The 144,179-nt window shown below is 32.2% G+C and overlaps 3 protein-coding genes across 4 annotated transcripts; 1 reads left to right on the top strand and 2 right to left on the bottom strand.

The window, feature by feature from the left end:
• Positions 1 to 4,966: 4,966 nt before the first annotated feature.
• On the bottom strand, positions 4,967 to 35,121 carry LOC127712761 (kinesin-like protein KIF22). Its single transcript, XM_052219377.1, has 16 exons — positions 35,085 to 35,121; positions 33,685 to 33,834; positions 29,409 to 29,536; positions 27,831 to 27,988; positions 25,228 to 25,373; positions 23,764 to 23,937; positions 23,207 to 23,282; positions 22,507 to 22,551; positions 21,155 to 21,299; positions 19,988 to 20,123; positions 17,600 to 17,850; positions 16,474 to 16,647; positions 14,655 to 14,738; positions 13,164 to 13,288; positions 9,242 to 9,301; positions 4,967 to 7,790 (listed from the first exon to the last, which is right to left on the bottom strand). The coding sequence occupies exons 2-16, from the start codon at positions 33,825 to 33,827 to the stop codon at positions 7,767 to 7,769; spliced, it is 1,869 nt and encodes a 622-aa protein (XP_052075337.1). The 5' UTR covers positions 33,828 to 33,834; positions 35,085 to 35,121; the 3' UTR covers positions 4,967 to 7,766.
• Positions 29,416 to 50,467, top strand: LOC127712767 (PAXIP1-associated glutamate-rich protein 1-like). Of its 2 annotated transcripts, none has more exons than XM_052219387.1 (4): positions 29,416 to 29,547; positions 42,941 to 43,242; positions 45,159 to 45,241; positions 49,777 to 50,467. In XM_052219387.1, exons 2-4 carry the CDS (start codon positions 42,950 to 42,952, stop codon positions 50,157 to 50,159), a joined length of 759 nt encoding a protein of 252 aa, XP_052075347.1. In that variant the 5' UTR covers positions 29,416 to 29,547; positions 42,941 to 42,949; the 3' UTR covers positions 50,160 to 50,467. The 2 variants fall into 2 exon arrangements, with proteins under 2 accessions (XP_052075347.1, XP_052075348.1); XM_052219388.1 differs by lacking the exon at positions 29,416 to 29,547 and adding an exon at positions 35,192 to 35,287.
• An 8,068-nt stretch (positions 50,468 to 58,535) lies between these two features.
• LOC127712766 (mitogen-activated protein kinase 1-like) lies at positions 58,536 to 143,551 on the bottom strand. The gene is made up of 10 exons (XM_052219386.1): positions 143,438 to 143,551; positions 125,468 to 125,594; positions 111,176 to 111,231; positions 95,003 to 95,192; positions 90,870 to 91,002; positions 88,457 to 88,528; positions 87,935 to 88,014; positions 87,333 to 87,411; positions 69,907 to 70,139; positions 58,536 to 65,577 (listed from the first exon to the last, which is right to left on the bottom strand). The coding sequence occupies exons 1-9, from the start codon at positions 143,542 to 143,544 to the stop codon at positions 69,907 to 69,909; spliced, it is 1,077 nt and encodes a 358-aa protein (XP_052075346.1). The 5' UTR covers positions 143,545 to 143,551; the 3' UTR covers positions 58,536 to 65,577.
• Between the last annotated feature and the right edge of the window lie 628 nt (positions 143,552 to 144,179).

The following is a 144,179-nucleotide window of genomic DNA, read 5'->3' as shown; positions in this document are numbered from 1 at the left end:
GCTACTAGTAAATAGAAATGACGGTTTAAAAGGATATCATCAATTGCCATGGATAGAGGGAAAAATGTTTTATTTATTTGCAATAGATATGTCGTTTTAGCGTTTTTGTTGCAGTTGTGAACAATGTACGTTAATTTTTATGTATAATTTTCTGGCCTTGTTCGTGTATAAAATATGTTAATTTAGGTTAAATATCTCAAGTTTAAAGATAAGTTAATCGCAATTTCATGGTTAACTACCTTAATCCGAAACTTTAACCTGATACGGAAAGAACAGAGGGATTGATAGCAGGAAGCACAGACCGTAAGACATATAGGCCCCGTTTTCCATGCGTTCCTTTGGTTGATATATTCGAGCGTGTGGTTTTGTCAGTTTTTATGGACTTTCCTTATTTCAATTTACCTTGGAGGTGTTCGGTATTGTTGTTATTACATTTTCTTAGACGGGACATTTCGTTTGACAAGTTAGATGGAATATTACAACATACTAGTAAAACATATACTTCATACAAAATAGACACTTTTTTTTGACATTATGTCACTGTACATTTCCTCTAAATGACTGAACTTAAAATGATAATAGTGATACCCTTCAACAATATAATAATAAAGAAGGTTTGAATTCATATGAAGAAATTCGACTTACAAAATTATTTGCCTAATTACATTTTTTTTTTCTAAAGGGGCTATAATAAAAATAACATAACATTTCTTAGTTTGTTTTTTTTGTTTTTGTTTTTTTTGCATTCTTCTTTAAGCCAAATTTCAAATTCTTTAAAAAAAAAATATGTTTACACCTTAAAAGTAATAAAGTTAACAGTTCTCACAAAATATATATACTTCTGTCTCTTCATTCACATGGTAAAGAATGATTCTTTTTTATCTGGAAATCCTAAACCACAAAAGAAAACAATTATATGTTGCATGTGTTGCATATCAAGTACTACAGATTCATTCAATCGATCATTGCGAGAGGCTCCCTCCCTTTATAGATCTTAATGCATGATAAATGCATAGGCAGTTTTACAAGTATCACTCCAAACGTTTGCTTGCCAGGAGGAGCCTCATTTTTCAAAATCCAGGATCCGCACCTTGTTGCAATCTGTTAAATAATATGTATGAATTAGAGGAGGTGCGAGGTGTACGCCAATGACACAATACAATGACAAAAAAGCAAAATTACATCAAGAACATCTTTACAATATTAAATATGGATCCTACTCAACTAGAGTCTCGTAAAGTTATTAAGTATAGTATGGAAGAAGCTGATTTTAAATATTCTACGACTGAATATTTGAATTTACATATAGACTAGGTCTAACTCTTTGGTCGGGTTGTTGTCTCTTCGACACATTCCCCATTTCCATTCTCAATTTTAGGAATGTCCAACTGGGGGATGACAATATATATGATGCTTCATCAGGAATGTACAGGGATATAATTTTGCGCTAATGCATACCACTATACAGTAAATGGCAGAGAAATTGAAACCGTTTTCATCAAAGAATAAAAGTTTTAGCAAAGGAGACAAAGGAGCAATGTTGATTTGGACTAACAAGCCATACGATTTAAATGTGAACACTAGTATCTCTGAACTAACAAATGTCTGTCAAACTGTAAGTGGAGAGTATTATGATTTTGCATACGGTCATTCAATGAACAGCTTTAAAAAGGGTTTGAAGTTGCAAAATAACTACTAATGTAAAAATTCAACAAAACACTTAAGTACTTCAATCACTTATACTTGATTTTTATCTCTTTCGTAGAAAAATTGAAATGTTTTATTTTCATATCCACTCGTAGTGTAATTAAGTACAAAAATAGTAGAAATTCTAAATAAAAAAGGTTAAAAAAAAGTTAGCAATGATGTGTGTATTGCTTCCAAGTATGATCGATAGTAACCTTCAAACTGATTTGGATATCGACCAAAACTTTTATCAGTAATAATTTTTGAAGAATATATAATCCTAAATTTAGGTGTTTCCAGTCTTAGATCGCAGCCCAAACTATCTAGTTTTTTTTTAATAGTATATACTTTAAATTACTAAAAATAAGTACTGTACGTTTTTCTATGCAATGTAGAGTTTTGCGCCCGGGCACACTTCTACATAATTTTATTATGTAATCTGACATTCTCAATGTGTTCAGTTTGTAACCTATAGATCAGATCAATTCTATAGTATTTCACTAATATTTTAGTAGCAACAAATTTAAAAATGAAAACCAGACGGAAACATATTGATCATTGATCACAAACAGTCCAAAAGACATTCCTCTGGTTTATAACAAAAAGGTGACAGTATTTTTTTTTCATCTGGGATGCAAGTAAACAGACTTTCGGAAAATTATCCCCTTATATTTAAAATTTAAATTTCGTGGCAATATCAGTAAGGACATATGTCTCCCAGTCATCAATTCTGTTACAATTCGAGCCATTTTGCCATGTAGTTTCAGAGATATTTGATAACTTTCAAATTAGAATATATTATTGCCTCTCGGTGCCAAATTTTTGTCAGATGGGAATCTAATCAGAAACGCTTGCAGATGACCTCTAAATTATCACTCATTTCAAATTGTTTAAATTTTGCGAGCAAAGTGCGTTCAGGGAAGTTGAAAATGTGAAAAATAACATACATTGGACCACAAGTAATGACAATCTCTCAAGTGGCCTTTCAGGCCAGTTGAGCTCAACAGTTACTATTGAGATATGATACAAAAGGTAATTGTTAAATCAACATTTATTCTGCTAACTACAGATCTAAGCTGCCAAAACATTCCACCTGAGTTAAAACACAGACCCATTGTATTAGCAACCTCATCGTGATTGTGACTGGAAAACTTGTGTATTGTTGATTTCAGTTGTTCATCCTCTTGAACCTACTAGATGAGTCTACATAATGTGAACATGACCAAATAAATTAGACATTTCAAATTACAAAAATCTTCAGTTCGAGTAAGAACAGGTGTGTCAAAATGGTAAGTTGCTCCTGTTAAGCATGCATCACAAATCATACATCTTCGACATCCTGTAGCATGACAACACCAGTAATAAAGTCAGATGATAGATTGATTGTTGGTTGCTAAACGTCCAGTGGCAAATATTTCATGCATGTTCAGGACGATCATATGATAGAAAATCCAACTACACACGACAAAACATGAACAAGACAATTCGAAAACAAAAACATACGTAAAGTTAATGAACAAAGGGAAGTAAAACTATGGCAATACAAACTCCTATCAAAATCAAGTGAAATCAGATCCTCAGGAAAAGTAAGACTATCCTATTTGCATACAACATCCTCATATTGGTAACTGAAAAGGCTAGTGATGGGGTCGATTTTTTAAGTGTCAAAATCATCAAAAAGAATATGAGACTCTAAGGGAAGTTTGTCTGATCAATTTTGACAAACTGGTCTGATAAAAATCAACTAATTCATAATTATGGCCCAAAAATAGCATTAAACAGTACTAATATATTACACCAGATGCATATTTCAGTGCAGACTGTCAAATCTAATTACAAACATTGAAGAGCTCGTGTCACAGAGCACCAAAAGACCCTGAATTTTTCTTAAGATGGCATTATTTAGGGTGAATATTACTTTGACAAAACTTTCTAAGACCAAACTACAAAAAATATAATACAAAATATACACTTTTTATTTACAACATACACATATTGACATGAGTGTCAACTGTACAATTACTGTTGATATCTTAAATGCCATATTTACAACAATAAGTTCTTCAAAGATAGAATAAATAGAATTCAAAGTCATGAGAGGAGGAAGTCATGAGAAAAAATCATTTTCTAAATATTCCATTTCTTTCCTAAATAAGACATACTGAGGACAAATCAAATTGATAAATTCGAACAAAAGTGTTTGATGATATGTGATTTCTTTTAAGGTGGTACATAACACTACAGGGAGATAACTCTTTAAAAATCAGCTGAAGGTTTTAATCACGTTCTATTAAGGAAATATTGAGCTTCTCAATGATCAAAATTAGTGTTTGTCAAACTGCTATATATCCAATGAAATTCTTCCAATAAAGTGTGTGGTTCAAGTTTATTGAAATTTTTATATTTTTGTCAAAGGGTCAAAGTTAATATTTTGTCAAAATTTTATGAAAATTAAACGAGTCAAATTAATTTTAGTCAAGGTGTTTGGTAACACCTTAAGGTGCCCTGAAATAAATAAATACAGGTCTTATAATTTATTTTTATTAAAATATACAATAAAATAAAATATACTTTAAAAATCTATTCCTATGCCATTACAAGTTATATTGAGAACAATGGTAACCAAATTATCCATACTCCTCTCACAAAGTAAAGAAAAATTATGGGGGGGAACTCTTAAAACATTTGTATTCAGTTGCTGATGGCATGTGTCTTCATTTTATTAAAAAAAAAAGAAGGAGAAGTAGGGTAATTATAAGTGAGACAGCATCCCAATGACAAAGAGAGCAAAAAGAAAAATGTTCTTTTCCCTTATATGAGGGTCTGGATTGGGGGGGGGGGGGGGGGGGGGGGTCTTTCATTTCTGTATTCTTTAATTTTTTAGGCCATTTTTCTGTATTCTTTTTAGCACTTGATTATAATCTCTATTCTTTATTTTTTAGGTCAATTTTTTTTTTTTTTTTATTTTTTGCCCATTATTCTCTATTCTGTAACCCCATCCACTCCCTCTTATATAAAAGTATTCAACTATAGACATTTTTCTATACAATAATTCAAATTCTAAATTGTTTTGATTATTATGCATAAGTTTTTATTTTATTATACCCTATATCCTCAGAAACAACAATAACTATAAAACTTTCATTAGAGAGTATTTTGATTTTGCAAACAATTAGTTGTAAAACAGCATTAACTAGAGGTAAAAATAAAAGTGTGCAAGTAATGAAATAAGCTTAAATATACATATTTTTATTAGTTTGTAATAAAGAAAAATAAACTATCCTTTTAAAAATTCAATAAAATAATTAAGTACATACATAACTTTAATCATATATTTTTATCTCCCCCCAGAAACATCAAAATAAACATACATAAATTACTTTCATTTCAATGATAATTGTAGCTAAACTCATCATAGATACCAGGATTAAAATTGTGTACACCAGACGCGCATTTTGTCTATAGATGACTCATCAAGGACGCTTGAATCAAAAAAGTTAAAAAGGCCAAATAAAGTTTGAAGTTGAGGAGCATTGAGGACCCAAAAACCCAAAAGGTTTTGTCATATAGAACAAACTTCTTGGAAGCTAAATAATAATTATAAAAGAGATTTATTTATTTGTATGAATACACTGTGAAGAAATTCTAATTAACATTAACTGTGGTGACTGATAAAATAATCTTCAACATTAGAGGTGAAAGAAAATAATAAACTTTCACATTCAAGATGAAAGATTAACAATCTTTCACATTTGCAATAAACAAATATAAAACTTGTACTATGCATTTGCATTGGTTTTCAAAGATTTTACAACAAATGACAATTTATACTATATTTCTAAAGGAGAAGATCCGGTGAGGGCTAGTTTTGGCCTTATATTCGAAGTACATTTAATGAAAGATTTTTGACATTTTTTAAACACGTAAGTGTCAACTTCAGTCGATTCAATTAGTTTATGTAAAAGATCTGAATTGATTTGGTCATTAGAGATGCTCAATTTCAAGCTTAGTTATGAAAAATCTATCAAAAATGCCATAAAACGTCATTTTTCAGATGTTTTTTGTCTAAAATGGAATGGCTGTATTCGTGTTCAGTCTCAACCTTTATATATGATACGTATTATCACCAAATACAACATATATTTAAATATTAAGACTGAACACAAATGAGGCCACTTCCATTTTAGACAAAAACCGTCTTAAAATTAGTACAAATGCTAAAATTGTGAAGAATTCAGTAATATTGCACGAATTAATGATGCTATTACCTGATGCATGTGCATTGTGTTGTCTAAAACATTTTTATGGAACAGAAGTATTCTACTTACAAATAAATAGCTAAAAGTTTACATTTAAACAAGTTTGTAAAAATGCTATATTTTGGGGCCAAAAAGGGGTCTTACCGGGCCTAGTCCTTTCCCACCCTTCAGCAACAGAAACCACTTACTAAGGATTCATTATTATTATTAGTGGGATAACAATTTTCGTGGGTAAATGTGAATCATGAATTTTAATGTTCAACAAAGTATCAATTTTTTATAGGCTTGTAAGCAGACTTAGGCAAAACGAAATCAAATATCCACGAAAATACAATTTTTATCACTCCACAAAATTGGTACTCACAAAAATAAATTAATCCACAGTATATATGTTATAACATTGAAGTGTTTAATTTCTTCATGATAACACTATATAGTAACCTGTACCATGGGTATAAAGAACACATAGATATTTTGATTGGTACCTAGGATTGATTGATTGTTGGTTGCTTAACGTCCAGTGGCAATTGATACCTATGAACACAAGAACCTGATTAAAATGCTGATGTTATATGGGAGGGATAGAGTTGGTGTATAACATGTATAAATAAGAATTGCTAAAAATATCAAAAATATATACTTTATTTTTTCTATACATCATATAGTTTTAAACACATTTGCATCCATAAATACATGTGTAGATCTAAACTACATGAGATGCAAATTTCTTACTATATACAATATTAGTAATTAAATTTTCTCCAAATCAAAATGTTAATTCATTTGGATTCCAGGTGACTTAACATACAAGTGTTCTATTGACTATGAAAAAATTTAATAGAAATGCTAAATTAAAGACTGCTTTGCACTCTAAAAATTCAGTAAGAGTTAGTAATCTATAAATTATTCTTTTGGTCTTACTTCAAATGTGGATAACTCAATAGTTAGAAGCATTTGAAATTTTGTCTTGTATTTACCTTTTTAATATGGCTTCTAAATAATATCTGTTATAGTAAAAATAAATCTTTAATAACAGACATTTATTACTAGGAATAGGAACATTCTGTAGTAGGGCTGAGAATCTAAAACATTGAGTACCCCATCCTATCATATCTTTTGAATATCTTCATTTCTCAACCTTATCATATATCATGAAGCTGGAAATAGTAACCTATTTCATTGGCTTATCCCTACCAGTTATTACATAGTTAGAGCCTCCTCCCTCCCACTCCCCCATCCCCAAAAAAAATAACCTGCTGTGCTTTCCACATACAAAGTACATGGCAACAGTCTAGGTAAATATCTTTATAATATTCTAATATCAATTCTCCTTCTAAGTACAATACAAATCTTAACTCATGCTATATCTTAGGCCATATACAAATTTAGCTTCACAGGCAAAAATTTTAAGCACCAATGAAGATGCCAATTTTTTGTTCAAAGTTTTTTCCAATATACAACTTTCAAATTTGAAATGGAATAATAAGTGCTGAACACTGTTGAAAAATTTTCATTGACCAGATCACCATCACAAATATCATAATATGGGTACAGAACCAAAATCTGTCAATGCAGTAGGCATTTTGGAATAAACCTACTCTGATGGAAAGGCCAGTAGTATTTGCTAAGGACATAATAATAAATAAACTGAGGTATACATGTATTGTGTAATTGCACTATTCACAAGTCTCTTACACACAGTTCTACACATACAGTAGCAATTGAAATGTTTGAGATCATTTTGTAGATTTTGGTTCATGATATTGATCAGTTTTCATTACTTCATTGCTGCCTTTGGTATTCTTTTGTTTTTACATCCATTCAGGTTACTGTTACAAAATTACTCTGAAAAGATAAATGAAAAATATGTAACTGGAATAAAGTTGAACCAGGAATAATTAATGTGTTGAGGCAAGATAAGTCACTTGCAGAACTGATCAAAATTAAAAAAAGGAGATATATATCAGCTTCACCTGCGGAGATTCTGAAATCTGTTAGGAGTCCTATGCCTACCAAGAAAAAGATCAGTGCCTTCTATATTTATTGTGAATATATAGATTCTACCACCATATCGAATGTGATACTATACACTTGAGATAGTTAAATTTTCAAATTTAAATCGCAACACTCGCTGAGCGTTTTAAATATTTAAAATTTAACTGTCGAGAGTGGATACATATTGTATTGCACAAGATTTGGTGGTGGAATCTGTTTCTCTAATAATTTTTAAACAATATGCAGACAAACTCAATCCTTCTTTTCAAATGATCTGCAAAAAGATGTGTTCTTTCTATGTGACGTCACCAGGCATGGTCACCTTTTTTCATGACGTCACAATAGGAAATTCAGAGGAAAGAAAAAAAATTTGACATCATAATTGAATTTTGACCAATGAAGAACAGAGATCAAAAGAACCATATGTTGATTAAACAGGTCAGTAAAAGAATAAATCGTGTAAGAATTAGAGAAACAAATATACAAAGAATGGTTACTGTAAATTCAGAAATTATTGCGAGGTTTTTATTTATGCGAATAATGCGACTGCATGAGTATCGTAATAATAAGAACTCACATTCTTATATCTGATACATATAACTGTATACAAATTTTCCAGAAATCGCAATAATCAATCTCACATTTTAGTCCATTCTACAAAATTTGCAATAATATCTGAATTTACAGTATTTCGAAAATAGAAAATCCTATTTACATTTTATGACCAGAAAATGGCATAAAATTTGACAAGTTTCAACTAGAATGTATCATATTACACAACTGATAATTATACCATGCTCAAGTGTCCTTTCCAGATCTAGATTCTTTGATTAAAAGAGACTAAGAGTTAATTTGTTTTTTTTTCTACTGGTTTTTAATCGATGTTCTTTTATGTACCTTTTGTTGGTAATGTAATCAAGATTAAAAAGGGGGAGAGTTGAGATTAAAAAATATATCGTTTAACCCCTGTCATCTGTCAAAGAAACTGTCCTAAATCCTGCTTTCTGACCCCCATATAATTTATTCTAAAATAGCATCTTGATTTAAATAGAGCAAACATGATGATGAGGAATCTTGTGTCTAATACATTAAATAACAGGGTCTTTTAAGTGGAAAAGCCTTGATAAACTTAGTCCATCCTGTTGGCATAGAACACTCAAAGCAGAAAAATGAAAGCCCTTCACGAATATATGCCTTTTATACAGGTTCCTTTTACAGCCTTGAGATATTTTAAAAGCACCTTTTGTAAGCAGTCATTTTCAATATCACACCATAAAGATGTATTTTTTTTTAAATCATACCTTTAATAAATTACCAATGTATTTATCTGTAAAACCTGGGATTGCCTTTAAATCTTCATACTGAAAGTAAAAGTTGCTAATAAGTTACAAAAATTGATAATTTCTTCATACTACTAAAAAAAAAAGAGCTATAAACTAGATATTGATGATGCCCCCACCCCCAACCCCCTTCTGCTCTTCCATATGCATGAGTATAGTTGCACACACTTGGCCCAAGACCACAATTAATGACTCCACTTTTTGGTTGTCCACGAATATAGTTCCCTTTAATAATAGTGTATAAACATGTTTAACCCCGCCGCATTTTTGCGCCTGTCCCAAGTCAGGAGCCTCTAGCCTTTGTTAGTCTTGTATTATTTTTAATTTTAGTTTCTTGTGTACAATTTGGAGTTTAGTATGGCGTTCATTATCACTGAACTAGTATATATATTTGTTTAGGGGCCAGCTGAAGGACACCTCCGGGTGCGGGAATTTCTCGCTGCATTGAAGACCTGTTGGTGGCCTTCTGCTGTTGTCTCTTCTGTGGTCGGGTTGTTGTCTCTTTGACACATTCCCTATTTCCATTCTCAATTTTATATTTTCTTTATTTTTTTCTTTCCCTTTTTCATTCATTTCTTAGTTTTTATGGGCAGTCAGGGATATAACTCTATAGGGTTATTACAGAAAAATAACATACATTTGTTATTGTGGACTAAAAAATCAAAGAACTGTGATAACATATGTATGTTACATGTTTCAAAGGGACAATATACATCATTAGTTTAGTTAAAATGTATACAAGTTCTATTGATATTACTATTGTCTTTATGTATACTTAACTATAGAAAGATATACCAGTTCATAGTTTGCCAATTTTGCATAGTACACCTATGTTATTACAGAAAAAGTATGCCTGTAATAACTAAAGGGTGTTATCACAGCTTCTCTGTATCACTCCAAAGCATTTGCTCAGACATACATCATGCTTAATTACAATGTATTTTAATTCATTGTAAGAAATAATGACCAGAGCATGTAATGAGGTTCTGCGCAAGCTTCCCAGTAATTCCCAAGTGTCTCATATAATAAGTTACATTCCTTTAATAACTAAGCCTTGTTATTACAGCTAAGTTTATCCCTTAAAAGCCTTGTCTCATTGATTCACCATGGTTAATCAGAAATGTATTAATTTAATTAAAAAATTAGTTATCAAGGCTATGCATTTAGTTTCTGCGCAAAGTCTCAAGAGTTCCCTAGAGCCCACTATAAATTAAAATATTTTTGATCTATTTTACAAATAACAAACATATGTTATTACAGATTTAGAAAATTTAAGGAATAAAGAGAAGACAACTCATGAAAGTATCTGTAATAACACATTTTTGGATATTGTATTTTAACTGATTTTGATATGGAAAGAGTGATTAGGCCAGTTGCAAAAAGGTAATATTTACAGTTTTCGGAACATCTCTTGACTTGTTCATAGGGGTATGGATGTGTATTGGCTAAATTTGTAAGATGTAAAAGTGCAATCTTTCTGAATGTTGGATATATTTTTGGACTAGTACTGTACATTATGATTACACACACAAAAGATTTGACAAAAAGACTTGGTGCATTTTTTTTAATGAGACAAAACATTTTAAAGAACTAATAGAGGAGTTAATTGTGGTCTGTGGCCACTTTAGATATGACAAACAGTGATATTGAGGTACAACTTGAAATTGTGAAAAATGATACCCCTGCCTGACCATAAGAAATTATAAATTTAACACTACTTATGTTGATCTATCTTTTATTTTTATTCTGAATGTCTACACTTTCAGGACTGAATGTCCAGCCAAAAGGTTTCAACTTTCCAGTTTTAGTAGTCACCAAGTTCAACTTCCCAGCATTGATTAAATATTTGACAATACTAAAACATCTTTTTTATTGCATTAGGGACAGTTAGCTGTAGCTTTAAAACTGTAGGAGACATCTATATCTGGACGGACGAACGGACGGACAAACGGAAGGACAGACAGAGGTAAATTAATTTTGTCGCGGGGGCATAAAAAGTTGCATGTATTGATTTTGCATCATAAACACACTTGCCTCCCACAAAATCATGATATGATAAAGTGAAAAACTAAGTGAGGTGTTTATTTTCGCTTATTTTGCAAATTCATCCTCATGCATATAGTTGATCTTTAAGGCAGATCAGAATCAGAGACAAGAAATACGCAGAAATAAAACCTTGAAAAAAGGTTTTGTACTTGAAATCATGAAATTTTTAAACTCCACAAAAACAAATCACTTTAAAGTAAACCAAGTAAACTTAAAAGTATGTGCCTGTCCCAAGTCAGGAGCCTGTATTTCAGTGGTTGTCAATTGTTTATATGTTATATATTTTTTTTTCGTTCATTTTATGTACATAAATTAGGCCGTTAGTTTTCTCGTTTGAATTGTTTTACATTGTCAATTCGGGGCCTTTTATAGCTGACTGTGCAGTATGGGCTTTGCTCATTGTTGAAGGCCGTACGGTGACCTATAGTTGTTAATTTCTGTGTCATTTGGTCTCTTGTGGAGAGTTGTCTCATTGGCAATCATACCACATCTTCTTTTTTATACAATTCAAGGTATACTCAGTATAAGGACTTGGGTAAAATAAGTCTACATTATCATATAAAAGATTGAATGAACATAGCACCAACTACATGGAAATACTATATTTTTCTTGCACTGGGCATTTTCCTTAAATAGTATGTAATTTTTCTATTTTTTCAGACAAAGAAGGAGCATAATACTTAAGGATGTTCGCTACTCTGTTTCAAAATAACAAGCTTTTCAAAAGACTGTTATAAATTGATAGTATATAAATAAAGGAACTAAAAAAGCAGAAAAAAGTGAAGGGTCCGTGTGCTTGTTTTCGAGATATAGGCCATTGAAAATTTGGCGGGAAATGATTCCCTCTAGAGTTTTCATACACTTAACGTTGGCACCTTTTTTCTTTCAAAAACTATGAAAAAATAACAAGGACTTTATAATATTTTCATATATGGCTTTTTAAACTATATGTTATAAAGTAATGAAAAGAAAAGTTGGGGTTAGCGGGCAAAATTTTTTATGGCATTAAATGGATAAAACCAGAGGATTCCGAATATCTGGCAAAAATTCAAAAGTAAGAGGAGCGAACATCCTTAAACAGTAAATGTCAAACAAATATACAAGGTTTTTGAAAGCAGGTAGAAAACAGTGCTCAAACTCCAGTCTACTTCTTATTTTCTATGCAATAAATAGGAACTTAGCCGTCTAGTTTTGAAGCTTGATATTGCTGATTCACAATTTATTGACAACCCAGCATTTAATCAACTTTACCTGAGCAACTGCTGTATAATCACTGTGTTACTATTTTCCATATGTATAAATCTGCCTCTTCATTTATATCAAATGTATATTTATCCATAGAAAATTTATAAGATTCAAATATTACTGTAAATTCAGAAATTTTTGCATGCTTTTATTAAAGCGATTGTGGAACGATATGCAATAATGGAAATAAACCATTGCAATTTTAGGAAAGCTTGCATAAAAATATCGCTATCAAAATTTATAATGCGAGGTTTTATTTTTGTGACACATATCCAATCACAATTTTTGAAATAAAAAGAAATTGCAGAAAATTCCTAAATTTACAGTAAATATTAGTGTGAGGAAAAAAATTACTCCTTTAAGACTTGATGTTATGTCATTAACATGTATGTAATTTGCTAGTGAAGAAATCTATTCAATGATTCTGACTAATTCAGCATTAGAGAAATGAATCTGCTATTCTTGTATAATGATAACATGCAACATAAATAAATATTCACATAACATGAATTAAACATGATTAAAATTAAATTTTAATGCTTTGATGGGTTCATTCTATTTCTTTCTTCATAAAAGGTTTTTTACAACTTACACTTGAAAATAAACCATAATTTTCTCTCCATTCAAAAATAAGTTTGGCACGTTTGGCTCCAACTGTTTGTAACGTCTGTAAATCTTTCACTGTTGATATGTTAAGCTTTTCTATAAACTCTGTATCTGAAAAATAAGTTAACTCAGCTGTTAGTTACTGACTGATCTAACTATTTTTGAAGGAATATTAATATTTTTCCCAATAAAATACTGCAATTTTCCAGTGAAAAAAATAAACAATATTTCAAATATGTAATAAATCTTGTATTTTCACTGCTCTGACATTAAAAGTAAAAGGTAAAAATTATGACATTGTTCGCAAAGTTGCATCAAAAACAAAATAAGAACGCATTTTAAAAACAGTTCCTTGCATTTTTTTTTATTTGCATAAAAGCTCAATGTAATAAAAAATAATAACTTATACGAGAGTTCAAATACAATAAAAAATTGAATCTTTACCCAAAAAAAGACTGATAATTTATTCATGCACTACAAGTATTCCTAAATTAAGAGTTGTTCAATCCCCGATTCAAAATTCTTTGATATTTGATTTGTTTTTCTATAATTACCCCTTTCCACCAACTAAACAAATGGTTGTATTTTTTTTTATTTCCCCCCATATACTGTACTGTAATCTAAGACAGAAATGAAACAAAAAAATTTCTGATTTTTACAATAAAATAGTTTGTTTTGATCCTTGCAAACTTCTGGTAAAATTGACTGAAATCAGTCATGCCTTAATGTTGGCTATGCTACCGTTATCATAACTCTGTTCTCTATCAGAGACTATCTTAAAATAAAACAGTAAAAAATCATTGATATGTATAATATCATAGATTTCATATTATCTTTCCAGTTGTTTAATATTTTGGTTATCCTGGGTCTTTCAGTGTTATAATTATATGCTGTACCGGTTTTGCTCATTGTTGAAGATTGTCAAGTGACCTGTAGTTGATAACATTTTTGTTCTTTAGCCTTTGCTGAAGTTATCTTCTTAAAGTCGCTCAAGTGTAAAATGTAGGTCAGAGTGATTACTTTTATACAGAATTGTATGGTACTGTTCAAAGGAAATACAATGAAAAAATATCACTGATAAATAAAGTTTTGAAACTTTCAGCAGAATTGATAATTTTCTTCATTTCAATCAAGGATCCAGAAATGTTTTCACACAATTTCTTTCATTTTGAGATGACTTAAAAGCTGGAGCCCTTTTTTCAAAGTATCGAAATTATTCACACTAAATTCAAAGCATCAACGAACTTGTATTGGCTGTTTCATCGCAATTACTTCATGAATTTTCTTATCGTTTTTCTAAAAATGTTCAAGAACAACTTATGGAATGCAACAATTTAAAATTGAAATGATTTTAATGACTCAAAATGGTAAATTTCTTAGGAATCCCAATCTGCCGTTTCCGACAAATAGCTTTCATTTTAGGTCATGACTGGCAAATATGAAATTGTTTCCGGACCCTTGATTTTAATGAACATACTCATTTTCTGTTGTAGCTCTGGATTGAAGTTCTTGGTGTTGGTTGATTCTTCTTTTTTCTTTTCTGTCTTTTCTTCAATGGACTCTAAGAAAGGGCAAAAACACAAATAGTTACTACTGATGCCACATCAATTAAAATCTCACAATTCACTGGACATTTGTAGGGTGAAAGTTGGTACAAATTAATATGTTTTTAAAATTTATATCTAAAGATATAAAAAGCTGTTTTCAAATTAGGAAAAGGGATTCAAAACATCTTTCTGATAAAATTAGAAATAAGGGCTAATTAAGCATTACTCATTTTGGTCTGGGTAATCAGGAAGATGTTTAAATCCCTCTAGATCTTCTACGCACATAATTTTTGTCGAGCCTTCGACTTTTGTCGAAAAAGCGAGACATAGCGATCCTACATTCCGTCGGCGTCGGCCACAAATATTCACTCTGTGGTTAAAGTTTTTGAAATTTTAATAACTTTCTTAAACTATCCTGGATTTCTACCAAACTTGGACGGAAGCTTGTTTATGATCATAAGATAGTATCCAGAAGTACATTTTGTAAAAAAAAATTTCCATTTTTTCCGTATTTTACTTATAAATGGACTTAGTTTTTCTGCCAGGAAACATTACATTCACTCTGTGGTTAAAGTTTTTGAAATTTTAATAACTTTCTTAAACTATCCTGGATTTCTACCAAACTTGGAAAGAATCTTGTTTATGATCATAAGATAGTATCCAGAAGTAAATTTTGTAAAAAAAAAAATCCATTTTTTCCGTATTTTACTTATAAATGGACTTAGTTTTTCTGCCAGTTAACATTACATTCACTCATTTAAAATTTTAACAACTTTCTTAAACTATCCTGGATTTGTACCAAACTTGGACAGAAGCTTGTTTATGATCATAAGATAGTATCCAGAAGTAAAATTTGTAAAAAAAAATCCAGTTTATCCGTATTTAACTTATAAATGGACTTAGTTTTTCTGCCAGTTTACATTACATTCACTGTGTGGTTAAAGTTTTTTTAAATTTTAACAACTTTCTTAAACTATCCTGGATTTGTACCAAACTTGGACAGAAGCTTGTTTATGATTAAAAGCTAGTACATGTATCTAGAAGGAAAATTTGTTAAAATTTTGTTCCATTTTTTCCGTTTTTTACTTATAAATGGACTTTGTTTTTCTTCCAGTTAACATTACATACAGTCTGCAGTTTAAGTTTTTGAAACATTTATTAGATTCATAAACTATCCTGGATTTTACCAAACTTGGACAGAAGCTACTTACAATCAAAAGATAGTATAGAGAGGATATTTTTATTAATTTTTTTCCTCATTTTTGTTGAGCCTGCGATTAACAGCAAAAGTAGGCGAGACACTGGGTTCCGCGGAACCCTTACGAATTTTTTATTTGAATATCCTTATGAATCTCCCCAAAATTGATCTACTTAGAGGCTCTTGATCTGTTTACATTTTATTTAAGAACAGTCCGTATTATAGAACCAGTAAAAAGCATTATATCATTTTTCATAGAAACTAGAAGAAAAAATTATAATAAATTCCAAAATTCTGACTACATATTATTTTTAATCCAAATTCAACAAGCTCTAAAAAACATTTTCTTGTGTAGTTTACAAGTATTAAAAAAAAAAGTATCTTGAAGAAAAAAAAAAAAAAACTGTTATGTTGCCTCTGTTTTTCCACTTCAGGTATCCCATTAAATGTTAATTTAAACCTCTTCCAAAACATATAAAAAACAAGTGTAAAGGTTAAACCTAATTCACTGATTTTCTTGCTTTTCAAGCAATCAATGATGAACAACTAACCTGTTATTTCTATAAATTCTGAGACAGCAGTAGATTTGAACCCCTTTTTGAAGAGTCTGGGCTGAGGTGCGTATAAAGGGGTTTCACTAATACAACTAGCACTTTTTATTTTCTTCAAGTTTTTCCTTGGTCTGTCTTTTATTACAGCAGAATCATCTTTTGTGTTAGTCACATCTAAAAAATAAATGAATAAGAACTATAGTTCACAATCTCAATAATATAAACATTAAATATATATATAAAATATTCAAAATGAATCGTTGACCAAATTAGGAACAAATTTTAATATGAGTTCACTTAATTTTGGAGACCAGTGTAGAGTGAATATTTTATACTATGCCCAATACAAAAAGTAGGCCTCAACCCTAATTATATCAAATAATTAACAGTTTTTTATTAATGCCAAGAATATAGAATATAAACATATGATATGACCTGCATATTTTACTTTTTTTAACTTTTTAGTTCATATTCAAGTTCAAACTTCTCAACAAGCCTAATATGTCTTTGTATAATCTTAAATAATCTTTATATTTTATGATAAAATTGGTTACAATTAAACACAGTGACCTCTCAGTAAAAAATAAATCCGATGATTTCACTCCTCTGACGTCATACAACAATGGGTATTGTCAAGAAATTGTCGATGACGTTGCATCAAACTGAATTGGAAATGCAAAGTAAAGAATATAGTTCCTTATATTTTATACTTTATTTCCATTAAAAAGCCCATGGTCAATTCAATAAAAAGAATAACTAATTGAAGAATTCAAAAATTGAAAAATATTCAACTCATGACCAAACAACACTGAGAATTATAAACTTGATGTGCTATGCACAATCTAGAATGACTATATTGCTAGGTCACTCGTTGAATATTTTTGTATATTTGAATTCTTCGATTGTTTATTTTTTTAAATTTAATTTATACACTTCTAGCAAAGTATTTTCAAATTCCTATTCTATTTTCTGCATTTATTTAAATCACAAATTCAGAGACATTGTTTTCCTAACAAAAATGTTTTTTTAAACATTATATCCCTATAGTGATTAAAATTCTTTCAAAGTAGTTTCCAATAAGAGCTCAACATTTATATTATACATTTACTAAATTTCAGATCTCTACCTTTTAAACGATCATTATCTAGGTCATTGAGTTTACGTTTTGGAGTAACAGGTGGTGTGTTGACAGCTAGTTGTTGTAACTGTTGTTTACTGACTTCCAGATACCCTTTTAGCTGAGTCATCATTTCTTCATTTGGAGGATTTTGTTGACCCTCGGTCATCTTTTTCATCTGTTCTAAGAGGTTCTTCTCTAAATCTTCCAGTCTTCTGTTCACAGTATCTTCTAGTCGTGTTTGTCTTCTTAGTAAAGGACTAGTTAAATAGTTAGAATTAGTAAACCAGTATTCATTCTAAATATTGAAGATAATGGGGACCATTTTGTTTTACGTAAAAGCAAAATTTTCTGATTCCGATTCTATGCTACTTTAATTTATTTATCATGATCTCAGTAATGTTTTGGGACTAGTCTGTACTTAACAACAATGACTTAAAGAATGTAGTTAGGTGAAATTAAAAAAATCTAGAATTCAAAATTGATACTCTTAGTCAGAAGAGAATTAGTAAAGGAACAGAGTACGCTAAAAATATTGATAGGTTATGGAACTCCTTTTTGCGATATTTGATTTTTAAAAAATGGTGAGAAAAGGCTTACTCGGACTTTTACCTTATATTTAGCATTGGCATTATTTGGGTTTCAAATCGTAAGAAAACAAGAATGCGTCCATAGTACACGGATGCCCCGATGCACTATCATTTTCTATGTTCAGTGGACCGTGAAATTGGGGTCAAAACTCTAATTTGGCATTAAAATTAGAAAGAGCATATCATAGGGAACATGTGTACTAATTAGTTTCAAGTTGATTGGACTTCAACTTCATTAAAAACTACCTTGACCAAAAACTTTTACCTGAAAAACTTTTAACCTGAAGCAGGACAGACAGACGAACGAACGGATGAACGAACGGACGCACAGACCGAAAAACATAATGCCCCTAGGTGGGGCATAAAAAATCTAGAATCTGCTTAAATTTTGGTAATGACCTTTTTATGAGCTATTGAAGTCTTCTATAAAAAGAAAAGTGGGTGATATGGGGCAAAATATTTTACCCTGTATCATAGGAAAAACCCCAAGGAGTCCGACGATCTGACAAAAATTCATAAACCTGACCTGAGTACATCCTTAAAGAAACAAAAACACTTGTTTACTAGTCTTCATCAAGTTGTACATGTATATCAACAATACATTTTCTGAAATGTTTTGTATTCATTTTCATTATGTGTAATAGAAAAGAATTGATATGCTCATAACACAAAATCCTATATGTACATGAAAAATTCGAAAACATAGGAACATTGATCACTTCTATTGCAAGTCAAAATGAGGTCTTCAACAGAGAGTAAACATTTAAACCTCATTGCAAGTTCAAGCCTACATCTAGCACAGTTGATCAGTATTTGCTCTTTTTGCAATAATAGGTTTCTTTTTGTGAAAACATATTAACACTAACAATATAAACATAGATATATCCATTAAATACGGCAAGTCACATAATTTTAAAGATGTGTGTGTTTTGAAATTCATTTGAAATTGCAAAAGGAGTTGGTTCACGCACTCACAATTTTGGCTCTTAAAAACTGAAAATTTTGAACTGCGATAATGTTATGAAAATTTAATGAAAACATATGTTAAAATGTCAAATGTTTTCAGTTGAAAAAAGATTTTTATCAATTGCGTCATTAGTGATGTATTTGTGACGTGATAAATGTAAGCATCTTTCTTTCTTTACCACCTGATTTTTGCCATAATTTGGTCAAATCTATAACGGTTTACTGAAAAATTAACAGTGGCACCACCCCTTGCTCACAAATATTTTTGCTGAAATATTTTCTATATTCTTTACAGGGCCATTTATTGGGGTTACTGGCTCGACTCTTCAAGAGTAGCTTAATAGAAAATATTCATTTTTCACCAAAAAAACACTTTCCAAAAGTAAGATTACTTTAGTTCTTGTATAAAAGTGTTATATAATTTTATCAACATTGAAAATAAAATGGATTTAATACTAGTGATTTATTTCTATCATAGTCATCCAAACCCTTGAATTTGACTCTGACATATATACGAAAAATCCCCTCTTCAAGCATGTGGCACTGGTTTACTTTAACAATGTGCAATGGTAAGAAGCAAATTTTCCCTCTTAATTCATGTGATAATACGTCTATATCATAATTTCTTAACAGTGAAGGTCAAAAAAATATTTTGTATGTTGGTATAGGAGTAATGAATTTTTTAACTTCTGTCCAGTTGTTCTTCATTGCATCAAAGGATACAGCCTACTGGAACACAACAGCACAATTGCCAGTAAGTATTTTTGCAGTTTTACCATTTCATGGCATGTATTTATATGAAGGTGAAGTCAAAATAAGAATGTGATTCATGTATATATACCTAAGGAACGGAGCAGGATCCATCATTTGAGGCGGTTTATCTGGTTCTTTGGCGGTAAGTCTTGGCTTTTTAGCTGGTACTGGGTCCTGTTCTGGTATCATTGGAGTTTTGTGTGCCAGTATTTCATTTCTTGGTGCTACAAAAGGTAGGATATAAAAAAAAAATCTCATAAAAAGTGTAGTTTTACATTACTATAAAATAATTGTCCAAAATCAAAAAGTCTGAAATTATAAATACTTTTTGGTTTTTGTTTCAAATGTTCTTCTAAGAGTCAACTATTTCTAGACTTTTTTTCTACAGGAAGTTTTCAACTTTAAGTTAATGATTTAGATTTTTTCTTAAACTTTAAAACAAGAATTCACACCATTGGCATGCATTTATTTGCTTATAAACATCAGTTTTATTCTACTTTATTGTAATAATATTTTTAATCAAAACTAAAAAAAAAGTTTATAGCTATAAATATAAAATATAAAAAGTTTGATTTATGAAAGGAAAGTTCACTCCAATATTTAATGTCACGATACTGTATATCTAATTGTGATGCACAAGTTAAAAGCCATTCAGTGGTTGTCGTTGGTTCATGTCTGTCATATTTATTTTTCTTTATAATAATTCTTACAAAACGAACCTTTGCATATCCTTTACCCTAAAAAAAGCTACATAACATAATGGTTTAATCAACACTCTTCAAACAGCATGATATAAACCATATTTTGGCACAAAATTACAAAAATTAAATTATAGGCACCTTTCTATAATTTCTTTTATATTTTCTGACATTTCAAATTTTTTTTTTTCGTGGTATTTAATAAAGACGACAAAATGTTTAATTTGACAATTCCCACTTGTGTGTTTTTTTTTCTTTCAAATAAACTAATATTATTTAAAGATCACAAAAAGAACACAAAGATTGAATAGTGGTGTAAACAGTAATTTGAATATTACTTAATAGTAATTCTGGATAACAGAAGATAATATTTAGTATATATACAAATTCACTTTTTCCAAGGTAACTTACCAACTGTTTCCCTGTCAATTTTATTGCTTGTTTTTCCTACTAACTTTATATCTACGGTTTCTTGGTAACTTACTAACTGTTTCCCTGTCAATTTTATTGCTTGTTTTTCCTACTAACTTTTTACCTACTGTTTCTTGATAACTTACCAACTGTTTCCCTGGTTACTGTACTGTTAACAATCTTTTTACTTTTACTGGCAAAGTTAAGTGTACAATATGTATCATAATAATATCTCTCCTCAGGTGCTATGTTAGTTATCATAACTGAATGACAGCTACCTCCTATAGAATCCTGTAAATCAAACCAAAATAAATTCTACTGTTGCAGGCCTTTAGCAGGGGGGGTTCCAAGGGTTCCCCTTGAAAACAAATAAACACTATTAAAGTCGACGTTTTGTTTGAACTGTGACTATTAAAGTTCAGATTTCATTTTACCTGCGAGTCACTGTAACCCCACCCCCCTTGAAATTCCTGGCTATGGGCCTGTGTTGTTTATCACTACTTATCATTTTTCTTTTTACTGTACACACTATTGGCCAAAAAGAAAAATAGAAAAAAAGGTGCTTGCAGTAATAAGGCTGTTCCATAAAAACATAGATGGGACCTTGGGAAGGCAATTTTTTCAGCCCAATTCAAATGTTATATGATTCAAATTTAACAACACAAATTGTGTCTGTGCCAGACCACCCGTAGATAGTTCCTTTTTCGCTTGTGATGGCAAAAATGGAACTCACTAATGTTTAGAATTGATTTATCTGTATTATTGAAAGATTATAACAAAAAACAGGAGTATGTGTCCATATGACACAATGCCCATCTCACACTTTAATACACATGTCCAATAAACTGGACACATCTTGGATCATCTTGGTCAAATCTCTAATTTGGCATAAATTTCAAACAGCTCATTCGCCCTGAATATGCATGAAATATTTGCCACTGGACATTAAGCAACCAACAATCAATCAATTGAAAAACTCATAGTCAAAGTTAAAGTCATCCCTTTAAAAAAATTTACCAATGCCATCACGAGTTGGTTGACCATTATGAAATATCTATTTCACAGATGACAACAGATATGTTCCAAAGGTTGTAACCAAAGTTCCATACTCTTTTCCTCAAAGATGACCTTCCGAATTAGACAGTTCACAGGGTTTGTACTTTTATGAGCCACAGGACGGTTGCAAAACATGGAGCAGGATTTGCCTACCCTTCAGGAGCACCTTAGATCACCCCCTGGTATTTGGTTGGGTTCGTGTTGCTCAGTCTTTAGTTTTCTAAGTTTTGTTTTGTATACTGTTGTTTGTCTTTTGGTCATTTTTTATTTATTTTTTGTCATGGCATTGTCAATTCGTTTTCAATTTATGAGTTTGACTGTCCCTTTGGTATCTTCTGACTCTCCTTCATAATGAAGATTTGATGTATTACACATTATATATTGAAAAAGACTTCACATATGATATTACGTTTCAATAATAAAAGTGGCTTATCCAACCAACCTGTAACAATCTAGTCAGCTTACTATTTCTGTATGGTATTCTAGGCTGAAATAGAATATAATATAAATGTATAATTAAAAGTTGTCTTTTGTTACTAGAATAGGGAATGTGTCAAAGAGACAACAACCCAACCAAACAGCAGAAAACAGCCCAAGGCCACCAAGGGCCAGGGGGTCTTTAATGCAGCAAGAAAATCCCACTCCCAAAGTCCAGCTTCCAGCTGGCACCCTAAATAACTCTATACAACACAACAGACTTCTGATACTGCATTCATTAAAATGATTCCACTGAATCCATTGAATCCACTGCATCCATTGAATCCACTGCATCCCTTGAATCCACTGAATTCATTGAATCCACTGAATCCATTGAATTCATTGTATTCATAGTATTATATGTAGTTAGAACAATACTACAATTAAATGTCTAAAAAGTTCCATAACAAAAAAGGTCATTTGTATGATGTTCTTGATTTGTAAAGATTTAAAAAAATAATAATTTCTATGACTTCAGGTACAAATGAACATAACAATACTTAAAATGAAAGACTTTGCTTTCTGTAATCAGTTTCACAAAAAATCTTACAACTCAATTTGATCATAAGTCATGAAATTGATCATTGAATACACAGGTATACATTCAATTACTTCTTTTTTTCATTTTATATTCATATTTGTATCAAGAAATAAAAGAAACATACCAAGCAACAGTTAATAGCATCAACAACCTCTCCTAATACAAACAGGGATTTGTTGATGGCACCACTTTCCTTCAGCCTGGAAAAAAAAAGTATTTAACATTAGAGGATTGTATCTTTACATAGAGCTATTATGAGTATTTAGAAAGAGAATAGAATGTGGAAAATATAAGGATCAATATGTAACATGTGAAAAGGCGTAAAGGACTTTCACAACTCATGGTCTATAAAATTGTTATTTTGTAATTACAAAAGTTGATCACTATATTTTCAGACATTTTTCTAAGTTCATTAGGTTTAATAAATCCTGTCAGAAACTTAATTTTTCAAATGCTTATATTTCGGACACAAACATACTACTATCAATATATTTTTTCATGGTTTGATGTATTGCACATTATCATTTATAATGAATAATTTTTTATTTTTATTTTAATTTTTGATTTTGTGTACGCCATAGTATAAACAAGGAAATCAATCAAATTATGGGGGATATTAAGCTCTTAAAACTGAAAAACTGAAATAAAACTTCATCATATTTTCTTTTCATTCTTCTTTACCTAATTCCTTTATTTCCTGTCCGCCTGTTGTCTTCTGACCCAGCCAAGTCAATAAGATAGATTTTACCATGAAGAGTTTTATATGGTGCTGCTTTCTGTGTTCGTTTTATTTTCAGCAGCAGTATGCTATGACTACGGCTGGAACGTTCATTTAACTTGGTTGCAGCTACAGTTCTGAAAAAGTATAAAAATAAGAATTATGCAATTTTCAATACATGTAACATTAATGTATATATATATATCGAGAGAGAGAGTAAATTGGGACATTTGCTTGAAGTAATATTCAGGTTTACATGATGCCTAAGATGAAAATGTCCAAAAATTAAACACACCAAAATTAATAAAATTGAGAATGGAAATGGGGAATGTGTCAAAGAGACAACAACCCAACGAAAGAGCTGAAAACAGCCCAAGGTCACCAATGGGTCTTCAATGTGGAGGCGGGCTTCAGCTGGCCCCTAAACAAAAGTGTGTACTAGTTCAGTGAAAATGGACGTCACACTAAACTCCGAAACATATAAATGAACTAAAACATGTATCAAAATGACCAGTGGAAGATTTTAGATAATCATGATTAGATTATAATATCAATGATAAAGATTAATTTATACAATTACCCAATATACAACTTAATTCAATGAGAAAAAAAACCACTAACACTAATTAATAATTAGAAGTGTCAACATACAAATGTTGAAACAGTGAAATTATAACGTTTATTCGATTACCAGAATAACAACACTTGAATTTACAATATGTAACTCCAATAGATATACCCTCAGTTTTTGTTGTATAAATCTCAAATTATTGTGATCAACTATATATTAATGCTCAGATTTTAAAATTCCTTTCAATAGTGTTTGTCTCTAATGACTTTGTTTTTTGTTCTATTATATTTATTAAAACAATATTAATTCATATTTTGAATTGATCTTTGTAGGCAAGGGTTGTTAATTTGTTGGTTAACAGACTTTCAATGCATTCTTATCTACGCTGAACAAAATACAAATAGAATAACCATACATTGTCTCGAAATATAAATTCTATTTGTACAAGGCTTAGAAACAGGTAAAAGCGAGGTTTTGCCGGGCATTTCTATCCTGTTTTGAGTCTAGTACAAATGAAATTTATTTTTCGAAACAATTTATGGTTATTCTTTATATACTGCAACTCCTACAACTGTTCCAAATAAAATATTTAGGGTAAAAACCATCATTTTTAAATTTGGAGCGGACGACGTAAAATTTCCATATACCTGTATTGTTTATTGACGTTATAAAAAAAAATCTACGGAAACGCATTGTCAATGTCATAAGCAAGGTGAAATAGGGTCAGTGACTGTATATCACAAATGAATATACAGTCAATGCAATTTGACTACGCAAATAGCACAGCTACAGTATATATTATCCTATTATCACTGTTTTTTTATCTTTGTAATTTTCAGCAAAGTGATAAATTAACCTGTTATTTGATGCTGGTCCAAAGAAAGTTTTAAATTCATCAAAACTATGTATCTCTTTCTCTGCCAGACCTGGTATTAAGATATTTTTCTCAGTATCCTCCCTGATAGGTAAATCTGTATCTTTTGGATCCAGTAAGTCCATAACCTGAAAAAATATTCAACATACACAAATTTACAGTAACACCAGACTGAAACAGATGAGATATCAGCTGACATATTACTAGTCTTCATATTAAACTAGACTGACTTGTTTGACACTGTGGCTTAGGTCAAAATAAATATATGAATAACTGCATATATATATATACATGAATAAACAAAAAAATGTAAATGATATTAAAAGTAAATACTGTACATGTATTAATAAAACAAATTCTATTCATTGTATATATATATGGAATTCTAAAATACTGATTGCACATCCTGCCCAACCAAACAAATCACTCTATTTAGCATGGGTTTTACTATAGAATTGGAGAAGTCCAAGAGATCATATTTCTATACTGTAGTTAGTCTTATGATTGAAAAGCACTGCAATAATCTAAAAGAAAATAACAAAATGAAATGAACTATTTCTCAGTTATTTGTTAAATTACAAATTGTGATTAAAGTGAGAAAGGAAAAGAAGGTAATTGAAAAAAAATTCGTAAGGGTTCCGCGGAACCCAGTGTCTCGCCTACTTTTTCTGTTAATCGCAGGCTCAACAAAAATGAGGAAGTAAATCAATAAAAATATTCCTCTTGATACTATCTTTTGATTGTAAGAAGCTTCTGTCCAAGTTTGGTAAAAATCCAGGATAGTTTATGAATCTAATAAATGTTTAAAAACTTTAACTGCAGACTGAATGTAATGTTAACTGGAAGAAAAAAAAAAAATCCTTCTAGATACTAGCATTTGACCATAAACAAGCTTCTGTCCAAGTTTGGTACAAATCCAAAATAGTATAAGAAAGTTATTAAAATTTTAAAAAATTTAACCACAGAGTGAATGTGTTGAATCCTGGCAGAAAATCTAAGTCCATTTAAAAGTAAAATACTGAAAAAATGGATTTATTTTTTTACAAAATTTCCTTCTAGATACTAGCTTTTGATCATAAACAAGCTTCTGTCCAAGTTTGGTACAAATCCAAAATAGTATAAGAAAGTTATTAAAATTTTAAAAACTTTAACCACAGAGTGAATGTGTTGTTTCCTGGCAGAAAATCTAAGTCCATTTAAAAGTAAAATAAGGAAAAAATGGATTTTTTTTTTTACAAAATTTACTTCTGGATACTATCTTATGATCATAAACAAGCTTCTGTCCAAGTCTGGTAGAAACCCAGGATAGTTTAAGAAAGTTATTAAAATTTTAAAAACTTTAACCACAGAGTGAATGTAATATTTCCTGGCAGAAAAACTAAGTCCATTTATAAGTAAAATACGGAAAAAATGGAATTTTATTTTTACAAATTTTACTTCTGGATACTATCTTATGATCATAAACAAGCTTCTGTCCAAGTTTGGTAGAAATCCAGGATAGTTTAAGAAAGTTATTAAAATTTCAAAAACTTTAACCACAGAGTGAATATTTGTGGACGCCGACGACGACGACGGAATGTAGGATCGCTATGTCTCGCTTTTTCGACTAAAGTCGAAGGCTCGACAAAAATTCCATGCTGGGTAGCCAAAGTTTGAAAGTGGTGATAATAAATTTGCTAAAACTTAGGGTAAACACTGCTATAAATGATAAAAACATCCAAGATATTTTGCAGAATACAAGGTCAATTTTGGTTATTATTATTTAAGAATTCTATAAACAGTCAGGGGACTTACTTAAATGAGTGATTTTCTAAATCACTGATTCAAGTAACATTATGTCCATAAAAGGTTGGAAGTAAGAGTTGTCTTTCTTTAATAATCACCTATTTAAGTAGTACAAATTAATCACTAGACTAAGTGATTTAATTTTATTGTAGCTTTAAATATAGAATACTAATGATCCAGGGACTAATTATGTTGCTAAAATTATCAGAACCAACATCTGTGTTGATAGGATGACCGGGTCATGTCAGGTGATGACCTTGTACTAAATCTAGGATAATGACAAAAATCACTTGTTTAAGTATCATACCTCAATTTCCTTCCAAAAAATCATTCTTCTTTAAGTATCATTATTTTGATAACCCCCGCTTATTTCAACACCCCCGAACAGTGAAATTTTGATCACGAACTAGAATTTTATTACATAATCTATAAGATGAAACCTTGAATTTTACAGGAAAAATACTCCCACTGCTGTGAAAAATCTGTTAAGAAAGTATCAGTTCATTATGTAAAGCCTTTGTTATAGCATTTTTTCAACTAAAATAGAATTTGCAGCTAAATGATTGCATCAAAGGCATAAACCTTGCTGCTTAAAAGAGGCAAAAAGTTCATTTTTTTTCAATTTTACGGATGAAAAGATATTATCTAAACCTACAGTGTATGTGTTTAAAATTCTGGTAAAACTACAGAATCACAATTTGTAACAAAACTTCGAATTTGCTACTTAAATAAGTGATTTAAAAATCACTTATTTCAATAAGTCCCCTGACTGATAAAATCAAGAGTTATGTTTTACAAACCTTTTCGTTGTAGATTTCTAAATAAGAGAACTTAACACTTTCAGACCATTCCATTGTATCTGTCTTCTTCTGTTCCTTAATTAAATGGAAGATTCCATTTATTACACGAGGGATGACTCCTGGATCAGTTGCTGAACCAAGCATGGTGTGGGTTTTACCTGTAGAAACATTATAAATTGTAAAGTATTTTGTTTCTTGATCTGAACTATAACAAATATGTTCAATAGGTTTCATCTTACTTAACATTAAAATTGCAAAATTTCATACAAGCAACATGCTCACATGAATTATTTTGTACATTTACACAATATCATATTCCTAATACATGTGTATGACATTCATGACAGTATTATCTGTAAATATGAAGCACAATAGTTAACCTGTGCCTTTTGGTGCGATTGGTAGAGGGTAAAAATGGGGTATCCCACATGATGAATTATGGTAATATATTTGTTAAAATAACGTTAACGATAATAAATTTACTCCATTTGACACTAAGGGTAGCTACAAAATGAGATTTGACAAATGAAGATATAAAATTAAGGCTCATTTGATGCTAACGGTAGCGAAAAACGGACGTTTGATGATAAAGGGTAGTCCTTCCCGCTAGGTATTGCTCAATTTTAGTTTTTTGTGTAGTGTTTTGTCTCTTTCTTATCATTATCAGTGATTTTGCTAGCGCTCATCATTTTCATCATTTACGAAGTATGCCTTAGTCCTTCAAAGTCTGACAAAGATGTATAGATAGTAATATACATCCTAGGTCCCTTGCTGCTAACCAAAATAAGGTTGATTTTCATCCCGCACAAAAGTGACTAAAGCCCTCAAAATCCTAGCTTAAACCCTGTCATTATGATTACCTCCCCCTACTTTTTACTTTTTATTATTTGTACATTGTTTTTTTCTTTATAATATCTACCCTACTGCACAGAAAACATTTAGAATATCTTCTAGCCCTGTACATGTTTTAAAATAATAGTGGCAACAGATTTTTAAACAACCAACAATTAATCTGACAGGATTGACATAAAAAATAGTTTACTTCATTCAAATTTAAAACCAGAGATATACAGTGCATAATCAGCAGAAAAGGTAATTTATACTGTAACTGCTATTTGCCGTCAAATTGCACAGACCGTATCTAACCCTTGTTTGTGACGTTAACGTTGATAATGTGTTTCTGTCAAGTTTTATTTATTACATCAATAAAAGATTACAGATTCAAATAATTTTTACACCCTCCGCTTCAAATTCAAAATATATGGTTTTTACTCAATAGATTTCATTTGAAACAGTTGCTAGGAGTTGCAGTAAAAAGAGAACAACCATACATTGTCTTGAACATGTTAAATAAAAATGTTCTTGTACTAGACTCAAAAGAGGATAGAAATTCTCTGCAAAGCCTTACATTCTGATCTTATTAATGCGAATAATGCAACTGAGTGACGATCGGAATAATAAGAACTCACATTCTGATATCTTAATGCAGATTTTCCTGAAATCGCAATAAGAAATGCATGCAATATTATCTGAATTTACTGTTTATGATACTTGAAGTTCAAATATTTTGTATGTTACCTGCACCAGTTGGTCCATAGGCAAAGATGGAAACATTCTGTCCGTTGAGTGAATGAAGCAGTTGTGGCTTGACACATTCTTGATAGATTGTCTGCTGGTGTGTATTTATGTCATATACAGCTGAAAAACTGAACAAAAGGTACTTAAATTATAAACAATTTCTTACCTTATATAATTACTCATAATACATTGTTTACTACTAATACATGACTTGACGCATTCTTAGTATATATATATATATAGCATGTGTTCATTGTTCATAACTATAAAATGAACACAATGTACTTTACTTTTATAATAATCACAATCTTGTTCAAAATATAAGTTGATCCATATGTTTAGTGTGGCATCCATTTCGCTGAACTAGTATACATTATTGTTTAGGGGCCAGCTGAAGCCCGCCTCCAGGTGCAAGATTTTCTCGCTGTGTTGAAGACCCATTGGTGGCTATCGGCTGTTTTCTGCTGTTTGGTAGGGTTGTTGACTTTTTGACACATTCCCCGTTTCCATTCTCAATTCTATTGGTATTTTTATCAAACAAAAAAATATCAGTAAAGAATTCATGTATACCCGGGTAGTTAAAAACTGTGTCTTGGAATTTCTGCAGCAGCAACTCATACAATCATTGTCTGATCAACTAATTATCATTTCTTAATTTTCAAGATGTTTAAGGCCATAAAAAAGAATATGCTTGTTTGCCCTAACCCTACCTGCCCAGAAAATAGCTGCCTACTCATAATCTTTTATTGTCCTGAAGTGAAATTTGTTTTTTTTTAATCAGATAGGCATGAAGACTAAAAAACATCTGACACTTCAATTTCTCTCTGCTGAAAAAAAAAAGAAAATGCCTACCTACCTACCCACTATCTCTACCTTTGGGTAGGGTTTGGGCAAACCAAAATATTTTTTAAGTGTGGCCTGAGATAACAAGAATGCTTGCTTTGTAGATGGCAGTGCAAAGGATACCCCCACTCGTAATTCAATTATCGAAAAATAAGAAGAAGTGTCTGACAGATCTTTTAAACGTTACAGCTCATTACTACCATGCTGCTGACTAAATATGGAGTCATTCACTTCACTAGTTCTTGAGAAGAGTGTGATGAAAATTGTTATAAGTTCTTTCAACATATTGAAAAAATCTAACTTTGAAGAATCTGCAAATAAGAATTTGATGTTTGATATATCTATATAAAGAAGCCTTCTTTTATTTCTGACTTAAAGAAGTCAAAATATGTAATCTCCTCATTTTCATATCATGATAAAATATAAAGTGAGAAAATTACAGACTTATAAAAATAAGAAGATGTGGTATGATTGCCAATGAGATAAATCGCCACAAGAGACCAAATAACACAGAAATTAACAACTATAGGTCACCATAAGGCCTTCAACAATGAGCAAAGCCCATACCACATAGTCAGCTATAAAAGGCCCAAAAAAGATCAATCTGTGTTACATAAAACAGAATGAAGACACTTTATTTGAATTTGTGGCCAAATTACCTCACCTATCAGTCAAGGGTCTAACTTAAATAAGTTATTAGAGAAAAATAACATACATTTGTTATTGAGGGCTAAAAAATAAAAAATCTGTGATAACATATGTATGTTACATGTTTCAAAGGGGCATTATATATCCTTTATTTTGTTAAATTGTGTACTAGTTCTATTGATATTATAATTGTCTTTATGTATATTAAACTTTAGAAAGATACATCAGCCCATAGTTTGCCAATCATGCATAACACACCCATGTTATTACAGAAAAAATATGCCTGTAATAACTAAAGAGTGTTATTACAGCTTCTCCACATCTCTTCAAAGCCTTTTCTCCTACATATATCACAACGTATTTTAATTAATTGTAATAAATAATGATAAGAGCATGTAATGAGGTTCTGCGCAAGCTTCCTAGTCATTCACAAGTGTCTCATGTAATAAGTTAAATGCCTGTAATAACTAAGCCTTGTTATTACAGCTAAGTTATCACTTAAAAGCCTTGTCTCATTGATTTACCATGGTTGATCAAAAATGTATTAATTGAATTGGAAAATTAGTTTTCAAGGTTATGTATTAAGTTACTGCGCAAGTTTCAAGAATTCCCAAGTGCCAACTCAAAATAAAAAATTTTATGGTACATTTAACTGAACAGTGTTTTCCCTAGGCTGTTCAAGCATTGCGGTACCGCTACGCATAAATTTCGACCGCCATGCTTTCATCATTGCCGCAATGCATCCCGCTATGTGTGAAAATTATAACTGTGTAAAATATTTATTATCGATTTTGAAAGTGAAGTGACAAGTGACAACACTCCACATGTGTTTTAAACTCATCCGACTGATAATTGGATGCATCACGTCGCGCGTGCCGGGATTTTACAACCTTCTTGATTAGTTGGTTACATATCGAGACTTCGGTTACATAATAGAAGTGGCCAGTTAGCTGATAAATAAATAGTCAGATTAATCTCCAATGCATATCTTTCTGTGCTAAATAAAAAGTTTAACCTTTTCCAGTATAAATTTCACCTTAAAACGGGTGTTTGACATCGTTATTTTACTGTGATCTTTAAAAAGTAGAAATTTAAAATTTGGTATAGTACTCTGGTATTATAAAATAAAACTAACGTAATTTCACCGAGAATGGACAAAACTTTTGTTTTAATAAAGTTTCGCAGTTTTTTCATCAGCTATATTTACATCAATGAATTATTTTTTGATTGGTCACAACAATCAGTTATTTTTAGATTAGTCGCGGTTGATTGATTATATCAAAGAATACACATCACCGCCAACGGGCCGAGAAAAAGACGTGTCTTATGAAATATTTAAAAGATTTGATAGAAAAACTTTCAAAACATACGTAGTTATTTATGGAAATATTGTTTTTAAAAAACTTGTGTTGTTCTACTTTTATTTGAATGGGTCACATGAAGCTTAAGTGTAGCGGATTCATTTGCCGTTTTTTACACAAGTGGGGCTAAATTTCTTTCACTTCGGCAAGATAGGTTTTTTACAATTACGAAGCGTTATAAATAAATCGGTCAGGGATGTATTTAAAAAAAATAGTTACAAATTGTCATGAAATAAAATGTCAGCTTAGCTTCCAAACAATGTCATCCATATGTCCGTATGTCAGGTATTCTTTATTGACGACTTCTGTAATTAACACAATAAACTTTGTTTTATTGTTTCCTGTAAAATCACTGTGAAGCAATGATGACATTCAAAGTTTTATTTAACAACTTGCTGTTGATGCTGAAACCATTCTATCAGCAAACTGAGGACACTGTTAGTGAAAGAATGTAAAGACATGACATTTAGGCAGAAAATGAACAAAGTTGCCAGGCTTGGAACTTTGTATCCTTGTCTGTCTAAGTATGCAGTATTGAGTCTTCCATTGCCAGTTTCAACAGCTTAATGCTTAATGCATATATCAATTGAAGGACCAAAGGAGGAAGATTTTGATTTTGAAAAATGTGTGGTGACCTTTGGAAAGTTGAAACAGAGGAAGATATCAACAAAATAATGTGTAGGCCTACATGGCATTATTTTGTAAATAACTATTGCAGACTGGATTATTTTTATTATTGTTTATAAAGTCTTCCTCTCATCTGTAATAAATACTTTAAAGTTCCATGACAGACTTATATGAATTGCTGTACCTATAAGAAAACAATTAGATTGGTATATGGCTTTAAACAAATAAATTATAAATTATGTAGTGTTACTAATTCTGGAAAAAGAAGTGTCGCGCACCGCGTTGCAAATTCACCATGGACCCACCATGCATGAAAAATTTTCTAGGGAAGACACTGTAACAAACATATGTTACTACAGATTAAAAGAAAGTATCCGTAATAACACATGTATGTTATTTTTCTCTAATAACTTATTCAAGTTACAAATGTACACCCTTGACTGCCTATGACAACAAAAAATCTAAGAATCTACAAGGAACTCAGCTATCTATGGTCATCTATAAGTAATGATATGACTAAATTTTTTTTACCTCACATCTAAGTTTGTTTCATTTTTTAGTGGTTACCAATCATTCAATCATTTCAATAGTTCCATTAGCAATGATTAGAAAGCGAATAAATATTGTCTCTGGTTTTTTTTAGACCCTCTCTCATATTTTTCTTTAGAAGTACTAGTGCTGCCTAACAATGTTGTCACAATTTCATGACTGTTCATAATATTGTTGGGTTACTGTCTAAAAGGTTTAACCTACTTCTAAGATGTTCCTACAAGAAGTATGCATGCATTTTTACTCACTCATATTTGATGTTTTCATTGACATTTCTGTGGTTAAATATCTCTACAGATTTCCCATCCACAAACACACAACTTTTGTCATCTGTTTTTAAGGCTGGTCTTAACCTTACAACTACATTTACTTTTGTCTGTTTTTTATTCATGGTTCAACTGAAAAAAAAATTTATCATGTATACATGTAATTTACCACAAACATGCATCTGGGTTACCAGTACTGTAACTAAGCCAGGTACATAATTCCTAGACTCATCATTTTCTGAACTAGTAAGTCCAAAGTCATGCATCAGATTTGTACAATATTGTATCGGCTGAGCCTGGAATCTCCTTTCTAGGTATAAAAACATGAATTTAGAATTTGTTGTTGATATAAAGAAGTTCAGTAAATCTACAAATAACAATTCAAGCTTATTTGTATACGAAGCAGGCTTTATTAGCTCAATTTAATACAAATTATCTCCCTTTTGACACTTTACAAATGAAATTTCAATTACTGCCTTTATACTTGTACACGTAAGAGGTGGAGTCTAAAACATCTGTATCCATCATGTCTATATGACTACATGGATACCAATACTGGCTTTAATACAATGGAAGAGAGTGTGCCGTCGGTTTATTGGCAGTGCATGAGAGCAGTTTTGAAGCTCTCAAAGCTCAGTGTGCAGACTAGTGTCTTCAAGGTGGTTCCATTCGATGACTGTTTTCACAAAGAATGAGTTTGAATGTTGTGGTGTTTTGCTAGATTGAATTAAAACACTTTGTGTTGTTCTTTACTTGTTTTTCCACATGTATAATACACCTTATCGCTATTTGTCTGCCATTACTGGACATCACAAAGGTTCCCGTAAAATTTTGACGTCATATAAATAGAAAATGTCTAGATTTGACGCCACAAAGGAAAAGTGTCTGTTGTATGACTTTAATAGTTCAAGTGGCCCAGGTTCTCAGGTCAAGTGAAGCAGATTCCCAAATAGTGATAAGGTCTATAGTATACTTATTCTTATGAAAATGGCACAGGCACTTGTTTCTATCCATGGGAAATTCAAAGGTCAACTATCCATATGTATTTGGATAGTCGACCTTTACATGGATAGAAACAAGAGCCTGTGCTTCTATTACATATTGATAGTCGACCTTTACCATGGATCAAATCAAGTGCCTGTGGGCTAAGGGGGTATACAATTTGAGTGAAAACTGAGACTACTATAATACTGTTATAGTAGTCTCAGCCTCAGGTGAAAATGAAAATGTTTGGGTTTTTTTTGTGATGACCAGGTTGATTATAATGCAAATTAAAAATGCATATTTCATATTGCATGATGGCAACATTTGTTGTCCTGCATCAGGATGCATGGCTAATTTTTATAAGTGTTTTAAAGGTATTTAAAGAATATGTTCCTCACAATGTTTTGGATCTTGTATCTGTATTTTGAACTTCCCTCGCTTCCGGTTGGCCTAACCAATCAAATTCGGCTAAAAGATTCTTGGCCGTTTTCATATCCTCGTAGTGTCATCCGAGAAATTCCGAAAGATTTGTTTATTTGCGGGAAGTTGAGACTTGACTTCAACATAATTTCAAGCCTCTAATTTCTTATAATATCTATAGGTAAATTATATTATGTTTCGTTAGATATGTAGTAAGAATTACAAATTAAACTTGAAAATAATGATTCAAATAAAGATTCATGAATGAAAAGAGATTATGCAAACACAAACGTTAATGCAGAGACATATATATACATGTCTCTGGTTATAAACGTAATAACAAAAAGTTAGCTGATGAAGCACAGGCACTTGTTTCCATAATATCAGTGTTCTCCCCAGGGCCATAAAGGACCGCGGGCCCGCGATGTATATTTTTTTACCGTGGTGGTATCGTTCTTACCGCGATGTATTATATTTCTCCGTGGTGCTAAAATTTTTAGTTAAAAAATCGAAAATCGGTAAAGTTTTAAACGACTTGTTAAATCTTTTCCGTGCGGTATAAAATTCCAGGTGAAATTTGACCAGTTCAAACCAGTTCAGATTGTTTACACCACGTGATTGATTTAACTTTATGAGGTTAACCTTTATTGATTGGATTTAATCAATGTAATTAACACTTGTAAAATGATTCTTTTGTGTTTTAATTAAGAGGTCATAACTTTATGATCGTAGATAACTATTTTATGGCTTCACTCACCCAATGACAAGTCGGCAAATACTTTGTACACAAACCGTGTTGACCCGATAGTTGTACACACGACGGTACACATTTTGTACATTATAAAGTTGGCTCATTACATATAATTGACCATTATACACTTCTCAATACTTATATAATAGTATTATATGTATCTGATTAAACCATGGCCAAATTATCTTCAATTTTGACATAGTTTATATTGCATGATATTCCGGTTTCAAACTATCATAGTATCTGTCAACAAGTAATTCAAAGGGGACGGATCACATGACCCAGTTAGTTAACATAGAATACCCAAGATTATTTACAATTAACTGCAATCTATTCTATTTTATAAATAAAATGCATGACTGTACCTTCAAACTGGATATCTATATCCATATGATAAGTAATGAATAACAGAAGTGATTTGCAAATTTTATCCATAAGCACATGTTAAATCTATTTATATCTACTTCCTGTCATTTAGGCGGGAAAATAGGGAGACTTAGTTGTTGACATTGAATTATACTTATAGATCTATAGAACTAGGATAAATTTATAGATTTAGGAATTCTTTTTAAATGGATCATGACAAAAAAAGATTTAGATTTCAGTGCAGTATTAAGTCTGTATCTATGTTTGATTATCACTAAAGACAAGAAAAGTTAATATTTACATGAAATCTAAGGCAAAATGTTTTGAAATTTATTAAAAATTTCTGTTTATTAAAATTTAAGATAGAAACTGGTTCAAATAATAATATAATATTTATTCTTGTTAATTTTATATCTCCTTATGACAGGAATCCTTTCACAATACAACATCTTTCATTCTAGAAATAAGAAAGTTTTTTAAATTGAACATTTTTGTTCTCTTTTGAATGATAATTTTTTCTTATTGATTATTGATTTTATAAAAGATTTAATAACTTTAAATTTAGATGAATATTTTGTAATGTATCATGTTTTATTTATTTTTAAAAAATATTAAAGTATACATGTCAAACTGTTTATTGATTTACTTCTTTTTTACCAATAATTTTCAATGTCTACATAATACAGTACCACAGTATTAAAACAAAACAGGAGACATAAAAACTACAATTACTAGAAATATAGCTAAGCGACGCGACGCGGCGCGACACAACTGATTGTATGAATCATTTCACCAAGCAGTCCACACGCCTTACCCTGGTGCTATCCAAAAATCCTGGGGAGAACACTGCCATTCATGGGAAGATCCACTATCCTAAATATACGTAGATAGTGGATCTTCCCATGGATAGAAACAAGTGCCTGTGTGCTGAAGAATGGTTTATACTTACAGTACAAAAGGTTGTTTGTTCGAAAATCTTCCCACGTTTCATTCTTGGAGCTGAAGTTTTGTTTTGAATTGCTTTTGACATCAAATTTACTCAAAATTCAATACCGTAACAAAAGGAGTGATCAAAATTAATCAAAATTCAATACCGTAACAAAAGTAGCGAGATTGCCACATACATGTAGATCTAAAGAATGGTGCAGGTTTCTGATACACCTTATCGCTAATCCCGCTTGACCTGAGAATCTGTCCCGCTTGAACTTTTGACATCATGCAACAATCACTTTTCCATTGTGGCGTCAGACATTTTCTATTATGAAGTAAAAATTTTACTGGAACTTGTGTGATGTCCAGTAATGGCTGACAAATAGCGATAAGGTGTATTAAGACATGTTCACATGCTCTGTAAACACCATTTCATGAACCTTTGTGTGCAATGTTCGAATCCTGATAACACTATTTGAGTCCTCTTTAAAATTATCCACTTAAGCAATCATTTTGAATTAGTAATAGTAAAATGTGTTTTTTGTTATATTGAGAGACAGTTGACATAATAAGGTTTTTAAACACAATCAGTGTTCCCGCTAGGTCGTTTTCACAGGGCGTTCCGCCCGCCCTTTCCCAAGTACCGCCATGTGCCCTTTTTCTGACGACCTGTGCCCTTTTTTAGACGCCCTGCCCTTTTTCGTAAGTACATGCCTTTATTGCCGTAATATTTTGATGAAAATACAATTATTCTATAGCTACCTGTCTTCATATTTATGACAAGTTTATGACCCTCAGCTAATTAACATTTACAGCAGGTGTAATAAGTTGTGATTACAGATAATCCACATATCGACATCGGATGAGTCATTAATCCGTTAATTAAACTTCATAATTGACCATTGTAATAATTTTTCTCATTAAATTCGGTCTGTCAGCATTTTAAGTTCAATATTTCTCAAAAGATGACAATTTGCGTTTGATGTATCCGTAGATCGTCTGTTGTTTATATGTCAAAGATTTTTTTTAAATTGATCTTTTAAACTAGTTTTAATCCAGAAGAAAGCAAAAACAATGCTTGACTGTACCTTTCATTGAATACCTTCATCCAAATTAAATTAATTAAAGCTGTAATCCATGATCACAAATTGACTGCTTTGTTTACATTTGTTGAAAGCCATGTGCTTTTTTGGCGGGGAAATTTAGAAAACCCCTTTAACAAGAAACAGTTACATTTCATTGTTATTTATAGACAGTAAGATTTTTATTTTGATTAACTGCTAAGATTATTTCTTTAAAAATGAATATTTTCTTGGGGTTAAACTGATAATACTTTAATACTCTACATCTAGGGGTGTGTAAAATGGAAAAAGGGGGGTGGGGGTTTATATATAATATTACAAATATAAGTTTAACAGTCTGAAAAGACATGGTTAAATGGATTTTAATTCTGAAAAACACAATGTGGTTTATTATAATTCATTTATTATTTCTATCATAATCAGAAACACTGGGCTACATGTATAAGCCATTTCAAACACATATTATTGCCTTTATAAGAACATTCAAGACTATAAATATGTATGTACCTGTAGTAAAAATACCCTGGTAGGGCCTTAAAATTTCTACTGGGCCCTTGGAAAAAAGTTTTGGGATCCAGGTTGGCCCTTAGAGAAAATGTAAGGTATTGTTCCTGACTGTATTGCAGATCTAGTGTAGTATTTTAACTGACATGCACAATTCATTTCACTAATGAAATAAAAATAATTGTACAAAACACCGCTGCGCTCTGCATTGCAACCTTAGACCTATCATGCATCAAAAATGTTCTAGGGAAGACTGAGCTAGTAATATACATGTACGTCCTTGCATGGTCCCTTTAATACTGTTACCCAAAATATGGTTGATTTTCTTCTAGCGTAAAAGTGACTAAACCCCCTCAAACTCCTAGCTGAAACCCCTGCAGTTAACATAAGACAATGGTTGACATGCCCTTTTTGAAATGTCAATCATCGTTCTAAAGTGCCCTTTTCATGATTGGCTCCCTGCCCTTTTGAAATCCTAGCTGGAACACTGACAATATGTAGTTCCAATGGAACTTTCCTTAGTTGGAGCCTTATTAATTATGTGTATCCGCAGAATAATATACAGTATATAACAAATAAAAGGTATCTGTATGGGTACGTTGTAGTTACCAATACTGGCTTTTATACAACGGGTAGGTCTTGGTAATGCCAAAACACATAATAAATAGCACCTTGTGCATGTGGTGATTAGCTAAACCGGTTTTTGGTCCTTCACAGGCTGAATGATGAATTTATTCAATTATTTGTTATCTGTTATCCATTATACATGTTATACTGGATAATTATCTGTACAGGATTCAATTATCGCTTAAAATATCCAGTGTTTTAGTCTAAAATAACATTGATGGTCTCATCTCTAGCAATCAGCATGCATCCTTTTAATCTTTTTTTTTTTTTTTGGCATTGTTGTCTCTTTCTCTTACATCTCTGACTACATGTAATTAATGTAAATTTATAGTATGTAAATTTTATATAATAAAATATCATCTGTCCATATATTAAAAAGTGTCCTTGACATTTAGTGAATAGATTTTAATGCTTTAAAAGATGCTATTTAATCATTTAAAGTGTTTAGTCTCATTTGAAATATAAAAAAGTGCCCTATTCAGTATTGAACAGTTTCAACCCACAAAGACCTATTTTCATTTTGATGGGCAAACAATGAAATTATTCAAAATCAGTGAAGAGTGATCATGTTCTAATATTTGTCAATTGGTCTTTGAAAAGTTGTTACATTGGCAATCATACCACATCTTTTTTTATATGGCTTTCAAAACTGGCAACAAATTTTGATTGGGGAATCTAAAGGGATTTTCTATCAATTTTTATACGACCGCAAAAATTAAAAATTTTTTGGTCGTATATTGGTATGACGTTGGCATCGTCGTCGTCGTCGTCCGAAGACACATTGGTTTTCGCACTCTAACTTTAGTTTAAGTGAATGGATCTCCATGAAATTTCACCATAAGGTTCAATACCACGAAAGGAAGGTTGGGATTGATTTTGGGGGTTATGGTACCAACAGTTAAGGAATTAGGGGCCAAAAAGGGGCCAAAAATAAGCATTTTTGTAACTTTCAGACAATAACTTGTGTGTAAGTGTATGGATCTCTCTGACATTGTACCACAAGGTTCCATATCACAAAGGGAAGGCTGTAATTGATTTTGGGGGTAATTGCCTCAAAATTTTAGGAATTAGGGGCCAAAAAAGGGGCAAAAAACAAGCATTTTTCTAGTTTCATGACAATAACTTGTGTGTAAGTGTTTGGATATTTCTGAAATTGTACTACAAGGTTCCATATCACAAAGGGAAAGCTGGAATTGAGTTTGGGGGTAATTGCCCGAAACATTTAGGAATTGGGGGCCAAAAAGGGGCTAAAAATAAGCATTTTTCTAGTTTCCAGACAATAACTTGTGTTCAAGTGTATGGATCTCTCTGAAATTGTACTGCAAGGTACCATACCACAAAGGGAAGGCTGGGATTGAGTTTGGGGGTGATGAATCATAAGGGGGTTCAAAAAATTGGGGGGGGGGATTTTTTTTTTTTTTTTTTTCTTTTATTCCTTTTTTTTTTCTTTTAAAATTTTCCATTTTAAGTTGGTTATTTCTGATTTATATTTAAAAGCAAATAATAATGATATGGTAGGAGATACACACCAAACAGGATGTGTAAATTATTATATAATAAGTATTGTGCAATAGCAAGAAATTTTCAATTGCACAGTATTGCACAATAGCAAGAAATCTTCAATTGCACAGTATTGCGCAATAGCAAGAAATCTTCAATTTAACAGTATTGCGCAATAGCAAGAAATATCCAATAGCACAATATTGCGCAATAGCAAGAAATTGTCAATTGTACAGTATTGCGCAATAGCAAGAAATATTCAATTGCACAGTATTGTGCAAAAGAAGATACTTCGTATAAATTGCTTATTTCTTGATCAATTTCAATGGGGTTTTATTCTTGAATTCTTGGGGTTCTTTAATATGCTGAATCTAACCGTGTATTAAGTTTTTGGATTTTGGGCCCCGTTTTTAAATTGGTCCACATTGAGGTCCAAAGGGTCCAAAATTTAACTTTGTTTGATTTCATCAAAAATTGAATTATTGGGGTTCTTTGATATGCCGAATCTAACCGTGTATTTAGATTTTTAATTTTGGGTCCCGTTTTTTAAATTGGTCTACATTAAGGTCCAAAGGGTCCAAAATTAAACTTAGTTTGATTTTAACAAAAATTGAATTCTTAGGGTTCTTTGATATGCTGAATCTAAACATGTGTTTAGATTTTTGATTATGGGCCCAGTTTTCAAGTTGGTCCAAGTTGGGGTCCAAAATTAAACTTTGTTTGATTTCAACAAAAATTGAATATATGGGGTTCTTTGATATGCTGAATCTAAACATGTATTTAGATTTTAGATTTTTGGCCCAGTTTTCAAGTTGGTCCAAATTGGGGTCCAAAATTAAACTTTGTTTGATTTCAACAAAAAATGAATATATGGGGTTCTTTGATATGCTGAATCTTACCATGTATTTAGATTTTTTATTTGTGGGCCCGCTATCAAATTGGTTCATATTGAGGTCAAAAGGGTCCACAATTAAACTTTGATTTCATCAAAAATTGAATTATTGGGGTTCTTTGATATGCCAAATCTAACCGTGTATTTAGATTTTTAATTTTGGGTCCTGTTTTTTAAATTGGTCTACATTAAGGTCCAAAGGGTCCAAAATTAAACTTAGTTTGATTTTAACAAAAATTGAATTTTTGGGGTTCTTTGATATGCTGAATCTAAACATGTGTTTAGATTTTTGATTATGGGACCAGTTTTCAAGTTGGTCCAAGTTGGGGTCCAAAATTAAACTTTGTTTGATTTCAACAAAAATTGAATATATGGGGTTCTTTGATATGCTGAATCTAAACATGTATTTAGATTTTAGATTTTTGGCCCAGTTTTCAAGTTGGTCCAAATTGGGGTCCAAAATTAAACTTTGTTTGATTTCAACAAAAATTGAATATATGGGGTTCTTTGATATGCTGAATCTTACCATGTATTTAGATTTTTTATTTGTGGGCCCGCTATCAAATTGGTTCATATTGAGGTCAAAAGGGTCCAACATTAAACTTTGTTTGATTTCATCATGTTCATCAAAAATTGAATTATTGGGGTTCTTTGATATGCCAAATCTAACCGTGTTTTTAGATTTTTAATTTTGGGTCCTGTTTTTTAAATTTGTCTACATTAAGGTCCAAAGGGTCCAAAATTAAACTTAGTTTGATTTTAACAAAAATTGAATTCTTCGGGTACTTTGATATGCTGAATCTAAACATGTGTTTAGATTTTTGATTATGGGACCAGTTTTCAAGTTTGTCCAAGTTGGGGTCCAAAATTAAACTTTGTTTGATTTCAACAAAAATTGAATATATGGGGTTCTTTGATATGCTGAATCTAACCATGTATTTTGATTTTGGACATTGGACCATAATAGGTAAATTAAAAAAATTGAAGTTCTTAGACCACATTCTTTCTGTGTCAGAAACCTATGCTGTGTCAAATATTTAATCACAATCCAAATTCAGAGCTGTATCAAGCTTGAATGTTGTGTCCATACTTGCCCCAACTGTTCAGGGTTCGACCTCTGCGGTCGTATCAAGCTGCGCCCAGCGAAGCATTTTATTTGATATATTATAGATGATTTTGTAGAGCATCATAATGATGAGTATACCAATTTATAATGACAAGTCAAAGAAAGAGGAAGAGGAGTATTGGTGTGTTGAAGGAAGTGATGATGAAAAATATGATCCATCAAAGTCGGGGAAAGGCTTATGGGAACCAAGTGCAGAAGACATTCTTAAACTGTTTGAAAAACTTAAAAAAGACAAAATTTTAGACCTTAAATGGAAATGTCCTGGAAGAAAACCACCTGATTCAGAAATTGAGAATGATCGAAAGGTAGCGGAAACAGAAGAAAAGGAAGAAGAAATCAGTATGGAAGAAGAAAAAAAGTATGGAAGAAGAAAAAAAACAAAATACAAAAAAATACAAAATACAATTGAATTTCTTTAAACAGCATAAAATAAACTTTTTGACTGAGTAATCCTGGTATTTTTCAAACATATGCTGGTTTACCTGATCAACAATTCCAAACATATACCTGGAGCCAGTCATAACTTCTGCATTCCTGTGAAACAAAATAATTGCTCCACATGTTCACCATGACAATACCTTTTGTGGAAAAAATGATAAAATCCATGCAAAATTTCAATTTACTGTATACATAAACGTATGATTCTAAAGGTTTTCATGTACGTTCAGAAAAAGATAGTCTATTGAGACATTCTAACAGGCATCAAATTCTATTAAATTCTAGAAGAAGAAAATTGGTTACTTGAAATATTTGTTGTCATGTACATGTAAGATGTAATTATTTTCAATCATTTTAATTTCACTGTCTTCTAGTACACACAAATAATATTTGTGTATGGATTTACTCATTGTGCCGCCTGACAGCATCCAGCAATAGGTAGTAGCCAATAGGGACCACTTCTGTCGCCTTGCTCTGTTCTTGTCCACTATACACTTTGTTAATCTGCAACCCTATGAAATCTATTTGACAGAATTTAATCAAACTTGAACACATTATTTAAATCTGCACATCATTATTCCCCTACCAATTGGTAAAAACTCAGCACCTCATAAGATTAATAAGTGAATAAAAGGAAGGGTGGGGTACAAGGGTCCGGAAATGGTCATATTTGCCAGTTATGTCCTAAACTGAAAGTATTTGTCCTAAATGAGTAATTGGGATTTAGGACAAATTTCATTTTTTAACAGAAATAATTTCGGTCATTTCATTGACTCAATGTTTGAAATCGGATTTCTTAATTGCCATTTTGCACTTGTGATCACTTGTTTTTGTTTATAATCCCTTTCCTGTAATAAAACTGCCACTCCAGTATAGTTTGATAATCCTGAGGGCCCTCCTAATACATTTGTAACTATATCAATGCCTCCGGGAAACATTGGCTAATGATCACTAATTACTTTTTACCTGAGTTTTTAATTCACACCTGACATTGACCACAAGCTCAGAATAATATCTTAAAGAAATTAAAATTCCCTGACAAGTGTATTCATTATTTAATTACTTTTCAGCAAAAACAATCATCAGTTCTGATTTAAAATTAAACCTTAATTTTATCTAAGTAGAAAAAAGTATACACATGTGCATTATTTACTATGTAATACGCATGCGTGAAGTTGTCTTCAGCAAATTAAATATTTAATCGTAAAATGCATATTGATTTCATACTTAAGTAAACAAATGCAACTATTAACTGTTATATTCAAACACTTTTACAAGTAATAAAATTAAAAAGCCAGTGATTTCCTGTCAATTTGATAAACAAAACGAATCCCAGAAATGAATCTGGAATTTTCCATACTTTAATATTATCGTAAACTTCTGGTTTTAATTTTGTCAAATCGAAAGAAACGATAGCAATGTCTGAGAAATTAACCATTTTGAGTCATTAAAATCATTTCTATTTTAAACTGTTGCATTCCCTAAACTGTTCTTGAAGGTTTTTAGAAAATGGTAAGAAATTTACTTGTAATAAATGCGATGAAACAGCAATTCAAGTTCTTTGATGCTATGAATCTAGTTTGACATCGACATTGATGACGACAAAATAATTTGAAAAGGGGCACCAACTTTTCAATCATCTAAAAATGACCGAAATTGTGTGAAAAAATTTCCGGATCCTTGGTGGGGTATATATATCATGTATATCAATGTATATAGGAGATAGTAACACAACAAAAAAACAAAAACGTTACATTTATATTACCATAGTATTTTTTTTTAAATGCAGCAGATTTTATTGACATTTTATAAATTGTATTTGATCTTATTTTACAGACCAGAGCAGCCAACAGAATTTGATTTTGATGATGATGAATTCAGTGACATGTCAAACCCAATCACTCCAAGACGTACACCAGGTTTGTAATTTGATGGTAAACAAAATAGTTCTCACACAATACAAAAGAAAGCTTATCTGTTAATATTTTATAACTATGAATGCAGTTGTATTCCTGCATTACTCTGCGAGATTTATTTATAAGGAAAAATAGAAAAATATGGTTGTTTATAATTTTCCAACTTACCCTTATTTTGAATTCAGACCCAACACTTTTATGAGGATTCCCCATGAATTTTTTACCAATATATTAATTGTAATATAAACATGATAAACTGCTGACTTATTCAATCAAAATATTCAACAGAATACTGTTAATTCAGAAATTATTGCGAGGTTTTTAATAATGTGACTGAAAGAGTTTCACAATAATAAAAACTCGCATTCTGATATCTGATACATACAACTTGCAGATTTTCTTGAAATCACTATAATTATTCTCGCATTTCAGACCATTCTTCAAAATTCTCAATAATAAATGCACACAATAATTTCTGAATTTACAGTAGATGAATATCAAATTATCATCACTTAGTTCATTACCCAAGTTTTTGTAAAACCATATGATGATACTGGAACCAGGCTTGCTAAAGACACAACATTTTTCATTTTGTGACAAAAAAATCCTCATTCTGTATTTCTGTATTTCTTTGGCATGAATCCTGGAACAAACATTTTTTGGCAATCTTTAAAAGAGGAGAAAGATACCAGAGGGACATTCAAACTCATAAGTCGAAAATAAACTGACAACGTCATGGCTAAAATAAAAAAGACCAACAGACAAACAATAGTACACAAAACACAACATAGAAAACTAAAGACTGAGCAACACGAACCCCACCAAAAACTGGGGGTGATCTCAGGTGCTTCGGAAGGGTAAGCAGATCCTGCTCCACATACTTTAAAAGTAACAGTAGCACACGAATTGTGGTTATGCTTGTTCTGCTTAAAGACCTGTTAGCTTTTGAAATAGACAAAATTTGGTCGTCTGGATGAACTTTTTGGCCATATTTTGCTTTGAATTTTTTTAAATAGAATGAAACAGCCTTTATGTAACTTTCATGCAGGCCAAGTACAAATTTAACAGGCCCTGGCTGTTGAGCATTTACCAAACTTTGAATGCAGCCCTCCTCGTTCCAAGATGAAAATTCATCCATGATTGATAGACAACAGTCTATAACATAAATGAATGTGAAGAAACTGTAAGGCAAAGTGGATACATTTCATAAACTGTAAATTTTTTAAGAATGGACAAAAATGCGAAATCAATTATTGCAATTCTGCATACAGACATATGTTTAACTTCAGAATGTAAGTTCTTATTACAGTGTCTTCCCTAGAAAAATTTTCATGCATGGTGGGTCCATGGTGAATTTGCAACGCGGCGTGCGACCCTTTCCCTTTCTGAATTAGTTACACTACATAATATTTATGTTTAAAGCCATATACCAATCTAATTGTTTTATTATAGGTACAGCAATTCATAAAATTCATGGAACTTTAAAGTATTTATCACAGATGAGAGGAATTAATGAAAGACCTTATAAACAATAATAAGAAAAATCCAGTCTGCAATAGTTATTTACAATTTAATGTCATGTACACATTATTTTGTTGATAACTTTCTCTTGTTTCAACTTTCCAAAGGTCACCACACATTTTTCCAAATCAAAATCTTCCTCCTTTGGTCCAACTGATATATGCATTAAGCAATTCAGCACTTTTTGACATAGTCTGTTTCTCAACTTCAGGGCTTTGCTCATGGTGATGATTTTTATACGCCCGTCAAATTTTTGACGGGACGTATTATGGTATACAAATGTCCGGCGTCCGTCCGTCTGTCTGTCCGGCATAAACATGTCACACTGTAACTTGAGAATGACTTATCCAAATTTCATGAAACTTAACATAGTTGTTTCTTATGATGGTCAAACGATCTGTATACTTTTTGGTGAAAATAAGATTAAAACTTTTTGAGTTACGGGACTTAGTAACTAAAACAGGTGTGTGTTTTTTTTCACATGTCGCGCCGTATCTCAAAAACAATTTATGATTATTGCTTCAAACTTTACACACTTCTTAGTTATATTAATCTTAAGATCTGTATACTTTTTGGTGATGATTCAAAATTTTATTTTAGAGATATTGAGTATTTTGTTAAAAAAGGGGGAGGGGTTTTTCACATGTCGCGCCGTATCTCAAAAATAGTTTATGATTATTGCTTAAAACTTTACACACTTCTTAGTTATATTAATTTAAAGATCTGTATACTTTTTGGTGATGATTCAAAATTTTATTTTAGAGATATTGTGTTTTTTGTAAAAAAAAAAGGGGTTTTTCGCATGTCACGCCGTATGTCAGAAACTATTTATGCTTATTGCATAAAAATTCACACACAAGACGACGGGCGTATCATGCACTCATGGCGCAGCTGTTTATTATTATCTGTCTGACTACAATTTGATGAAGGAGTAGACTTTTCTGAGTCTTCTCTAACCAACTTGTCAAAAAAGTTTGGACAGTAAGGCGACGTGTCTTTGATGGTTGCTTGGACATGGTTGTTTAAATGATTGATGATTGTTCTTCGAATTTTGCTGATAGAATGATTTCAGCATCAACAGCAAGTTGTTAAATAAAACTTTGAATGTCATCATTGCTTCATAGAGATTTTACAGGAAACAATATTATGAAAAAAAATTATTTGCGTTAATTATAGAAGTCGTCATGACTCGTCAATGAAGAATATCTGACCTACGGACATACAGATGAAATATTTGGCAATTACCTGTTTGGAAGCTAAGCTAACATTTTATTTCATGGCAATTAACTATTTTTTTAAAATACATCCCTGTCCGATTTATTTATAACGCTTCATAATTGTAAAAAACCAAATCTTGCGGAAGTGAAAGAAATTAAGCCCCACTTGTGTAAAAAACGGCAAATGAATCCGCTAGACTTAAGCTTGTGACCCATTGAAATACAAATAGAACAACACAAGTTTATTAAAAACAATATTTCCGTAAATAACTACGTTTATTTTGAAAGTTTTTCTATGAAATCTTTTAAATATTTCATAAGACACGTCTTTTTCTCGGCCCGGTGGCGGTGATGTGTATTCTTTGATATAATCAATCAACCGCCACTAATCTAAAAATAACTGATTGTAGTGACCAATCAAAAAATAATTCATCGATGTAAATAAAGCGGATGAAATAACTGCGAAACTTCATAAAATAAAATGTTTTGTTCATTCTCGGTGAAATTACGTTGTTTTATTTCATGATACATGTACCAGATACTATACCAAATTTCAAATTTCCACTTTTTAAAGATAACAGTAAAATAACGATGTCAAACACCGGTTTTAAAGTTGAAATTTATACTGGAAAAGGTTAAACTTTTATTTAGCACAGAAAGATGTGCATTGGAGATTAATCTGACTATTTATTTATCAGCTAACTGGCCACTTCTATTATGTAACCGAAGTCTCGATGTATAACCGACTAATCAAGAAGGTTGTAAAATCCCGGCACGCGCGACGTGATGCATCTAATTATCAGTTGGATGAGTTTAAAACACCTGTGGAGTGTTGTTACTTGTCACTTCACTTTCAAAATATAGATAATAAATATTTTACACAGTTATAATTTTCACACATAGCAGGATGCATTGCGGCAATGATGAAAGCATGGTGGTTGAAATTTAAGCGTAGCCGTACCCCAATGATTGAATAGCCTAGGGAAAACACTGATTATTGCATTAGATATAAGAAGATGTGGCATGAGTGCCAATGAGACAACTCTCCATCCAAGTCAAAATTTATAAAAGTAAACCATTATAGGTGACTGGTCAAAGTACGGTCTTCTTCACAGAGCCTTGGCTCACATCGAACAGCAAACTATAAAGGGCCCCAAAAATTACAAGTGTAAAACCATTCAAACGGATACTCACCTAGTTGCATTATTCACATTAATATGAACATCGCAATAATTTCTGAATTTTCAGTATTTCAGTCTGCAACAATGTCTATACATGTATCATCACTCCTAGTTTATACATGTTCTGGATGAAAATAGCAGACAGTAACAAAGGTCTGCCATCAAATCCAATATTTCTGGAAATTGCTTTTTATGTACATGATGTATGGATGTTGTTGACAAAAGTTTGGCTAAAATTAAAATAAAATTTAAATTGTTTGATATTGCCTACCTACCCACCTAAAAACATGAAAAGGCAGCCTACCCGAAAACAATTATGACAGAAAGCATTTCAAATTTTTTTTCAAGATTTTTCCTATTCTTACATCGTTTTCCTGTCTAAAACATGTAACTTATGTTGTTGGCCCAAAAAAAATAAATCCCTACCTACCTACCTACCCAACCCTACAAGGCATGGGTAAGCAACATCAAACAAGGAAGTTGTTAAGGGTGGCCTTATTACCTCAACTCTCAGTGAGAAGAACTTAAATATATTGTTTTCAAAATAAATATACTACAGGTAGTAATACTAGTATAAATATAAAACTTCACTGTAAGACTGATTTTTTTTTATTTTTAGGAGGAAAGACCCCTAAGTCACAGAAGAAAGTTGCAACAATGGATAAAGTTTTTAGAAATATCATGATAGAAAGAAAACAAGCAGCATTACAAAAGGAAGCAAGAAAGTTAGCTAAATCTCCAAGAACACCTCAAGGGGTACCAAGACCAAGACTTGGTACCCCTCCTGTAGCCTCAAATATTGGACAAAGTCAACACAGAGGAACTCCCTTAAGACCACCTGCAGTGTCTGAGGCTGCTCCTATTAGAAATCTGATGGCTTCTTCAGTTGCTGATATAAATCCAAATGTGCCGCCTGAGACAAAAGATGCACAAACGCCAGGGAACATTTCTGCGGACAGTTTGTCAAAATTTGAACAAAAATCAGAAGATAAAGTCTCATGAAAGGAATTTTCATTTAGGAGAAATGATTTTTAAATGTAATCCATGCATCTCTTTTTTCGACTATTATGAGATTTGTGTCAAATGCATGCTACTAGTGAAAGTGGACACTTATACTAAAATCAATGAAATTCAATGTTTTCATCATTTTTAGTTGATGAATGCTGTATTAAATGAAAATCTGTTGACTTGATGAAATGGTGACTATTTTCACAAAAAATCTTAAGATTAAAATTAGTTGTAATTTTTTTGTGAATAGAGTCACAGGATTCCAGAAATTTCACCATGTAATAAAAATTGCCACAAATATATTCAAAGTATCATGTCATGTTTTAAACATTTTTAAACATGATGAAAAGCTTGTACAACCAGTGACCATAAGTATTTGTGATAGATGTTTTTTGTCAGATTTATAGTTTATTTTAGGGTCATTTTGAGTTGATTTCTTCAGAAAATATAGAGTTATTTCATTAAAACTAATATCGGAGGAGAGAAAGGGAAGTTTTTGGGTAAAGATTGCATGAAATTTAATCAAAACCCTATGGTACAGACTTGATATCTATATCTTCCAAGGTTGATCACTACCTTTGATAGTTTAAAAAAAATAGTCCCATAAAGTGTTCATTATTTAAATCCTATCCAGTCGATGTCATGCAATTTATTGATCAGTGTTCCCGCCTGCCCTAAATAGAAGGGCGGCCCGCCCTTGGTGCCCTTACCCCCACCCTTACCCCCGCCCTTCTGCCCTCCCTCTGCCTTTTCAAAAAAATAAAATTTCCAAATTTCATGCCTACCGGTGTTTCCGGTAAAATTGTTACCTGATTGTGTAACACTAATTAACTGGCAATGGGATTAAGTTAAATACCTAATGCTTTGGCAGTTTTATCACCTTTGTTAATGATTGTTTACTGCTAATTAGTGGATTTAAGATAATTGAACAAATACTTAGACAATATACGTATAGTGTCTTGAAATATGAAATTTATTTGTATGAGGCTAAGAAACGGGGGGAAATGCGAGGTTTACCGAGCATTTCCCCCTGTTTCGTGCCGAATACAAATAAATTTTATATTTCAAGACATTAAACGTATATTGTCTTTATACTGAAATCGATAAAAAACATACAAAAATATAATAAAATACGTAACAAATTTATTGTTAAAAAAAAGTGTTTGGAATTTCCCTCTTGGGGTACCATTGTTGGATATTTCCCTATGAGCGTAGTAACTCATAAAGTCCAGGCGATAAGACATTGACATTTTTAGGAATTAGAAAGAAATAAACTATAATTTAATAATATTTTATAAAAATGGTATGTAAATTACGAATTTCAAGACATAACAAGTTTAAATTTACAAAAGTTTGACAATTGTTACTACACGTTGTCATGGTTGTGACGTGACATTGTTGTTGAAATACAGTAGTTCCGGTAAGTAGGCGTGGCTAACAGGTTAGTTGAGGTCATTGACGTATAAAGCTAACGTTTATACGTATAGCTTTATCTGTATAGTAAAATAGCTGATTGCAGTATAATAGATATTTAATACAGAATGAAATGTCCACATGTTATCCATTTGTAATGTTTATGTACAGCATGTACACCTGAAAAAATTTATTTCAGTAGACATTAGTGGATTTAAAAAATAAAATCTTAAGCAATTTTAAAGACATACATAGTTTTGACTTAATTGGTAAAAAATGTTTTGTTTCATAACCATGAGTATGAAATTTAAAGAAGAATCAAAGAAATTTGTACTTTGAACATAACAAGATTCACTTCCTGTTTTACTTCTTGTATTTTATAATCCTCCTGACATAGGAGCACTCAACAAATTTATTTTTAACAATGATGGAGAAAAAAGTAACTGTTTATATCTTCTGCAATATATTATTGGATCAATATAGTATGCTCATCTCCTGTCTCACTTGTTATATTTATAAAACTCCTTACCGAGGAGCACTTTGGTGTGCACTTAAAAATACTTTTTTGTAACAATTCAAATGATAATAAATAACTCTCAATAACATATTTACTATATGTTTGAACAAGTAATTTAAATGTAGATAATTTAATTACATTAAACCTTCAATTTTGCATGTATAACTCCATCTTTCAAAACTACTTGTTTATTTTGGTATAAGTTATAAAACATTGAAATTTCTGATGATTATTTTCCTTACCAAATTTACAAGTTTGTTTAGATTAACATCAAAATGATATACTTTGCTTCATGGTATGATAATTTGATAAAAAAAAATTCTTTATACTGGAACCAACATCAAGAACACATTAATTTTTGAATATGGTTTAAATACAACTAATGTTCTCCAGCTGAGCCTAGCAATATTCAAGGTAATTTATACAATGTCCAACATTGCCCTTTAAATTTGGATTATAACGCTTAAGTGCCCTTTCAGACAACTAGCACCCTTCTGCCCTGAGATTCATGCTGGAACACTGTTGATGATATGTTATACTTTTATATTTAAGTTACAATATGATGTGTATTTGAATTACCATATTTGTCAAGAAGAAAACATGTTTTTATTCAAAGTTACATAAGTAATGCATGGTGTATGAATCTGTTATAAAAATAGGTTCAACTATAAATGTACAATCATGAACAAATTACTTACATCCACTTCATTTGAACTTGGGTTGATAATTGTCTCATTGGCAATCATACCACATCACCTTATTTTTATAAGGGAAGATAACTCTAACTCTATTTTAATTGACCTAGCAAAGTACACAATGAAGTACAATTCAATGTTTTATTTCAAAATTCACAAAATGGCAAAATGAAAGCAGTCTTTACCCTTCAGTGCTCTCACCCAATTTGATTTCCATTGGTCATGATGTTTGAGGGTCATTTATGGCTGTTTATTGCTATTATTTTTAATAATCTGCAAAATTAATAAAGAAAAGTATGTTAGTTGTGGGAGAAATTTGGAAGTCTTAGCATACTGGAGATATCAGTTTCATGAAAACTGGAATTTAGTTTTCTCGTTTGAATTGTTTTACATTGTCATTTTGGGGCCTTTTATAGCTGACTGTGCAGTATGGGCTTTGCTCATTGTTGAAGGCCGTACGGTGACCTATAGTTGTTAATTTCTGTGTCATTTGGTCTCTTGTGGAGAGTTGTCTCATTGGCAATCATACCACATCTTCTTTTTTATATTAAATGAAATTCAAGTACATGAAATATGTTGTAAATTCATGTTTGATAATGAAAGTTGATATAGATATTAGGTACCAAAATTAAAACTTTTTTGTTATTAATTGTTGTTGCTTTTTACCTACAACATGGAGGCTTGAGCAGATCTAGGAACTGCTCTGTTTAATCTTTCATCCAAAACACATAGAGGGTACCTAGGTTGTGTTGTCCACAACTCCAACATTTTCCTTCTAAGTTAATCAAACTTTGCACAATAGTTGCAGATGTGCACCTTGGCCTAAAAGGCCAAATGAGCTTTTCTCGTCACTTGGTGTCTGTTGTCGTTATCTTTTACAAAAATCTTCTCCTCTGAAACTACTGGACCAAATTTAATCATCATAACCTAGTTTTAAAAATGTGTCCAATGACCCAGTCTGCTAACCAACATGGCAGACATGGATAAAAATAGAACATAGGGGTAAAATGTAAGTTTGGTCTTTTATCTTGAAAACCGCTATGAATGGAGAAAATGTGCAGTGGCAAAAATGTTCACAGAATGATGAGATCTACATATTGTATATTTACTTCAAAACTGTTAGACAACTTCTTATACGAGCTATTGCCTTTAAATGACAAATTTTACAGATTTTTTTTCATGTTTGCCTGATACCTGAAAAACTATAATATAGGGAGAATTTTATATATGAAAAACATCAACAAAACGAGATCTTCAAATCAGTCCACTGGTTCGAAATCATCTGACAACCCCTTATGGGAGTTATTGCCCTTTGATAATGATTTTTATACGACCGCAAACATTTTGCAGTCGTATATTGGTATCACGTCGTCGTCCGAAGACACATTGGTTTCCAGACAATAACTGTTGTTTAAGTGTATGGATTTCAATGAAATTTTACCATAAGGTTTATGACCACAAAAGGAAGTTTGGGATTGATTTTGGGGGTTATGGTTCTAACAGTTCAGGAATTAGGGGCCAAAATGGGGCCCAAATAAGCATTTTTCTAGTTTCCAGACAATAACATGTGAAATGGTGAATGGATCTCTCTGAAATTATACCACAAGTTACCATATCACAAAGGGATGGTAAGAATTTGCTTTGGGGGTTATGGCTCAAACTGTTTAGGAATTAGGGGCAAAAAAAAGGTTAATGGACAATTACTAAAAACAAAACATAATTTTAAAGTAGTGTAAGGGAGGTAATTCAAACACATATTGTCAAATTACCTCCCTTACACTGCTTGTAAATTATTTACAAAGAAATGCATTGTCTTAAGGTGATTAGCTGTCAATTTATTTTTAGAAGTTACTATTTTAAAAATGTTTAATAAAGGTAATTTAATTATAGCCATGATTATGTATGTGAAGGAATTTTATTTTTAGATATTACTATTAAAAGTTGCTGATGAAGGTTTTTTAACTTTAGCCATGACTATGATGTCATTTTCTATTTTAATACTTTTATGATGTATTTAAATGGGGTTTTATGGTTTAAAAAAAAGCATTTTTCTAGTTTCCAGACAGTAACTTGTGATTAAGTGTATGGATCTCGCTGAAATTGTACTACAAGGTTCCATACTACAAAGGAAAGACTGCAATTGAGTTTGATGGTTTATGCTAAAAGGGGGATTCAAAAAGTTTGGGGGGAAGGGGGTTTCCAATTTTTTTAAAAGGGTTCATATTTTTTTTTTTTAATTTTCAAAATTTCAAATTTTTGAAAAGTTTCAATAAGAAATCTTCAATTGCACAGTATTGTGCATTAGATTTGTAAGATCTTTTACAACATTTATTTTGTGTCAGAAACCTATATTATGTCAAAAATTTGATCACAATCCAAATTCAGATAGTATAAAGCTTGAATATTGTGTCCAAATTTGCCCCAACTGTTCAGGGTTCGACCACTGTTGTCGTATCAGGCTGTACCCAGCGAAGCATTATATTACTTTTATTTTTTGCTGTTGCCTAATATATAGAAACTCGAAATCATCAGTCGACTCTTTGTAGCCTAGGAGTACTTGCTCTTTAAAGACTTTTTTTTACCAATATTTTACGGATTTGCCTACAATCTTGAAAACTATAAAAGATAGATAAACACTTAAAATAGCAAAAATGATCAACAAGACAAGATCTACAAATAAGTAAGATTTTGTCAAAATTGTTGGTTTACTCTTTATATGAGTGATTGTCTTAATTGATATTTTGTGTTTTGTGCAAAAACTAAGAAAAGAGAGAGAGAAACTGTAAACAGAAAAAATTATCAGCAAGACAAGATTAACATAAAAAAGATTTTTGTCATGCTCATAGACAGGTGAGCGACACCTGCTCTTTAGAGCCTTTAGTTGTCTCACATTGACAGTCAAAAAGCGAGACTTAGGTATGCTGTTTCTGGCAGCAGCATCAACAATGTATTAGTTAATGATTAGGTCACTTTTAGGGGAACCACTAGTAAATCAATGTTTGGTATGCAGTTGTAATAGCATTGGCACATCTCATTTCCATGGAGATTATTTGGTCCAGACCCCTCAGTCATGGGTCTATTGACTTTGAATACTTTGCATAGTTTACAAATGAAATTTGGTATATAGCTGTATTAGCATTTGCATGTTTCATTTCCATGGAGATTATATGGTCCTGTCCCCTCATCATGGTTCATTGACTTTGAATCTTTTACATAGTTTACAATCTAAGTTTATGTTTAGGTTAGTTTTACGGAACCATTCAATATAATGAACTGAATGATCTTTATTGTCATATGAACAAACTAACCATGTTTGTGATAAAAACAAACAGTTGTCTCATTGGCACTCATACCACATCTTCTTATTTATATACATATATATATGTATATATCAATGCAATATAAATTCAACATGAATCCTGAATCATTAACAAAGTCAAGAAATATATATATATATATATATTTATATATATAAGTCAATGGTACTTGGTATGAGGTTTAACAAGCATTGAACAGTCATCGTTCATAAACTGAATATTTTGCAGTTTTCATATTTAAGTATTGCCATTTCAATTTCATTATTTGCATGATACTATCAAAATTACAAAAAGGGGAGACATATCTCTGTGTGAACAGTTTATTGAACTTGGTCTTTGAATGCTGTAGTGACCTATTTGTTAATCTTTCAACTCCAACAACATTTTCGTTCACATTATTCAAACTTTGCACATAGATTGAAGTTGTGCACCTCCTTTTATTGACAGTAAAATAAATGAAGAATGTGTCCCCCAAATTCAAACATGATCTGTGTTTGGTGGTGATAAGCATTATGTATAAGTTTTATAACATTTGGTTGAGGCAAAATAAAGTAAGATTGTGGAAACTGCAAATTTGCCAATTTTTCGATTTATAAAGGGACATAACTCAACCACGACGAAAGTGACGCAACCTTAATTCAAACTTGATCTGTGTTTGGTGGTAATAAGCATTGTGTATAAGTTTCATAACATTTGGTTGAGGCAAACTAGAGTTTTGGGACGTACAGACGGAAAGGGTAAAACTTAATGTACCCCGCTGCAGCGGTTGCATAAAAACATCTTTTGTCTAAGAATTTTTTTAACTTGAAAGGGATAGATATATTATATTCCTTCATACTTAATGGTTTGATGAAATTCTTTAGTTTTCCAATACAGTACTTTATTCAGAAATTATTGTGTGCATTTATTATTGTGATTTCGGCTTGACAGACCAAAATCTGAGAATAATATTGAATTACACGAATAACTATACAATGATATGTGTCAGTATCAGAATGCAAGTTCTTATTATTGCAATACTCACTCAGTCTCATTATTCACAATAATTTCTGAACTTACAGTATTTATAATGCTGAAAGTAGTTCCTCAAACCATTGTGGTGTGACACAGGTCCAGACACGGTATTAATCTTGTTGAAGTATACTGTGATGAAATAAGATTGCTCACACTGAAATGTCTGGCCTGATTTACTTTTATTGAAAGTATGTAATATGAAGGTTTTTCTACAAGTATTGCAATCTTAACATTATAAATGATTTATGTAAATGAAGTCAAGGTCAGATGAACCCTACCAGATAGGAATGCACACCTTTCAATCATACAATACATCAAATATAGTTGGCCTGCTGCTTATAGTATCTGAGAGACAGACATCCATGAAAATTAACATTGATTAATGAACCATAAAAGTAAGGTCAAGGTAGGATCAACCCTATTAGGCACACATGTTCACCTTACAATCATTCCATTCACCAAATATAGTGGACATATTGCTTATAGTATCTTAGAAATAGACCAAACCACAAAAACTTAATATTGTCCAATGAACCATGAAAAAAGGTAAAGGTCAAATGAAACTTGCCTGATGGACATGTACACCTAACAATCATGCCATACATACAATAGTTTATATTTTGTGTATAGTACCTGGGAAACAGATCAAACTACCAAAACCTAACTTTGACCAATGAACCAGGAAAATAAGGTCAATGTCAGATGAAACCCAAAAGTCATTCCATACACCAATACAATACAGTTGACCTATTGCTTATAGTATCTTCGATACACACTGGACTATGAAAACGTAACCTTGATCTCTCATCCATGAAATAAGGACGAGGTCAGGTGAACCCTGTCTGCGGGACAAGTAGACCTTGCTTGAATTCCGTATATCAAATATTATTAAGTTATCATATTACTCGTAATAAAAAATGAGGTGAAGGACAATGGACATACATATAAACATATAACAGAAACATTGTAACATAAGGTTTGAAGCATCCAGGTCATCTAACTTCTGATATATAAAGCTTTATACAAATAGTTTATGCTGCCGCTGTAAATATTTAGTTCATATGTATAAATATTGCCATTTATATTTCAACATTTGCATTTTACTATCAAAATTACAAAAAGCAAGACCTATCTCTGTGTCAACAGTTCATTCATAAAATTTACATATCCAAGCGGCATAACTTCTGTTAAAATAGTTGATCCATGCTGATTTTCAAATTTGTCCAAGATGTTGCTGTGTTATATCAAAAATTTCATAAATTTCATTAGAATTTGACAAGAAATATAGCAGTAGGAACCTTACACGATTAGACAGATGCATGAACCCCCAGTATTTTAATGTCCCTGCTAAGATGAAGGACATCTGGAGGTCAATGTATCTTCAGTTTGATAAAGAAAAAACAACACAAACTGCTACCTAGTTTAAATTTTAATGATAAGTACAGCAAAAAAGTACAAAAATACACATTATAACAATATTAATGGTATTGGGTAAAAATTCTACGACAAAAACAATAACAGTAGTTATTTCTTAATTTTTACACCATATAGCACAAGAATTAATATAAAGTTTCAACAAATATAAAAAGCACTTTAGAATATACCTGTATACAACATATTAATATTTTTTTAACAACTTAACAAATTTTAGTACTTTATGACTATTCTTCTATCTTTCCCATACTATATTATTTTGGACTTTACAAATCTATTTTTTGAATATCAACTATTTTATTGTACCAATTTTACATACAGATTGTGCTGGAGTGAAATAGAAAGCTAAAGATTGTTTGATCTTGCCAAATTTTTTTACTACTTTATAGTTATAAAAAAATCTATCACTATTTCGCAATTGAATTTTTAATAAGGCCAGTATATATTTGAGATATACTTCAAACTTTTCAAGAATGAAATATATATTCAAATAACGATTTATTCTGTGAATTACAAATACAAAAAGGCAAATTTCTTTTGAGCTTGATTTCAAAATCTTGAGATGTTATAAACAATATATTACATAATAAACTTTTTTAATTTGGTAACTATGGTTTAAACTTGAACTTATTATTCTATCAATTCACATAGCCGCTTTTATCTTACAGTATGTACTTTCATTTTTTAATAACTACATTTTTATCTCAATATGTTTATTTCTACATCGTTAGCATTATACATTTAACACAGAATAGTGATTCTTGCTACCATCAGTTCCAGTTTCAATGCAACGACTTTAATTTTAAAGATAACTAAAAATAGAAGTTTATGCATGTGCTGTGACAGGTTAAGTTTAAAAAAATAACTTTCACATGTTAAGAAAAAGGAAGAAATTTACGTAATATTGGAAAATTTTAAGATCTGTCAATTCTTGTCATCACTCATAAATCATTACAAAATAAGGGGAGACTATTTATTCAAGCTCCATTTCAATATTTTCATTTACAAATTCTTGAATGACTGTCATGTGGTACAAGCACAAATAAATGTGAGATTCTTAATAAGTATGTATACATAATTAAACATTCACTGCCATTTTTACTGTGATGAGGCCACATCAAAAATTTACAAATTAGCTTTTTAATGTTTTTTAATATAAAGACATTTATTACTTGAAAAAATATGATTTTGTGGTCTCTTTTTTCACAAACCCAGCAATTTATCATATTATATGCAGCTGATATAGTTTGACTATTTTGAAACACAATTCTTTAATTTAAATAGGTGATTAATTACAACATGAAAAGCTTCTTATATTTGTGGCCTCCATTTCTGGTCTTCTGTGCTTCTTAAAAAAAATCTTAAGATTTTTTAATGAATAAGCACTAAGTGAAAATAAATATATTCTGTAAATTATCACAGCTATAAATCTGTCAACGTGTAATCAATCAGTGGACGTGGACTAAAATATGGCCATATATAATAATGATTATTTTTGTTGAATATATTTTATATATTTTTATTTTTTCTCGATAAGGTTTATATGACAAATTGTGTTAAAAATCTATTCTTCTTATCAAGGATCATTTTGTCATTTTCATCTACACCTTTCTAAAAGTCCAAGAGGATGAGGATTGTAACCCTATTCTTGCTGCCAAGTATTAGAATTTAAGCTTATAAATATTTAAAACAAAAATAACCCGTCAAAACTCATAAAGGGATGTAACTCTTCTTAACAGTAATATATGTATAAACAATATTAATTTGAAATCTTTAATGTCTTCAGCCTCTTTTTTTTTTGTCATGTCCCCTGGTGATATCACTATACTAGCTAATACATCACCATGAAATGGACGGTGGCAATTGATAAAACAAAGCAAGATGCCACTAAGAATTAAACCCAACATTGGTATTTCAACATCTGAAACTTCCCATTTAAGACAATGGATTTGAATCTTGTTTTCCAGTTGTTGTTTTTTTTCTGAATGGTTAATACATGACTTTTGTCAATTTAATAACTGTTGATGTGAAAAGTACCTCACCCAAAATATATAAGCATCTACTATAGACTTGTCATCAGTGAAAAATTAGAAAGTTAAAGCTTATCACCAAGACAAATTACAGGTGACCAAGCGGAGAGAAATTAGAAACCATTTTTATTCCTTCCTGGTTCTTTGGTTTCCTTTTTGATTTGTTTTTGTATATTTGTAAATCAAAAATAAAAAAAAACATTAGAAAAAGGTCCAAAAGATGCACATGGATTTTTATAAACCAAAAATATTTCGAGTGTGTTTTTAACATCATTTGTATCAAAATTATATTTAAGTACAACTATTCTATCAGTCTTTCCCTCTGACATAAAAATTACTATTTGATATAAGTAATAAGTATGCACTACACTATATCTGAATTTATATATTCATGATTTACTTACTACATGTTACATGCAAACTAAATCTTAACAACGATAGATATAATACAATATATTACACATTGTCAATAAGATATTTACGTCACATGACTGGAATGATTGAAAGATAAATGAAAAGCTGCTTCCTATCCCAAATTGTCAAAAGGTTAAGGTCAAGATCAAAGGTTAAAAACAACCTGAATGACTATCTGTATTCATTTTTGTACAAGAGATTTGATGTCGAAAAAAAGCTAAAATAATGTATTAATCAGGATTTTACTTTTTCAATATTTCATAACAAAAGTTTTGAAAAAATGTAAGTGGTCTGTGAGATCAGAGTTCAGAGTTCACACTATCAAATGGTCGCTGAGTTCAACACCATTTACAATATAACAAAATCCAAAGCTAGATCAGAACAGTCCATGATTTTTGTCCGTTAAGAACAACATCCATAGAAAAACACATCGTCGTACTTCAGCAGTCACATGTTTTTAGACATCCTTCAAATAGTCTTCATGACTGTTTAAAAGGTCAAAAAGTATGTACATAATATCTGTCAGCTTAAAACAGCAGTAATCAAAGCTTGCTGCATCCCATAGTTTAAGCGTGAACACATATGTTCTCATCTCGTTCCCAAAGAATGACAGACAAATTGTTACAGTATTTGTTAAATGTCTTTGCCTGTTAGTCAGCAATTTGTTGATACAACACTCAATCTGTGCCCTTCAATTCACATCAGCAAATATTTCAAGTGCTAGGAGCTGTCTAAACTCTCGGTAAGGTGTGAACTTCAAAAATCACTGAAAATCCAGGGCGACATAAACTTCTTGGAGCTTCTGTAAAGCAAAGTGGGGAATCCTAGGGCAATAATGTCGCTCTCTTCGTCTGGTGTGGTGACCCCTGGGTATTTTGCTCCATGTTGAAGGCCTTACTGTGACTTTGAGATGAAAGACAGCAATAATAGGACTTTTTAAGACATCCTTGATAGTGCAGGAAGGCCAATTTTAACCAAAATGCTATTTAATTTAACGGTAGTCAAAGTCTGAGAAACTTCTTCTACAGATGCCATTCTGAACACTGGTCATGAACTGAGCTGATCTAACCATTAAAGTCAGCAATTGTCAACAACAATATTGTAAATGAAATACATACATTCCTTAATATTTATACAATTCTATCTATCATAACAAAAAAAATATATATCAATGAAGAAGAAAAAAACGTTGATCTTCCTCACAACATCATTATCTATTCTACCAGCATGTTACATGGAGTAAAAAGTTAACAATATGCGTCAATTAAAGGAAGAAAATGCTTACAAAACTGAGGTAAATTGACAGGCAGGTACAAAACAAAAACTAAAAACTTTTAGGGCACTAAGAGTTATAATTCTCTGATTTACAGGTCTATCAAATTTGAATTAATCAATTTCGATTTTTTTTATTTTTTGAAATTGTAAAATAGTCATGTACATTGTGTTGCAATCAGTAATCAGAATTTATTTAGTATTGCTGGAATGACCCCAAAATGATTTTTAAAAAACCATGAGAAAATAAATCGATAGACCTCCATCCAGAAGGAGGATTGGCATGCTCTACTGCTTCAATTGTGATGAATCTGTCCAGGTTAATGTTGTTATAAAATCTGCAAATATGAATGACAGAAAAAAACGAGTTATTACAGCTGAAGTATTTGGAGATGTAGTGAAAACATAAAACTTAATAAAAATAAGGGGATGTAGTATGATTGCCAATGAGACAACTATCCACCAAAGTTTGCTTTTTTGTGAGGTAATAATGATCTCATTATTTGCAATGGTAATAAAAAACTTTTGGAGAAGCAGATTTTTACAAACATTCTTGTATTGCCTATTGCATTACCTGACTGGTTTCTCATGACAACTGTTACCACACCAAAAGGTAGTCAACAAAGCAAAAATTGACCTCATGGTGAATAAATCAAATTTTAAATACTTTGAACACACTCGTACAAATCAGCTGCAATAGTAATTTATCACAGAGTTACACTATATATACTGGCTAAATCAAATTTACATTATTTATTAAAATGATGAGAATTTGGAAATTGTTTTTAATATCAGAATTTGAAAAAAAAATAATCATGATTACAATTTGATAAAATGCCTCCTGTTATGAGAATTTGGGAATTTTTTTTAATATCAGAATTTCAAAAAAAAAATAATCATGATTACAATTTGATAAAATGCATCTTGTTATGAGATTCTTAAACATGAATATGCAAGGAATGAATTTAATAAATCTAATTGTACCAAAAACTGATCAAAAGGCAAAATATCTCTTTAAAAATAATCACTATTTTTTTTCTAGTGAATCTAGCCATCTAATATTCTCTTACGACACAAATTCTACCTTATTTCAAAATCGTAAATTACTATTTAAAAATTTTCAAATTCTAACCTGCCCAAATGTTGATATTAATAAACACCTTCATTTTCCAAAGCAACAGATGTAACAAAGATCATAATTAAAGTAAGAACTTTCTTACAAAGACAATGAAATGATTGACAATACATCTATGTAAAAACTAGCTGTCTTCAAGTTGAACAAATATTGCAGTAATGACATGAAAATGATTCTAATAATTTTGAGTTGACAACTAATAAATGGAATGGAAATTTAAATTAAACTGAAATATAGATACACCTTGGTAAATGACATAAAAAAAAATGTGTAAAATAGTGCTGTGACTTTTGACATTGTCTTAGATGAAACATTGTGGTATTCCATATGCCCTTGTGTATTGAACATTCAACCTTAGAAATGGACACATCATCGTACAACTAAAATTCCAAATACAGGCAAGATGTATACATTAATTACTGCAATAATATTCTTGTAATTTTTCTTTAAATATATCCATTGTATGAAATAGCTCCAAAAACTACTCATTAGAAACTCCAGATCATTGAATTGACATAGTCATTAATGTCAAATTTGGATCTGTGCCAGTATTTCCATTTTAAAAAATGTAGAAATACTTTACCATTTCAGAAGCTAAAGCATTCTGGGTAATATTTTCAAAAAACATATGATGGTACTCTTTACAAATGCTATAAATTTTGTGTCAGAAAAACAGATAACATGTTTATACAGAAAATCTATTGAACAATTTTATACAGAGGAGAACGATTATTAAGTATCAAACATCTTTTCATTTCTTGTCTTCAACATGAACAATGCTTAATTATATGAATATGCTACAATATCATAAATGTACCTATGATATGAGTTGTGACTATCCACGATACTGGTAATATAAACATAACTTCAGAAGATATACAGTGTACATGTATATTTCTATATGCTATACAAAGATATATTGACAGAAAATTTACTCTAAATTACATATCTACAATAAGCGATGATTCAATTTCCTAAACAGTTGGAATGAAAGATAAAATCTATTGAACAGATTTTGGAAGAACTTATCATTTTGTTTTTCTCTGCTAACTAATACATAAAATTCATTCAAGCATAACATAATTTATTACACATCACAAGCATATCACTTACGTTAAAGTTTCCTTTTCCTTATCTAATTCTGAAATTGACCTTATTTAAATGATTTATTTTTATCATAGGTAACACTTTTCAAACCTCCAAACTTGAAGATCTCCCTACCTAAGATTAATGTTTGAATATATTTTGGGTATGACCTACATCTTCAAACTTTCAAAATAATCCAAAAATTAAAGAATCAAAAAGCTCCACAATGCTCCGCAGTAGTTCTTTCCATCTCATAACTCCGTTCATTTGACATTATGTCAGCGAAATGAATCAATTCATCAGACAAACCGAACAACAAACTTGACTGATACTAATACAATGTTTCAAGTATCTTGGACATTTTTTATTTATCATGTAAAAAAATCATTGTGACTTTGATTTGTCATATTCTACAGGACAAACAGTTAATTTAGACAAATAACGGGGAATATGGAAAATTTGTCAACAAAGTAGGAGATTTAGTAATGGAGATATTCATTCTTTTTTTTTTAATATATGGAAACTTCAAAGGAAAACTTACAGCAATTTTTACTATCTGATTTCAAAAATCAATTTAAAAAAAAAAAAAAAAAAAAACAGCTGCAAATTTATATCTATCAGCTGCTGAAAACTAAATTCTGTATCAAAAATGAAAAACAAATTCTAAAAAATTATCTAAATTCCTGCTCTTAAAACTCTTAATCTATGTATATTCTGTTCTAATTTCTTCTAACGTTAGAATACCGAAAAAGGTAAAAAAACAAAATAGTAAGTGAAAAATACTCCAAAATGAATGTTTATAGAAAAAGAAGAAATAAAGCGAAAAATGTCATGACAAATGATATCAAAAAGTGAAAAATACTATCACATTTATAAAATTTTCATGGTCGACATGGAAATAAATACTTGTAAGATATAGGTCATATGAATACACTAGCTTGAATTCAAGCTTCTTGATGAAACAGCTTTGACATGAAGCTTCTTGATGACAAAGATTGTCCTATGACTTTTTGATGATGATTTTGGAATATTCCAGCTGATTATGATATGATGTTATATCTTCTCTAAGTAAATATCTTCTTTACCTGAAACATAAAACAATTCAGTTAATATGTAGTTAGTGATACCGATTTGGAGATAAATATTAACATGAATGTGTGTCCATAGGTCACCTTGTCCAGTTTGCACTTTCCTTTGTTCGTGTTCAGTTTACCTTGAAATAAGGATAAAATAGTTATTTGTTAAATAATTCAAAATATTCATCTCTGACACATTAAACATGTATTCTAAGTTTCAAGTTGATGTGACAAAAACCTCTTAGTAAACTAACTTTTTTGGTTAATTTCCAGAAGAAAAAATATATTATCAACTCGTAGAATTTCTCTAATTAGGTGGACACTTTTTCAATCTAGTGATCTTTGTTTAATTGTTTAAATTGCATTTTACATCATTTTCAATACCTTTTTTTCAGATCTTGTTTACCTAATTTATTAACAACTGTTTCATTAAAGTGAATGTTTTATCCAACTTTCAATTCAGTTTTGATTGATGTATTTTGCCGTAAAAGCTGTGCATGTTTCTTTATCAAATAATTTTCTGTTGTGTAATTGCCTGATTGTTGGCCACTTGAAGTCGTGGTAATATTCATGCATGTTTAACACAGCCACATTCTGTATGTGCCTGTCCTAAGTCAGAAGCCTGTTATTAAGTGGTTGTCGTTTGTTGCTATATATCATATTTGTTTTTCGTTTTTTGTTTTGAATGTAAATCAGGCGTTAGTTTTCTTGTTTGATTTGTCTACATTTGTTATTCCGGGGCCTTTTATAGCTTACCTACTATGTGGTATGGGTTTAGCTCATTGTTGAAGGCCGTACAGCGACCTATAGTTATCAACTTCTATGTCACTTGGTCTCTGGTGGAAAGTTGTCTCATTGGCAATCCTACCACATCTTCTTATGTTTATATACAAATTGTGTAAGATATTTTGTGTTTCTTTAGAAAATTTACTATGTACACATAATTTTTCAAACTGACAACATTTTTACTCCAATTTACAACAAATTAATTTATACCGTTTCCTTATCTGATCTTATCTAGCTAAAGCAGTCAGAATTTTGATCTATCTACAGGAGTTACAGATTTTCAACAAGAGGAGGATGTGGGGTAAATGTTAATCAAAAAGCAACCAAATGAAACGATCTATATCAAAAACTGTCATATATTATTTGTGTAAAGTTGGTTTAGACAGGGGTGTTGAAATGCTATGCCCGACTTGCCCGACCCGTACATTTGAACAACCTGACAAGTTATTTTTTTTTATCTAGGTTGCCCGTGGACCAGGGCTTCCAAAACGGTCATATATTCCGGACTTGACCGAAACTTTCATAAAAAGACCGGCTGCTCTCAGCCTCAAACGGTCAAATAGAATTGGTGTGCCACATTTTGTTATTCAAGGCATTTTCATGAAACGGTCATTTCAATTTTTACCAACTAGGCCTATCGATCGATAAAAATGTCCGTTTGGGGCTTTGGGCATGTCCGTTTGGGCATTTTAGTTTATAATTGTGGCAATCTATTTCACAAAGATATTTCGGTCATAATTGGGTTTAATAAAACAGAAGCAGCATATTTCAGATACTTTGAAGTGTCTCAGTTAGTCTAATCCTCTGGGTACATAAATGTACGGCTTGGTCTTTAGCTTGTGTACATCAATAAAAAGTAGAAAAAACACGTTTTCTTTTATTTAAATAACAACAAGCTGTCAAACAATTATCCCTTCAATAAGTTATATTGAAGCCATAAATCATTCACTGATTACAGGTTTGTTACCTTTGATGAGGTGTCCTTAGCTTATCTTTATCAATAGAATTAATGATGCATAACAATGTACATAAAGGTAATCCGGTAAACGAGGTCAAACATGTAAGCGTGTATGGAACAACATCCTATTTAATTACGCTTTATAGATATTATTTTAAATGAGCATTCAGTTTTAAAAGTATCCTGATATTTAAAAGTTATTCTTCAAATAAGGATATTTATAAATGAATAAGTATGATATATATTATTTTATTTAACACTGTACATCGTGTTAAATACTGGGGTACTCTCAAGGGGAAAATTTACTAAAATATATAGGAAAAACCAATGGACAAATTTCAGTCAATAAATGATTTAACTAAGTTAAATGGTGCCGTGATCACTTCTAAATTATATCAAGAGAACAATGCCTGCTCCGAATTTATTCAGACAATTTCCGATGTTATAGAGAAAGAGGTGATGTCCGACGTAAAGTTAAGTCCCGCCGTGGGAATTATGATCGACTAAGGTGTAGTCTAGGTATTGACGCTTTAGATCAACTTATGAGGATAAGCTTAGTAGGTGTAGATGTTAAAAACTTTGACCCTGTTCCTGCTATCCGCAAATGGCAATCCGTTCGTAACCGCCATGTTTATCAGAACAATGCATTTAGCAAGCTCATGAATGTAAAATCTTTAATTAGACTAAATGAACTCTAATCTTGTGCTGTGATCTGTGCTTCTTTTCAATGTGCTCATTGTAATATTTATTGCGTGTGTTTGTCAGCATTGTGCTCTTCTGACATTTTATTGTTGTTATATGCTTACATAAAATATCATGTTGTTATTCATTAAATTATTTATCAACTGAGTATGTTTTTATTTATTCCTTATTTTCTAAATCAGGTTGGGAAATTGTACAAAGAAAAATGTTATCACTGTTCAGTAGATTTTACACGGTTTAAAACAATATCCTTCATCGGGCCTCCTCAATGTTATCTATAAATACCGCATCAGTTGTAAAAGTCACGTGGTCAGGTAATCAATACACAAAAAGAAAAGTATCACGTGTATTGATGATCAAGTTGTACTGCAATTAAAGCCAACATCAACAGTTTCAAATAAGATGGCCTTAATTTACAAAGTGTTAAGTACTCACAGAGAGAAGATAGATTATATAAACAGAAACAAAAACATGAGAACAGTCAGGTACTGAAGCTGATTGATGCAATGATGGTTACTGTATTACGATACACAGAAAAATGACACAATACCGAGGATAATATTTTATTTATTTTTAGAATGAAGAAAACAAAACAGTTATAAATAATTTTATTGCATATAACACTACTAATTATTTAGACACATATATCAATTTATGCATCCTCTCAGTTACATTTAAGTATCCAGCTGATCATTGACCGTCAAAAATATTTCTTTGAAAAATGTCCGGCTGTCGTCAGGAAATTTTGGAAGCCCTGCCGTGGACAATAAAAAATTACACTTGACAAATTCAATTTAAACAAAAATGTAGACTTACTTCCACAACTTATTAGGCTGTATTACTTTATGAAATAGAAACCAATGATCAACACGTGAAAAACAAAAATACTTAAGTCAAAACATCATTGTTCATGACGACAAGTATTAAAAAAAAAACAGAAATAGATCAATAACCAAAACAAAAAAATAAGTATGTGATCCCAGGTCTCATAAACATTGCTTTATCTTTGTCCATTGATCTGGGATCGTCGATTAGGTTTTATCCGGCATCACACAGAAGTGTTATTTTAATTTTTCATGATTGAAATTTAGGATGGAGATCACTGTAATTCATTGCAACCAATGTAATAAATACCTGATAAAAACACCTTGACAGGGTCATCAAGACAAACAGAATGAAAATAACAATGATGAGTCGAGGAAAAAAAATGGAAAACGCAGGCAAGGAGAATTCTAGACGTTGTGGCCTAAAAAATTGAACCTGGCTCTCTATTTAAGAAACTTCTGAAAATAAGATTTTTGCACAATTTTTAGGAAACACTCACAACTTGCTGATCAAAGTCTTACTCATTTGTTGGCAAATTAATAGATAGAAGGGACAATTTGGAGGCCCATCAATGTTCTGCAAAACACCAAGCTTGTCAGATGCAAGAAAACAGTAAAATTAAACAGGTGTCTGGGGGAATGGACAAAACATTAATTGCCTTCTAGATGTTTTTTTGTTTTTGGGTTTCTGTCTCAATGATGTTAACTCCTTTTATTTATACACATAAAAAAATATCACAAACATCATTTATATCATTGTATATTGTGATACAAAACAGTTTTAAGAATCATAGAAGCTTACAGCAAAATACTTGAATATTTATTGGGAAATTCAGGGCAAGTAACTTTTTTTTTTACATTTTAACTTGCCCACAGACAAATGTTCACAACAAGTATTTCCACACCCCTGGTTTAGATCATGCATGCAGTTTTTCAAGAAATTGGTGGGAATATGATTTCCTCAAAAAGATTCAATGGAAAAAATTTGTAGATATAAAATGTTCATCTATCCAGATTCTCCCACCTGTTAATCTATTATCTACAATGTGCCACTTTTAATATTTTTACCTAGCTTTCTATTCCCATTTTCTTTTTCAGATCAAGTGTTTCTTGGAATATGAGTTCCTTTAATCGTTCTTTGGGTAGATCATCTAATTCCATTTCAAATGTGAAAGGTTCTTCTGCGACAGGTTCGTCTGCAGGATCATAATATTGTTCCAGATATGGATGTTCCAATGATTGTTCCACCGTGATCCTCTTGTGTGGATTGAAACATAACATTTTCTCTAACAGATCTAAAGCTGAAAAAGAAAGATACACACTAACATTAATGACTTGATAAGCATAAGCACACTAACATTAATCATTGACTTGATAAGCATAAACACACTAACATTAATGACTTGATAAGCATAAACACACTAACATTAATGACTTGATAAGCATAAACACACTAACATTAATGACTTGATAAGCATAAACACACTAACATTAATGACTTGATAAGCATAAACACACTAACATTAATGACTTGATAAGCATAATTATAACTATCAACATCTTATCTGCTTATGGAAAATCTCATGTTTTTTTTTATTCCTTTGTTGTTTCAGAATCGTAAAAACTATGTGTTATTTCACTAATTGTATCTCAAAATGAAAGTAACATTGCTTCAATTGTTTGGGGTGTTTTTAAGCAATCACAACATTTGATTTAATGCTTTAAAAAAATTTGTAAGGGTTCCGCGGAACCCAGTGTCTCGCCTACTTTTGCTGTTATCTATGTTTTCGGTGTGATAGGGGAATGCACATAATAGATTTACAGTTAATGAAATAAAACTTTTGAAATGTATGAAAAAGTTATGTTTGTAAAAATGTATACAGTATGGAATCAAATCTATAGATTTATAAAAGAGTTGAAACATAAATTGATTGAATGAACAAATGATAAAGAAGATAATTTTTACATTGTTTGATGATTTATCCCTTAATTCAGACAACGACTGAATGTAGGATCGCTGTCAACAAAAATGGGGAAAAAATTATTAAAACTTTTCCTCTAGATACTATCTTTTGATTGTAAGAAGCTTCTGTCCAAGTTTGGTAAAAATCCAGGATGGTTTAAGAATCTAATAAATGTTTTAATAAAATGCTCCGCTGGGGCGCAGCTTGATACGACCGCAGAGGTCGAACCCTGAACAGTTGGGGCAAGTATGGACACAACATTCAAGCTTGATACAGCACTGAATTTGGATTGTAATTAAATATTTGACACAGCATAGGTTTCTGACACAGAATAAATGTGGTCTAAGAACTTAAAAATTTTTAATTTATCTATTCAAACCATATCATTATTATTTGCTTTTACATATAAATCAGAAATAACCAATTTAAAATGGAAAATTTTAAAGAAAAAAAGGAAAAAAAAATCCCCCCCCCAAAATTTTTTGAACCCCCTTATGATTCATCACCCCAAAACTCAATCCCAGCCTTCCCTTTGTGGTATGGTACCTTGCAGTACACATACATGTGATGGACTGTGAGTTTTGGAGATTAGGACTCAGATCAGGATGTTTTTAATCGACATAAATTCTGTCGTAAATGTAACCGTGTGCTGTAGAAATTGTCTGTTAAAGTGTGTTTTCTTCAACTTTCCATCCGAATGTATTATGTTTATAGTACCTTTGTACTTATAAATTTTCTCTATCTTTTTAAACTTTCAACTTGTTCAATCTAACATTCTTCTTTTTCAGTATGTTCTTTTAAATTTTTAGGTCATATCTTTTTAACCATTATTCATTGCAATCAGAACATTTGCTTATCTATCTGCAAGTAGATCTTTTATTTTTATCTTTATGCAAGTAGATTTTTAATGCATGATAAGTAACACATTCAAACTGAAATCATGGGTCATAGTTATTATATAAATTTCAATTTAAGCCTTGAAAGGAAGTATAGAACCCTCAAATAATTTTCAAATTATTATTTTTTTATTTGTCCTAAATCATTTAATTACCATCCTTTTGTGATTATTTGTTCAATTTATATTTTATTTATATTCTTTTAAAAATTTACATTATTTAAAGGAAAGTAACTTAAAATAGGATAAATCAAGGGAAGTAACCCAACATTCATTTTAAATAAACCAATTTTTTTTTACACAACGGCAGTTAGCCTGAGTTAAAATCGTTTATTACCAGTATGTTTGACACCCAAGGTGACAAGTGAGGCCATATAATTATGCATGTTAATTGATTTACAGGTAAAATATAACTTCAGTAATGTCAGTTACACCAGATATGTTGGGCTGAAATTTTTCATTCATGAAATATTTCATACACGGGATTTTTTTTTCTTCAACGGGAGGTCGGGAGGAGACCCCTGAAAACGGGATTATTGTACTCCCGTCAGGAGGTTCACATGTATGAACTGTACAATTTCAGAGAGATCCATACACTTGAACACAAGTTATTGTCTGGAAACAAGAAAAATGCTTGTTTTTTGGCCCCAAATTCATGAACATTTAGGGCAATTACCCCCAAACTCAAACCCAGCTTTGCCTTTGTGATATGGAACCTTGCAGTACAATTTCATAAAGATCCATACACTTACACACAAGTTATTGTCCTGAAACTAGAAAAATGCTTGTTTTTTTGCCCCTTTATGGCCCCTTATTCCTCAAATTTCTAGGGAATTACCCCCAAAATCAATCCCAGGCTTCCCTTTGTGGTTTGGTACCTTGCAGTACAATTTCAGAGTGATCCATACACTTGAACACAAGTTATTGTCTGGAAACTAGAAAAATGCTTATTTTTGGCCCCTTTTTCCTAAACGTTGTGGGCAATTACCCCCAAAATCAATTCCAGCTTTCCCTTTGTGATATGGAACCTTGTAGTACAATTTCATAAAGATCCGTACACTTACACACAAGTTATTGTCATGAAACTAGAAAAATGCTTGTTTTTTGCCCCTTTTTGGCCCCTAATTCCTAAAATTTGGAGGCAATTACCCCCAAAAATCAATCCCAGCATTCCCTTTGTGATATGGAACCTTATGGTACAATGTCAGAGAGATCCATACACTTACACACAAGTTATTGTCATGAAACTAGAAAAATGCTTGTTTTTTGCCCCTTTTTTGCCCCTAATTCCTAAAATTTGGAGGCAATTACCCCCAAAAATCAATCCCAGCATTCCCTTTGTGATATGGAACCTTATGGTACAATGTCAGAGAGATCCATACCAGGGCTTCCAAAATTTCCTGACGACAGCCGGACATTTTTCAAAGAAATATTTTTGACGGTCAATGATCAGCTGGATACTTAAATGTAACTGAGAGGATGCATAAATTGATATATGTGTCTAAATAATTAGTAGTGTTATATGCAATAAAATTATTTATAACTGTTTGGTTTTCTTCATTCTAAAAATAAATAAAATATTATCCTCGGTATTGTGTCATTTTTCTGTGTATCGTAATACAGTAACCATCATTGCATCAATCAGCTTCAGGACCTGACTGTTCTCATGTTTTTGTTTCTGTTTATATAATCTATCTTCTCTCTGTGAGTACTTAACACTTTGTAAATTAAGGCCATCTTATTTGAAACTGTTGATGTTGGCTTTAATTGCAGTACAACTTGATCACCAATACACGTGATTCTTTTCTTTTTGTGTATTGATTACCTGACCACGTGACTTTTACAACTCATGCGGTATTTATAGATAACATTGAGGAGGCCCAATGAAGGATATTGTTTTAAACCGTGTAAAATCTACTGAACAGTGATAACATTTTTCTTTGTACAATTTCCCAACCTGATTTAGAAAATAAGGAATAAATAAAAACATACTCAGTTGATAAATAATTTAATGAATAACATTACTTTAAATAGGCAATTATATGTGCAGTAATTGACACGGCGGTACCAGAAGACAAGTTCAAAAGTTTTGTAAAACTAATTTTCAGTTCACCAGCTTTGAGGTATGATAAGTACAAAATTAAATGTTTTTGCGTAGCCAGATCAGTTGACTCGTCGATCATAATTCCCACGGCGGGACTTAACTTTACGTCGGACATCACCTCTTTCTCTATAACATCGGAAATTGTCTGAATAAATTCGGAGCAGGCATTGTTCCCTTGATATAATTAAGAAGTGATCACGGCACCATTTAACTTAGTTAAATCATTTATTGACTGAAATTTGTCCATTGGTAAGTTTTCTTTAGCAATAAAGTAAGCATTACGGAACAAGGTGCACATTGCGTTGTCAGTCTTTTCATGAACTTTCTCAAATACTGATACAATTGGATTACTTTTGGAAGCTGTCTCTAATTTAAGAGCTTGAATGTGGTCATTGCTATTAGCGTGCTCTACAACGGCTCACTTTCGAAAATTTGTCGAACCAGGCTTTACAAAGTTATTTTTAAGTTTTGTTTTTGACACTGAAATCGTCACGTTTACGTTTGCCCATGATGGCAGATTTGTAAAGTTCAATTTGAGACAAAGTCTTTATAACAGTCGGAGATTGTCATGATTGGATATTATTCTTTATGATTTTAATTATAGTTTTTAATATGAAAACAAGAATAGAGAACGTCCCCCTTATTTATTGGACAACTCAGCTTGGTTATACCCAAGCGAAGCTATTCTCGGTGTGTTTCCTATATATTTTAGTAAATTTTCCCCTTGAGAGTACCCCAGTATTTAACACGATGTACAGTGTTAAATAAAATAATATATATCATACTTATTCATTTATAAATATCCTTATTTGAAGAATAACTTTTAAATATCAGGATACTTTTTTAAACTGAATGCTCATTTAAAATAATATCTATGAAGCGTAATTAAATAGGATGTTGTTCCATACACGCTTACATGTTTGACCTCGTTTACCTGATTACCTTTATGTACATTGTTATGCATCATTAATTCTATTGATAAAGACAAGCTAAGGACACCTCATCAAAGGTAACAAACCTGTAATCAGTGAATGATTTATGGCTTCAATATAACTTATTGAAGGGATAATTGTTTGACAGCTTGTTGTTATTTAAATAAAAGAAAACGTGTTTTTTCTACTTTTTATTGATGTACACAAGCTAAAGACCAAGCCGTACATTTATGTACCCAGAGGATTAGACTAACTGAGACACTTCAAAGTATCTGAAATATGCTGCTTCTGTTTTATTAAACCCAATTATGACCGAAATATCTTTGTGAAATAGATTGCCACAATTATAAACTAAAATGCCCAAACGGACATGCCCCAAACGGACATTTTTATCGATCGATAGTTGGTAAAAATTGAAATGACCGTTTCATGAAAATGCCTTGAATAACAAAATGTGGCACACCAATTCTATTTGACCGTTTGAGGCTGAGAGCAGCCGGTCTTTTTATGAAAGTTTCGGTCAAGTCCGGAATATATGACCGTTTTGGAAGCCCTGATCCATACACTAACACACAAGTTATGTCTGGAAGTTACAAAAATGCTTATTTTTGGCCCCTTTTTGGCCCCTAATTCCTTAACTGTTGGTACCATAACCCACAAAATCAATCCCCACCTTCCTTTTGTGGTATTGAACCTTATGGTAAAATTTCATAGAGATCCATTCACTTAAACTAAAGTTAGAGTGCGAAAACCAATGTGTCTTCGGACGACGAAGCCGGACGACGACGACGACGACGACGCCAACGTCATACCAATATACGACCACAAAATTTTTTTGCCGTCGTATAAAAACTTTAACTGCAGACTTGTACTGTATGAAATGTTAACTGGAAGAAAAACTAAGTCCATTTATAAGTAAAATACGGAAAAAAACGGAATTTTTTTTTTACAAAATTTAATTCTGGATACTATCTTATGATCATAAACAAGCTTCTGTCCAAGTTTGGTACAAATCCAGGATAGTTTAAGAAAGTTATTAAAATTTTAATAACTTTTAACCACAGAGTGAATGTAATGTTAACCGGCAGAAAAACGAAGTCCATTTATAAGTAAAATATGGAAAAACTGGAATTTTTTTTTACAAAATTTACTTCTGGATACTATCTTATGATCATAAACAAGCCTCTGTCCAAGTTTGGTAGAAATCCAGGATAGTTTAAGAAAGTTATTAAAATTTCAAAAACTTTAGCCACAGAGTGAATATTTGTGGACGCCGCCGACAGAATGTAGGATCGCTATTCTTTTTTTCGACAAAAATGTTACCAAGATTGCTTCAGATTCAGAAAAGACAAATCCAATAAAACACAATGTCAAGTCATTAGGCTCTGATATCAGTGGAAGGCTCCATATTTTTTTCACTAAAATTCGAGAAATGTTTCTGTGAAGACCAGCAGCTCTTTTCACAAAAAAAATTAAGAGTAAAAATACTAGTAAGTCATACACATTTCAGTATAACTTACGATCAATTTAAATCGTAAGTTTTTTTGTGAAAAGAGTCGCTGACTCTTGACAGAAACTTATGGATGTACTTAGGTCAGGTTTAGGAATTTTTGTCAGATGTTCGGACTCCTTGGTTTTTTTCCCTACAATACAAGGTAAAATGATTTGCCCCAGAACACCCATTTTTCTTTTCATATAGGACTTCAATAGCTCATGAAATGTCATTTACCAAAATTTAAGCAGATTCTAGATTTCTTTTTTTTCGATTTGAGACCCAAATAATACCAACATTACCAATGTAAATATAAAGTAAAAGTATGAGTCAGCCTTTTCCCACCAGTTTTTAAACATTAAAAACTTGTAAGGGTCCGCGGAACCCAGTGTCTCGCCTACTTTTGCTGTTAATCGCAGGCTCAACAAAAATGAGGAAAAAAATTAATAAAAATATTCCTCTCTATACTATCTTTTGATTGTAAGTAGCTTCTGTCCAAGTTTGGTAAAAATCCAGGATAGTTTATGAATCTAATAAAAAACTTAAACTGCAGACTGTATGTAATGTTAACTGGAAGAAAAACTAAGTCAATTTATAAGTAAAATACGGAAAAAATGGAACAAAATTTTAACAAAATTTCCTTCTAGATACTAGCTTTTAATCATAAACAAGCTTCTGTCCAAGTTTGGTATAAATCCAAGATAGTTTAAGAAAGTTGTATAAATTTTAAAAACTTTAACCACAGAGTGAATGTAATGTTGGTTGGCAGAAAAATAAGTCCATTTATAAGTAAAATACGGAAAAAATAGAATTTTTTTTTTACAAAATTTACTTTTGGATATTATCTTATGATCATAAACAAGCTTCTGTCCAAGTTTGGTACAAATCCAGGATAGTTTAAGAAAGTTATTAAAATTTCAAAAACTTTAACCACAGAGTGAATATTTGTGGATGCCGCCAGCGATGACGACGCCGACGGAATGTAGGATCGCTATGTCTCGCTTTTTCGACAAAAGTTGAAGGCTCAACAAAAAGACGCTCTATAACCTATCAATAGTTTTAGCTTATTTTGTTATCTCTCTGAAGGTACAAGAAAATGGGACACCATGCCCTACTATGCACTATCAAGTTTACATGTTCAGCGAAATATGAAATATGGGTCAAAACCCTAGTTTTGCATATATATTAAACAGTTCACTTCATGTTGAACATGTGTTCTAAGTTTCACTTCCATGTGGCTGCAAATTATCTTAAACCAGCACTTTAACCTGATACAGTAAGGAAGCACATACTGGAAAACAGAATGCCTCTTGATCATCATAGGTGGGCTATGAATATCTCTCAATTTCTTGTCTTCACAATCAACCAATTACAAAAAAAACAAGAGTGCACACGCTGAAATGTCTCGCCTTCTTTACTAATCATTGATATTATGTTGATAGTCCTAAATATAAAGCTTTATTACAACTGTCACATAAACTTAACATTAACCAAGTAACCTTAACATTGACCAATAAACCATGAAAATGAGGTCAAGGTCAGATGAACCATGCTAGGCAGGCATGTACAGCTAACAATTCTTCCATACAACAAATATAGTTGACCTATTGCTTATAGTTTAAGAAAAACAGACCAAAACACAAAAACTTAACACTGAGCAATGAACCTTGAAAATGAGGTCAAGGTCAGATGACACCTGCCTGCTAGACATGTACACCTTACAATCATTCCATACACCAAATATAGTAGACCTATGGCATACAGTATAGGAAAAACAGACCAAAACACAAAAACTTAACTATAACCACTGAACCATGAAAATGAGGTCAAGGTCAGATGACACCTGCCAGTTGGACATGTACACCTTACAGTCCTTCCATACACCAAATATACTAGACCTATTGCTTATAGTATCTGAGATATGGACTTGACCATCAAAACTTAAACTTGTTCACTGATCCATGAAATGAGGTCAAGGTCAAGTGAAAACTGTCTGACGGGCATGAGGACCTTGCAAGGTACGCACATACCAAATATAGTTGAACTATTGCATATAGTATTAGAAAAAAAGACCAAAACACAAAAACTTAACACTGAGCAATGAACCTTGAAAATGAGGTCAAGGTCAGATGACACCTGCCCGCTAGACATGTACACCTTACAATCATTCCATACACCAAATATAGTAGACCTATGGCATACAGTATAAGAAAAACAGACCAAAACACAAAAACTTAACTATAACCACTGAACCATGAAAATGAGGTCAAGGTCAGATGACACCTGCCAGTTGGACATGTACACCTTACAGTCCTTCCATACACCGAATATACTAGACCTATTGCTTATAGTATCTGAGATATGGACTTGACCACCAAAACTTAACCTTGTTCACTGATCCATGAAATGAGGTCGAGGTCAAGTGAAAACTGTCTGACAGGCATGAGGACCTTGCAAGGTACGCACATACCAAATATAGTTATCCTATTACTTATAATAAGAGAGAATCTAACATTACAAAAAATCTTAACTTTTTTTTCAAGTAGTCACTGAACCATGAAAATGAGGTCAAGGACATTGGACATATGACTGACGGAAACTTCGTAACATGAGGCATCCATATACAAAGTATGAAGCATCCAGACCTTCCACCTTCTAAAATATAAAGCTTTTAAGAAGTTAGCTAACGCCGCCGCCGCCAGATCACTATCCCTATGTCGAGCTTTCTGCGACAAAAGTCGCAGGCTCGACAAAAATGCCAGTAAAAATGTACCTAATAGGGCCAGTTACAAGATTCTAAGAACAGGAGTAGCAAGCCTTAAAAAAAATGAAAATTCCGTGAAATCCTGATTTTTGTTTTAACCAAAAACTTTGAAAGTCCTTTTCCTTAATAAATAAATAGTATGATGCATTATGACCCGGTTTTGGCCTAAGAAAATAAGTTTTTGAGAACTATTTCAAATTTGCACTTAGTGTTTGGAAATGCAAACTAGAGCCTCTGAAGAGCCTGTGTCGCTCACCTGTATCTACTGTGATTTTGGTATTCATGTAAAATAAGGTTAAAATCATAATAAATAGTATTAGATACCCCAATAATGATTGAGACCAAGTTTAGTTTAATTTAGCCCAGTAGTTAAATTAAAAGCAGGTCATACCATTGTAGTCTTACAATAGTTACTGAAGACCCCTTATCATTATCTAAATTAGTTTTCAAGTTGTGACCATTTGAAATTGTTTTTTTTTACAATTTTCCCATAGACTTCTATAGTAAACCCCTATGTTCTATTTTCAGCCATGTCGGCCATCTTGGTTAATGGGCAGGGTCATTGGATACATTTTTTAAACTAGTTACCCTTAGGATGATTTTGGCCAAGTTTGGTGTAATTTGGCCCAGTAGTGTCAGAGGAGAAGATTTTTGTAAAAGATTACAATAAACTGCTTCGCTGAGCGCAGCTGGATACGCCCGCAGAGGTCTAACCCTGAACAGTTGGGGCAAAAATGGACACAATATTCAAGCTTGATACAGGTCTGAATTTGGATTGTAATTAAATATTTGACATACATCTATTATAGGTTTCTGAATATATGTAGTCAAAGAACTTGAAGTTGGTTATATGAATTGAATTTATATTCAATTAAAGATTTCTTGCTGTTGTGCAATACACTGTGCTGTTGCACAATACTTAGTAAATCTGTTGTCAGACTATAAACAAATAAAATTTATAAAATTCTAAAGGGAGCTTACATCAATAGATATAAACAGTTCACCAAAGTTTCATACGAATTGCTGAAAGCATTTTTGAGTTTTTGTCTGAAAACTGGAAAATCCCCCCTTTTTTAATGAATAAACCCCATAATTCGGAAATGTAAAATCTAAAATTTATAAAATTCTAAAGGGAGCTTACATCAATAGATATCAACAATTCATCAAAGTTTCATGAGAACTGCTGAAAGCATTTTTGAGTTATGGTCCAATAACTGGAAAATCCCCCTTTTTTTATTATGAATAAAACCCCATAACTCAGAAACGTAAAATCTAAAATTTATAAAAATCCAAAGGGAGCTCATGTCAATAGATATAAACAATTAACCAAAATTTCTTGCAAGTTGGTGAAAGCATTCTTGAGTTATGGTCCAAAAACTGGAAAACCCCCCTTTTTTTTATGAATAAAACCCCATAACTCGGAAACGTAAAATCTAAAATTTATAAAAATCCAAAGGGAGCTCATGTCAATAGATATAAACAATTAACCAAAATTTCTTGCAAGTTGGTGAAAGCATTCTTGAGTTATTGTCCGAAAACTGGAAAATCCCCCTTTTTTTAATGAATAAAACCCCATAACTCGGAAACGAAAAATCTAAAATTTATAAAAAACGAAAGGGAGCTCACGTCAATAGATATAAACAATTCACTAAAGTTTAAAGCAAATTGGTTAAAGCGTTTTTGAGTTAATGTCCGACATGTTGACGACGGACGGACGGACAGACGGACGGACAGACAGACGGACGGACGTACAACGGTATACCATAATACGTCCCGTAAACGGGCGTATAAAAATTATCAAAAAATTGTGAAAAATTGACTTTAAAGGGCAATAACTCCCTTATGGAGTCAATTGACAATTTTGGTCATGTTTACTTATTTGTAGATCTTACTTTGCTGAACAATTGTGCTGTCTACAGTTTATCTTTATCTATTATAATATTCAAGATAATAACCAAATACTGCAAAATTTCCTTAAAATTACCAATTCAGGGGCAACAACCCAACAGCAGGTCGTCTGATGCGTCTGAAATTTCAGGGCAGATAGATTTTGACCAGATGAACATTTTACCCCTGTCAGATCTGCTCTAAATGCGTTAGTTTCAGAGATATAAGCCAAAAACTGCATTTGACCCCCCTGTTCTATTTTTAGCCATGGTGGCCATCTTGGTTGATGGACAGGGTCATCCGATACATTTTCTAAACTAGATACCCTGAGGATGATTTAGGCCAAGTTTGATTTAATTTGGCCCAGTAGTTTCAGAGGAGAAGATTTTTGTAAAAGATTACAAAAATTATCAAAAAATTGTGAAAAATTGACTTTAAAGGGCAATAACTCCTTATGGGGTCAATTGACAATTTTGGTCATGTTAACTTATTTGTAGATCTTACTTTGCTGAACAATTTTGCTGTTTACAGTTTATCTTTATCTGGTGTAATATTCAAAATAATAATCAATAAATTGCTTCGCTGAGCGCAGCTGTATACGACCGCAGATGTCCAACCCTGAAAAGTTGGGGCCAAATAGACACAATATTCATGCTTGACACAGGTCTGAATTTGGATTGTAATTAAATTTTTGACACATAATAGGTTTCTAACACAGAATAACTGTAGTCAAAGAACTTCAAATTGGTTATATGATTTGAATTTATATTCAATTTTTTGCTTTGGTGCAATACAGGGCTTCCAAAATTATTTTTAGCCAGCCGGACATTTTATATATTATCCCGATTTTAATCCCTTAAGACTAAATAAACAAAAGGCAATTATGGTATTCAGTTGCTGAGTTGGCCATCCCAATGATTGACAATAAAAAATAAAATGCTCCGCAGGGCGCAGCTTGATACGACCGCAGAGGTCGAACCCTGAACAGTTGGGGCAAGTATGGACACAACATTCAAGCTTGATACAGCTCTGAATTTGGATTGTGATTAAATATTTGACACAGCATAGGTTTCTGACACAGAATGAATGTGGTCTAAGAACTTAAAAATTTTAAATTGGACATTCACCTATTATGGTCCAATATCCAAAATCTAAATACATGGTTAGATTCAGCATATCAAAGAACCCCAAGAATTCAATTTTTGATGAAATCAAACAAAGTTTAATTTGGGACCCTTTTGATCTCAATGTGGACAAAAATGATAACAGGGCCCATAATCAAAAATCTAAATACATGGTTAGATTCAGCATATCAAAGAACCCCATATATTCAATTTTTGTTGATATCAAACAAATTTTAATTTTGGACCCCGATATGGACCAACTTGAAAACTGGGCCCATAATCAAAAATCTAAATACATGTTTAGATTCAGCATATCAAAGAACCCTAAAAATTCAATTTTTGTTAAAATCAAACTAAGTTTAATTTTGGACCCTTTGGACCTTTATGTAGACCAATTTGAAAACGGAACCAAAAATTAAGAATCTAAATACACGGTCAGATTCGGCATATCAAAGAACCCCAATAATTCAATTTTTGATGAAATCAAACAAAGTTAAATTTTGGACCCTTTGGACTTCAATGTGGACCAATTTTAAAACGGGGCCCAAAATCCAAAAACTTAATACACAGTTAGATTCAGCATATTACAGAACCCCATATATTCAATTTTTGTTGAAATCAAACAAAGTTTAATTTTGGACCCCGATTTGGACCAACTTGAAAACTGGGCCCATAATCAAAAATCTAAATACATGGTTAGATTCAGCATATCAAAGAACCCCATATATTCAATTTTTGTTGAAATCAAACAAAGTTTAATTTTGGACCCCGATTTGGACCAACTTGAAAACTGGGCCCATAATCAAAAATCTAAATACATGGTTAGATTCAGCATATCAAAGAACCCCATATATTCAATTTTTGATGAAATCAAACAAAGTTTAATTTTGGACCCTTTTGATCTCAATGTGGACAAAGTTGATAACGGGGCCCAACAATCAAAAATCTAAATACATGGTTAGATTCAGCATATCAAAGAACCCCATATATTCAATTTTTGTTGAAATCAAACAAAGTTTAATTTTGGACCCCGATTTGGACCAACTTGAAAACTGGGCCCATAATCAAAAATCTAAATACATGGTTAGATTCAGCATATCAAAGAACCCCATATATTCAATTTTAGTTGAAATCAAACAAAGTTTAATTTTGGACCCCGATTTGGACCAACTTGAAAACTGGGCCCATAATCAAAAATCTAAATACATGGTTAGATTCAGCATATCAAAGAACCCCATATATTCAATTTTTGTTGAAATCAAACTAAGTTTAATTTTGGACCCTTTGGACCTTTATGTAGACCAATTTGAAAACAGAACCAAAAATTAAGAATCTAAATACACGGTTAGATTCGGCATATCAAAGAACCCCAATAATTCAATTTTTGATGAAATCAAACAAAGTTAAATTTTGGACCCTTTGGACCTCAATGTGGACCAATTTAAAAACGGGGCCCAAAATCCAAAAACTTAATACACGGTTAGATTCAGCATATTAAAGAACCCCAAGAATTCAAGAATAAATCACCATTGAAATTGATCAAGAAATAAGCAATTTATACGAAGTATCTTCTTTTGCACAATACTGTGCAATTGATTATTTCTTGCTATTGCGCAATACTGTACAATTGACAATTTCTTGCTATTGCGCAATATTGTGCTATTGGATATTTCTTGCTATTGCGCAATACTGTGCAATTGAAGATTTCTTGCTATTGCGCAATACTGTGCAATTGAAGATTTCTTGCTATTGCGCAATACTGTGCAATTGAAGATTTCTTGCTATTGTGCAATACTGTGCAATTGAAAATTTCTTGCTATTGCACAATACTTATTATATAATAATTTACACATCCTGTTTGGTGTGTATCTCCTACCATATCATTATTATTTGCTTTTAAATATAAATCAGAAATAACCAACTTAAAATGGAAAATTTTAAAACAAAAAAAAAAGGAAAAAAAGAAAAAAAAAAATCCCCCCCCAAAATTTTTTGAACCCCCTTATGAATCATCACCCCCAAACTCAATCTCAGCCTTCCATTTGTGGTATGGTACCTTGCAGTACAATTTCAGAGAGATCCATACACTTGAACACAAGTTATTGTCTGGAAACTAGAAAAATGCTTATTTTTGGCCCCTTTTTGGCCCCCAATTCCTAAACGTTTCGGGCAATTACCCCCAAACTCAATTCCAGCTTTCCCTTTGTGATATGGAACCTTGTAGTACAATTTCAGAAATATCCAAACACTTACACACAAGTTATTGTCATGAAACTAGAAAAATGCTTGTTTTTTGCCCCTTTTTTGGCCCCTAATTCCTAACATTTTGAGGCAATTACCCCCAAAATCAATTACAGCCTTCCCTTTGTGATATGGAACCTTGTGGTACAATGTCAGAGAGATCCATACACTTACACACAAGTTATTGTCTGGAAGTTACAAAAATGCTTATTGTTGGCCCCTTTTTGGCCCCTAATTCCTTAACTGTTGGTACCATAACCCCCAAAATCAATCCCAACCTTCCTTTCATGGTATTGAACCTTATGGTAAAATTTCATGGAGATCCATTCACTTAAACTAAAGTTAGAGTGCGAAAACCAATGTGTCTTCGGACGACGCCAGACGACGCCGGACGACGACGACGACGACGACGACGACGACGACGACGACGCCAACGTCATACCAATATACGACCAAAAAATTTTCAATTTTTGCGGTCGTATAAAAACGATATTAAACTTTCTTTGAGTCAAATTCGAAGTTCTGACGTAAACAGTTACCGTATAAACTCGCTTAATAGTCGATCCTACTATAAGTCGGGGGCCCTTTTCAGCTCCAAATTCTAAGGATTTAGTCTTGACCCTCGTATAAGTCGGACAAAATTTGGGCATTTTTTTTTCAGCTGACAGTAACTGAACGCCGGTAGAACCAATGCAAATCCAGGAATAATATTCATTTCTGCATTAATGTTTGGTTTGAATTTAGTTGATGCTCATCATGATAATTTATATTGCTGTTAATAATAAAGATGTATTCATTTCTCTTGTTTTGTTCACTGTTCAAATGTTAGATTAGCCATGTGTTGTTTACGTAATGCATCAATGATTTTGTAGGGTATGACTAACAACCTATTGTTTGAGAAAAGCAAATATAAACCAATATGAACCTGAAAAATTTAAAGTCAATCAACACTTGATGAAAATATTTTTCACAGCATACATACCGGTAACTCAGTGTTAAATGAGCATGTACACTTCATAATTCTTATTATATTGTGATGATTAAAGGATTAAAAAAATTAAGTGAAGCTTATCAATATATTAAAATAACTAACTCCAACTCATTAGTGTCATCTGTTTACCTATCACTGATAGTTTTCACACCTTTAGTAAATACAACTCTTTGTCTCTTAATTGGGGTTATCAATGGATTATATTGGCTTGTCAATCAATTTTGTAATTTTTGTTTACCTGAGACACTTTAATGAATAATATTTTGATTTTGGGAATGAATCTTAAAATTATTTTTTTATTATTATATGATTTATGAGCATTGGATTGATATCATGATATCACAATAATGACACAATAACTTCGCTGAAAACATCCTTTCACATATTTGGTACATTGTTATCTCCTTTTCATTTTTGGTTCTTGGCTCTTCTTTTGGGTTTATAGGAAAACCATATGACCATGAAAATCAATACACAAACCGGAAACAGTAGAATTTCAACACGAATTTGCAGAAAATGTTTACCAAAGAACAAATAAAACACAAAGACAGTATTGTAGTCATTTATTTTCAACAAAAACTTTTTATTTATTGATCTATGTAGGTTTGGCAATCAAAAACGTAGTTTTGACCAGGAAATTCACTCCTGACCACTTTTCTCAAGCTTGGATTTTTCCTCTGGTCGCTAGATCTCGTCTATTAGTCGGTCCCCCTCTCTGGATTATGAATTTTACTCCCAATTTTCCGACTAATAAGCGAGTAGGAACGGTAAATTGGCATTGCATCATTCGAAGTGTGCAACATCAGCGTACTAATATCTGCCTTAGACTCTTTATATGTGGAAAATAACGTTGTCAAAAACTTTACATTCGTTAAAATCTTATACCGGATGTTATCTTGACAATGGTAAAACATGGGCCAGAGACGGATACGTAAATTCCGTGTACGTTTGCAAAGCATGAAGAATGAGTGTACAAAGCTCTTTCTACGTTATTTCTTCAAGAAAATATTCGAAATAAACGTGAGATAAAGAAATACATGACAATTAAAGCATTTTTTGAAGAAATCAGGATGCATAATTAAATTTCACACCTGCGCACATGCGCACACGTGTACTAGTTCAAACAGAGACATGTCTCTGGTTCAAACAACCTGGTTATGACGATTTTTCATTTTCACCTTTTTAATTTTTTCATCAAATCATATTTGTAAACGTATTTCTGATAATCTAACTGATAATTTAAATCTTTTTGACTAAATTAATTAGATGCAAACCGCTGAAATGTAAGAAAATAACTTTGAATAGACCGATCAATGTCCGGTTCAAAATAGTTCACCTGTCACCTGAACAGGTAAATTTCAGCTGTTCGACAACTAATTAGCCTTGATTAAAATGAGAAGGTATTAAGGTAGGGGTTGTTTTGATAGTACTTAATGATCATGTCACTTTTATGACCGGAAATGTGTGGCTGTTAAAGGCAAAAGGTTGGGTCAAAAAGATCGCGAATTGTGTTAAAATGACCGTCTCTTAAGAAAGCCTTGAAAACTAAAAAGTAGATGACCGTTTAATGCTTTGCCCAGCCGGACTTTTACCGGACATTATACAAATGTCCGGAATATATGACCGTTTTGGAAGCCTTGGTGCAATACACTATGCGAATTGACCCCCCCCCCCCCCCCCAAAAAAAAATTTACCCAGTTTTTTGTGTTTGTGCAATACACTATGCTGTTGAATATTAACCCCCAAAAAAAACATATTTGAAGAAATTTTCTTTTAATTTCTGAAATCTGAAATGAGAAAAATTGTCCCTCTCCAATTTTTTTTCACCTCCCCCCTTTCCCTTATTCCAAAATATAATTCTTTCCCTCAAGTTATGGTCAATATCTCAGACAATCATCTCCAACCTTGTACTTTATTTGGCCTTTTTAACATTTTTTTATTCGAGCTTCACTGATGAGTCTTTTGTAGACGAAACGTGTCTGGTCCAAATATAAAATTTCAATCCTGGTATCTATGATGAGTTTATTTAGAAGCCTTGTATCATGACCTATGGTTAAACATAGTTATTACTATCAAACAACAAAGAACAATTTTAAATACCTTTAGGGTCTGCTCTAGGATACAACCTGCTCCATGATACCTTTGGTTTGTATGGCAAGCTTTGGATGTAACCTCTAGCCTACAATGTCAACAAACATTAATATTGGATTTGTATGGCAGGCTTCTAGTGTTACCTCTAACCTACATAGATCAAGGACCTTTATCAAAACACAACAATATCACAATTTATAATGTTACTCTTTCTTTATAATCATAATTTAGATGGTAAGCCTTCATTAGATTAAATAGAATCATATTTCTACAAAGCATCTGATGACCATGAAGTTATTATGCAGATCCAATAGTTAGGATAATTACCTTCAAAACTCTTAAATCCCTGAAACTTATATTTATTAGGTTTTTTTTATAAGCTGCTGTCAATTCAGAAAATGCTGCTTACCTAAAGTGCTATCAATCATTAAATAGTGAGTCTTCATTTTCACAAAGACTTACCCTCACAAATGTTTGCACACATAAAAACATTGCTAAAACTTCCGATTTTACACTATTTCTTGAGGAACTTATATTTCATCCCTATTTATTCTTGTGTTGAATATTGCATTTAAGTTTTATTATCAATATTCCAGGACAATTCTACTTACCTTTTCATTTATTATACAATCGAGATCTTCTTGACTTGGGGAACCTAAAATTCCTAATATATGGTTCAACTGGTCTAGATCTGAAGAGAAGTTAAGAAATGTTTTCCCACTAATATGTCGCAAATTAAGTAAGATGTTGAGAATTTTTCCAAAGGACAAGGTAAAATTTCTGGCCTATTTTACTGTAAAATCAAATGCATTTAAAACAGTCTTTCACTCACAAAATCAAAAGTTAAACATATGTACTTTAATGAAACATTGTACTTTTGGTTTAAAACATAACCTTTTCACAGGTTGAACAGCCTTAAAATATCAGTAAATTTAGAAAAATGGTGAGATTACATAAAATTGAGACAATCTTATTTGCACATACGTAGAAGTAACAAAAAGAGCAACCGTCGCCCAAAAATGTAGTTACAAAAATAACTGATAAAATTCAGAAGACATTTTGAATCATTAATACAGTGATCATATATTGTATGAAAGCAATCTCAAACATTTCTTAAGAAGACAAAAGGATACAATGTTTTCCTGGAAATAGTGGTCTGTTTGACAACATCTCTCCCAGTATACATCCAACTGACCATACATCAACTGAAATCTTGGTTAAGGTCAATAATTAGTACACATATATATTTAGTAATCAAAATTCTGTTTTAACATAGAAAAGAAAATTTATCCTAAAAAAGATCCTTTTACAGATAATTGTATGAACATATTCCATTATAAAAGGATAATTTCTTTGGCTACAGCAGCTGACTTTCGTTTGAGGAGTCATGGTTCATAAATGTTGACAGTGTTATTGTTCCTCTTAATAAACAGATGCGCCATGAGCGCATGATACGCCCGTCGTCTTGTGTGTGAATTTTTATGCAATAATCTTAAATAGTTTCTGACATACGGCGCCACATGCGAAAACCCCCCTTTATTTTACAAAAAACTCAATATCTCTAAAATAAAATTTTGAATCAAAACCAAAAATTATACAGATCTTTAGATTAATATAACTAAGAAGTGTGTAAAGTTTTAAGCAATAATCATAAATTGTTTTTTAAATACGGCACGACATGTGAAAACCCCCTTTTTAAAAAAAAAAAAATCAATATCTCTAAAATAAAATTTTGAATCAAAACCAAAAATTATACAGATCTTTAGATTAATATAACTAAGAAGTGTGTAAAATAATAAGCAATAATCATAAATCGTTTTTGAGATACGGCGCGACATGTGAAAAACCCCTCCCCCTTTTTTTACAAAATACTCAATAACTCAAAAATAAAATTTTGAATCATCACCAAAAAGTATACAGATCTTGAGATTAATATAACTAAGAAGTGTGTAAAGTTTTAAGCAATAATCACAAATTGTTTTTGAGATACGGCGTGACATGTGAAAAAAAACACACTCCTGTTTTAGTTACTAAGTCCCGTAACTCAAAAAGTTTTAATCTTATTTTCACCAAAAAGTATACAGATTGTTTGACCATCATAAGAAACAACTATGTTAAGTTTCATGAAATTTGGATAAGTCGTTCTCAAGTTACGGTGCAACATGTTTACGATGGACAGACGGACAGACGACATTTGTATACCATAATACGTCCCGTCAAAATTTTGACGGGGGTATAAAAAATGATTGTGCGTCTTTTTTGTTGTTATTACTGTGAAAAGTGTCTTCCGTGGTAAATCTAGGTATATACCTCACCATACTGTAAAGACACCTGATTATTCAATATTGTTGAAGACTGTATACCTTGGATTCATTAATTTTCTTAGGTACCAATTTTTCGTGGATTGAGGAAAAATTGTATTTTCGTGGATATTTGATTTTGAGGTTTTGCCAAAGTCTGCATGGAAGCCCATATAAAATTTGTACTTCGTCAAACATTAAAAATTGTGGTTCACCTATTTCCACAGTATTGCCCCTCAGGATGTCTTTTGATTGTGTTGTTGGGTTACTACCCCAATGTTGCATACATTACATTTCCTTTGATCCAGAAGGCAAAACTCGAATAAAAAAAATAACCAAATCATTTTCATTGTAGTAAATAAACAAGAGAATGGAGACCAGATCAAATGAAATTTGCATTCTATTCTATAAATTTTCTATAGAAGTATTATTACAATGGTTTATTGATCTGGTAATTAAGCAATAGTGGTACAGCATAAAATGGGTGTTAATAATCAGAGCCTAGCTACAAAATTATTTAATTATTCAGTGTTTGTGTTTGCTTTTCATTGAAATATACGATGGCAAATTTTGTAAATAATGACATACTAATTTAAATATATTTGACTGGTGTTTTTTTTATTACTGGAAACACATCAAAATTTAAATGTACAATTTTGATGACTTTAAAGAAGTTTGTAATGAAAGTTAATTAAAATAAAATATTCATAGTTGCTGATATCAAAAACTATTTTTCTTTTGGTGCATGTCTGGTGTTATAATAAGGTGTGTTTAATTCATTTGATTGTGCAGTGTTTGCTATTTCAATAGGTTTCTATAAAATTTCTCCAACATTGAACTCCTTCTTAATTCCAGACATTTCTAAGTTGTAATGGTACACTACTATTTCAGGTTAGGGTGAAGGTTGGCACCTGTTAAAAGTTTAAACCCGCTGCATTTGTTTGCACCTGTCCTAATTCAGGAACCTAATGTTCAGTGGTTGTTGATGTGGTTCTTAAGTGTTTCTCGTTTCTCGTTTTTTATATAGAATAGACCATTGGTTTTCCTGTTTGAATTGTTTTACACTAGTCATTTTGGGGCCCTTTATAGCTTGCTGTTCGGTGTGAGCCAAGGCTCCATGTTAAAGGCCGTACTTTGACCTATAATTGTTTACTTTTTACACGTTGTGACTTGGATGGAGAGTTGACTCATTGGCACTCATACCATATCTTCTTATTTCTATTTTAATCATTCTGATTAAGGATACTTGATTTTGTGTAGCCTTTAGAGTTAAGCATGATTTCTGGAGCTCTATACCATCGTGTGGCTACATATTCTGTCAGAAAACCAGTGTGGTCATGGTCAGGGTCAGCAACTCTTGCTAAACCAAAATCACAAATCTTAAAAAGAAAATAAAACAATCTTAATTGGTTATACAAAACAATTTTATACATATAAATACAAATAAATATTACAGGTTAAAAAATCAAAAAGACAAACAAAAGTACACAAAACACAACATAGAAAGGTTAACAAATACTCTAAATCTACAAGAATACTTTTTTGTAGAATTGTAACAACCACCAAATCAAGCATTCTGCATGTTCTGAGAGTATTGCATGACAATACATAGTCCCCTACCAGTTAAAAATTCATTGTACTGGAACAAATTGCTAACTTAACTATAACTTGTCATGGTGTAAACTATATAAGAACAAGAGTGCACACGCTGAAATGTCTCGCCTTCTTTACTAATCATTGATATTATGTTGATAGTTCTAAATATAAAGCTTTACTACAACTATCACATAAACTTAACATGATCCAAGAAATGAGGTCAAGGTCATATAAACCAAACAAGAAATACATGTACACCTTACAATCATTCAATACACTAAATATAGTTGACCTATTGCTTATAGTTTCTAAGATACAGACTTAACCAAGAAAACTAAAAATTGACTAAAGAACCATGAAAATGAGGTCAAGGTCAGATGAACCATGCCAGGCAGACATGTATAGCTTGCAATCCTTCCATACAACAAATATAGTTGACCTATTGCTTATAGTAATAGAAAAACAGACCAAAACACAAAAACTTAAGACTGAGCTATGAACCGTGAGAATGAGGTCAAGGTCAAATAAAACCAGCCAGACTGACATGTATATCATAAAATATTTCCATAGACCAAATATAGTTGACCTATTGCATATAGTATTAGAAAAAAAGACCAAAACTCAAAAAATTAACATTGACCACTGAACCATGAAAATGAGGTCACGGTCAGAAGAAACCTGCCAGCTAGACATGTACACCTTACAATCATTCCATTAACCAAATATAGTAGACCTATTGCATACAGTATAAGAAAAACAGACCAAAACACAAAAACTTAGCTATAACCACTGAACCATGAAAATGAGGTCAAGGTCAGATGACACCTGCCAGTTGGACATGTACACCTTACAGTCCTTCCATACACCGAATATGCTAGACCTATTGCTTCTAGTATCTGAGATATGGACTTGACCACCAAAACTTAACCTTGTTCACGGATCCATGAAATGAGGTCGAGGTCAAGTGAAAACTGTCTGACGGGCATGAGGACCTTACAAGGTACGCACATACCAAATAGAGTTATCCTATTACTCATTATAAGAGAGAAATTAACATTGCAAAAAATGTTAACTTTTTTTTCAAGTAGTCACTGAACCATGAAAATGAGGTCATGGACAATGGACATGTGACAGTCGGAAACTTCGTAACATTAGGCATTTATATACAAAGTATGAAGCATCCAGGTCTTCCACCTTTTAAAATACAAAGCTTTTAAGAAGTTAGCCAACGCCGCCGCTGCTACCGGATCACTATCCCTATGTCGAGCTTTCTGCAACAAACGTCGCAGGCTCGACAAAAATATCAAATCAATAACTTCAAGCATGACGAAAAAATGTGTGGAAAACTGATTATTTGCATGAATTTTTGAGTCCAAAGACCATCTCTCTGCACTAAATCATCCGACCGGAACATTCAAACGTGATCTGTAACTTGTCATGGTCAAGCTATATACCAAATAACAAATCAATATCTTTAAGCATGATGAAAAAAAATAAGTGTGGAAAACTGATTACTTGCATGAATTTTCGAAGTCTGAGGACCATAACTCTGCAAAAAAATCATCATAACTGAACAAAATTGAAACCTGATCTGTAACTTGTATATATACCAAATATCAAATCAATATCTTTAAGCAAGATGAAAAAAAGTACAGAAAACTGATTACTCGTGAGTGAATTTTCAAAGTCCAAGGACCATAACTCTGCATAAAATCATCAGACCGGAACAAAATGCGAACTTGATCTGTACCAGGACATGATAAAACTATGTACCAAATATCAAATCAATATTTCAAGCATGAAGAAAAAAAGTGCAGAAAACGGATATACCGGACTGATGGATGGACAGACGACGGAGTGCAAACCTTTAGTCCCCTCCGACTTCGTCGATAGGGGATTAATAAAAAGACAATTTCCTCAATCTAGGAAAATTGGTACCCAGGAAAGTGATAATTTTCTCAATCTAGGAAAATTGGTACCCAGGAAAGTGATAATTTTCTCAATCTAGGAAAATTGGTATCCAGGAAAGTGATGTATACACAGTAATTACATGTTGTTTAATTAACAATATGAGTTTTCATAAATGAAAAATTCAAAAGATGAAAGACCAGGGTGTAGTCATAAAACTTTTGAGTATGATTAAAATTTATTGTCCTAAGACTCATAAATCAAAATCAAAATACTGAATTTGATGTTTATAGGACAAATTTTGTAATCCATGTACTGAGTAAAGTTTCATGACCGTAAGGCCAGATTACAAAAAAATCATTATATTTTATAATTCAATGTAAATGAATACCAATTTCCTTCAAAACATGAACAATAGTTTTGTTTTGAATGAAAGAAAACAGATCAAACATTTTATTAGTATCAAAATACATCTTTCTTATATATTTCTAAAATCTCTATATTCTATCAAAACATATCTAATTGTTTCTTTGCAAATGCAAGGTAAACATTCAGGTTTATTAATTTTCTTAAAATATATTCATGAATTATCAGCAAGTATGTCTGATCTGAAAATAATCTGTACAAAAGATAAAGTCTTCCAGCATGCCATTTGAAGATGCAATCTTCTGTTCAAGAATGTCAAGTAGGAACTAAGCTTAGAGATTAAGAGTCTCTTACTACTGATCACTTAAAATCATCAGATGTGACAACCTGTCCTATAATATAACAAACTTGATTAGAAGAGTTTATTAAATTCACTGAAAATAAAAGGCCTACTGGATTAAATTCATTGATTTATGTAAAATGACAATTCAAATCATGAAAATGGATTTAACTGAAAAAGTCAGGAAAAATTTCATCAAATTTCAAGTTCAAACACAATCTTCAAAATAAATGATCATTTTTCTTCCCAATCGACAAAATATCATAATATCAACATGAAATGGATAAGTGAGAAAAAAGCACTCTGCTGCAGGATGAAAGTTCGATCTAGCAGCGAAACCTTAGCTCATAGGTCCTTTTGATATTTTTGGACAATTTGCGGACCATATCAAAAGGACCTAAGAGCTATGGTTCTGCAGCTAAGTTCAAACCCAAGGCTCCTGAGAATTAAATCGTTCATCTGGAACGAATACACTTGTTTTTGGCCAAAATTACAATAAATTATGACGGATAATAAATAATTGTAATTGGTCAGATTTTTTGGATGGATGATTGTAAATATCAACCCCTAACTTAAGCAGATAAATTGTCACTTAAAATATACAAATGACACAAAAGGTGCAGTTCTAACTAAAATAGCTCCTTAAATACTGATAAACATTTCGGAGTTGCCTGAACCCACATTAATGAGCCAGCAACCCAAAAATATATCACTTCACAATCTAAACATCTAGAAGGAATTACATCTTATTACATCACAACCATCATGCAATATTTATTTCACAGTTCATTTAGTTTAACTTGTGGTGTTGGGCTGCTGTCTTACAAAATTTTACCCCCACACCTCCTTCAATTCACTCTAATGTATAAAACCTAGATTAAACACGTGATACATTACTTTCAGGCATATCATGCAAGATCACTACCAGTAATGGAGAATCAGTAATGAAAGCTCACTATGCGGTATGGGTTTTATTCATTGTTGAAGGCTGTACGATGACCTATAGTTGTTAATTTCTGTGTCATTTGGTCTCTTGTGGAGAGTTGTCTCATTGGCAATCATACAACATCTACTTATTTCTATATCATATATATTCACTCTGTAAAACAGCACAACACCATTACAGACCTGCAATTCATTGTTGAACGAACATAAACATATAAAATTACCTTCAGATCACAAGTTGTATTTAGTAAAAGGTTGCTGGGTTTCAGATCTCTGTGTAGTACGTTGGCTGAGTGTATGTATTTGAGTCCTCGGAGTATTTGGTACAGGAAGTAGCACACATGGTCGTTACTCAGTTGCTGCGTCTTCAGTAATTTGTACATGTCTGTCTCCATTAAACACTGTACTATATATCTAATCAATTGTTAAGTCAAAATACATTTAATAGATAAGATTGCAATCAGAAAAAGATAAACATGCTGAAGTTCTCTCCCTTGGTATCCTTGCTACCCAGGATGAACAGGTTCTTTTAAGAAGCCATGTTAGTTTGTGCTAATATTTTGACACAATGTGAACCATGTTCATTCACCATGCAAAAACATTCTGTGCAGTGATCAATTATAAGGAAATTCTATTTTGATAAGATGGTCAATCATGGAACACAAAGCACAGACAACCACACTTGGCTACATCAAAATTTTCTGGAAAATATTTTTCTGGATACTCTGCTGTGTCTTCATGACAAATACTTTCAAAAATTGGGAGGCAAAAGGTTCAGTGGTTGCCATAATAATTGTCAGAACAGAATGTAGAACATAGTCAGAGCCTTGTTAGCAAAGGCTTTAGCATGGACAAAGGATCTGTATTCTAATCAGATTAATGATTTGAATTTCTGGTAGAAGCAATAAAATAAACAATGATTCCATAAATAAATATTTTATATAATTATGCAGTAATAATTAGGGAACCATTTTTTCTAATATAGTAAACAAGGGGAACTGTGTTAGATATACAAATTAAATGTCAAACTTGATCAATTCCAACAACAATTATACTGTGATTTATAGTCAAATTTCAAGGGTTTAGGTGAACCACAATTTTAGATATACAAGATTTATGAGAACCACAAAATTAAGAATTAATGAACAAGAATGTGTCCATAGTACACGGATGCCCCACTCACACTATCATGTTCAGTGGACCGTGAAATTGGCGTCAAACCTCTAATTTGGCATTAAAATTAGAAAGATCATATCATAGGGAACTGGTGTACTAAGTTTCAAGTTGATTGGACTTCAACTTCATCAAAAACTACCTTGACCAAAAACTTTAACCTGAAGAGGGACAAACGAACGAACGAACAGATGCACAGACCAAAAAACATAATGCCCCTCTACTATCGTAGGTTGGGCATAAAAATGGAACCCACAAAATTAAAAGAATCCACAGTAGTGACAGTACCCTTGCAAATACATTTTTTCCCCTATAATTAGTAACTTCAAATCTAAAATAATTACTCTTCCAATAACGCTTAGTAATTATTTTCCTTAACACATGTTGTTTGGTTTCTGTCTTGAAAGAAAACTGCCCCACCTATTCTTTTTTTAATTTTATAAACCATTAATAACAGATGAAGCAAAGTTATTCATCTTTTAATATTAATGCAAGCCGTCATTCACAAAAAAAAACAACATTTCATGACTTTAATTATAGCTTCTATTTTTGTTATTACTTAAATTGAGTACAGTTTATATCATCCAGTTCCTACAATCATAAAATACAATATTTTACATGTTTTTAATCAAGTGATAATTTTATTCAATTATTACCATCATTTCCAGTTTCCTTTAACAATGAAGTCAATCAATTCTATAAACAAAAGGTCCAATGACCTCAAAAAATGTTATTATCAATGAAGAAAAATAGATAATATTTTATACATGTATATAAAAATGTTGTGATTGTCAATGAGAACTCGCAGATGTTCTTTAATATTTAAAAGATTTTTTGATTTTTGAATTAAAGAATTCGAAGTGGCCTATTTGTCATACCTTTTCATTTAGAGCTACCTAAACAAAATCGTGCTGGATAATATTATTACTTAAAGATTTCTATCTGCACCCAGTATTCTTGTGCATTTACGGAAATAAACATTTGACAAACTTGAAGTGGTTGTAAAATTTTATACAAAATTCTTATTTGAATTTTTGAATAAATCTTGTTTGATTAAAATCATATTTGACATTGTCTGTTTTCTTATTTGACAAATCAAAGTAGTGATGATCATAATAAAATCATTTTCATATTCTACTGGGGAACAAAACCAGCTGCTTCAAAAAACTTTATACATTGAACAACATTGTCATAATTTACAGAGACTCTTTTACATAAACGCAAAGAAAAGTAACTGCCCTTTGGACAAAAAATCAAAGCATAATCCTAATTAATCCAGACAAGGAAAAAACAAGTCATTATATCTTAAACAATCGCTCAAGATTTATCTAGGAAAAGTTAAATGACTCTTGGCAAATAAAAAATCAATGAACAATATTATCTTATGGAGCAATAACATAACATGAAGATCAATTTAAACCCCAATCGGTTAAAGTACACAAGAAACATCCTTATGGTCGCTTGATGATTGATGGAATTTGTCACGGAACAGTTTGAAATTTTAATTCTGTATAAAGAACTTGTTGAACTTTGAAGCTTCCACGGAAAGCCATCATTGAAATTTAAAGATTTTTTTGAAGCAGATTGTTAAGGCAAATTCATGGGCTGCCCAATTACAATACAGTACTACAGATATGTGAGGTTTTAACGATTTGGCCTATCTCTGACAAAATTTCATAGAAAAACAATAATTTAGGTCAAAATTGAAAAACAAATTGCATACACAAGTTTCTCACAAGAATATCAAATTAAAACTCTGATCATTCTTTTACTACTAAATCCTTCCTATTTTAAACGACCAATTTTTCCTCATTTTGATCTTGAGGAAAGCAAGGAGAAGTGAAATTAATTTGTATTCAAGTACAATAAATATGGTCTTCTAAACTTGATCCAATTTTGGATTTCTTGTCAATGGAAGTTGTAATATGTCTGACCAAATTACTTTCTAAAGACTACTTAATCCATACTTAACATTGATAAACAAGAAAGTTAAAATCATATTTGAACTTTAAAAATTTGAAAAATGTAAAGACGACTTAAGTATGTAAAGGTTAAGTCATACTTGACTTCTTTAAATAAACGTCTCGTCCAATTGTGAATGAAAATGATGTCACACCCTGGGTAGTAGTAGAAAAGGGGATTATACTCAGCTACTTCAATCACAATCATAATTTTTGTTGCAAATGAACCGGGTATTTCTTTATAAATCGATTTTCTGCAATTTTTATATCTTTAGGAAATCCAGTTGTGCATGTATATAATGCTGATTTATGTTTTTCTTAATTCTTAACAGAAAATAAAAATGTTTTTATCTGGTTTATTGCATATTTGGGTTGCTGTCTGGTGGAAGCATACTTTAAAAAAATAAAACTTCGGAATTTCCCTAAGCTTTTCTTCCCATGATGATTTTCCCGTGATTTATATTTTGCATTTTTGCATGTTTTTTTAATTTAATTCATTTATCCCTAATAACTTTAGGCAAACAAGAATTTGAAGGCATGCATTGCTTGGGGGTGGGGGTTTGGGGGGTGTAGTTAGTTCATACTAAAATATCATTGAAAGTATCCCTAAACCTTTGCCATGAGCACATGGCTACCCAACTCTCTTTCGTTGGGTTAGTTTTCATCATACATTTTTTATCAATTTTCCAGAGTTCAAAATTATTCCTCGTTTTTTAATGAAATTCTAAAATAATATAGCAGTCTTCACACTCAACCACAGACCCACCAGCCCAGGCTTGTAAAACTTCTGTCGGGCCTGTAAGAATCATCTCAACAGGCCAATATGATCTAACTGAAATTTTCTTAAAATTCAGCTTCGGGCCTTTAGATTCAAATATCAATTGTGAAGACTGATAAAGGACTAGAAAGAAACCTACAGCACATACAGAAACAACCAACAATATCACTTAGAACAATCTGCACCAAAATCTTCTCCAACTACTTGTCCGAAGACCAACATTCTATCATTTTTCTTATGTGTCTAAAAAAATAAACAAAGTTTGGCAAAATCTTACTAATCAAAATAGAATTTTTCTCATCTGGGGCATCAGACTAGTGGCTAAAGATGCAGACTGTGTGAACCCAATTAATTTCATGGTGGTCACTGCATTCCAAGCAAAACTATTTCACAAATTTATCTTAAATATTGAAAAATTATTTACAGCAAGGCATACCTGTTCTTCAGGTATGTCAAATGTATAATATTTAGGCAAACAAGAAGGTATTTCAAAATCCCTTATCAGGATGCTATATGAAATTGTTTGGAGAACACGTACACTAACTTGGCATGTGGTAAATAATTTTAAAGCAAAAGATTCCTAATTAAGAGCCTGAATCGCTCACCTGTAATTTTTTGTGTAGATCTTGCATCAATGATTATTTTGCTGTTTAAATGTATATTTACGCATGTTCAAACATGCCTTTAACACATTCTCTCCATCTATAATAGTTTCTGTAAAAAACAAAAAAAAAATGGAAAAAAATCATCTTTCAAGGGAAATATAACTCCTATATAACATGTATAAAGGATCAATTGACAATTTAGGTCATGTTGACCTATTTGTAGGTCTTACTTAGCTGAATATTTTTCTTGTTTGAAGTTTATGTCTATTTATCATAGTTTCTGTGAAAACTAAACAAATTGAAAAAAATTATCTGTTAAATGACAATAACTCCTATAAGGCATCATTGACAGTTTCGGTCTTAAACTTATTGCTAGATCTTACTTTGCTGAACATTTTTGCTGCATAAATTTTCTATTCATCTGTAACAGTTTTCAAGATAACCGAAAACTGGGAAATTTCATTAAAATTATTATTTCCAGGGCAAAAACTCAAAATTAGGTTGTCTGATTCATCTGAAATTTCCTCTCACATAGATCTTGGCCTGCTGATCATTTTTGCCTCTGTAAGTTTTACTCTTACTGTTTAAGTTTTTGAGATATAAGCCAAAAACTGCATTTTACCCCTATGCTCTATTCTTAGCCTTGTTGACAATGTTTGTTGACTGAACAGATTAAAAAACACAAATTTCACATTAGATACCATAAGTATCATTAACCAAAAGTTTGGTTGAAATAGGTTTATTAGTTTCAGAGAAGATCTTTAAAAAAGTTTACGATGACGACGGACGCCAAGAAATGGCATTAGCTCTCATGGTCCTTTGGGCAGGCGAGATAAAAACACCATTTGGACCCTAATGACAGTTCATGCTGCATGTAAAACATACAGGCTTTTAGCAAACATTCTATAGAACCTGGAATAAAAATCTATGTAAATTGCCTTGAAGGTTTTTTTTCATACTCAACATCACAAGACATTAACAATAAGCATCTTTCCTTGTAAGACGATGATAGCAATAAGGTTTGGACAATAATTGTCAATTAGTGATCAATTTCCTTTGTTTCTTATATAGTCTAATGTGATGTCATAAATTCCTGGAATAATAGGCTTTGTGTCAAGACTCTTCAGATGTCCATTAGACTTGATCTGTCGATCAAAATCTTTTTACAAATTACGGAAGTGAAATGATCACTTGTTTTTTTATTTTCTTATATCAAAATTCTAAACATGGGTCATGCACTATGAAGGTAGCCTAATTTCTATGAATTAATAACCTTTTAAGGCTATGATTGATGAAGTAGTCTCAATTTTCCAAGCCTCTAAACAAATAAAATGCTCCGCAGGGCGCAGCTTGATACGACCGCAGAGGTCGAACCCTGAACAGTTGGGGCAAGTATGGACACAACATTCAAGCTTGATACAGCTTTGCATTTGGATTGTGATTAAATATTTGACACAGCATAGGTTTCTGACACAGAATGAATGTAGTCTAAGAACTTAAAAATTTTAAATTGGACATTCACCTATTATGGTCCAATATCCAAAATCTAAATACATGGTTAGATTCAGCATATCAAAGAACCCCAAGAATTCAATTTTTGATGAAATCAAACAAAGTTTAATTTTGGACCCTTTTGACCTCAATGTGGACAAAGTTGATAACGGGGCCCAAAAATCAAAAATCTAAATACATGGTTAGATTCAGCATATCAAAGAACCCCATATATTCAATTTTTGTTGAAATCAAACAAAGTTTAATTTTGGACCCCGATTTGGACCAACTTGAAAACTGGGCCCATAATCAAAAATCTAAGTACATGTTTAGATTCAGCATATCAAAGAACCCTAAGAATTCAATTTTTGTTAAAATCAAACTAAGTTTCATTTTGGATCCTTTGGACCTTAATGTAGACCAATTTGAAAACGGAACCAAAAATTAAGAATCTAAATACACGGTTAGATTCGGCATATCAAAGAACCCCTATAATTCAATTTTTGATGAAATCAAACAAAGTTTAATTTTGGACCCTTTGGACCTCAATGTGGACCAATTTAAAAACAGGGCACAAAATCCAAAAACTAAATACACGGTTAGATTCAGCATATTAAAGAACCCCAAGAATTCAAGAATAAAACCCCATTGAAATTGGTCAAGAAATAAGCAATTTATACGAAGTATCTTCTTTTGCACAATACTGTGCAATTAAATATTTCTTGCTAATGCGCAATACTGTACAATTGACAATTTCTTGCTATTGTGCAATATTGTGCTATTGGATATTTCTTGCTATTGCGCAATACTGTGCAATTGAAGATTTCTTGCTATTGCGCAATACTGTGCAATTGAAGATTTCTTAGTTATTGTGCAATACTGTGCAATTGAAAATTTCTTGCTATTGCACAATACTTATTATATAATAATTTACACATCCTGTTTGGTGTGTATCTCCTACCATATCATTATTATTTGCTTTTAAATATAAATCAGAAATAACCAACTTAAAATGGAAAATTTTAAAAGAAAAAAAAAAGGAAACAAAAAAAAAATCCCCCCCCCCCAATTTTTTGAACCCCCTTATGATTCATCACCCCCAAACTCAATCCCAGCCTTCCCTTTGTGGTATGGTACCTTGCAGTACAATTTTAGAGAGATCCATACACTTGAACACAAGTTATTGTCTGAAAACTAGAACTAGAGGCTCTAAAGAGCCTGTGTCGCTCACCTTGGTCTATGTGAATATTAAACAAAGGACGCAGATGGATTCATGTCAAAATTGTGTTTTGGTGATGGTGATGTGTTTGTACATCTTAATTTACTGAACATTTTTCCTGCTTACAATTATCTCTATCTATAATTAACTTGGCCCAGTAGTTTCAGAGGAGAAGATTTTTGTAAAAGATTACTAAGATTTACGAAAAAATGGTTAAAAATTGACTATAAAGGGCAATAACTCCAAAAGGGGTCAACTGACAATTTCGGTCATGTTGACTTATTTGTAGATCTTACTTTGCCGACATTTATTGTTTTTTACAGTTTATCTCTATCTATAATAATATTCAAGATAATAACCAAAAACAGCAAAATCACCTTAAAATTACCAATTCAGGGGCAGCAACCCAACAACGGGTTGTCCGATTCATCTGAAAATTTCAGGGCAGATAAATCTTGACCTGATAAACAATTTTACTTCATGTCAGATTTGCTTTAAATGCTTTGGTTTTTGAGTTAAAAGCTAAAAACTGAATTTTACCCCTATGTTCTATTTTTAGCCGTGGCGGCCATCTTGGTTGGTTGACCAGGTCACGCCACACATTGTCAAAACTAGATAACCAAATGATGATTGTGGCCAAGTTTGGTTTAATTTGGCCCAGTTGTTTCAGAGGAGAAGATTTTTGTAAAAGATTACTAAGATTTACGAAAAATGGTTAAAAATTGACTATAAAGGGCAATTACTCCTAAAGGGGTCAACTGACCATTTCGGTTATATTGACTTATTTGTAAATCTTACTTTGCTGAACATTATTGCTGTTTACAGTTTATCTCTATCTATAATAATATTCAAAATAATAACCAAAAACAGCAAAATTTCCTCAAAATTACCAATTCAGGGGCAGCAACCCAATAACGGGTTGTCCGATTCATCTGAAAATTTCAGGGCAGATAGATCTTGACCTGATAAACAATTTTACTTCATGTCAGATTTGCTTTAAATGCTTTGGTTTTTGAGTTAAAAGCCAAAAACTGAATTTTACCCCTATGTTCTATTTTTAGCCGTGGCGGCCATCTTGGTTGGTTGACCAGGTCACGCCACACATTTTTAAAACTAAATAACCAAATGATGATTGTGGCCAAGTATGGTTTAATTTGGCCACGGAGTTTCAGAGGAGAAGATTTTTGTAAAAGATTACTAAGATTTACGAAAAATTGTTAAAAATTGACTATAAAGGGCAATAACTCCTAAAGGGGTCAACTGACCATTTCAGTCATGTTGACTTATTTGTTAATCTTACTTTGCTGAACATTATTGCTGTTTACAGTTTATCTCTATCTATAATAATATTCAAGATAATAACCAAAAACAGCAAAATTTCCTTAAAATTACCAATTCAGGGGCAGCAACCCAACAACAGGTTGTTCGATTCATCTGAAAATTTCAGGGCAGATAGATCTTGACCTGATAAACAATTTTACTTCATGTCAGATTTGCTCTAAATGCTTTGGTTTTTGAGTTATAAGCCAATAAAATGCTTCGCTGGGCGCAGCTTGATACGACCGCAGAGGTCGAACCCTGAACAGTTGGGGCAAGTATGGACACAACATTCAAGCTTGATACAGCTCTGAATTTGGATTGTGATTAAATATTTGACACAGCATAGGTTTCTGACACAGAAAGAATGTGGTCTAAGAACTTCAATTTTTTTAATTTACCTATCCAATGTCCAAAATCAAAATACATGGCTAGATTCAGCATATCAAAGAACCCCATATATTCAATTTTTGTTGAAATCAAACAAAGTTTAATTTTGGACCCCAACTTGGACAAACTTGAAAACTGGTCCCATAATCAAAAATCTAAACACATGTTTAGATTCAGCATATCAAAGTACCCCAAGAATTCAATTTTTGTTAAAATCAAACTAAGTTTAATTTTGGACCCTTTGGACCTTAATGTAGACCAATTTAAAAAAACGGGACCCAAAATTAAAAATCGAAAAACACGGTTAGATTTGGCATATCAAAGAACCCCAATAATTCAATTTTTGATGAAATCAAACAAAGTTTAATTTTGGACCCTTTTGACCTCAATATGAACCAATTTGATAGCGGGCCCACAAAATAAAAAATCTAAATACATGGTAAGATTCAGCATATCAAAGAACCCCATATATTCAATTTTTGTTGAAATCAAACAAAGTTTAATTTTGGACCCCAATTTGGACCAACTTGAAAACTGGGCCAAAAATCTAAAATCTAAATACATGGTTAGATTCAGCATATCAAAGAACCCCATATATTCAATTTTTGTTGAAATCAAACAAAGTTTAATTTTGGACCCCAACTTGGACCAACTTGAAAACTGGTCCCATAATCAAAAATCTAAACACATGTTTAGATTCAGCATATCAAAGAACCCCAAAAATTCAATTTTTGTTAAAATCAAACTAAATTTAATTTTGGACCCTTTGGACCTCAATGTAGACCAATTTAAAAAACGGGACCCAAAATTAAAAATCTAAATACACGGTTAGATTTGGCATATCAAAGAACCCCAATAATTAAATTTTTGACGAAATCAAACAATGTTTAATTTTGGACCCTTTTGACCTCAATATGAACCAATTTGATAGTGGGCCCACAAATAAAAAATCTAAATACATGGTAAGATTCAGCATATCAAAGAACCCCATATATTAAATTTTTGTTGAAATCAAACAAAGTTTAATTTTGGACCCCAATTTGGACCAACTTGAAAACTGGGCCAAAAATCTAAAATCTAAATACATGTTTAGATTCAGCATATCAAAGAACCCCATATATTCAATTTTTGTTGAAATCAAACAAAGTTTAATTTTGGACCCCAACTTGGACCAACTTGAAAACTGGGCCCATAATCAAAAATCAAAACACATGTTTAGATTCAGCATATCAAAGAACCCCAAGAATTCAATTTTTGTTAAAATCAAACTAAGTTTAATTTTGGACCCTTAATGTAGACCAATTTGAAAACGGGACCCAAAATTAAAAATCTAAATACACGGTTAGATTTGGCATATCAAAGAACCCCAATAATTCAATTTTTGATGAAATCAAACAAAGTTTAATTTTGGACCCTTTTGACCTCAATATGAACCAATTTGATAGCGGGTCCACAAATAAAAAATCTAAATACATGGTTAGATTCAGCATATCAAAGAACCCCAAGAATTCAATTTTTGATGAAATCAAACAAAGTTTAATTTTGGACCCTTTTGACCTCAATGTGGACAAAGTTGATAAGGGGGCCCAAAAATCAAAAATCTAAATACATGGTTAGATACAGCATATCAAAGAACCCCATATATTCAATTTTTGTTGAAATCAAACAAAGTTTAATTTTGGACCCCGATTTGGACCAACTTGAAAACTGGGCCCATAATCAAAAATCTAAATACATGTTTAGATTCAGCATATCAAAGAACCCTAAAAATTCAATTTTTGTTAAAATCAAACTAAGTTTAATTTTGGACCCTTTTGATCTTAATGTAGACCAATTTGAAAACGGAACCAAAAATTAAGAATCTAAATACACGGTTAGATTCGGCATATCAAAGAACCCCAATAATTCAATTTTTGATGAAATCAAACAAAGTTAAATTTTGGACCCTTTTGGACCTCAATGTGGACCAATTTAAAAACGGGGCCCAAAATCCAAAAACTTAATACACGGTTAGATTCAGCATATTAAAGAACCCCAAGAATTCAAGAATAAAACCCCATTGAAATTGATCAAGAAATAAGCAATTTATACGAAGTATCTTCTTTTGCACAATACTGTGCAATTGAATATTTCTTGCTATTGTGCAATACTGTACAATTGACAATTTCTTGCTATTGCGCAATATTGTGCTATTGGATATTTCTTGCTATTGCGCAATACTGTGCAATTGAAGATTTCTTGCTATTGCGCAATACTGTGCAATTGAAGATTTCTTGCAATTGTGCAATACTGTGCAATTGAAAATTTCTTGCTATTGCACAATACTTATTATATAATAATTTACACATCCTGTTTGGTGTGTATCTCCTACCATATCATTATTATTTGCTTTTAAATATTAATCAGAAATAACCAACTTAAAATGGAAAATTTTAAAAGAAAAAAAAAAGGAAAAAAAGAAAAAAAAAAAAAAAAAAAAATCCCCCCCCCCAAATTTTTTGAACCCCCTTATGATTCATCACCCCCAAACTCAATCCCAGCCTTCCCTTTGTGGTATGGTACCTTGCAGTACAATTTTAGAGAGATCCATACACTTGAACACAAGTTATTGTCTGGAAACTAGAAAAATGCTTATTTTTGGCCCCTTTTTGGCCCCCAATTCCTAAACCTTTCGGGCAATTACCCCCAAACTCAATTCCAGCTTTCCCTTTGTGATATGGAACCTTGTAGTACAATTTCAGAAATATCCAAACACTTACACACAAGTTATTGTCATGAAACTAGAAAAATGCTTGTTTTTTGCCCCTTTTTTGGCCCCTAATTCCTAAAATTTTGAGGCAATTACCCCCAAAATCAATTACAGCCTTCCCTTTGTGATATGGAACCTTGTGGTACAATGTCAGAGAGATCCATACACTTACACACAAGTTATTGTCTGGAAGTTACAAAAATGCTTATTTTTGGCCCCTTTTTGGCCCCTAATTCCTTAACTGTTGGTACCATAACCCCCAAAATCAATCCCAACCTTCCTTTCGTGGTATTGAACCTTATGGTAAAATTTCATGGAGATCCATTCACTTAAACTAAAGTTAGAGTGCGAAAACCAATGTGTCTTCGGACGACGCCGGACGACGCCAGACGACGACGACGACGACAACGACGACGACGACGACGCCAACGTCATACCAATATACGACCAAAAAATTTTCAATTTTTGCGGTCGTATAAAAACTGCATTTTACCCCTATGTTTTATTTTTAGCTGTGGCGGCCATCTTGGTTGGTTGGCCGGGTCACGCCACACATTTTTTAAACTAGATACCCCAGTGATGATTGTGGCCAAGTTTGGTTTAATTTGGCCCAGTTGTTTCAGAGGAGAAGATTTTTGTAAAAGATTACTAAGATTTACGAAAAATGGTTAAAAATTGACTATAAAGGGCAATTACTCCTAAAGGGGTCAACTGACCATTTCGGTTATATTGACTTATTTGTAAATCTTACTTTGCTGAACATTATTGCTGTTTACAGTTTATCTCTATCTATAATAATATTCAAGATAATAACCAAAAACAGCAAAATTTCCTTAAAATTACCAATTCAGGGGCAGCAACCCAATAACGGGTTGTCCGATTCATCTGAAAATTTCAGGGCCGATAGATCTTGACCTGATGAACAATTTTACCCCATGTCAGATTTGCTCTTAATGCTTTGGTTTTAGAGTTATAAGCTAAAAACTGCATTTTACCCCTATGTTCTATTTTTAGCCGTGGCGGCCATCTTGGTTGGTTGACCGGGTCACGCCACACATTTTTAAAACTAGATACCCCAATGATGATTGTGGCCAAGTTTGGTTAAATTTGGCCCAGTAGTTTCAGAGGAGAAGATTTTTGTAAAAGTTTACGGACGACGGACGACGGACGACGGACGACGGACGCAAAGTGATGAGAAAAGCTCACTTGACCTTTCAGGTCAGGTGAGCTAAAAATGTGTTTTTTGGCCCCTTTTTGGCCCCAAATTCCTAAACATTTATGGCAATTACCCCCAAACTCAAACCCAGCTTTCCCTTTGTGATATGGAACCTTGTAGTACAATTTCAGAAAGATCCATACACTTACACACAAGTTATTGTCTTGAAACTAGAAAAATGCTTGTTTTTTGCCCCTTTTTGGCCCCTAATTCCTAAAATATTGAGGCAATTACCCCCATCATCAATCCCAGCCTTTCCTTTGTGGTATGGTACCTTGCAGTACAATTTCAGAGAGATCCATACACTTGAACACAAGTTATTGTCTGGAAACTAGAAACATGCTTATTTTTGGCCCCTTTTTGGCCCCCAATTCCTTAACGTTTCGGCAATTACTCCCAAACTCAATTCCAGCTTTCCCTTTGTGATATTGAACCTTGTAGTACAATTTCAGAAAGATCCATACACTTACACACAAGTTATTGTCATGAAACTAGAAAAATGCTTGTTTTTTGCCTTTTTTGGCCCCTAATTCCTACAATTTTGAGGCAATTACCCCAAAAATCAATATCCAGCATTCCTTTTGTGATATGGAACCTTGTGGTACAATGTCAGAGAGATCCATACACTCACACACAAGTTATGTCTGGAAGTTACAAAAATGCTTATTTTTGGCCCCTTTTTGGCCCCTAATTCCTTTACTGTTGGTACCATAACCCCCAAAATCAATCTTAACCTTCCTTTTGTGGTATTGAACCTTGTGGTAAAATTTCATAGAGATCCATTCAATAAACTAAAGTTAGAGTGCGAAAACCAATGTGTCTTCGGACGACGCCGGACGACGACGACGACGACGCCAACGTCATACCAATATACGACCACAAAAATTTTTTTGCGGTCGTATAAAAACCTTAAAATTTTCTTTTATTATATCTAATTCTCATGATTCTGTCTACTGAAATATTACAACTCTGAATAACAGGACATGTGGGGCATATGTCAAACCAAAGACACAAAAAATCAGCATGCGGTTAACTTAGTGTTCCAACAAAAGAAAGGTGTCTATGCAATATTTCATTTTCATAATCCACCCTACCAAGTCTAAAAAGTTGTGATAAATACTACATGTTTGTTCATGGAATCTAAGTTTGGTAGTCTGACTTCTGTTTTCAAGGGTTAGCAATTTTGTGGTTCAAATAACCTATCTACCTTTAAACCAAACCTATAGAAAATTTAGAATTGTCCACTGTCAGACATTGACTTGTTATTTTCCCCAATCTGACTTAACACTGTTACATATTTATACCTGAAAAATTACTAGTACTCTTGATGAACTGTATAAAAAAATGGGACGCAACAAGTAGCTAATGAGGTGCTAGTTTCAAACTGTAAGAGTAGACAGCTATAGAAAACCAAAATAGTCTTGTTAACGTTGCAGTTGCAGCCAAGAAACAAGAATTGACAACTTTTGGTGGTGCTGAAAATACTTCTTTCCATTTTCAATAGGAAATTACATTAGGACCATGAGTACAGAGAACATTTCTAGGGTTTTCTAGGATTTTAATTCAATGCAATTAAAATTTCTCAGAAAGAAAGTCCCTCAAGTGTTTTATTTAATCAGTGTCTACAAAAGGTACTGTGCACTTTTATGATGATAATAAACAAACATGCATTGAAGTTAAATTTGTCACAAACAACTGCCAGGCATCATAAAATGTCACTTTTAATGACATTAGAATGATGATCATCTGTTTTAGATTTCAGCCATGTTCCATCTACCATTTAAGCAAATCAATATGAAAATTTAAAACTATAAATGGACTCAGTGTCAACATTAATCTGTCTAATTTCCATAAAACAGACGAACATGATAAAGGCCAAAGCCACAAATGTACTCAAAGGACTTAATTTTTATGCTTCAATTTTCTAATTTATATATATATATAAGTCAGTTCCTTAGTCAGGATGTCTCTGAGGGAGGACAGGCTACTTGAGGTTTTTGACGCTCTGACTTCAATCTGAATCTCTACTTGAATAGTTTTTACGAAAATCTTTTTTTTTAGACAGGTTCTTCCAAACCCCCCATGATATACGAGTTCGAGAAACTAAAGTATTACTGGTAGCAGTACAAATTATAATGTTTAAGTTTGGGCATGCTTTTACCTCAGTTTATAATGGTTTTTTTTTCATAATGTTTAATTTATGAGATCGATGTTTCAATAGCCCCCAATTTAAGAAACTTAGACTAAACATTTTTTACACCCATCAAAGAAACGTTAGGACTTGAACTTGTTTAAGGTCTACACATTAGCAATATATGTAGCTCTCTAAGCCCCCCACTAAACCACCCTTCCCCAACCTATATCCCTATACCTGCCTCTGGACAATTTCTTATTTTCATCCTAAGACTTGCATATGCAATACCATTGAAAAATGAGTTAGGCTTTTGTATCAATTGAATAATTTGACACTATCTGAGGTTATATTTGAGTTTGAAGATCCAGCCGAATTAAATGAGTTAGGATTTTGTATCAATTCAATGTTTTGACACAATTTTCTATAGGTTAAATTTAAAGATTGGACGAAGATGAAAATTACAAATCCAGCTGTGTCGTAATGTACATGAATGCTCAGACAACTTTCTTAATAGCAAACCAACCTGCAATTAACACATAATTAAACCAACATATAAACTAAAGATGTAATTTTCTTGATAGCTACCTCTAAAGAGGCTCTTAACCATATTGCCCCTGTTTTCCAAGTGGATGGAGCAAATTATCATAGCACAATTACAGAATTATTGACTAGCATGTAAGACTGCAACTTATTATTTATTTTATTTAGCTAATTTCTTCTGATGTTTTCTTTACCACTTTCTTTTAATCAAAAATATCCAATTACGTTTTTTACGTAAACTACTTTAACAAATGAATTAATCATATGTTCTAATTTCAGTGCTTTTATCGATTTCAAAAAATATGCTGTAACAAAACAATAATGATAAGTTTCTGTTTCAATTATAAAATAATGTACACGATAAAAGAGTGCTGCATTAGATATTGATGTCTATGCATGAAGACCGAATAATTTGTGTAACAAATTTCAGTGAGGGTTATAACACCTATACTCATTTTGAGAATAAAACATGAAACATGCACTGCAAAACTTTTTAGTTTTGCTGAACTTCTTTTTCTTACAGGTAGGGCCCAAGCATCCAAGTGGTCTAAGAATTCCATCTACAATGATCACTTGCCTGTATATTTAAACCCTCCCCATCCCCCACCCTTTTGACATGTGTTTTTGTCTGACCTTAATAATTTAGGATTGCCATTTTTTTTTAATGCAGAAGGATGGTGGTGCTCTCCAGTAACTCAGGCTTAATCCACAATATAAAACTGGCCACCAGGATATAGCCAAGAGTGCTGAAAGTGGCATTAAATACCAATAATAAATTAATCAATCTAACATGTAGAAAATTTATCAAAAACTGAAAAGGATACACATCTTTCATATCTTCTATTGTTGGTGCTCTGAGAATGTCTTGAATATTGATAATCTGAAAAAGAAACAAGATCAATTTATTGCCAAAGTTATAAATCTTACGTTTTGCCCAAATACAAGCTGTTTACAAATTTATTTTGGTACCATATCAACATGTTTACTACATGTATTAAAAATCCATCAGAATATAACTTCAACCCCTCCACTGTTACCCCCAAATACAGAAGGAAATCATCACACAGCTAGTAGCTGCATATTTTAAATCTGATTTAAAGCATCTTATTGATTAAGATTTTCTTTCTTGCATTTATGGCACCCTCGTCCCCCATTGCCAGGGTAACGGCAGCTATTTTGAAAATTACAAAGTCAAAGAGCGCATTTACACATGCCAATTAACATTGTTGTAAAGTTTCATTAAGTTTGGAGCATTTTGAAATTTTGGACATTTTTGCTGTTTCCATGGTAACGGCGGCCATCTTGAAAATGCCATACCCCGATTGCAAATCTGCACATGCTCGTTAACATTTCTGTATAGGTCTGACCATCATCAATCTGAACAGTACCTTGATTACTCTTTCTCATTAAAGCTTTTTTATGAAGTAACTTAATTAGTTAAATGTTGAGCTAAATAAACTGTTGACACAGAGATATGTCTCATCTGTCTGCAGAAAATTCAAAAAAAGACAATCTGATAGACAGCAACATTGCAACAATTCAAAATTGCTAGACCATGACCTAGGAGGCAGGACCTTGAAATAGTCATCAAACTTATTTGTACTGATAGTAATGCAACTTTATAGAAAACATCATTGCTCTATCACAATTAGTTCCTATCAAACTAACTTAAGCAGAAAACTTAACATTGAAAATTGCTTATATTAATTGAAAGTGACTGGACAATGCCCTATGGGGCAGGGCCTCTAAAGAGCTGACAAACTGATATGTACTGATAGGAATGCAACTTTATAGAAAATATATTTGATCTATCACAAGTGGTTCCTATCAAACTGACATAATCACAAAACTTAACAATTGTTGACACATCCTCCGGTACCGTCGCCGGTAAAGCAATACATATGGGTCAGTCCATTCACACAGTGCTTTAGTGGTATAGCAGGGAAAACATATAATATTCTTTTATAAGGAGCAATTAAATGCTACAAAATGGGCAAACATGTTGCTAATATAATGAAAAGGTAGTATGAATAATTATATTTTGGTTGGTTGTCAACTTTTTTTTATAATAAAGATTATATTTCAAAAAGGCCTCATTTTTACCCTTTTAAAATGGGACAATTAATACATCACCAAGTATCAGATGAAAAACAAATATGTTGAAAAAATATAGGGTGAATGGTTTTTATTCATTTCAGTTCTTAATAGTGTATTTTTTTGTCTTAAACTACTTGTTTTGTGAATTTGATTTGTGAAAAAGGGTGATTTTTTACATTTCTATATGCTGTTCATATGTGATTACATTCCGTCAAATTTACATTTACAGAAAAATTTTCATAATGCACACAACAGCTGTCAGTTGAAAGTTAATGTGTATGAAAACAAAGACGTTTATAGTTGACCTATTTGTATTTAGATTATATTGCCGCTGTTATTTCTTGTATGAGGAAAAAAAAGAAAGAAAAACATTTCTTTCGAATGTCCGTCAACATCAAGGACAACGAACGTGCACATTACTTTCATTTTTATCCACTATTTACACAAGTCATTATTTAGGACAATGGCTTATATCGGAAGTTATCATCCTTGCCTCATTCTGGATACGATTATGACAACGTAGGGTAGCAGAATCTTCCGAGGTTTGCCGATTGTACTTTGTCTGTCAACACTTCACAGCATTATAACATATGAACAATTTATCACGAACGTACACAAAATCGAGAAGGAATTGTCTTATACCGGTTTCTATATCCTGTAAAAATATGTAGTTCTTGAAAACAAAGAATATACGTCTGTTGCCAAATACCAAAGTACGCTAAGACCAACGAGGACCTCATTAGCGGATGTGCACGATTGTGATTTGACTGTTTGACAGTTTTTTCGTTTGTGATTCTTGACTATAATATTTAAAGTCAAACATCCCAATTGTTTTAGACTGTATATGTTACTGCCAATTTCGGGATACGTGCAGAAAATTCTTTTTGATAGTTTTTTTTAACTTGGTGTTGATTCCTCGTCTGTAACTTGGAATTTCGATCAGTACCGAAAAATGTGTAAATAATTTGTTATCACTTAATAGTAACATATGTGATGATGGAACTATTTTTATGTGAACATACACTAAGGTCTGGTGCTGTCAAAAATCATGTATGAACATATGATGATTATCGTATCCCGATGGTACTTACAAATAGAAATATTTGTTTCTTTGGTTCATAAATAAAATTTTAAAAAAATTTATTGAATCTTGACTTTATTTTCAACTTTATTCATGTAACTAAAAGCAATGCACATATGTGATGTTGTCAAAATTCACACATGTTATTGATAAAATAAAATTGTTTAAACAGACCATTTGTTGCCATATAAAAATAAGATGTGGCATATATGATTGCCAATATGACAACTCTCCACCAAAGACCAAATGGTGTTGAAGTTAATAGCAATTATAGTTTACCCTACAGCTTCAACACAGAGCAAAAGCCCACACCGCATAGCAAGGTGCAAAGGGACCCAAAATGATAAAGTTTAAAAAAAATTCAAATGAAAAAACCAATGGCCTGATTTATGTACAAAACTATAAACAAAAACAAAAATTTGATAAACCGCAAGTTGATATTGAAGGTCGGTTGAGAACTAAACTTTAAGACAAAAAAGATGATTTCAGCTTCCAAATTGTGAACTTTCCATTTCTATGTAGCAACATTCCAGCAGCGCCCGCATTTGAAGACCATATCTCCCAGTTGATACGATATTCCAGAGCTTGCATTTCCTATCATGACTTCCTTGATAGAGGGTTGCTGCTTACAAGGAAGCTATTAAAGCAAGAGTTCCAAAAGGTGAAGTTGAAATTATTCCTTGGAAAATTGTACGGTCACCCTCATGAGTTGTAGACCGTTATGGAATATCTGTTTCACAGATGACGACAGTTATGTTTCAAATGTCATTACCACACTTTTTTCATGAATGTCACCTACCGAATTAGACTTATCACCGGGCTTCTACTTACATGAGCTACACAACGGATACCACATGTGGAGCAGTATCTGCTTACCCTTTGGAAGCGCCCGAGATCACCCCCGTTTTTGGTTGGATTCATGTTGCTTAGTCTTTAGTTTTTTATGTTGTGTTTTGTAGACTGTTGTTTTGTTTTTGAACTTCTTTCGTTTTTTGCTATGTCATTGTCAGTTTGTTTTTATTGTCAGTTTGTTTTTTGCCATGTCATTGTCAGTTTGTTTTTTGCCATGTCATTGTCAGTTTGTTTTTTGCCATGTCATTGTCAGTTTGTTTTTTGCTATGTCATTGTCAGTTTGTTTTTTGCCATGTCATTGTCAGTTTGTTTTTTGCTATGTCATTGTCAGTTTGTTTTCGGCTTATGAGTTTGACTCTTCCTTTGGTATCTTCCGCCTCTCTATTATACTGATCAAAACGTTTGCTACAAGATTAGGTTTCTCAATTAGGTTCTTACACTGTTGACAATATTGAAAGTATTTTAGTTCATAGCAGGAAAATGCTCCTCCGATTACCACATTCTTATATCATGTACATTGTGTTTCATTTGCATTGATTTTTCCTGTTTGTGTATAATTTATCAAATTTCAGAATGGGGCCTCTTATAATACTGTAGAATGGAAGTGGAACATCATAAATATTGTCTCACAGTGATATTAAATACTAGATTATAATAAATATGCATTTAATATTGAATTGCAGAAACTATTAATCCTAGGATAAATATCTAAACTTAATTAATTAGCATTTACAATTAAACTGAATCTAGAAAAAATCAAAAGCTAAATACAAATGTTGTAAAAAGTCACATATGTTATACCAGATGCCAAAATGTCAAGTCACATATGTTGGAAAAAAATAGTTTTGTTTCCTTTTTCCTTCATAATTTCATTAAACCTGTGTTACAAATATAATTTCCATTACATTTGTAAAATATAAATTGTCAGTTTATGGCAATACTTTTGGGAGGATTTTTTTACAAATAATAAATCAATTGCCAAAATATCAATCAGATATGCTATAATAGAGAAATAAAAAAAAATCATTGTCCCATCTTCGTTTGGTTAATTGTTGCAATTTAAATGACATCTACTTTTGTTTCTTAGCATTGTTGACACTGCTTTCAAAGTGAAGAAGATTTCATAACTTATATTTTTTTAAATGAATATTGGACATGTCACATATGTTACAAATGTTTATTGGTAAAAGAAGGCGTCCAGAATCAATTTTATAATAGTCAAACTATCTTCTGTTGTATTTTTGTGGATGCTTTGGTATATATCCTCTTTCTGAATCAATTTTTTTTTTCAACCTGTGTCACATTCTAAAATATAACTATGATGTCCCATTTTATGTCATGGCTTAATGGACAGACCCATATGTCTTGCTTTCCCTGACTTTGAAGTCACAGGCATGACAAAAATATCAATTTCCATTTGATGCTCACTTTAATTGCCAGGATTCCTGTTCACTAGTAAATTTTTGGAAAACAGTGCATTGTGCAGCACACAAACATTTTTTTCTTCCTCTTACTATTGCTTACTGCTTTCAAATCATTTACATATTTACAAAAATTGTCCAGACAGTAATATTTTATTATAATTTTTCTTTAGGCAATATCAATTCCTTACTTATTTAGGTTTGTTCAAAATGTCAAAGTAACACTAATTCAATACAAGTCTTATATAATCTATCTCTATACCTCACTAATTCAATACAAGTCTTATATCTATCTGTATATATATCTATTCCAAATGAAACTTGATTAAAATAAATATAGATTTTTCCCCTTCATTTTGACATAATTGTCTTTCAAACAAACTTGTCTGTTCACTTTCAAATGATGTCAATATAGGGTTAATTGATTTCAAGGATGAAACAGAAATATAATGTTTTCAGTTATAACTATGTAGACACAGATGTATAATCAAATTGTTTTCTGTTGTTAACTTTCATCTTTAATCTAAGAGTTTATTCAACAAATGGTGGCAGTTAAATCAGGTTTTTCCCCCGTTTATAAGGCAAAAAAAATATATAATTTGTGTTTCAAGACTATCTACCCTCATCATGCTCATACATGTATATTCTGACATCGGACTCGGACCCCTTTTAAACTGAGTTTTACTGTGCATATAATTTTTATTGCTGTGTGTTTGTTTATTCTACATTGGCTTGAGGTATAGGGGGAGGGTTGAGATCTCACAAAACATGTTTAACCCTGCCACATTTTTGCCCCTGTTCCAAGTCAGGGGTCTCTGGTCTTTGTTAGTCTTGTATGTGTTTTTAATTTTAGTTCATTTATATGTTTCGGAGTTTAGTGTGACATCCATTTTCACTTAACTAGTACAAATTTTTGTTTAGGGGCCAGCTGAAGCCCCCTTCTGGGTGTAGGATTTTCTCACTGTTTTGAAGACCCATTGGTGGCCTTGGGCTGTTTTCTGCTCTTTGGTCGGGTTGTTGTCTCTTTGACACATTCCCAATTTCCATTCTCAATTTTATTTATGGGAATTTTTGGTTATGTATTGTTTAAGTCCAGATATTTTTGGTTAAGTACCATTAAAGTCATAGGGCTCTTATGAGATTGAACGTAAGTTATACTGTAATGTTCATGACTTGCAAGTATTTTTTCTCATAAGATTTTTTGTGAAATTAGTCGCAGAAGTTTTCTATCATGATGATGATGTAATGATAATAAACCTTGGAAAAATGCACTTCGCCTGGAGCAGCTTGATACGACCGCAGAGGTCGAACTCTGAACAGTTGGGGCAAGTATGGACACAATATTCAAGCTTGATACAGCTCTGAATTTGGATATTGATTAAATATTTGACACATTATAGATTTCTGACACAGAATAAATGAGGTCAGATAACTTAAAAATTTGAAATGGGTCATCTAATCTACTTTATGGTCCAATAACCAAAATCTAATTCCATGGTTAGATTCAGCATATAAAAATTAATTGCTTCGCCAAGCGCAGCTGGATACGACCGCAGAGGTCCAACCCTGAACAGTTGGGGAAAAATGGACACAATATTCGTGCTTGATACAGGTCTGAATTTGGATTGTAATTAAATATTTGACACATAATAGGTTTCTGACACAGAATAACTGCAGTCAAAGAACTTAGAATTGGTTATATGATTTGAATTTATATTCAATTTTTTGCTTTTGTGCAATACACTTTGCTGTTGCGAAATTGACCCCCCACAAAAAAAAAAAAAAAATTTAGCCCCCCTTTTTTTTGCTTTTGTGCAATACACTATGCTGTTGCATATTGACCCCCCACACACACACACTTTTTTTAGCGAAAAAAATAATATTTGAAGAATTTTTCTTTTTAATTTCTGAAATCTGATAAGAGAAAAAATGACCCCAACAATTTCTTTTTACCCCCCCCCCCCCCCCCCCCCCCTTTCCCCCAAAAAAATTCTTTGCCTCAAGATATGGTCATAATCTCAATTCAAAATTCCAATGGAGTTTGCAACCATAATTACCCATTTATATACATCATAAAAGTCTTAAAATAGAAAATGACATACATAACCATGGCTAAAATTGATATTCCTTAATAGTAACTTTTAAAAATAAATTGACAGCTAATCATCTCAAGACAATACAACATTTCTTTATACATAATTTGAAAGCAGTGTAAGGGAGGTAATCAAAACGTTGTGTTTGGATTACCTCCCTTACACTGCTTTTAAATTGTCTTAAGTAATTTTCCATTAACCAGGAAACCCTTGTTTTTCCCCCTTTTTTGCCCCTAATTCCTAAACGGTTTGAGCCATAACCCCCCCAAAGCAAATCCTAACCATCCCTTTGTGGTATGGAAACTTGTGGTATAATTTCAGAGAGATCCATATACCGTTCCACAAGTAATTGACTGGGAACTAGAAAAATGCTTATTTGGGCCCCTTTTTGGCCCCTAATTCCTAAACTGTTAGGACCATAAACCCCAACATCAATCACAACCTTCCTTTTGTGGTTATAAACCTTGTGTTTTAATTTCATAGATTTCTGTTTAATTATACTAAAATTATTGTCCGGAAACCAACTGTCTTCGGACAACGACGACATGATACCAATATACCGCTGCAAAATTTTTTGCGGTTGTATAAAAATCCCACATCTCTGAAATGTAAAATCTAAAATTTATAAAATTTGAAAGGAAGCTTACATCAATAGATATAAACAATTCTTTAACGTTTCTTGAGAACTGCTGAAAGCATTTTAGAGTTATTGTCCGAAAACTGGAAAAATCCCCCCTTTTTTTTAATGAATAAAACTCCATAACTTGGAAACATAAAATCTAAAATTTATAAAAATCAAAAGGGAGCTCATGTCAATAGATATAAACAGTTGACCAAAGTTTCTTGCAAATTGGTGAAAGCATTTTTGAGTTATTGTCCGAAAACTGGGAAATCCCCCCCTTTTTTAATGAATAAAACCCAATAACTCAAAAACGTATAATCTAAAATTTATAAAAATTAAAAGGGAGCTCATGTCAATAGATATAAACAATTGACCAAAGTTTCTTGCAAATTGGTGAAAGCATTTTTGAGTTATTGTCCGAAAACTGGAAAATCCCCCCTTTTTTAATGAATAAAACCCCATAACTCAAAAATATAAAATCTAAATTTTATAAAAAACGAAAGGGAGCTCACATCAATATCTATGAACAATTCACCAAAGTTTTATGCAAATTGGTTGAAGCGTTTTTGAGTTAATGTCCGACATGTTGATGACGGACGGACGGACAGACAACAGTATACCATAATACGTCCTTTAAACAGGCGTATAGGTGTAATACCACCATTGATTTTCCCCTATTAGTCTTTGTTAAATTTGCACTTTTCAAAAAATTGTGCAGAATTTATCTTTGTTTCAAATAAAGAAATACTTGGCATGAGTAAAGTTTGATCCTGTCCAGTACTATAGAAAAAATTTCACATAACATTTCATTGCATATAAGAAAATAACCATCACTGGAAGTTAACCAATCAAATTTTCCCCCTTTTTTAACCTGTATACAAGCTTTAGTAACCATGTAACCTCAAGTTTCCAAAATATTCTATAGAAACCCCAAATAAAAAAATAATGGTGCTTTGAAATACCCAAGATATATGTTTATGACCCAGAAATGTTTTACTGCAATGAAATGTAGGATCAATTACCTACAACTGTCAAATTCAAGGGAATATTTTTTTTCGACCTATTTTCGTATGCAACCGGATGTGACGTACTATGATTTGGTGGTATTACACCTAAAGAAGACTTTTTTGTTAAATAAACTGAATGTGACTTTTTTCCTTTGTTATACTGGTTATTTCAAGCATTCCTGTCAAGTTTTGTCATAATCAGTTCAATAGTTTGAGAAAAATCTAGTATAATGTAAGACGACATCTGCAGCGATTCGAGCTAAATTTCTTCGAAAAATCCAAACCAAGCCGCATCATGATAGAATATAGTGTGGACCAATAAATGATCAAATATTTATCTCATCTGCCTACAAACAGTTGAATATGATACAAAAGATGACTTTAGGATGATAAATACTACCAATGGACCTCTTTGTCTTCCTTATAAGGTCTCTTTTGGTCCATTTATACCTCTCATTTCCTCAAAATTTCTACTTTATAGGCCAATAAATAAAAATTTTGGGGTAACTTTCACTCATTTATGATAGAAATGTTATAATAAATGATTAATTGAAGTATTCAAGCTGAATGAACTATCCGTAAAAAAGTTTACTGTCTCCAAGGAGGTTTCAATAAGTCCTTACGTAAAACTTAAATTTACGCCGCGTTCCAGAGAGGGACATAAAAAGCTTCTCTTTTGGTGAATAATTTGTTGTTACTGCTTTAATAATAATTTCATTTACTTAAAACTATATATTTATTAAAGTATTTCTTAGGAAAAATTTTCTAGTATAGCAGAATATAAGAAAAAAGAAGAAAAAGCTCCCCAAAACTCTAAGTATGGCTTATTCTGTCAACTAATATTCATGGTAAAGTCCTATTTCAAGGAAATTTTCTCATAAAATGTGTTTTGGAGACTCAATCCACTCAGAATATTTCATTATTAGTAATATTTCACTTAAATAGCAAGAAATTTTAACACATGAGAGTACTCACAAGGTCAAAGGTGCATGTACAGCTTCCTATATTAGGTGTAATACCACCATTGATTTTCCCCTATTAGTCTTTGTTAAATTTGCACTTTTCAAAAAATTGTGCAGAATTTATCTTTGTTTCAAATAAAGAAATACTTGGCATGAGTAAAGTTTGATCCTGTCCAGTACTATAGAAAAAATTTCACATAACATTTCATTGCATATAAGAAAATAACCATCACTGGAAGTTAACCAATCAAATTTTCCCCCTTTTTTAACCTGTATACAAGCTTTAGTAACCATGTAACCTCAAGTTTCCAAAATATTCTATAGAAACCCCAAATAAAAAAATAATGGTGCTTTGAAATACCCAAGATATATGTTTATGACCCAGAAATGTTTTACTGCAATGAAATGTAGGATCAATTACCTACAACTGTCAAATTCAAGGGAATATTTTTTTTCGACCTATTTTCGTATGCAACCGGATGTGACGTACTATGATTTGGTGGTATTACACCTATAAAAATGCCTTTTTTGACCCCTTATTCCTAAACAGTTGGGACCATAACCCCCAAAATCAATCCCAACCTTCCTTTTGTGTTATTGAACCTTGTGTTTAAATTTCATAGAGATCCATTCACTTATACTAAAGTTATTGTCTGGAAACCAAATGTCTTCGGACGACGACAACAACATGATAGGAATATACAAATGCAAATTTTTTGCAGTCATATAAAAATGAATTAAGATTTCTAATTAATATTTTGACAACATTTTAGGTTAAATTTTGATTTGAAAACTTGGGAGTTGTTGAAATCTGTTCAAAGTGAGCAAGAGGAAATGTCGACCTGCCAACCTTCTCGATTCATAGGGATTACCAACATGAGAAATGTTCATGTGACTCTTAAAATCCTCCATTTTATGAAGACAACTGAATATTTTCAAAACAATGAAGCTAAATGGCATTTAAGCACATATATACTATATTTGTAGAAGTTGGCTAGTAAAGTAAAGGGAAAGTCCTCTTCATTTGTAGGGTATGCATGCCAAGGAAGTCTTTAGCTTATATACAGGACTTTTTCTGCCAAAGGTCAGTGGTTCTCTCCAAGCACTCTACTTCCTCCTCCAATAAAAACTGACTGCTATAAAATAGCCAATAGCGTTGAAATTGGCATTAAACACCAATAAATTAATCAATCAGTTATATCCAGGAAGATCTTACTTTGTACACAACATTATGATTTCACTTCACAGTGTCACACACCCTAAATTTCCTAAGAATATGCCAAATTTTTTTCAGGGTTCCTATATACAAATGATATATTTTGCTTAATTTGCAAAAATCAAAAAGAAAGGTTTTGGCTTTGTGACCTCTGCTCATAGCTTTTTATGTTTAATTTGTGATGTTGGGTGCTGTCTCTTTAGCACTAACATGTGTACCAAACAGAGGCAGATTTTAGGGGTGCCCAGCCCCCCTCCTTTATGGAGCCTCATTTATGGTTAATCCAGACTTTTTACTGGTTTCACTACAAATTTTATCTAGTTCTTGGGGCCATTGACCCCCCCCCCCCCCCCCCCCACCTTTTCAAAATCCTGGATCTGCATCTGCCAAAATGACTCCTATTATTCAAATCAATAGTCTAGATTATAGGACTATGCTGAAATTTCCAACTTTAAAAAAAAAAGAATTCACATAAATTTTAAAAAATGTACTTATAGCAGCTGATCTCATAATATTGATGATGCTTTAGAATGTAAACATTGACAAATATTTGTATCAGGCCAGTGAACAGTGACGTAACGATGTTTCCTATAATTTGCACTTTCATGAAAATATTATGACGACATGGTAAATAACAAATTGATTGCTTTAGTCTAATATAGTACAATGGCTCCAACAAGTGAAGCCATTATCCCCAACTGCATTTATCTATTTTAGATCTCCTTGTCTATATTGGGAATTTTTATGACAGCAGAATCAGCGACCTAATCAATCTCATGATATTCCATTTATCAGCTATATTGTACTTTTTATTACCATAGCTGATACTCAACTGGGAATGCGATGAACGACTTTAATTCCAATGTTCAGGGAGGATATAAGAAATGCACTTATATTAACTTTGGAATTCCATAACAATAGTTTCTAGGAAACTAATTGTAAGCTAGAGATTCGAAGACAAGGAAACATTAGAAAATACTAATTATGGACGCAGCATGCTAGCAATAAAGAGACGGCATATTCATATACTTGTATTCTATGTATGACGTGATTCAGTTAAGAAACATACTTGACGACATGGTAAATAACAAATTGATTGCTATAGTCTAATATAGTACAGTGGCTACAACAAGTGAAGCCATTATCCCCAACTGCATTTATCTATTTTAGATCTCCTTGCATTGTCTATATTGGGAATTTTTATGACAGCAGAATCAGTATACATGGATCTACAATCTGTCGATACCTGTATCTTGGCATTGCACAAGGTCATGTTTTTCTCTGACTGTTTATGAAGTCTTTACACTAAATCCATTGGATGTTGGATGTGTACGGATTGATAATTTAGTCTTAGATGCATGATTTTTTTTATTAGTTGTTAGTGGCTTTGAACTAGCTGTCAGTAACTGCGAGTACTCTCAGATCTGTACTTAGTGTCTTTTTGTTGTTTGGATGTACAAGTACCCGGCCACGTCCACTTGCATTTGTAGTATTTGCATTTTTATCCATCTGATGAGTTAAGCCTCTTTCAACTGATTTTTATAGTTCGTTCTTATGTTGTACTGTTACACCACTGTCCCAGGTTAGGGGGAGGGTTGGGATCCCGCTTACATGTTAACCCCGCCACATTCTGTATGTATGTGTCTGTCCCAAGTCAGGAGCCTGTAATTCAGTTGTCGTTTGTTTATGTGTTACATATTTGTTTTTCATTCATTTTTTGTACATAAATTAGGCCGTAAGTTTTCTCATTAATTGTTTTACATTGTCATTTCGAGGCCTTTTATAGCTGACTGTGCGGTATGGGCTTTGCTCATTGTTGAAGGCCGTACGGTGACCTATAGTTGTTAATTTCTGTGTCATTTGGTCTCTTGTGGAGAGTTGTCTCATTGGCAATCATACCACATCTTCTTTTTATATATTCTTTACCCAACTCCCTTACTTGAAAATTGTGCAGGTATGATAAGGTAAATCTTTTGCTGTATAAAACTCCCAAAAAAAAATCAGATCCAAAAGTAGAATAGAAGATTCTTGATACCTATAGCATAATGACATTTTTGTTTTTGAAACTAACTTGATCTGGCCACAACTTGCGACAAGGATGATCTGATATTCGAGCTGATGAAGTCAGTGCTATAAAATAAAATGTCATTAATCTTTTCATCCATAATTTTGTCTTAACAATGTTTTTTGCATGATTGATTGGTGTTTAACACCACTTTCAACACTATTGTGCCATTTTGTGGCAGTCTGTTTATTGGTGGAGGAAGCCGGAGTGCCCGGAGAGAACCATGACCTTCGGGAGGAAAACTGACAATCGTAGTCAATTAAGATTGGAGTTGAGTGCACCTGCCCAGCACAGGATTCGAACTCACAAACTCAGTGTTGACTGGCTAGTGATAACAGTAGTTCGACTATTTAGACCACTCGGCCTCCGAGGCCCCTTTTTTGCTTGAGAATATGAAATAAAATGAAATAGTAAGTAAAACTATTTATAGGCATAGAAAACATTCAATTTTATGAATAAATTCGAAACTGCCTACATTTTATTGACAAATGGATGCGGTTGGACTTTTACATGACGTCATTGCCTAATATTTTCGAGTATCAGGTCCTGTCCATGATATGGGAAAATATAATGCAGTATGATCAAAAGGAAAATGTACAAATTGCAGATAAAATAACTTAACCTTGTGTCCCCTACTGTCTGCCAGGGTTACAATTCTGCCCCATTACCCACAATGGAGAAGCCTAGGAGTGATTCCCTCCTGCCGGAATTAATGCATTCAATTTGTTGAGTAAGCTACATTGAGTAATTTGACTACACAAGTATATTCATTTTAGATAGTAGGTTTAACAAGGCCCCAATATGGCCCTTATTTTTAGCTTGAGTTTTGGGCCTCTATGAGGTATAAAGGACAATGCTTTATATGAAAAGCTCAACAAAAATTAGTTCTACTTCACTTTCTTACATGCCTTTTCATCATCATCTTGAAACACTTTTTATTTTGAAACAATGACTAAATATTTGAGGCCAAAAAGGTCCCTTACCAAACTTACTCCTTTGTTTGTGATAAGAAACATCAAAATTCCAAGAAAATGTCACGTTTGTAGTGTAAACCAGTAACTTATTTGGATGAAGTTAAAGACTGACATATGAAGAAACAAACTTGCTTTAATTGAAAATTTAACATGAAATAAATCCCTCTTCACCTGAAGAATAAATATTCATTTTCTCGTTTGAATTGTTTTACATTTGGCATTTCGGGGCCTTTTATAGCTGACTATGCAGTATGGGCTTTGCTCATTGTTGAAGGCCGTAAGGTGACCTATAGTTGTTAATTTCTGTGTCCTTTGGTCTCTTGTGGAGAGTTGTTTCATTGACAATCATACCACATCTTCTTATTTTTATATTCTTTATAGTCCCAAAAAAGTACTGAACATCAGCAAAAAATAACAAAATAAGCATTCAAATAGTGTTGTAAATGTTTAAAAAATTACGCCATAGTTGTAAAGTGATACAAAAAACTGCAGGCATTATATAAATTAGTCCAAAAACATTCCACAGAAAACAAATGGTTGAGCAACACAATCTTCCCTAAATACAGGAGGTGAACAGATCAGCACTTTCAGAAAGGTAAGTAATTCCTGATCCACAGTAATAGCTGCTTTCCCTACATGTACTTGTTCATGTTCTCCCAATAGTATGAACCATTGTACATACATGTACTTATAATTAATTATAACTAATAACATTTTTAAACTTACATTTTCATGTTTGAATCTGGTTAAAATTTTAATTTCTCGGAGTGTGCGCTGGCAATATGTCTGATGTTCAAATGGAGATATTTTCTTAATGGCTACTTTTTGGCCTGACCCAGAATCTTGAGCTGATCTGTAATAAAACAAAGCTTATTAAATTAAAGGTACTGAGAGCTTTTGTTCACAAATACACCTTATCGCTATTTAGTCCAATCTGGAAAAAACAGTCATTAAGACAACTTCCTGTTTGGGTCAACAGGGAAAAAACAAAGATCATCAGTAACGAGCTGAGGGAGGGAAAAATTTAGAAAGCGATCAATAGGAAACTTTGATAGATTATGATCCACTTTTTCGATACTCAAATTATTGTCAAAAAAATATTTTGTTTGAAGTATTTACGATGTTTTAAATAGGTCTCATTGAAAAGTATCATGCATGGTGCATTGTTTAAACAGGGTCCCAGATCATAGGCGAATCCAGGGGGGCCTGGGGGACCCAGCCCCCCCCCCCCCCCCCCCCCCATTTATGGGAAAAATTTGGTTGATTATATAGGGAATCACTGAAGCATGACAGAAGCGGGCCCCCCTTATGAAAAGTTCTGGATCAGCCACTGCAGATAGCTTCAACTGGATGAAAAAGTTGTGTAATTTTAGAACTTATCCGGAATTGAATAAATAGCGATTAGGTGTATTATATTCCCGCTAGAAGTAATTAACTTCCCTCCCATTTCTAATTATATCACAGACAGAACAGAAATGTAAAGTTTGCCTATGGCAATACAGGTCATGCAGGTGTCCTCCCAGCATTCAATGATGGCATGGAGGATCTCCAAAATTTAAATATAAAATTTCCTGAATTTTTTGGCTGTAAAACTTCTTTTCACTCAAGCTTCAATTTAAAAGGCTGCTTTTTTTTTGTTCTTTTCCCCATTTCATCATTTTTTTTATAAGATTAGGAAAGCACAGCCTTAGAACAATTTATCATATCCAAATTAGTTAAACACAAAATGACTGTGAATAGTCCCAGACACAGCTCTTTTGAAATATCAATGATATTAAATTGAAAGACAGCATGTTTTGTTTGTTGAGAAGATACAGGTAATAAAAAGTATAATGCAAGGATGGATTTGAATAACTTATATTTAATGTTATAGTTCTGTATAAAGTGACACAAAATTAAATAAACGATATCATTATTCATTCATTCTTCAATGAGGAAGCAAATACTGTTTTATTAGGATACAATTCATGAAATTAATCTTCAACATGTCCCTCATTAAATGAAACATCAACTTCAAATACTATACAAAAGACAAGCAATAAAAGCAATGAGATAAAATGTCAATGTTGTTATTAACCTGGGGGTTATATTAACTTACATAACCAGCAGTGCTCATTACATCAAGGACTTTTATAAATAAACACAGATCTTTTACACCAGAAGGAAAGCATTAGAATGTATTTATCTCAATCAATTTGCATTTCATACAGTATTAAATATAATAGTAAAGTTTTGTTAACCTGCTCTGATGTGTGGACTTTTAAGATGCATGATTTTTTTTAAAACATGTTCATGATGTTTATATCTTTTACACGCGCACCAGAAGAAAAACATTTGATCAAATGTTTTAAATTCAATAAATTTAATGTGTTTCATCAGAGACTTATATTTACCGGTACATGTACAAGGCTAAAATAAATTTCTATTAACCTGTTACAGCTTAAAATCTGAGTAAACATACCATGCATTAAATTGTACATAATGCATAAAATTGTGCATTATGCATAACATTGTGCATAGTGCATAAAATTGTGCATAGTGCATAAAATGTAGCTATATATAGGTTTAAATAAGTTAAACATGTGCATGTAGATATACTAAATTTAAATAGTTTTGTGTGCCAGTAAGCAATGGTAAGGTTTGTAAGCTATTATAATTATCACAAAGTGTCAAGTCATCCTTTTGATACATGTTCCATGATTATAATAATATTTTTTACTCTTTCAAAAATATGTTAAGAAATGTTATACTGTTTTCTTCACCCATCTAGCCCAAGTTTCTATTTTCATTTTTGTAAACACCTAATAAATTTGTTGTTGCTCATCTCAATATTCTTCATCTCTCATCAGCTGTCAACAATGGAGTCAATGATCTAACAAGAAAACCTGATCAGGATTATTTCTTTTTAAGCATGGCTTTAAAAAGTGTTTTGCTAATTCTGTGTTAAGTTTCAAAGAAATCCATTTTGAAGTTACCAAGTTAGTTTTCATAATAAAATTGAGAATGGAAATAAACATGTATATATACCGGTTCCTTTTATACAATGAATATACATACATGTACATGTTTATTAAACAGAGACTACTGTGGCTTCATTATCATACGTGAAGTACCAATTTTCATGAATTTTGTGGGTCAATGCATGTAAACCACAGATCTAAAAGTTCAATGAAGAATAAATTATCTATAGGCTTGTATGTGTTGTAGGCTGACTTTGTCAAAACCACAAAATCAATAAAGTGCTGTACCATGAACGCATGATACGCCTATCGCTTTTTCAAAGAATAAAGTTCAATAAATCCTCAATATCATATCAGAAATTTATTAAATAAAACTAAAGGGAGGTTATTTTAATAGATATAAAACAGTCACCAAAGTTTCATGAAAACTGCTCAAAGCACTTTTGAGTTATTATCCGAAAACTTGAAAATCTCCTTTTTTTATGAATAAAATCATATAACTCGGAAATGTTAAATCTAAAATTTATAAAAAGCAAAGAGACTTAAGTCAATAGATATAAAAAATTCACCAAAGTTTCATGAAAACTGCTCAAAGCATTTTTGAGCTATTGTCCGAAAACTGGAAAACCCCCCTTTTGTAATGAATAAACCCCATAATTCGGAAACGTAAAATCGAAAATTTATAAAATTCGAAAGGGAGCTCATGTCATGCAAATTGGTTAAAGCGTTTATTAGTTATTGTCCGACATATTGACGATGGACAGACAGACAGACAATGGTATACCATAATATATCCCGTTAAAGGGCGTGTAAAAACGGATGCAAATAAATATTTTCCTCAATGAACTAAATTGATACCCGCCAAAATAAATGAATCAACAGTATCAACAGAGTTGGAAATTATAGCCCGCCCGACCGCCCGAGATGGCCTATTTTACGATCGGGCGGTCAAAAATTAAATTTCAACAGTCCGGTGGACGGTCTATTTTTTGCAGGTGGTTGGGATTTCCTTTTTCTATTTTTGGAATGAGTTCTCAGTATTACCCCATTCATAACAGCACGTAAGATTCATGACTGCCAATTAACCTTTTACTTCCACATGTTTCCACACGATTTCTGCAGGGAACATGGTGATACCTGTTGTTTGTAAGATCCGCACTCATTGGCTAGTTGGTATCGAATTGTCCAATCGCGATTGCGTTTATTAAATAAAAAATAAATATTAGAGGAAATTGAAAGTACAAATTTGTATTTGCTTAAAAGTAATTTTGTGGAACAAAAGTACAAACAAAGGCATGCTGAATTACACTGAAGACAAACTAACACCCCCTAGTGCCCACCCCAAATTCTAATAAAATGCTCCGCAGGGCGCAGCTTGATACGACCGCAGAGGTCGAACCCTGAACAGTTGGGGCAAGTATGGACACAACATTCAAGCTTGATACAGCTCTGAATTTGGATTGTGATTAAATATTTGACACAGCATAGGTTTCTGACACAGAATGAATGTGGTCTAAGAACTTAAAAATTTTAAATTGGACATTCACCTATTATGGTCCAATATCCAAAATCTAGATTAGATTCAGCATATCAAAGAACCCCAAGAATTCAATTTTTAATTAAATCAAACAAAGTTTAATTTTGGACCCTTTTGATCTCAATGTGGACAAAAATGATAACAGGGCCCAAAAATCAAAAATCTAAATACATGGTTAGATTCAGCATATCAAAGAACCCCATATATTCAATTTTTGTTGAAATCAAACAAAGTTTAATTTTGGACCCCGATTTGGACCAACTTGAAAACTGGGCCCATAATCAAAAATCTAAATACATGGTTAGATTCAGCATATCAAAGAACCCCATATATTCAATTTTTGTTGAAATCAAACTAAGTTTAATTTTGGACCCTTTGGACCTTTATGTAGACCAATTTGAAAACAGAACCAAAAATTAAGAATCTAAATACACGGTTAGATTCGGCATATCAAAGAACCCCAATAATTCAATTTTTGATGAAATCAAACAAAGTTAAATTTTGGACCCTTTGGACCTCAATGTGGACCAATTTAAAAACGGGGCCCAAAATCCAAAAACTTAATACACGGTTAGATTCAGCATATTAAAGAACCCCAAGAATTCAAGAATAAAACCCCATTGAAATTGATCAAGAAATAAGCAATTTATACGAAGTATCTTCTTTTGCACAATACTGTGCAATTAATTATTTCTTGCTATTGCGCAATACTGTACAATTGACAATTTCTTGCTATTGCGCAATATTGTGCTATTGGATATTATTTGCTATTGCGCAATACTGTGCAATTGAAGATTTCTTGCTATTGCGCAATACTGTGCAATTGAAGATTTCTTGCTATTGTGCAATACTGTGCAATTGAAAATTTCTTGCTATTGCACAATACTTATTATATAATAATTTACACATCCTGTTTGGTGTGTATCTCCTACCATATCATTATTATTTGCTTTTAAATATAAATCAGAAATAACCAACTTAAAAAGGAAAATTTTAAAAGAAAAAAAAAAGGAAAAAAAGAAAAAAAAAAGAAAAAAAAAAATCCCCCCCCAAAATTTTTTGAACCCCCTTATGATTCATCACCCCCAAACTCAATCTCAGCCTTCCCTTTGTGGTATGGTACCTTGCAGTACAATTTCAGAGAGATCCATACACTTGAACACAAGTTATTGTCTAGAAACTAGAAAAATGCTTATTTTTGGCCCCTTTTTGGCCCCCAATTCCTAAACGTTCCGGGCAATTACCCCCAAACTCAATTCCAGCTTTCCCTTTGTGATATGGAACCTTGTAGTACAATTTCAGAAATATCCAAACACTTACACACAAGTTATTGTCATGAAACTAGAAAAATGCTTGTTTTTTGCCCCTTTTTTGGCCCCTAATTCCTAACATTTTGAGGCAATTACCCCCAAAATCAATTACAGCCTTCCCTTTGTGATATGGAACCTTGTGGTACAATGTCAGAGAGATCCATACACTTACACACAAGTTATTGTCTGGAAGTTACAAAAATGCTTATTGTTGGCCCCTTTGTGGCCCCTAATTCCTTAACTGTTGGTACCATAACCCCCAAAATCAATCCCAACCTTCCTTTCATGGTATTGAACCTTATGGTAAAATTTCATGGAGATCCATTCACTTAAACTAAAGTTAGAGTGACGACGACGACGACGACGACGACGACAACGACGACGACGACGACGCCAACGTCATACCAATATACGACCAAAAAATTTTCAATTTTTGCGGTCGTATAAAAATGAAATCACACCTTGCTTCTGAACAAATGGTCATTAAGCTTAAATGTGCACTTGTAAGTCTTGTTGCAGTGTGTATTTACAAAAGCAGTCATAAGTCATTTTCATCACAAAAAATCCTCAAGTTTATCTAATAATACTTCTAGTCATTAAAACATCTCAAAACACAAAAACATAATTTAGAATCTTGAAGGAAAATGGGTTGGATTTTTATTTCATTAATTTTCAGGGCTGGTAAATTTTGATCAGGACAGGTAATTTTTTTTATGCAGCCAGCCCTGTGGTCTGGTAGACATTTCCAGTGAGTTTCCTACCCTGGTATCAATTAAAGATCTGTTGTCAAAATCAAATTTTCAAATAATAAAAAATATTTACACGATGAAGATATGACTTAAGACATCCACTGATTATCTGTTCCTGCCTTCGGACAAGCACATGAATGTGTATACATGTATATTGTATATATATTCAGGACACAAGTTACATGTTCACAATACATCATATGCTAGGTTCGGAAGAGTTGATGGATTGAGCTAAAGGGCTTACAATTTTGACTGCAACTGGGAAACTTGGGCGTAATTCATCAATAGATGTACATCTAACTAGATAAGAAAATAATATGCACACACAATCGAATTATACCTTCTATTGAACCTAACATCATGACAACTTAGAACTTGCAATTAAGTAAATTGTGCTTTATTTACCTTATTGACTTTTCAATATTGATCAATTACAATAGAAAAGAATTGTTACCATTCGTCACACAATTGACTGTCACTAATTAGAAATCATTGTTAATTATTGTAACAAATGTATGTTGACCATAGGCATACATACATGTAATGATGATGTTTACAGTACAAATAAAATGAAATCAGTGAAATCTCTTCAGGTACTAATATATTTCACAGTGAATGTTGTCGACTTTGGATGACTTAATTTGAATCATCACTTTCAATAGGTGCAATGTTTCTATATAGATTATAGGGTTAGAATCAGTTTTGTTGTCAAAATTGACCAGGGGTCACCCTGTTCAGTGATTCCCCCAACAGGCACATTACAAGAGTGATTTTTACAGTGCGTAACACGACTGCTAATAAATGTGACTAGTGAACATCAGGGTTAGAATCAGTTTTGTTGTCAAAATTGACCAGGGGTCACCCTGTTCAGTAATTCCCCCAACCGGCTCATTACAAGAGTGATTTTTTTACAGTAGGTAACAAGACTGCTAATGTGACTAGTTAAAATCAAGTTTTATTGTCAAAATTGACCCTGTTCAGATATTCCCCCAACAGGCACATTACAAGAGTGATGTTTTTTACAGTAGGTATAAACAAGCTCATTAAAACTTCTACTGTGACCAGTGCAAAATTCAGTATAAATACTATCACGTTATTTTAGCCCTTTTGAAATCATATATACATGTTTCTCTAATTCTTCGTCAATTTATCCCTTTCTGCATCCATTGTATAAAAAAAATTTAATCAACGTGTGGTTCGTTTGATCTCAGTTCTTCATTGGTTAAAATCCGATTATGACGTCGAATTTTCTTGCTTTCCTCTGAATTTCCTATTGTGACTGCATGAAAAAAGGCGACCATGCCTGATGACGTCACATAGTAAGAACACATCTTTTTGCAGATTATTCGAAAAGAAGGAATAAATTTGCCTGCGTATTGTTTGAAAATCATTAGAGAAACAGATTCCACCACCACATCTCGTGTAATACGATATTTATCCACTCTCGACAGTTAAATTTTAAATATTTAAAACGCTGGGCGAGCCTCACGTTTTAAATTTGAAAATTTAACTGTCTCAAGTGGATAAATATCGTATCACACTCGATGCAGTGGTAGAATCTATATATATAATAAAATAAAATATATATAATATCTTTGTAACTAAAATCCAAAATAAGAGAGAACATTATGTACTGTTAATTAATTACAATCATATCTTCTCAAATTTAACAATTCACATGTATATATTATTAAATTTCCTTGATTTATTTACTGTTACAAAAATCTAATGTGCAAAGGCTTTCTTCTGACTTAAAATCAATATTCTAAGAATAATTGGTAACTGGGTTATGGTTGCCATTCAGTACACAATATCTCTAGGTCAATTATTCTGTGTTACATAGAAACTAGGTAACAACATGTAGGAAAACATTATTTTAACCTGTAATTTGGTTTTATACAACAATACAAAATAGGCAGATCATCAGATGCTATAAATACTACAAGCTGATCATGTGATCAAAGATACCACAACAATTTGCTCTGGTACATGTGTATCAAAGGACAGAGTACAATAAGGGCACAACTTGGCTTTATTTTTCTTGAATTTAGAATTTAACATTTCAATTTGTGTTTGAATGGAAATTAATGATAATGGACAGCTTAAACACATAGTTTAAGATCTTATACATCATAAAGAGGCCATTAAAAGCAAGTGTAATGCAAATTTATAGATTAATACCCCGTTTACACTTGTACGAAATTAAACCAATCTTTATTTGGATCGATCTTAAAAAGACCAGTTCGTGTTTACATTTGCAAAAGCAAGATCGATCGAGCAATCTTATTTAATCTAGTGCGTTTACACTGCAACATAAAAAGAACCGGTCTGACCTTATTACCTTACATTTTGTAAACAAACAATCTTAAAAATAGAATAGTATATTACATGTGCATCCATCGCGGACAATCACTTACTACAAAATCACTGAGAAAGTAGTTGGATCATTGGAATTTCGTATGCAGTTATTAATTATATTTTTGGTTCACATGTCACAAGTCATTAAACATAGAAATGTGAGAAGACTATCACTTAAAAACGAACGGTCAACATGGTCAATGCGTTTGAAGATGAGGAATTGCAGCAAAGAAAATCGAATTTATCGATTTAGAAGAATGATCCAAAAACGGCGCAATCTATGTTTACTTTTCTTATCCCATCCATTGTTTTTAAACACGTGTGTTTTGCCGCCAAACACGCGCAGATCTATATTCATATCTAAATATAACATTCACTTGAAGAAAGATCGATATCGATCTAACCATTTACACATAAAGAAAGATCGATTCAAATAAGATCGATCTTTTTAAAACCACCTCCAGAGGTGGACTTTTTAAGTCCGAGTGAAGATCGATCTTTCTCGTTTACATAAGACTAAAGATCGATCCTTTTAAGATCGATCTCAGGAAAGATTGATCTTTTTTACAAGTGTAAACGGGTTCTTTGATTAATTATGAAATCTACATTGTTTTCTGACTTGCAAATATAAAAGGTATCGTGAAAAATGTATTATATAAGTAAAGGAGATGTGTCATGAAATTTGTAAATATAAATGAATCAGAGAGCAACCCAACAACACAAATAACAAAAAAGGCATCTAGAGTTCCAAAAGTTGGTCATAATGTGTAGAAAACAACCAACTTTCCATCCTATTTCTTTACCAGCAAGACCAGTGATGCTGATAGGTGCAAATTGCTGTAGCTTGCATGGAAAGTGGGCCTCAGTTAACAGAAAAACCTTAAAATTGCAATATTTTGAGGAAAACTGATATGGGTATGGCAGTCTTCAGAAGTTCATATCAACCTTAATCCAAACTTCTCTGATTTTTTCCAATTTTTAGACCTCCTTAGTAAAATGTATATATTAACATGTAAATGCATTGTTTTAATTTATTGATTTAAGTTGCTTAAATTTCAAATGTTAAATTTATATATCTTTTTAATGAGAAACAATGAATTTCATCAACAGAATAGATTTCCTCATTGAATTTTTATTGATAAAAGATAGTTCTTTTCACTTTTATAAAAAGAAAATGCTCTGCAGGGCACAGCTTCATACAACCGCAGAGGTTAACACCTGAACAGTTGGGGCAAGTTGGACACATCATTCAAGCTTAATACAGCTCTGAATTTGGATTGTGATTAAATATTTGATACAGCATAGGTTACTGACACAGATTGAATGTGGTCTAAGAACTTAAAAATTTGAAATTGGACATTTACCTATTATGGTCCAATATCAAAAATCTAAATACACGGTTATATTCAGCATAGCAAAGAACCCAAATAACTCAATTTTTGATCAAATCAGACAAAGTTTAATTTTGGACCCTTTGGACCTCAATGTGGACCAATTTAAAAACGGGGCTGAAAATCCAAATTCTATATACATGATATATATACGGTTAGATTCACAATATTAAAAAATCCCAGGAATTCAGATAAACACCTTTGAAACTTGTTAAGAAATAACCATTTTAAACAAAGTATTAGAAAAGTATTGTTTTGGCCCTTAATTCCTAAACGGTTAGGGCCATAACCACCAAAATCAACCTCAACCTTCCTTCTTTGGAACCTTGTTGTACAATTTCATAGAGACCCATAGCCTTATACTCCAAGTTATTTTCCTGAAACCAGAAAATCCTTGGGGTTTTTTTTCCCCCGAATTCCTAAACGATTTGGGCCATAACCCACAAAATTAATCCCAACATTCCTTTTGAGGTATGGAACCTTATGGTACAACTTCATAAAGACCCTGGCATGCACTTATACACAAGTTATTGTCATGAAACAAGAAAAATGTTTTTTGCCACCGGTAATTCCTAAACAATTTGGACAATAACCCCCAAAATCAATCCCAACTTTTTTTTTACTTTACAATTTTGTTTATATGCATTTAAATCATTTAAATGTTCTGTAGGTTTCCACAACTCATTTTAATTTCATATCATGTGTATTCTTTGACATGATCAATCACCAGCGTTAGATCTAAAAATATTGGTGTGTATTGGCCGATCAAAAAATTTATGGAAAGTTGTAATTAGCATACAAAAATTTTTGAAAAACATCAATTAAATTTGTCTTGTTTTCACCTATAACTGATATTTTGTAAGAAGGCAATATAAGCGTTGAAATATTTTAAATATCAAAACTTTATGATTAACATGATTAACTGAAATCGTGAAACTAAACCTCCAATGTTGACCAGCGAAAAAAATACAAAGGGAGTAAGCTAGCTGTCCATGCAAAATTAATTTGATTTCTTCATGTACTTAAATTTATCATTTAAAATGCAAGACTTTCATAACAGAGCTTTTAAATGTCAATGTTTGAACTTTCCAATTACCAGTCTGTTCTGTTTCACGTGTGATCATCTGTTGCGTTTTGTCACCGTATTTACAAAAAGTATAAAAAAAAATACAGACGATAATTTTTCACACAGCGGGAAGCATTGCGATGCTGATTGAAGAATGCGGGCCGTAATAAATGCATAGCAGGATGGCTATTCTAAAATACCCTAAGGAAAAAACTGGGATCTCCTTTTTTTCTTTTGCAATCAATTGTGTACTGCAGTCTTCACGCTGAGTGGCAGCCCAGGCTTGTAAAATTGCTCTTGGGCCTGTAAAAATCATATCTACAAGCCAACAGAATCTAACTAAAAATTTTCAAAAATTGAGCTCGGGGCCTGCAGATTTAGCAGTTCATCGTGAAGACTGGTACTGCTTCAAGAAAATTTAATATTGCAAAACTTGAAAGAAATATGCAAATGTTTAATTTTTCTGCATGCATTTGTATGAGCAAGAAAGGTGTCTGCGGTACTTTATCCTGATAATTGCATGATTTCACAATAATTTTATATTATCTAATCTTTAACATGGAAACTACATGTACCTGCAACATGTGAAAAGTTTATAAACTAAGGAACTCTTTACAAATAAAAGGCTTAAATATCCCTTTATGTTAGAATGTAGGTTTTTTTCGACAAAGTATTAATATGAAAAATTGTGCATCTACATGTACTTCAAACAGGCCAAAATCAAACCAAAATATCTTGAGTAATTCATGAAGGTTTATTTTTCTTTGAATATTACAATAGTGTATACTTAGTGTTTCCTACAGGTGTGGTATGGCGTCCTGCCATTTTTTCTTGAAGCCCTGCCCTTTTTTTGGAAAAAAATTGGTGCCATGCCCCTTTTCAGTCGTATTTTATAACGTCCTGCTATAATTTAAGATAGGTTCTGCAATTCATCTTTTTTTCGACTTTGCACTTCTACGAAATTTACGGGATTCGAAACTTACAACCTCAGTGTTGACAGGCTAGTGATACAGTAGTTCGACTACTTAGACCACTCGGCCACCGAGGCCCCCAATGTTCGAGAAGAGAAGTATTAATTAAAACTGGAAATAGATGGATAACCAGAATAAGAATAAAATGCTTCGCTGGGGCGCAGCTTGATACGACCGCAGAGGTCGAACCCTGAACAGTTGGGGCAAGTATGGACACAACATTCAAGCTTGATACAGCTCTGAATTTGGATTGTTATTAAATATTTGACACAGCATAGGTTTCTGACACAGAAAGAATGTGGTCTAAGAACTTGAATTTTTTTAATTTACCTATTATGGTCCAATGTCCAAAATCAAAATACATGGTTAGATTCAGCATATCAAAGAACCCCATATATTCAATTTTTGTTAAAGTCAAACAAAGTTTAATTTTGGACCCCAACTTGGACAAACTTGAAAACTGGGCCCATAATAAAAAATCTAAACACATGTTTAGATTCAGCATATCAAAGAACCCCAAGAATTCAATTTTTGCTAAAATCAAACTAAGTTTAATTTTGGACCCTTTGGACCTTAATGTAGACCAATTTAAAAAACGGGACTTAAAATTAAAAATCTAAATACACGGTTAGATTGGGAATATCAAAGAACCCCAATAATTCAATTTTTGATGAAATCAAACAAAGTTTAATTTTGGACCCTTTTGACCTCAATATGAACCAATTTGATAGCGGGGCCCACAAATAAAAATTCTAAATTCATGGTTAGATTCAGCATATCAAAGAACCCCATTTATTCAATTTTTGTTGAAATCAAAAAAAGTTTAATTTTGGACCCCAACTTGGACCAACTTGAAAACTGGGCCAATAATCAAAAATCTAAACACATGTTTAGATTCAGCATATCATAGAACCCCAAGAATTCAATTTTTGTTAAAATCAAACTAAGTTTAATTTTGGACCCTTTGGACCTCAATGAAGACCAATTTAAAAAACGGGACCCAAATTAAAAATCTAAAAACACGGTTAGATTTGGCATATCAAAGAACCCCAATAATTCAATTTTCGATGAAATCAAATAAAGTTTAATTTTGGACCCTTTTGACCTCAATATGAACCAATTTGATAGCGGGGCCTACAAGTAAAAAATCTGAATACATGGTTAGATTCAGCATATCAAAGAACCTCATATATTCAATTTTTGTTGAAATCAAACAAAGTTTAATTTTGGACCCCAATTTGGACCAACTTGAAAACTGGGCCCATAATCAAAAATCTAAATACATGTTTAGATTCAGCATATCAAAGAACCCCATATATTCAATTTTTGTTGAAATCAAACAAAGTTTAAATACTGGACCCTATCTTGGACCAACTTGAAAACTGGGCCCATAATCAAAAATCTAAACACATGTTTAGATTCAGCAAATCAAAGAACCCCAAGAATTCAATTTTTGTTAAAATCAAACTAAGTTTAATTTTGGACCCTTTGGACCTCAATGTAGACCAATTTAAAAAACAGGACCCAAAATTAAAAACCTAAATACACGGTTAGATTTGGAATATCAAAGAACCCCAATAATTCAATTTTAGATGAAATCAAACAAAGTTTAATTTTGGACCCTTTTGACCTCAATATGAACCAATTAGATGACGGGGTCCACAAATAAAAAATCTAAATACATGGTTAGATTCAGCATATCAAAGAACCCCATATATTCAATTTTTGTTGAAATCAAACAAAGTTTAATTTTGGACCCCAATTTGGACCAACTTGAAAACTGGGCCAAAAATCAAAAATCTAAATACATGTTTAGATTCAGCATATCAAAGAACCTCATATAATCAATTTTTGCTAAAATCAAACAAAGTTTAATTTTGGACCCTTTGGACATTAATGTAGACCAATTTGAAAACTGGACCCAAAATTAAAAATCTAAATACACTGTTAGATTCGGCATAACAAATAAATAAATGTGATCAAAGATTTTACAAATCTAATGCGCCATACTGTGCAATTAAAGATTACTTCTTGAAATTTTTCAATATTTGAAATTTGAAAAAAAAATAATATTTGAAGAATAATTCTTTTTAATTTCTGAAATCTGAAATGAGAAAAAATTGGCCCCCACAATTTCTTTTTATCCCCCCCCCCCTTTTTCCCCCAAAAAAATTCTTTCCCTCAAGATATGGTCATAATGTCAATTCAAATTTCCAATGGAGTTGGCAACCATAATTACCCATTTAAATTTACCATAGTGCTAACTTAATCTATTTTATAATAAAATTAATAAAAATATAGTGTCAAATCTTTCATATGGATTTTTTTGTAAAAAAAAAAGATGAAAACATTTGCAGATATTTTTACTGGTCTTCCTTTATAAATATGCATTTCTTTAAACATAATTTAAAAGCAGTGCAAGGGAAGTAACCAAAACGTTGTATTTGGATTACCTCCCTTACACTGTTTTAGATTATCTTTATTGTTCATTAACCATTACTTTATACATAATTTAAAAGCAGTGTAAGGGAGATAATTTCAATGATGTATTTGATTTATCTCCCTTACACTGCTTTAAATTATGTTTTGTACTAAAGTATTTGTCCATTAACCAGGACAACCTTGTTTTTCCCCCTTTTTTGCCCCTAATTCCTAAACGGTTTGAGCCATAACCCCCCAAAGCAAATCCTAACCATCCCTTTGTGGTATGGAAACTTGTAGTATAATTTCAGAGAGATCCATACACCGTTCCACTGTTATTGTCTGGAAACTAGAAAATGCTCATTTTTGGCCCCTTTTTGGCCCCTAATTCCTTAACTGTTGGTACCATAACCCCCAAAATCAATCCCAACCTTCCTTTTGTGGTATTTAACCTTATGGTCAAATTTCAAAAAGATCCATTCACTTAAACTAAAGTTAGAGTGCGAAAACCAATATGTATTCGGACGACGACACCGGACGACGACGACGACGACGCCGGAGACGACGCCAACGTCATACCAATATACGACCACAAAATTTTTTTGCGGTCGTATAAAAATAAATATGCAAACCCAGGTCTCATAAACATAACGTTATTTTTGTCCATTTACCCGGGATCGCCAATTAGGTTTTATCCGCCATCTAATAGAAGTGTGATTTTAATTTTTCTTAAATGAATTCTATCGATAAATACATGGTCAAAACACCTAGATGGGGTAATCAAGACAAAATGAATGAAAATAATAATGATGAGTCGAGATAAATCAGAAAACAGAGGCGAAGAAAGACGGGGAATATATATTAAAAAAAAAAACGGAAACATGAATTCCAGAAGTCTTGCCCTAAAGGTTTCCCCTGGATCTCCAGTGAAGAAACTTCTAAAAATAAATTAAATTTTTGCACAATTTGTAGGAAACACCCACATCTTGCTGACCAAAAGTCTAACTAATTAAATTTCTTGGCAAATATTAATAGATAGAAGGGAAACTGAATGATCTATTATCATGATTATTAACTGTCCATTTCTTCACTGGTTTCAAAACTTAGTAAATGTACATGTACCTGCTGGCTAGCATTTAAAAAATATCAACTATAATGATAAAGCAAATGTTCACATAATTGATATTTCCTAGGACCTTAAATTTCGTTTTCATTTGTTTTTTGTACTCAAAAGAGATATAATATATATAAACTTTTTGTATCAGCTTTATCATAAATGGGGAATGTGTCATATGCCCCGCTTGCATATCATAACAATGTATAAAGTTATAAAGGGACAAAACTGAAGAACGTTAAAAGTGACACTACCCAAATTTGTACTTGATCTGAGTTTTGTGTTAATAAGTATTGTGTATAAGTTTCATAGCATTTGGTTGAGGCAAACTTACGTTAGAGAACAGAAACGGAAAATGCAGCAATTTTTCCATTTGTAAAGGGGCATAACTCTAGAACAGTAAAAGTGATACCACCAAAATTCCATCTTGATCTATTTTGTGGTAATAAGCATCGTGTATAAGTTTCATAACATTTGGTTGAGGCTAACCTAAGTAAGAGAACGAAAACTTCAGCAATTTTTCCATTTGTAAAAGGGCATAGCTCTAGAACAGTAAAAGTGACGCCACCAAAATTCCATCTTGATCTGAGTTTTGTGGTAATAAGCATTGTGTATAAGTTTCATAACATTTGGTTGAGGCTAACTTAAGTAAGAGAACGAAAACTTCAGCAATTTTTCCATTTGTAAAGGGGCATAACTCTAGAACAGTAAAAGTGACGCCCCCAAAATTCCATCTTGATCTATATTTTGTGGTAATAAGCATTGTGTATAAGTTTCATAACATTTGGTTGAGGCTAACTTAAGTAAGAGAACGAAAACGAAAACTTCAGCAATTTTTCCATTTGTAAAGGGGCATAACTCTAGAACGGTTAAAGTGAAGTCACCAAAATTCAAACTTGATCTGTGTTTTGTGGTAATAAGCATTGTGTATAAGTTTCATAACATTTGGTTGAGGCAAACTAAAGTTAGAGAACGGAAACCAACTTTGGGACGTTCGGACAGAGGGACGTACAGACGGACAAGGGTAAAACGGCGGGGGCATAAAAATTGCTCTCTATATATATGTCTTCTGTTTTTTGTACTCAATAGAGATATAATATATATAAACTTTTTGTATCAACTTTATCATAAATGGGGATTTTTTGCCGTTGGGTATGTCTCATTGATGTTAACCCCATACCTTCTTTTATTCATACACATACATGTAAACAAATATCACATACATGTACATCATGAACATCATTTACATTGTGATACAAAACAATTATAAAAATCATACAGGCTTACAGTAAAATGCTTCAATATTTATTGGGAAATTCAGGGCAAGTATCTTTTTCCCAGACAAGTAAAATTTAGAGTTTTACTTGCCCAGGGACAAGTGCTGACAACAAATACAAAATGTATTTCCTCACCCCTTGCAAGGTAATTGTAGCTTTGATTGGTATAAACATGTCACATCCAATAGGTATTTAAACTGTCACTTATTTTTTTGTGCCCTGCACCTAAAAAGCAATGCATATGCTCTTGGTCATGCAAGTCTAAGAAATTTTATAACACAACCTCAGACAATCAGCCTCAGGGATCAGTATTAAAGTTTATACATTTTTTTTGTAACTGCAGTTATCTATCAAAATGAGACAGTAGCACTATCAAGATTCTATTGGCCAAGTCTAGGGGTGATAAGTTTTATTACAAAAAGGTATCAAATTAATAACCTAATATACATATATCTTTATTATTTTTCACGTAAATATGAAACAATGGTATCTAATCGCTATCCTTAACAGTCCTTTTATATCTATGTAAAGGTGCCCTAAGAGTAGAATCCTCCACACATAGGGTGCCCTTTAAGTGTAGCCAACCATGCTAAGAGTGCTAGTGTTTCCTGCAGTTTTTGAAAAGGGCAGGATAATTTTTTTCTCAGAGGTCACTCTTAGAGCGATTGGCTACACTTCAAGGACACCCTTTGTGTGTAGGATAACACTTTTAGGGCACTTTATACATAGATATAAAGGCAATGTAATGGATAGGGATTTAATTGAATACACCATTGTTTCATATTTATTGGTAAGAAATAAAGATGTCTAATGCAGAAAACTTACAAAAAATGTAAATAACATTGAAAATTGCTTATTAATTAAAAGTCACTGGACCATGACCTAGGGGACAGGGCCTCGAAATAGTCATCAAACTGATAATAATGCAACTTTATAGAAAATATCATTGATCTATCACAAGTAGTTCATATCAAACTGAAAAAAACAGAAAACTTAACAATTGTTGATGCTGCAGCTGGAAAAGCAACATGCATGTCTCGCCTTGCATTCAATATAGAGGGGTGGAGTGATTGAGCTGTATAATTCATGAGAATTCGGGAATAACCATATAATCGTTGTGAATTCAGGATTCAATTTTAGACTCTTTTTACCTGTAGTCGAAATTACTACAGGCCCTATAGTTATTTTACCATAAAAAGCCTGAACTAGTAGGCTTGCATGTCCTAGTGTGTAGACTGCAAAACTAAAAATATTCTACCAAATGATTAGGGGTAACATGTTATTATTTTAGCAACGCACACACGTGGTAACAGTTCTTGTATTTCATAAGCGATGTCAGTTGCACAACTGTTTAGTGTTGCTTTCAAAGAAAGCAACTCCATTTGAATCAACAAGTAACTAATCCGTAAACCTGTTTTGTGACATCCCTTTTGAATGCATTCACCGTGCACAGCGCTGTTTTGACATTAGCTGTGCACGCAACAATAAGCATGTGACACCTAAATGCAACGTCTCCAGTAGTGTTTTTGAATAACTACTTACACAACCATTCCATATGCACCCTCTCCAATGTACATTAAATTCGTATACCGCGGTCCAACCATAAACTCTTGCTCCTTTACCATCTCAACATTCGGTTTACTCGCCATGTTGAATTCTAACTATCACGTGATAATATTTCATTTACGTCATCACGGGCACCTGCATTGTGCAAAGGGATTTAACTACTGTTCCAATTAAACTGACAAAAAAGGGGGCAGGCTATGTTTATTAAAGCTACCTTTCTGTCAAAAGCAGACATACCATTAAATCAAATTATGTATTTAGTCATACCAAGGAATATTAAAAATCCTTGGTCGAACAGATGTGCACAATTACTTTTCCAGTTTGCAAAAAATGTCCGGGACCAGAGACATATATACACATATGTGTATATATGTCTCTGCCGGGACCAAGGAGTTGTCATAGCAGAGACACATTATATATATATATATCTGGGACTAGTATAATAGTCCCAGTATATATATCTGGTCATACTGAGACTACTTTAACTGTGTTATAGTAGTCTCAGGGTCATAGTATGATAGTACGAGCGACTGTGATATATATCTGATACTCACGCAAATCCTTGCTGGGACAAATGAATTTCTTGGAACCAAATATATATTGATATACCTTATAACTGTTCAAAGAGCTATAAACCTCATATATGACATATATAAATTTTACTGCATTTTGATGAGTACGGTACAGTTTAATAGTCCAAGGTAATTAAATAGGATTT

Source organism: Mytilus californianus, unplaced genomic scaffold (assembly GCF_021869535.1).
Source record: "Mytilus californianus isolate M0D057914Y unplaced genomic scaffold, xbMytCali1.0.p SCAF_8, whole genome shotgun sequence".
Taxonomy (NCBI): Eukaryota; Metazoa; Mollusca; class Bivalvia; order Mytilida; family Mytilidae; genus Mytilus; species Mytilus californianus.
This window is presented reverse-complemented; position numbering and strand designations above follow the sequence as displayed.

Bases quoted from the DNA above. Each gene is read 5' to 3' on its own strand.
- LOC127712766 (XM_052219386.1), bottom strand. From the start codon at position 143,544: ATGGCGAGTAAACCGAATGTTGAGATGGTAAAGGAGCAAGAGTTTATG. The intron at 91,003-95,002 runs GTAATTTTATAT...TTTCTTTTTAAG, and splicing joins ATACAACTTGTGATCTGAAG to ATTTGTGATTTTGGTTTAGC. The intron at 70,140-87,332 runs GTATTTAAAATT...TTTCTTTTTCAG, and splicing joins TCCTAGAGCAGACCCTAAAG to CTTTAGATCTGTTAGAGAAA.
- LOC127712767 (XM_052219387.1), top strand. From the start codon at position 42,950: ATGATGAGTATACCAATTTATAATGACAAGTCAAAGAAAGAGGAAGAG. The intron at 43,243-45,158 runs GTATGGAAGAAG...CTTATTTTACAG, and splicing joins AGTATGGAAGAAGAAAAAAA to ACCAGAGCAGCCAACAGAAT. The intron at 45,242-49,776 runs GTTTGTAATTTG...TTTTATTTTTAG, and splicing joins CACTCCAAGACGTACACCAG to GAGGAAAGACCCCTAAGTCA.
- LOC127712761 (XM_052219377.1), bottom strand. From the start codon at position 33,827: ATGAATAAAAAACAGACAAAAGTAAATGTAGTTGTAAGGTTAAGACCA. The intron at 23,938-25,227 runs GTTAATTTATCA...ATACTTTTTCAG, and splicing joins GGACCAGCATCAAATAACAG to AACTGTAGCTGCAACCAAGT. The intron at 17,851-19,987 runs GTATATATACAT...CTATTTAACTAG, and splicing joins GATCCTGCTCCGTTCCTTAG to TCCTTTACTAAGAAGACAAA.